General features: G+C 46.0%; 1 protein-coding gene across 1 annotated transcript; it reads right to left on the reverse strand.

The window, feature by feature from the left end:
- Window positions 1–1,211: 1,211 nt before the first annotated feature.
- On the reverse strand, window positions 1,212–115,120 carry LOC131293184 (uncharacterized). The gene is made up of 11 exons (XM_058321264.1): window positions 114,983–115,120; window positions 82,211–85,952; window positions 81,892–82,171; window positions 74,689–74,777; window positions 44,542–44,664; window positions 40,726–40,875; window positions 23,498–23,548; window positions 10,071–10,609; window positions 3,950–4,133; window positions 3,104–3,851; window positions 1,212–3,030 (listed from the first exon to the last, which is right to left on the reverse strand). Exons 1-11 carry the CDS (start codon window positions 114,989–114,991, stop codon window positions 1,335–1,337), a joined length of 7,611 nt encoding a protein of 2,536 aa, XP_058177247.1. The 5' UTR covers window positions 114,992–115,120; the 3' UTR covers window positions 1,212–1,334.
- Window positions 115,121–127,406: the final 12,286 nt, after the last annotated feature.

Genomic DNA, 127,406 nt, shown 5'->3' on the forward strand with positions numbered 1-127,406 from the left:
AAATAATATAACAGTGTAACAAGAATAAAAAAGCATAAAGATATGCTAAAGAAAAATGTACAATATGATCCTGGGGAAAGGGAAGCCATGATCATCATAAATCTGTTCCGGATGGATATAGAGAACAGAATGTGTATCCAATGATGCTTTCCACACAATTCTTACCAAAAACCTATCCTTTCTACATGACAATGTTATTCCTTTCCCTCCCCGCACTTAATGATAGAAATATAGACTTCAAATATTTTACATGGGCTGTTGAAAGCAAACGATAGGTATCGATTCCCATACAGCGCTCATAAAGACATTCCTACTTGGAATCCTTACTTACTCTTCGGATCGCAAAAAAACTACGTTAAAACGTGTGTGATTCTTTCCTATCCCCAAGCCGGTCCTGTTTTCTCCAACGGCGACAGTTTCTAACATCCCGCGACCCTCATACCAAACGATGCGTGATCAATCGATCGAGCCGAAAGGGCAAGGGGAGGAGCAAGGGGTGGAGTAAATTGTGGAAGAGAAAAACGCAAAACAGAACAAAACAAGCATAACTTTCCAATTAATGCATCTCTTATTTTCCGATTAAATATGTTCACGTTTTAAGGGGAGTTTTTTTAAATGGTAGTTTGTTTGTTTACTTAGCGTGTGGGAGGTTTTTGGATAGCACGTTTGTGCATTGTGTGTGTGTGTGTTTTTTTTTTATACCGAAGGGGGGACGCTTCTAATTCTATTAGACGAGTAAACGAACATTAAACACAGAAACAAACTTACACGCTAAAATTAAACAACTAATAAGCAACTCGAGTAACTAAGTCAGTTAAGGGCGGGATTACCGGAATAACCTAACCTAACTCTCTAACCAGTTTGTTTCGTTTCCTTTTTGGGATGGGACAACACATTGGGGCACATGAGGGGGCACCTAGCGTGGGGGGGGGGAGGGGAGGCTATAAGCCACTAGAATCAGATTCGAAACTCGAACGCGAACTCTCATGGCGGAATCGATCGATACGATGTGCATATACCCGCAATGAAGTACCCGCGCGCAAGTAGTGGCCCCCCGGCTTCCGCGTGGGATAGTCGGTGAGGAGAGAGGATGTCCTGTGTGAATGGTTCCCCTTCGGTTCCGGTAGGGAAAGGGCTTTTCTTATAGAATTCCATCGTCAGCTTCATGTCATCCCTTTGACTCTTTACCTCTCTCTCTCTGTCACACACTCTCTCTCGCGTCATGCCGAGGGTTTGGCCCCAGCCCCGGGTCGCCACTATCACTTTCCATCCTTAAAAACAATGCGACTGATCCGTTCTCCGGCTGGCCGCGATTAGAAACTGTCGTCGTCTTGTCATACGATCGATTCCGAGCCCGGATCGCCATCCTCGGACCAGCTGACCTCCATCGGCGTGCCGACGCTGTCCCCGTTGAGGCTGGCGACGATCTTCTTCATCAGTGCGTCCTCGAGTGAGATGTTCGAGTGCCGTCGTCGATGCTGGTGATGGTGATGATGATGGTGGTTGTTCGGTTGCTGTCCCTGGGACGAGTCACCACCACCGGCGGCATCTTCGATCGTGTCGTCTTCGTTCATGCGGTCGCTGCTTCGCTTTCCTCCACCGTGCAGCGGACTGTTGCCATGGCTGGCGGTGCTGCTGCTCGCTCTGCTCGCCGACGAGAGACTTCCCTCGGAGATGCAGGACGACGCGGAGGAGGAGGCGGACGACGATGAGGACGCTTCGTCGTCCGAGTTGGAACCGGACACGAGCGCCTCACCGGCCGCTTCCATCAGCAGCGATCCGGCGAGGTTTGCGTTCGCTTTGCGCGTAAACTCACGCCGTTTGTCGCGTGCCGTCAGTCCACCGACGCCGACTCCGCTGCCCCCGCTGCCATTAGCACCGACGACCTTCGTCGAAGAGGAACCACCGGTAAGGGCGGTCGTGTCGCAGGTGATCAGGCCCCGGTTTTCCTTGCTCTTCTTGAAGTTTGGCGTTTTATCACGATGGAACACTTCGACGGGTGGGTTCGCAATGTCCTCACCACCGTTCAGCTTCGGCCGCCGAGCGAACGGACTTTCCGGCTCGCTGAGAAACTCCGTCTCCTCTAGAAAAAGATCCTTCGCCCGATGGGGCTGGTGCTGCTGCTGCTGATCGAAGCTGATCGGTTTGGCCGAAGAGCTCCCGGCGGTCAGCAGTTCGATGTCTTCGCTCAAAAATCGCTTGTGAGCATACGGGGAACTGCTGTACAGGGGCTGTTCCTTCCACGAACCGGCCATCTCGCCGATACGCATCGGTTTGGTCATTCCGGACGGACCACCCACTGCCGACACCGGGCACGGTGACGCCGACGCACCCGAGTTCGATCGGACAATCTTCTTTGGTGGTTCCGCCGCCTTAATGCTGACCGATTTGGAGCGCAATCGATGGTTCCCGGAGCCCTGCTGCGGTGGCTTAATCGGCGACATGTCACTCGAGTGTTGCTTCAGAATCGATGCGGCCGAAGTCGACTGCTGGATACCGCCGCCACCACCACCCGTCGTCATGCCGTTGATCGTCTGGTTCAGGCCACACTTGGGTCGCTTCGGCGTGGCATTGTCGAACGTGGCATTGGAACGGAACGAGCCCGCCCGCCGCACCATCCGCGAGGCGGATACCTCCGGCGGTTCGTCGTCGATCTCGAGCACCCACGACACCGAGTCGCTCTTCTCCACCATGCCCTTGATGACGGGCGAGGTCGGTGGGGAGATGTCGTCCATGTCGAAGAACCGTTCCGAGCAGCTCGATCGCGACTGATTATGGCTCAGCTGGTGCGAATGGTGGTGGTGCGAGTGCACCGGTGTGTGCGGCTCGATGCTCGACTTGGACGCGGTCATCATGTAGCTCGAGTTCTCGTGGTAGCTCTTCGAAAGTTCCGCGTACGCGATGGTAAACTTCTCCGAGTTCTGCTTCAAGCGCCACTGCAGCTCCTCGTTGTGCAGCGAGAGCCGGCTTTTGATTTTGCTTTCCTGACTCAGGTTGTCCTGTAGCTGTTTCAGCCTTTGCTGTAGCTCTCTGGAAAGGAAAGAAGAAAGAAATCATTAGCCACGAAGTTCATAAAGAGTTCTCGGTGCTCGCACGAACTTACTTCTCCTCTTCGGTTTTGGTCTTCAGCTGCACCTGCAGATCCTCGATCCGTGACTCCAGGGCGGAGATCTTTACCAGCGCACCGGGCAGCTCCTTCGCGTCCCGCTCGTACTCCTGCGTTTGCTTGCGCAGTTCGGAAATTTCGCGCTGCTTCAGATCCAGCACGCACCGCAAGCTGTCCACCTCGTCCTGCAGCAACTGCAGATGGTTGATGTTGCCGGACGATCGGTTCAGCTGCAGCGGGTTGCCGGACGTGTTCGCGGCGCACCGTTCGCCTCCGTTCTGCTGCGCCGACGGTGCCGGCGGTTCCAGCAGGCTGCTACGGTTCTGCCGCAGCACCACGCACTCGTCCTTGGTGATCGTGAGTTTCTCCTCGAGCTCGCGCTCCTTCTGCTCCGTTTCCCGTCGCATCCGATCGAGGTCCCGGTTGAGGCCGCCGATCTGCTCGGTGAGGTCACGTTCGCGCATGGCAGCGGCCTGCAGCCGCTCGCTGTAGGCCAGCTCGCTCGAGTGCACCTTGTCCCGGAGCTCGTTCTCGGTGCAGCTGAGCGCGTTGATTCGCTGCAGCAGGTCCAGCTCGCGGGCCCGGGAGTGTTCGAGCTGTTTCGCCTGCTCGGCTAGCTTCGCTTCGTAGCAATCGATGCGCGACTGCAGGTCGCGACTGGCGTACTCCTTCTCGCTGAGCTGCGCCTCGAGCGTTGCAATCCGATCGTCAGCATTGCGCTGCTGTTCACTCAAGCAGGTTTCCACTGGAAAGAATTGGGTGGAACGAAATCAACAATTAGCACCTAGTATAAAAGTAAAAACCGAAAGGGGCAATCGGGAAGTTCGTGTCCCTTGGACTTACCTCTACTCAGCTCACACCGGTGCAGCTGCTGTAGCTCTGTTTCACGTTCGGTCGTCTCGAGAAGCTGCTGCTTCAGCGTCTGACTGTTGGTGCGCTCTTCGTCGAGCATGGACTTGGTTTCCAGCAGATCGCTGGTGGTCTTCTGGTGTGCCATCTTGATTGTGGGACAGGAGAAGGCGTCCAACTGTGTGGAGAAAATAAAACAACAAGCTAACATTAGTTGTATATTCCAATAAACCATGGTTAAACTTTGACAATCGCACCAGAAAGAAATGGAACCTTCGAAACATGATGGAAGGCACACACAAACTTCCTCCACGTTCAACTCCCAACTGGCAAAAAGGGGTGCGACACAATGAGACGATCGGTTCAGAAGCTGCAACTGAACACCCCGTAACAAACGGTTCGGTCTCGTGAAGCCGTTCCGCTCGATCGAGCGAGTCTTATTACACGTTGATCATGCTCGTGACTAATGATCTCCACACAAAACCACCACCATCACCACCTTCAAACGGCAGTGTGTGATCGAGTTGTAGGAAGCAAGTCGCCAGAGGGATCGGATAAAACCCTGTCCGATCGCTTTTCTTCCTCGATCCAGCACCGTCTTACTTCGGCTGGAAAAATCCGTTAGCGATAGGAAACACCAAAAGTTGCAGGTGGTGATCCGGTCCCTCTACCTGCCGAAAGGGGATTATCCAAAATCCGGAGGAAAATTTCCAACACCCTTCGATAAGCGTATGATTTCGATTATGCTAATCCCAAAGAACCCAGAGGATCGTTTGCTGGTTTTTTGGACCTTTCGTCTTCAGGTAACTGCCGTTCGACATGGAGACATAGAGGAGAAAAAACTGTAAGGAACAACCTTCAGCAATAAATTGGCAATTTGTTTCGCCGTTCAACTGAAAAACAGAACATCTGCTAACGGTCGAGGAGAACAAAATTTGGCAAGAGTGTCGGTAGTAGCAACTTCATGATCACTTTCGAGAACAGATATTTCAGAACTTGTATAAACCAGCACTGCTTCACAAAACCAATTACCAAAGTCACGAAACTTACCACTATTAAATCGTACTCGATCATTTTAAAACAAGTGTCACTACAAACAAGAGCTCAAAATTGAACAACACAACCACAAAACCAACACCTTTCTGCACGGATGAACTATCCTATGGCTAACTTAATTAATCGCGATGTAATTATTTCACAGACACATTTCACAAAGTATTCGTTTCGTTAACCTCACGAGAACTTGGTTAATACGTTTTCCGATCGATGTCGCGCCGGGACGACGGAGCTAAGCGAAGATCACATTAGTGTCCGCTCCCGATGGCGGCCTGCGGGGAACTGATGCTGAGAAACGAGACTGGCGAAGGACATAGCAAGCTCCCTGAACGCTGACCTCATGCTGAGCGAACGACCATTGCTCCCGGAAGGCAACATTTTCCCTTTCGACCTGACCTACTACCTGCCCCGGGAATGCGAAACGTACCAGGGATGCAACCTTTCCCTTTCTTTCCTACCCCGACGCAGGTTCCCACAGGTGAGGTTAGGTGTCGTATGCAAAGCAGCCACCACCAGACAAGGTAGACACAAGCTGGGGGAAAGGTAGGTGTCGTCCTGTGTGCCAGACAGGTACGATTAAGGATACTGCTATGTATTGTTAAAAAACAATAGCCCTGGCGGGCTGCTTCGTACCTTCCGGCCAGGTCGATCCGGACGGGCCGTTACCGATAGCCTCTTTCTCCTCCGGAGATGGAACAGGATACAGCACACGGCGACAAGCAACACGCCAACGGTGAACGCTGGCCCTTCGTGCAGCAAGTCGCTGGAATTCGCCATCTCATCGAAGCCGTTATCATGCGAACCACAAGAATGCACTACTGCCGCATGGTCCACGTCCACAACATAACTGCCGGTGACAAACACGACGCGCTTTGCGACGGACAGCGCGGGTCCCGAAAATCCTCTTCCCGATAAGATAACCCGATCCGAAACCAGTTCGACGATAATGGATGCACGAGAAACGAAAGCTATAACTACGGCCTAGCGGAGGGTTAAATCTTTTCGATAAATTTGTAGACCACACCTTTATGTGAAACGTGAATGCACTTTCCAGGCCGAAAGCTAATCCTTCCTATCACAACATCCGATCTGTCACCCCGATCGTGGTGGCGTGATAGTCAAGTTTGCAAGTGACTGTTCAAAACGCACACCGCAGCCGTCAGTTGGCAAAGCGAAAACACGTGCTCGAAATAGAAAGTCGTGGCCAAATGGAGTTTAAAAATATAAACGTTTTTCACATTAGCGAGGGACCTCGAGGGAGAAGAATTTAGAATAGTTAGGTTACAGGTTTTTCCAAAATTCCCCAACTACAAAACCCGTCCCAAGCCAAAAGGGTTTTGCTAATGTGGTTTTACAACCTTCCACTCTTTATACAAAACCAAAGGGATAACCTGATCTTCAGGGAAACTATATCGACATTTATGGTCAACCCGGCAGAACCCTTTTCTCCCGAACCCCCTTTTGCTTTGATTTTACGAACATATTGTGAACGAATTGTAATTGTTGCTCTTAAGATACTGGAGGGTGTACAATTATTCCATAAAGCGAACCAATTCTAGCATTGATCCAAAACAATTATTTACTCCAGTGGCAGACACGGAATCGACCTCATTAGACGAAGTGGTTTCAACAGAAAAAGAAATGTTCCCTTGAAACTTAAAATAAAATTTGAAATAAATTACATCCCACACAGGTAGTGTGTCTATTTATATCCTAAAAACATTTGTTGATTAAAATTGTACTTTACAGAAAACTTAAATATCACAACAAATCTATTTGATTTTAAAGGAAACTGCCGAGTTTCCTTTTTGAAATTTGTGCATATTAACAACGTACTTTCCAGACCTTTTTAACAACCATTGCTAAGCTCTATCGGTTACGATACGGTTTCCCCAATGTCCTGAACGTTTCGATGCCTCAAATTACGATCAGATTTGTTCCACATGTCAGGATCATCCGCTCTTAGGGTAGCATAATCCGCCCTCGAATAGGAATATCCCACAATTCGCGCTATTGTTGCGATCACACGAGGACCGCATGGTTTCTTTTGTTTGGGGATCGAAGCGATCGGAAAATAAGGAGAAAATCCACTTAAACGGGCCGTCACACAAACAGACACTCGCGTGAAGTACCGCAAGGATGGGCCCGCCATTGTTCGGCACGAAAAATCTCGGTCCGATCGAGCCCTACTTCAGTGGAAGAATGTGTCCATAATGATGCCCCTTCAAATGAGGCTTCAGGTTCGATTTCGGACGATTTTGGAATTTTCGTTCCAATATTCCAATCACCACAGACACACGGATGGGCGTACAGATGGCAAAAATTTGCATCCAGAAGGAAGATTTACATTTTAGCAATTTTCTCTCAACTGAAACGGAAAGCGTTCCATGGACGACCCGATTATACCTGGAACGGATATAACGCAACGAACTGGTGTCTCCCTTCGAAGCCCGACCGAAAACTCAGTGGAAATCGGGGTTCCACCCATTCGATTTAATTTACATTTTTAATAACCCCAACCTTCCCGCCCATCTGAACCGACCATTTCCGAGGCGAGGACGAGACTGTTCGGCACCAGGCTTCCCCCGGGTTCCCACATTCACCTGTGAATTATTGATTTTATTATGGGTTCACCCTCACGCTCATTTGCATACGGATGTGCTCGGCAAAGGACGGCATTGCACTTGCAGTTAAATACGGTCTCCATACACTACCGTGAGAGGGTGGCAACTAGAAGGATCTACGGAAAGGTGATGAAGATCCTCCCTGTCATCTTTTCGGTTACAGCTTCCATCGTCACTTTTCGATGGAAGCTGATGAGAATTTACATTTTATCACACCGAAGCAATGTTATCACATCCCGTTTCGGAATACACTTGAGGCCGATGGCTTCCAACTACTTCGAACGTTGGGTTTTCCCCCCGTCACCTTAAGGGATGTGAAAATGCATTTATTTTAAACACACTGCAATGGTTGCAAGGGCGATGGTTTTGTTATTTTAATTTTTAGAGCAAACAATTACCGTCCGGTGAATGGAAAGAAGAAGTGAAAGGATGGTAGCGGTGGGTCGGGCGGATGATAAAACTTCAGCTATTCAGTGAATATTTATAAGATAGGTGCAATCAGTGCTCGGAATTTCCCGGGCGCGCAACGATGCACCGACGGCGTTCATTGAGACATCGCGTGGGAGCTTTCCGCATTTCCCACGGTGCGCAAGTCCTTGATGAGAAGGACATTATGGTGGTGTAAAGCGAAAATAAAGTTGATTACTCTTCCTTGAGGTTGGTGTACTCTTCAGGTGTGGTTCAATTTTGCCATGGTATGCTGTTTCTGATGTGCTTTCTTCATCTCATTATGTTAGTATATTCAATTAGTTCTTCTTTCTGCAATGACTGCTTATCATATAGCAAAAACGTGCTTCTTATCAAGTATGACAACCATGTGAGCATAATTTTATCTAACTTTAAATAGACCAATTTATCTGTGATTTTCTTCAAAACATCTCACATTTTCTAACTCTCCGATAATAGCCTAGTTTCTCTACTCCGCTCATCCTTACATTCTTTGGTCACGTTTAAAAGACTTTTCCACCCGAACCACCTGTTGTGACCAGTCGCTCGCGCACCCGTCGTTTTCCCTTTTGTTCCCTTTTGCCGGTCGGTTATGTCATAAACTCCCCGGCATCGGTTCTTTTATGAGCGCTTCGTTCGGACGCTGTTTAGTAAAATAAAATATTTAAGCAAAGGCCCGCCTTCTTATCGCACCTTTCTACCGGGCGGTACCGGCTCGAAGGGTAGAATTTTTCATCGTTATATAGGCTTCTTGTACACCACCAAGCTTTCTACAGTTTCCTTTATCAAAGGTGTTACCTAAATCGGTAATTAGGAAAATAGTTCAATGTGGAGGGGAATTTGTTAACAACCCTCGGTATATTCAAGCATGGACGAGCGAGCTTGTCTCATTTCTTATTTCCAGGGTATAGTGTCATCTACGATGAGCAATCCCCGAGGTATGAGTCAAGCCGAGGCTGCGAGATGAATCAACCACTATTAGGTTTCATAATCGAAGGCTTGCTGGACACAACTTTCATCCCATTTAAAACCATGCTGCGTTGTTTGCAGACTACCGAGTTGCTCCGTGACCGATCCGGCCGTTCTGTTTGTACCCGCCGGTATCGTCGCATAACTGGAGCATAAATCATCGGATTCGTACCCCGTAGCCTTCTCTCCGACCGCTCGACCATGGCTCGATTCGCGGCGATGCGTTGGCACATACGGAAGCCAAAACAAACAAACGGATTTCGCAGCACCACATGTCGCGGGTTCGCGATAGGGTTTTTGGTAGGTAAAGGCTACAATAACAACAACGAGCCAACGGTCGTGTATCCTGCGGATACCGAATCGAATCACGATGCGGTCGGTCGTCAACTAGAGCACGACGACGGTTGCCCGCACAACCGGAGGTGTCGTCACAGGAAGTTTATTGACCAACTCCCCGTGGTGGCGATCGACAAATCCGACGCTCTTCACAGTACGTTTGGCATATTCTGGAGTATAGAAGAAAACATCAAACAATACACGACAATGGAGAAGAGGTGAGGAGTTGCGGTTGTGGTAAAGAATTGTTTGAAAGTCTCATATAAGGTGGTTCTTTTTCTTTAGAAGGTTGTAAATAAATAGTCATAAGCATAAATCTGGATCTCGTCGTGATTTTGTCAACGCAACTCAACTTGAGTTGTGCCTTATGAATTTTTTGGCGAGATTCATTCATATGAAGATCAGTTTAGATGGATTCATGATTCTTTTGGGGTTCGAATCTTTAAACATTTATGAATCTTTCCAAATCTTAATGAACCTCTCATGGATCGCTCATGAATCTCCACGATTTTTTCATTGGCGTGGATCATGTGACCAAAAAAATAAAGGGATCTCTCTACCCATTTTTTACTCATTTTTTTCATCAGTTGGTCAGTCTTTTGGATTCATGAATCTCTCATCAAAATAAAATCTCTGAAACGCAAAGAATCATTCAGTTTCATGGATCTGAATCGGATACTTACATTAAAAACTAGGTATTGTACTAAAACGCCAAGCGCCTCCACGCCCTTCTGGGCATGGTTGAGCAAGCTGATGTCGACCAGTTCCGGCCCGGGAGCGGCCATGGCTTTCTCTCCGCCACCCGCGCGCCCCTTGGCATGATCCCGGGGTAGATGATGTTGATCACAGTTCGATTCCGCCTGCTTTGGCGCCGGTTCTTCCGGGGCGCGCCCACCAGCGCCGGACGCATCGCAAATCAGCAGCGGCGAGCCGGTGGTCTTGTCCAGGATGATGGTTCCATTGCGCTGGATCGCCTTCACAGTGGTCGCCGACGTCGTCGTCGTCGACGGGACCACGCCATTGCTTCCGGCGTGCTGATGCTGCTGCTGCTGATGGGAGTACGGATGATGGTGGTTCGCCGTGGCCGATGTTGGCGAGCTGACGGCGGAGGAGCGCAGCAAGGACTTGGACGAGGGTTTCGGCGACGCGTTGGTGGCCGACGGGGGCGCTCCGACCACACTGGATTTAGAGTTTTGCGTCACGCCAGCGAGACGGTTATGATCTGGAAGGAAAAAAAACCGAAAGAACAACACGGTATGGTTAGCGTAGCCATTTTCCAGGGTTACAAACATTAAAAGTCAATGTTTATGGTCGCAATAAAATGTATTAAAGAATCATTAAAACATCAGCGACCACGTTGTTCTTGGCCATGGTAAAGAACACCTTGTGGAGAAGGCATCCGAGCTATTATTTCATTCTAATGAGCCACGTGGTGGAGAAAAGAAAACATTTCCGGTTGTTTTCCCAACTTGAAAGACTCCAAACCAAAACCAGCACAACCAGGCGGCGTATATGAGCGGTCAGTTAATTTTTATCACCTCGTGGAAAAACGGGGGTAACTAACAGCCGTATTGTTTTCCTCCGTAAGAAGAACCACGGGGAGGTTTAACAGAAAGAAAATAACCCATTAATACCACATCGAACCCCCCTCGATCTCGGCCAATATGTTCATTCAACTTTTTCCGGCCGGATGGTTTTTATTCGGTGGAAAAATGAAGGTTTCACCGGCAGCAAACATACGCGCGCGCGCGTTTTGCTGCCTTGGGGCACGAACTAGGATAAGGTTCGCGATTTAGCACCGAACCGATATTTACCGAACGGGGGCCCTACATCTTGCATGGGGTCCGTTGTAATGCATAAACATGCCGGCGTAATATGTCTGGCTTTACATGATTTAAGGGGGTGCGCGAATGGATTATGAATTGGAAAATGGACCAAGCGCAGTGGAACGCAGGGTTTTCGGTTGCGGTGTTAACACGGTGGAAAAGCGTATGCACACACAGGAAAGTGGAACGCACTGGGCTTTAGTTTTCTGCTTTATTTTTGCATCGGTGCAAAGGGAACGACGCTTGAAATGATCACGAAAATCGCTTCCTCCTCGACGATAGATCCGTCCCAAGGCCGTGCAAGACACGCGGTTCAATGCACGTCTTGATCGAGCTACCCCATTAGCGATCGGGTAAACTTTTCGATTTCTAAGTAACTGACGATGAAAAACGAAACCCACCAGCGAACAGGGAAGGGAGAACCAAGTGCTAAATGATTTATAATTTATGCTCCAAGCTCGAATGCTTCCGTCGTCGCTCGCAGAAGGAAACGCTTCCTTCCTGCCCGAAGACGAGCGAAACGGGGGGCTAATGTTTGATTAGAGTGGTGTGAACGCGAAAAACAAAAAGGTTGATGATAGTGTATGCGTTATCTCATATTAGTTTCGCACCAAGTGCGATAAAAAAACAAACTAACCTTTTGTTGTTTAAATAGCAAATTTCTCAATATAGCTTTACGACGTGCTAGAATAAGCGAAAAGCGTTCATAAATTATTCACCAAACAGTTCGGGCAAGCCAGCGGAACGGGAAGCGTAATCGTGGTACAGGAACGGACACGCAAGAATAAACGATGTCCAAAGACAGTTGCGCATTCACGCAAAGCAGCTTCAATCGATCGGCCAACTGTTGGCCAAATAAACGCCAATGTAAATGAGCATAGCGATTATTAATTCATGCTGCAGTGCGTGCGGTCACATCCGCGTCTACGCTCAACCTACCCCCCTAGAGCGCCCTACCATTATTGGAAGCGGACACAAACATACTGATTTATAGTTTCTAGTTTATTTTTTGCTGTTGCCACCACTGGTAACTACTTATTACAATAATGTACAGTGACTTCGGTTGGCACACATATGGTTTTATGATTCCCCTATGCGCCACCCATGCTAATGACAGTAATCGTGGAGCCGACGATCGACTTGAGCTTCCACTTGACCTAAACACTGGTGAAGAAGCCCATTCATGCCTGGAACCCGGACGGAGGGCGTAGAGAGTCGTGACCGCATTCGATGTGACCGCTCTCCGCAATCGGTGCCGTCTTGATTAAACGTGACGATTGAAGATGGATCCCTCGAAAGTGGAGGCGTACACTTGCGAAGACGATACACGTCGATCAAAACGAACATTCCGACCGTCGGACGTTCTTTTCACCGTCCGAGACATTCCAGACTTTAATAAGATCCGCACATCAAACCGCATTTTTGCTCTATTGAGTGGAATGAGCGAAAAGAACCGTTCTTGATGAGCGGTAGCCATTTGCAATTGGAGACAATCTAAAGTAGTGTAAACAGTTCTCAGTGGAGTGTCTTCACTATCTTCTCGGAACCTTCCAAGTTGAAAGGAGGTCAAAAGGGTTAGCATAAGATATACGAGCTTCGTGATAATCGGATAAAATAGACATGGGTTAACAGAGTGACACCGTTTTGATACTTTCCGCCGTAAATTAAAACAGACACGATAGGTTGAAATCTACCAGACCTCTTTTATTCGTGCCTGTCCGTCGCGATCTAATCGCGTGCCGGCCCGTCGCTTGACCTACACGACTCCAACAAGTCTCCTTGGGAAGTCATTGACGCCTCGGTTAGTTGGTACCTACAATAGTTTAACTTTTGCTTCTAAGTACTTTGGTGGGCAGATGAATTCGGTCTACACCACACAATATACCAGTGAAATGAAGTGAAACAAATGGCATTTATTATCAAGAGGACACGCAGCTCGCGAGACCAAAACAACCACCGAACAATTGAGGTAATTTGTCCATTCAATTATCTGTCATGGATTCAACAGCCACGCGGTTGAGGTCTCCTCCCTCGTCTCACCCATTACCGGCCGTGATTTGGTCGTTATTCATCAAAACTCCACTCCAGGTCCACGTTGGTCCCATACGAGACGTTGGAGAAATGACCCGAGACGGGTTCGGATGAGACAAGATCCTTGTTAGCACCATTTGATGCCCTCTTAACCTCATTTTTTCCTCACTTCGGCATTTGCATGCAGGCCTTTTGAGGTACGGAGAAGTGATGAGGTTGACTATTTTACACCCACGAGCACCAATTCGGAGTCCACAGGCCACTTGGAAAAGGGTACCACATGCAGCCCAGGGGAAACATATTGCGCTATGGGCGTTCCATGAGCTTCGCTTGACCAGCGCTTCACTGCGGGGTAATTTTGGCCGTATGTTGGTAGCAAGTATGGTTGTTTAACTACGACGCTTCGTGATCATCATGACACGCATGATTGGCCTCTGCCTGGTTGAGGATGGCGTCATCACGAAACATAAATGTTTGCTCATATGCTCCGGTTCGGTTCGGGCTTTCTCTTTGAGTTTGTAGTTGTTGGTTGGAAAAAAACAAGTCGGTCCGACGCTTTAATTACTCACTGGCGAGTTTCGTTTCACGTGCAAAATGTTGGGAAATGGAAAACACTAAAAGAAACCACTTGAAACAGATAATTTTCTCCTGAATTGAACTAATCAATTAAATCCAATCGGAAACCGATCTATTTGAACTAAAGCCAGTTTGTCAGTCCATTTAAGAGTGCAAATGGATTCATTTGTGATACCTCACAAAGGCCACGGCGGTTAGGAGCGGGCAAACTGCCAACGGAAAATCGGGAACAATATTCAAATGTCTATTTTGGCAAACTCGGTGGCCACGACAAACCGCCAACCGGGCGCTCCCATGAGATAAGTCCCATCCAAAGATGACCGCGGGAATATAACACGCGGGATGTAATAAATTGACTCCACCGCCGGCGGCCGATGACGTCAATCTGCACCACGACGATAGCCCGTCCCGGTAATGAAGCGAAGGTTGATCTGGCGTGGGGGAAAAAAAACGAGAGTGTGCATTCCCTCGTGCGGCCAACTCGGCGCTGATGAGCTTCAGTGTGGATCAACTTTGTTTTTCCTCCAATGATTTTTCCTTCTCCGTGAGAAGGGCAATATTTGAAACAAAATAACGAGAAGAGGTAAAAAAAAACGGAGCGACTTCGAGAAAGTTGTTTACGCAAGAAAGCGTTTTATTTTTTGTTTTACTGCGGTAAGTTGAAATATATTTTTATCTCACACGGTGGAAAAATTAACATCCGGTAGATTGGCTCGGAAGAGCTCGTTTGATCGTGCCGGCGATATGATACGGTGACTCTTTGGAGGCCGATGGGCGTATTTAATTTTCAGTTCAATTATTAAAGTCATTTGAGAAGCGATGTCCCTTATGAATCTTTAGGCGAAATTCATTCCTATGAATCTTACACCTTAGATTCATTCAAGTTGATTCATGAATCTTTTGGGATTCGAATCTTTAAACGTTGACGAATCTTTCGAAACCTGAATGAGTCTTCATGAATCATTCATTGATCTTTCAAGATTCTTTCATTGCATCATGAGACCAAAAAAATGTGATCTCTCAACCCATTATTTGGTCTTACGTTTTCTGCTCTTTTAAAATTAGTAAATATTCAGAATTCATGAATCTTTCATTAAAAGATTCATAAATCTATACAGCGATGCAAGGAATCATTCAAATTCATGAATTTGGATCGGAATTAAACAACTCTACATTTGAGGAGAGTGTTTTTCTCTCCCATATCGATTTGTTTAGTATTATTCTTAAACGAGTATTTTATGAAGCGTGTTAGTTTTACCCAACTTCGAAAAGAGATAAGTCTAAACCACAAGTTTGTATTTTTAATACTAACATTTTGTCCTGCACCTTCAGCTTGATGTTGTTAGTTCCGTAACACGAGACATTCATGCTAAGTACCGGGACTAATAGAGAGATATAACATCGTCCGGGGGAAGTATTTGGTTCCATCACGACGTCCTATCCAGAGCGGTCCCTAGGAGCTCCAGCTTCAACCTTGTCGTGCATACTTTGTGAACGCCCGTTCCCAGCCATGTGCACTCCCATGTTTTGACCCAGCACCTCAATCAATCACTCGCGTGGCTTCCTACTTAAGCCACCCGCCCGCTCCGGGCCCAAACCGGTGGGCCACCGTGAAGAAAACTATATCAGGAAGTCGCGACAACGCTGACGGCAATTAGTTTCGGTTACGCCGAGAAACCGAAAGTTTAGCCATCGCTCAAACGCAACGCATTCGGAAGGGTGGCCTAACGGCGGCGTCCGGCTTCACGGGCCGACACAACATGCCGACGACATCGTCGACTATCATGTCACTTCGCGCCGTCAGTTCCTGGCACTGAGGAGTCCGCACTGAAACAATGACTTGACTTGAGTAGCTGCCACCGTTGCGTCCCCCCTCTTGTCCCAAGAGGCCGCACCGCACGGGTGTATTAATTGTCTTCCGTTTTGTGTAAGTAGCTGCCTTTCCAATTGGACTAAACTTTCCGGCTACAGAGCACCATCCGTCGTGTCACTCGGCCTGCTGAAACCAATCACCACCACCTAACCTGATACGTCCATCCGCGTTCACTAACGACGTAAGGCCTGCCTGCCATCAGTACTCTCGGTCCTAAAATGGTACTTTTAGTAATTACCTTTCCCATCCACTCCAGGAGTGCGCTTGGAAATATTCATTTTTAGATACATCGAGTAGTTCAGGGATGTCAAACATGACGCAGGTGTGTATTTTTCTCGTATTTTTGGGAACAACAAGACATTTCAAAAAGTGGATGAAAAATCAAAAAATATTTGCAGAACAATTTTTATACTCCTTTATATAAGATTCATATTAAACCAAATCGTGACTTCAGACCTACAAAAGGTTCGCCACCGCTGGAATTAAATGTGTAGTAAACGCATATCGACTTGGAAAGTGTCACATTTCACTTAACAAAAAAAAACGAAAAAACACAACGATTTAAATTCCTCCCATTGAAACAGTCCATTGTGTTTCCTTTCCATCAAACGCCATTACCACGCACCGTTCGGTGTCTTACGTGCTCCGGGCCCGTGGGGGTTTTCCCCAGGGCTAAAAAAACACTTTCCTTCAAAACGAAACAAAACGGACGTTGATCTCCGAAAAAGGCAATTACTTCGACGATTGCACTGATTGAAATGCATATCGGTGGTCTGGTGCAGCGTGGCAGGTAAAGGGTGATGGAGGTAAGGTGCTGTCCCGAGGCCCCGGATGTATCCGTAACCGGGAAGCCGGGTAGACAATTTCTTGACAGCAGAACAGGAAGTGGCCTGTTGTTTCGGGGCGATGATTATGATGATGAAGTGGTAAGGTGATCCGGAGTTCTGGAATCTTCGCGGATGGAAACACTGAGTGAGGAGAGCGTAAGAAAACAGAACGGAATCGGGATACGAAAACATTGTCCGAATAACAAGACAAAAAAAAGTGAATGAGTGCAAGTTCGTTACGAGATGTTTTTCTAACGCAAGGTGCAGCTCGTCGCAAGGAACCTCCGACGAACACCGAGGCAGGGGTTTGTTACCCGAGGCGCCGTTTTTCGAAGCGCCAATATGTTTTCGACCATTTCGCCGCACTTGGCTCGCCGATGGTTCGAGCGAGCATTAAACAAAACCGTTGGAGCCGAGGGTCCAAAAATAACATCCTCCCCGGCGACGGCCGGTGGAAGTCGGGGGCGTCGACGGGCGGACGATATGTTTCGTAGATTTTTTCGTGTTTCGTGTCCCGCAGTCGCAATCGAATTTTATTACCAGACCAACGATGTCCGACTGCAATGTGCATCAAGAGCGGACGTTGCATCGCAACACACTGCACCGAAGAATGCATTCCTTTGCCGGCGACATTCCTCCCAGTTCCGGACTCGTACTCTTCCGCTCGTCGCCTAGATCTTCCCACCCACCGGCCAGAGGAATGTAAGCCAGAACACGGTGGGATTTGATTGCGACACAAATGTTCTGCCAACGAAGGTGGACCATAAAACTTCCGCCCAAACAACGGAGATCAATCCAAATCAACTCAAAGTGCGTTTGCTCAATCCCGTGCGGCGCTTTCACCATTTCCCACACCGAGACTTTACGTGGTTTTAACTGTTCCCGCCCGTCGGTTTGTTGGTGTTGATTGGGATTAGGTTTTCTTCTAACTTCTCCTACATTTAATTGATGATCTCAAGCCTCCGCGAAAGTATTTCAATTTTTACATCCACAAAACCCTACAAACCGGCCTGCGAGTATCGATTTGAGAAGCATTTCATGCCGGTTGCGAACCGCACAAACGGAACTGAAACCCGGGTTGTGTGTGTTTTTCTTCTTGCAGTTACCATGTTTTAGTTTCGCTTAACTTCAGCTCACTCTACCGTATCTAACACAAGCAGCGTTCGGATTGTATGATTGGTTTTAATTAAATTTTTCAAAGCAGCACAACTTCACGTGGAAATAGAAAAACGTACCCTGTAGCCTTTACCGTTACTTCGTTTGTGTTTGAAGTTTTTTTGAGCTCGATTTTCAATTCCGATTTATTTGATCTTCGCAAGGGGAGGGTTCCTGTGCGTTTCAGGATTTCATTTGATCACGAGATAGCTACCAGTTTTTTTTTTCTCCGTCCTGTTCCCGTTCGCGGCGTATCACCAAATCGAGAAGCGAGCAAGACCATCTTCGGCCGTTTATCGTGCGGAGGCAAACAATCGATTCGATGGAGAGTGAAAATCGCCGTGTTAGTTCCATTCAATCACTTTCTATGGACTTGAGATGATTTCTTTTGACTTTTTCAACCTTTGGTTTATGCGTTAAATGGTCTGAGTACAGTGAACACCGTTCAAATAAGGTATGCTTACTTTCGATATCGTTTCAACAACCGTCTGATATCTTGCATACCAAATTAGTAAACAGATGAAGCAGCAGAAGATTATTTATTGATTTGTTCCCAATAACATAATTTATACCAAAGAGTACCACTCTTAACTACTCTTGAGAAATGATAAAGTGCAATATCAAAGCAAAATATCAAACCTATAAAAACTCAGTTTCACGTAAAAACCATCAACAGTCGGCAGATCAGATCGATTTCGCATGCCACGCACGTAATGGCATTAGCAACATTATACAACACCCATCACAAACGCTTCTTATATTCTTTCCACCACGATCTAGCGGCCTGTTTCGGTCGGCTTTAGCTCCATCCACAATGCTCCTAAATCACAAAAAACGACCATCAACAATCGGTCAAGCGCTGCTTCAGACCACTATCATCGCCATCAACAGCCCCGCGACTTACAAGAAGTCAAGCCAGAAGAAGGCAAGTCAAGAAGTCGTCAGTCGGACCTGTCAGTGCGAACGCACTTGGACCAAAACGTACCAACTCGACTCGACTCGAGGCTGTCGATCGTGCTCTTATTTATGTGTGCCACTGGACTAGCGCTGAAAGCATAAATAAGACGGCCACAAATCCACTCCACAAGGTCCAACGCGAATTCTGCCCCAATTGAGCGACCACCCTCGACATCCGTATCATGCCTCTGAATATGTGTGTGTGTGTTTCGCGATAAATTAGCGCAAATGCGATAATCCACTTGCAAGTTCCGCCAATGCTGACCTCGTCGAAGCTCGCCGCTCGGGTCCGGCTGGGTGAGTAGAGTGATATTAATTAATTCAACTAGCTTAGTTTTTTTCTGTTCCTCTTAGTACCCGCATCTCCTCTTGATAGCGGTTGCCTTCAAGTGGCGTCCGCTGTATCTCGTCTTCTGCTCGTGGAAGACACCACGGTGGCGTGTTGCGGTTGCTCTTTTCTCTTTTCGCAAACACCAGACACGGGCTGTTCCAAGGCATCGAAAGTAGGTATGCAAAAATATTCACACCGCCCGGAATAATTCAAATGAGCACTCGAATTTTCAAGTGTTATTGCACTACGTCATTGCAGACATTGACGTACATAACGCGAGGAAACAGTAAGACATGCTTCATTCCACCATGTTTGTCTTAAATTTTCCTACGATTGCTTTGTTGGAGGATAATGGCGAAACGATGGAATATGAAAATTTCTGACAGGATGAGCTGAAGACAAAACGGAAGGCGAATGCTTTATTTAACATCCCTAACAACTCAATCTGTACAACAAATGTCAGATGAGTCTTGCCATAAGAGAGATCGAGAATCGAGTGGACTTTTCACATCACGTGATTCACACTACGATCGCGTTTGTATGATCGATGGCACGAATGTAGTCAAAGAGCGTTGCTTTGTCTTGTAGATCTGGTTTGTGTAACTCATGGGGAAAAGCGTCGTCACTCTCGAGACACGCGTGTAACCTATTAGAAAGGTTGAAATTATAACCTCCAGTACACGATATGAAAAAATCATCTCGTTCACTTTCACGAGAACCCTGTTTTATATTTATTTCTTAAAACAAAAACTAAAACCCCCTTCTAATTCCCCATAGATCATTTTCCATCTGGCTATGGTGTTTGTCATAAAATTAAATCGCACAAGCGCACTTGACGGACGTGCCGACAACTGGCTCGTGGGCCGAGACGGAGGGAAAACACATCAGGTCGCAAGCAAGCGGGATGAAAAATCTCATGAAAATTCTCACCATTTTTCATCATCAAGAGAAGGCGGGCGATCACGAAACGACCTTGTTGTTCGCGATCAAATGCGCAGTTTGTGTGTGTAGTTTTCTCCGTAATTTACACGAAAACGCAAAAGAAAAACCACTTATAAAAGATCATAAAAAATATGAAAATTTGTATATGTTTTATGCCAGCAAACTTTTGAATGCACTAAACGAATAATATGAATATCCTATAAATCTACAGTCGTTACAACTTGAAGGCATTTTGAGTGCATCGAGGTATAGAAATGTTACTATCTAGGCCAAGAGTCGTAAAACAACTATTAAAAGCAAACACAACCTTTGGACACGTCCCTTGGGAGGGACATCAACATCTGAGGAGGTTCCGAAACAGAGATTAACCATAGAAGCTAGCGAAGTCTCTTGCATCACGCCTCAGTTTGGAAGGCGTTGATGACGACATCACAATGCACCTGATACCCGTAGGATGACTTAGTTGAGACACCATTTTTATGGAGTGAGACTAAACTAAATCCCAGCATTCAACAGTAGCTCAACGCTCTCCAAACTGCTCTCCAGCAGCTAATAAATTCGGTTTGCACTTGCGTCGCAGTATTAGAGGAAAGGGGTACCGGTTTAACCAGAGTGAAGTGAAGACCTAGCCCACCAAATGAATGTTGACAGACGCTGCAAGTACCGTTTAAAGTGTAAACAACACGGCCCGCTACTACACCGATCTGTCAACCGATGTCAAGTTCACGCACTCGCACCGAACACTAGGCGACACGGCACCAGGCGCCACCATGTACGAGCGGAGCCACGCGCGTTCTATATCTCAGGAGTAAGACGGTCTCAGAAGGTCGCGGTCTGTCACTCGGTTTGTCCGATCGCAATTGACGCTAGCGAAATACTGCGATTTACTCACAGGCGATATTCGTACCAAAGATCAACAGAGCCCTTTCTCATCAACGGATGTACTAGATGAAACTCTCCCTCTCTCTCTCTTTCTCTCCCGGCAGATTCATCTCACTTGATCACGTCAATTAAAATGGGTCTTCTTTCCCTTTGCCGATGACGATGTTCGCAAAACGAAACCAGCAGAAATGGATTCACGAGGCAGAGGTTATGATCATCAGCTGCGCCAAGTGAGTCATACCTTGAGGGAGGGATGATGCTGTACGCACCCAACATCATCGGGAGCAGTGTATGCCACAGTGGTTCCTCACAGCAGCTTCGTTCGATACGGGTTTGTTTTGGGGAACGATTCTCGTGCCACGTAAACACGGTTGGTTCAGAATATAAATAAACGCTGACGCTTCCGTTGGATGAAGCCGAACGGAGCGAGGTAAAAGCATCCTCGGGAGAAGAGAGACGGGGGTGTCCATTAAATTAACACAAGTCGCAACCGCCAATCGAAACGACAGGCGAGAATGGCAATTAAAATGATACAATATTCCGTTGCCGTATATTTTATGGCAGAAATAAAGCCCTTATAATGATTACATTCGAGAGGCTTGAAGTAATACGTGAAGTAAAACTAATTAAAAATGGGTAAAAAGGATACAATGTAACATAAACAATGAAAACCGACTTGTAAACAAAGAAAATACAATACAAATTATCAAAACTGAACCACACGGTACACAAAAAAGATCAAACGATAAATAAATGGAATTGAACTTGGAAAATGGGATCTTCTTTCAAACCAGCTCGTATGCCCGCTCTTCGTTACATAAATAAATCGTCCCAACACATGCTCTGCCCCAATCTCACCAGAAACATGTCCGAGCAGCCGTTCGTCATTCCCATGTGATTTTACATTTAGCTTCTTCCTTTCCCTTTCCCAGAGCACGCTTTTCCATCCGTTCGCCAAGGCCAAACACATCACTACAACACCACGAAAAACTAACCTCCAGCGCCCCGAGGGACCACTTGTTGTCACGCTGCCTCCACCCGAGTGCCGTGCCGGCCGGAATTGGATCGAATTCTCGTGTAAATGGACCGGAACCAGTGTGTGACGCACGCCGGCAAACGGGTGCGATATTCGATCGCGAGCCCCCAACTTTCCCAACCGAAAATGTGCTTTCCATATGCACCGTTCGAAAAGGTTCGGGGCTGAATTTGTTTGTCTCCCGTAGCGCCCTTTGATCTTACTTTTCACGTGAAAATATTCGAGCGTAAGTTAGCAACTATCTTTTCCCCCTTTTTCCATCGTGACGAAAGCCGCCACGCATCGCGCGGGGGCGTAAATCAAATTGTTTGAAAATGAAATGGAAAATCATATTTCGTAAATATGGCAAACCGTAGGATGCGGAGACGGGGGAGGGGGAAATGGTTTCAGTTCACCGGCAACCGAACCAAAGTGGAACGGATTCGGTTCGATCCGGAAGGAGGTGTCCATCAAAAAGCGGGTCGGTAAGAAAATAAAATCTCCGTTTGTCTCCGGGAAAACTTTGCCGCAAGAGAAAACATATTTCATCGATCAAAGGAAATTGTGTTCATTCCTGTGCACACTGTGGGTTGATATAGTTTTCGAGAAAAATTTCCATCTCTTTCCTACGATCAAAGGGTGTCTTGGATGCGGTTTAATGCTTCATTTATGTGCGGCTATGTTCATTTAAATACCACACACTCCATGCTCGAACGCAAGCAGACATGTTTTCTTGGGCAGATTCCCTCAGAAGATGCCACCAGCTGGGACGCATCTTCACGATCAGCATCAGTGTACAGCACACGCAGTACCCGGTACTCGGTACTTATTAAACCAAAATCGACATTCGGATGGCCAGCGATCGTTGGCGTCAGCCCAACGCCGGAGGCCCGACGGGTCGCTTCCGATTGTCGCTTGGGCAACACCGAACGCACAGACACAGACATTTCGCTCGATTCGATTAGCATCCGAGCTGGCTGCGGACGCTACGGCAATGACGGCATTCCGATTCCCGACATACCCGACCCGTAGACCCCGGGCACCCCGGACGGCCCGCCAACAGGGCGACCACGAGAATTGTGCCATACGGGTCCGCTTTACTGCGCAGACGCTCCTAACCGATGCTGGCGATGCCATTTTGCATTGATGGCTGTTTTTTGTCGGTTGTTGTTGCTACTGCTTCCACTTTTCTAATTTTTTTTACCAACGGAAACAGATGATTGTACGTGCAGCAGAATGCAACTCAGTAATTTGTGAGGCGCCACCAAGGGCGACAGATGAAATGGAAGGGAGTATGCGGAGTATGGTTGTGTTCGATAGAAAAATGCTTTCTTGAAGAAGATAGTTAAACCGCATGAGTAGAAGGAAAAGAAGATTTTTCTTCTATTCTATAATATTCTATTAACACGTTGAATGCCAAGCGTTTTTAGCACACTTTTTTAGTACAATCTTTTTTGATAAAATGTCTTTATAATAATCATTAAACCGACTATTTCCGAAGCCTAAGCCAAGCCTTAGCTTTCCAAAGAATGAGTTTTTAATATTCCTATAGTTTTTATGTTTCATTTTGATCTGTTTATGGGGCAAAACATTTTTAGAACTAATGACAGCTGGCTATCAAAAGTGTTAGCCATGGCAATCCACGTGTTAATTATTCAAAAATGAAGTCTCTAAAGATGACTAAATACACAATACCTCCATTGGCGTTGTTTTCCTTGTCTTTGAGAATATGAGCCGCTAGCTTACCTGCAAAAAAACCAAAATTAAACGATTAAAAATCAGTTTGTTAGGAATAAAAGCAAATCAGACCAATTTGCAAACATGCAAGTTTGGGGAGGCGAAAAAAAAGTGTTACAACTAATTTTCCCAACCATTTCCGCTACGAAATGGAAGTAGTACCATTTAATTATCCGCCCTACTTTGGCATCGTTTTCCAACCACATTTTGCCAACCAACCACAAGCCTAAACCTTCCGGGGGCCCATTTAGGGCAATCGACCCAAATGAGAAGAAGTCGAACATGAGAAGCAGAAAAAAGAAAGGCAGCCTCAACGAAACACAAGCGTTTCGATCCATTGGCCGTCGATTCTGCAATGGTCTCGGACTCTGCTTTTCCCCCAAAAAAAGGGGTCCAAATGCTTCGCCTTTTTTTCCATGCTATTGGTTGTGACGTGTTCCACCCGCAAAGTGGATCGTGTTTGGCGATCGTGGCAAGAATTTTCTGCTTCAATCCCATGGGAATGCATGAGAAGACGGAAAACAAGTCCTCACGAAAGCTAAGCCAATCAATTAAACTTTACGCAATGAGAAGCATCATTGAGTGCATCACGTCGTTTGGAGGGCTTTTTTTTGGTTGACCTGTTTGTGCACATAACGAACTTCAAGCATAATTAACATCAAACACCCGCAGAGTTACATACTCCCGCTGGCATACCCTTTCACCGAATGTTATCATCCCAAAACAATCCGAAAGCCAAATAAAAGAAATGCAACCACCATCTTCCTCGAAGATCGAGCCAAATGAAACTGAAAATTTACACTATCGGCGCAAAAAACAGGGATCCGATCCGCTGGGGGATGGATTTTCCCCACCACCCCCACTGCCCTCGATACGTACTTTTCGCGAGATTTCGTTTCGCTTTTTTCCACGGAATGAGATAGATTAATGAGTTCATTATGGTGACGCGACTGGCTGGCGTTGGGTCTTTGGCGTTGGGCACGCGATGTTTGCCTCCTTTCCGTGGCTCGATCGCAATCTTTTGCTCGCTACGTGCGTGTGGTTTGCGGGTTTTTTCGCTTCTTTTCTTCCCCCTCTGATGCCAGCGTTGGGGAGTTTGTTGCAATTATGCTATAACACGCCGGATTCGCACGAACATCGTGTGTTTGGAGGAGGAGATGAACAAAGATGACGTTCGCTGCACCGATGACGCGCCGCTGCGTGCCCTTTTCCACAGATCACACACAAATTAAAAACGCAGACCAACCGACACGTAAGAGAGTGAGAACTTTGGACGAGGGAACACGGCACCGAAAAAAAAGGTTGGGAAAAAATAACGAGCAAACTAGCACACGGAACTGTCAAAACTGGATCACCGCAATGAGGGAAAAGTTTTCCGAACTCGTCGAACGAATTGAACACTCCGTTCCCTTTCCGTGCGGCGCAGAATGCACTCGATTCGATGCACTTGATTCAATTATTTTCTTCGCTCCGCTCAGCTGCGATGACGGAGGAAGCTGGACATCACGTGAACTAGGGCTTTGCCAGGAGGAAAAATCCTGTTCCACCGTCGCTTCTGTCCTCAGAAATCAGCTTTGGACACAAACTGCACAGCATCGAACTACCGAGCGGTGGAAAACCGACGCCAGGATAATCACACAATCGCGAGAAAGGACGACGGTGAGGCAAAATGTGACAGAAAACTACATCCGCAACGGTGTCGGATGGATTAGTGTCCTGCCGTACGCTCTTGTTGCACGTCCTACACCATGCGCCACTGTGTGCGTGCCACTCTGTGTGTGTGTGAGTGTGTATCTGAGACCGTGACGAACACCCGGTTTCCACGGACGAAACAACGGTTGTGTTCCAGCTCCTTGGAAAATGGAACGAGGTAAATCAAGCCTCCCTTCCAAACACCCACAAACGTTCACACACACACACACACACACACACACACAGTCGAAAGGACCGCACCACACGTGAATCCCTTTCCCTTTTCGGAGCAGCAGGAAAACCCCCCGCCAGGAGCGCAAAGGCCCTATTTTTGACAACAAGAACCCTTCACTTTGGGCTTGACGCGGTGTGGAAACTCTCTGTGGGTAAAAGTGAGTGGAACGGCCGGTGAAAATGGTGTTCGGAAAAGGCGTGCGCGCGCACCGAACACCGTGCGGACGGCGAAAGGGATTGTGTCGCGGAAAACGACCCGCAGGAGGGGGGAAAACTCTGCTGCAATCGTGCTTCTTTTCTCCGCGTGTTGTTCGTTCTCCGCGTGCGATGTGGAAAATCGTGCCCCTTCCCGGCGACGGTGACGATGACTCATCGCGGCAGGGTTGTCCTTTCCGTTTCGAGTTTTCACCAGGTTCTCCATCTTTCTCTCTCAGTGTTTTGTTTCGACTTTACTCCCGGTCGAAATTCCGCTCTCGCGGGAGCACGGGTTTGTTTTTGACAGTTTTCCAAAATAAATTCGAGCGGAGAAAATAGTCGAGCAGCATGGGAATGAAATAAAATGCGCTCTTAGGAAAAGCTGCTCGATAAAACAAAAAAGAAATAAAACTGGGTAAAGATTGGACGAGGAAAATGATGGAAAGATGGTTGGAGAAATGTTTTCGCCTTCTCCGTCCCGAAGGCCGTTTCTAACGGCGACATGGAAAATGACAACTTGCCGCACCACAGGGTGCCTGTTAGGTTTCCAAGAAGAAATAATTAAACTTGGAGATAAGCATGAATTTATTTATATTCGTATCAGTAGCGCTCATGCTCCAGACAGACATAGAAATTGATTAAAGATTTTTATTGGTACGTAAGCGTAATATTCTAAAAATTCAATCAAACGTTTAAAATCACTTTCCACTTTTGCTACAAATAAACGATGCCTTCCCAAATGTATCGAAATGCCAAAACAATTCCCATGATCCTCTCCAACAATGGTAACACCCTCAAAATAATTATTTACAGCTACATCGGTGTTCTCCAAAGCACTTTTGAAATTCAACTCGAACGATGGCAATCTTTTAGCCACTTAGCAGCTCCCATCGCATACAAAACATGACATTAGGCCGGCCGGGTGATAAATCCGTTGGTACAAGGTTGTTGTCGAGCCACCCTGACAACCGACAACACTTCGCGACGCGAGGCACGCGTAGGAAAGAACTATGCCACCTACTGTCGCACCTGACAAGGTTGCAAAGGAACTTTCCGGCAGGGCGCGCACCTTGGAATGGGGAGGGTACTGAAAGGGGAGGCGTTAGGGTGAGCACGTTAACCCAGGTTCTTCAGGCTGGGAATTCGATGGGTTCATAGCGAAACACCGTAAGACTGTCCAAACCATGATGTAACTATTTACGAGACGAATGAGTTACATTAAAACCTGTTACTTAGAAGCACACCGAAAAGAATTCTATGACTGTCTGCCAAGAAAGGCACAAATCAACCGAAAAACCATTAACTCCCTACCTTGTACACTTTTAAGGGAAAACGACCGCCATGAAAAAGGAGTGGAAAAACACAGTGGATGCACAATGTATTAGCATTCGGCAAAGCAGTTGTCTAATAGAGCGTGAAATACCAACGTACGCTTCTCCACCGATTGAGCCTACGATCCCGTCCCTACCCCCCTAGTATGTGGGTGTGTTTGTCCACGGTTGTCGGATTCGATGCCAATGAGCTACGATCCGAGTTCGAGCTTCCGTGGGGAATAATTAATTTATCGAGGTCGATTGCGGTCAGACCGCGTAATTTTACGTTCAAATGCACCGGTGTTTGATTTGGGGCGGTTTTGAAGGCGCGTGTGTGTGTGTGCATACTGTTGCATACTATTGTGTATGCAGGATGCAAATGAGGTACATATTTGACTTGAGTTTTCCGTCATATCGCTCGGCTGTATCGTAATCGCACCCGAAGGTTTATCTAACGGAACGTGTTGTAGAGATTGTTAACCAAGCGGAACACAATTTAATTGTTGGAAGGCAAATAAAACTTTGATCTGGATGGACTAATGTGGTATAAATATGATTAAATATTCAAAAATAACAAAAGAAAAACAAACAACAACAAATCAAATTAAATTCGAAAGGTACTTCGAAAGCATTCGAAAAGAAATATTTAAACACAAAGCCCCTTTCGGAAATGTTTTCATCACTTGAATGCCGAGCAACGCAATTTGCCACAAACATGTCCAACATTCCCCTTGAGGTCTCACTCAATCAAGACTGCGAAGTTCAAACTTTAACGACCACAGTGAGTGCCCACTTTGCAGCAATCACAATCGGGCACACAATTACCCGAATGGCCGTCCGCGAAAAAAGGAACCGTTTTGCGGAGCTTAATGATGACTCCAAGGAGACAACATAATTCCCACACGTAAAACCGGCCGACTGCCGTTCGATCGATGGTTTCTCTCGACAGTGCGCTTTTTTACGTCGCTTTTCTGCGTCGAGATGTTTATAAGGCAGGTTCGATAAAATAACACACACAAAAAAGTCCCATTTCCCGTTTCAGCAGCTGAATCGCTGGAGCGCTACCCTTGGCCGTCCGAATCGTTTTTGATAATGACCAACGTTCTTGAAATGGTAATGAGGACGTTTAATCTCGCCGGTGCAGACACACACACAATTGTTGGGGGCCATTTAAAGATGGAGACACGCTCGTACCTTTCATCTTGCTCTTCGCGGCCTTCAGCGAGCTCCAGAGATGCGACGACGGTGGTTTCTGCACCAGATACTCCTGCTCCTTCCGGTAGAGGTCAAAGTCGCTACCGTAGAGCGTTGGCACGCCGCCACCGGGTGGTCCTCTTGGGCCTCCTCCGCCTCCACCACCACCACCAACGTTTGATTTGAGCTTGTTCAGGCGGTTCTGCTGCTCGCAGAAGCGACTGCTGCGCTTGAGCTCCTCCTCGAGCAGGGCGTCCTGGAGCCGCGTCCGGCCGAGCCCGTGCCCGTTGCTCACGACGATCTCGTTGTGTCCAACGAGATCCGTGCGGGAGGACGCCAGTGCCGCGAGCTGCAGCTTCTTCTTGCCGCCGGCCCCGAGCCGACCCATCGTGTCGCCGACTGCCAGCATGCGCTCCAGGTAGAGGGCTTCCTTCGCGGTGCACATCTTCGCTTACGCTGTGTAAGGCACTGGCACACGACGCAAACGGTGGTGGACCATCCGGGGCATACTCATGCCAAAATCGGGTGGGCACTTATGTTTAATTAACTTTGCGTTTGCTCGACGCTTTGTTTTTTCTTAAACGTATTCAATCGTAATCTTGAACGCACTCAAAATACTCTTAATAAATCGTTTTCCACTTAGGCTGAATCACTGTGAGGAGTTTTCTAGGCACAAACAAATCTTCACAAATAAAGCTATGAAATGAATTTACAAAAGTAAAACAATTTGAACAGAAACTAACCAAAAGTGAGATTGTAGATAGACAAACAGATCAACATATTATAACAAATGACGAGAGCACTGCACTTCGATACCAAAAGCGATGAAAGTGGACAAGTAGAGTGTACAAAAGACGAACACCATTTAATTCGGTACACCTTTCACCGGTTTTTCTTGGTTTTACAACACGTACACTTGAGGTGCAACAGAACTTTACTACATTCGATTCATCACTCGCCAAAAAAAAAACTAAAACAAAAACAAAAACGAAAAACTCGAACGAATCAAAAACAGGTTGCTGTCCTGAAATAAAAACTCGAAAAAAAAACACCCCCTAACCTGCACCAACCCTGTCCACAAGAGCGCGCAACCGACCGCGAACCGTGCGTGAGCCAAATTCACCAACCATTCGGTTCGACGAAACGAATGTAACTAAGTGTCTGTGCTTCCACTACCAATGGCACCTGCCGTCGATGGTTTTCCCTAACACCGGCGTGCCCGTCCAACCCATCCAGCCTGTTTTCCCCGCACAACAAACCCACGCGAAGTTAATTTTTCTACGTTATTTTCTTCTCCACGAACGAATTTGAAAAAAAACCAGAAGGAAAAATCAACTCGAGTTTTTCCTTCACAGCCACGTTGTTTTGCCTCCATGCGTAAAATTTCGATACTGCACACCTCGCCCGTCACCGCAGAAAGCGTCCAAGATCGAACCCGGCTTGCGTGGCACTCAGGGGGTGGCCGCACGCAGCTCTAGGAGATACGTACACCGCGACTCGCAGCAACACCGATGCTCCACGGCGCGTCGATAGCAACTGACTTCTTGCGCCCGGAGGCGAACGCAGACGACCGTGCGTGCGCGTGCTCCATGTTGGAGCAGGCGTTTTTGGCTGCGGAGATGGAGCGAAGTTGCGCGAGAGAAATCGCGGGTCCGCTGTGTGTGGAGATCAAGCGCGATCATCTCTCCCCGAACGAATGTCTTCAAAACATTTGGCAACTGGTGAGAATAATTCACGAATAAATTTATTCGTACGAAAGAGTTGCAGGACAATTTTTCCATTACAGCCGATTTGCGACCAACCGTCAATTTAAATTTAAATATTAATTTAAAACCAAAATCTTGCATTTTGTAAATTTGCCCCCCTCTTCAAGCCTGAATGTATCAAAACTCGTCATGATTGCAAACACATTACCCATCTCGATTATTTCTTTAAAATTATCGCTAAATTTTCATCACTATTAGAGCAGAAAAGATTATTCACCGATGACCCGACGCGCTTTCGACGCAATTATTATCACAATGACCCATCGACTATTATTGGCTAGAGCCTTTCGGCCGAAAGTGAGCCAGCAAAAAGAAAAAAGGAGTTAATTTCCCTTGCTTTCCCAAAAAAACATCTTCGAATCAATACGCCCCAAGCGGAAGAGATGTCACTTATCTTGCTTAAACATCCATATTTGCCCTAGTCTAATACCGGCGATTAAATCGATGCCCGCGAAATGACGCCCGCTTCGGTTTGGGATGTTGCCGGAAAGCAGTAATTTGTGCGGAGGGGTGAGCCGAGCGAAAAAGAAAAATAAACCCACCAGTGCTTGATCAAATCGAGCCGGGGTCCGCGATCATGATGATGATGATGATGAAGTTCCAATGCACGTTTCTCCACATTTGATTTCACAAAATCCCTCCCATACGGCACGCGCACCAATAGTCTTCGAAGGCGAGGTGGCCTCTTGATGGCACTAATTTGGATTCGTTTTTTTTTTGCAACGAGAAGTTCGCATTAGACCCAGTTTTTTAATGTTTTACCCACGTGTGAACGAGTAGTTCACCAGCGTATCGGCGATGGGCATTGAATGAAATTTTCGGCAAAAACCAAACATAATTCGATTGCGAACGTAGTCCATAATTTCGATATTAATCTTTCTTGCTCGGATCAATCAAACAACCGCCCTCCCGCGGTGATGGTAACCAAATGGGAAAACATTTATCTCCGAGGGCATCCATTCCGGCCGTGCGTCCTTCGGGGCGGGATGCGATAGATGTAAATAAAAAACGGTTGTAAGTAAAAGCTTACCGTAGTACCGTAGTATTGAAAGAAAAACCGCCCCGAAACTACCATTTTCACCATCCACCGCCCGGGGGTGAAGATGGAAACCGAATCGGTTTGTTGCAAACGAAAACGAAATGGAAAAGCTCTAGGGTCCGGTGTGGTTGATGAGTTTCCAGTGGAAACGACGCATGCACGGTATGTGCGCGCACGATGATTTAGCTAAACTGCTCCCGTTTTTGCTTTGATTTTTTTGTTTTGTTTTTAGTCATCCGATGGGGAAAGTTGGGAAAAGCGTTTGTCTTTGCACGAAAGTAAAATCAACAGTCGAGTGCAGAAAAAGAACACGAATGCAATAATAAAACTATTTCTCGCGTTGTTCAAAACATAAAGCAAGCAGTAAAATTAGTTTAAAAACGTTTTAAATATGAATAAGAATATTCAGTTAATCAGATCATTAACAATCGTGTTTCATTTAAAACACTTGTATTAGCATAGCATTTCTAAAACCCACCTTTGAAACGAGAGAAATATTACCCCAGATGGAAAATAAATATAATCATAAACATTCAAATAGAACCTCAATACTAAAGTTGCAAATACATAAAAGAAAATACGCAAAAACAAAAAAACCCTTATTTTAATCTTGATGAGCAAAACCAAAACAATTGAGCGTCAAATGACGAGCTATAATAGTATTACGAGAAAAGAATGAAATTAATTTCAATCAATGAATGCCTGCCTGCGTCATAAATAGAATTTTTATCCTTCATTATGGCTAGTTGGCATTAATTGAAACTAAAATTTTGAGATAAATTGTACGATGTTCTGTATTTTTAGAATCAAAATAAAATCTATTCGTATCAAAATGTTAATACGTGGACAAATAACGTTGAGCAATATTGATGTATACTTTTACTTCCCTGTATATTAAAGTAGCAATGTTTGGCGAAGTTAGAGAACAAATATTCTTCATACTGAATTTCCTGGTGTACCCTGCATAATGAATTATGAAGTAAAAGTACACTGTTGATTATAAATGCAAGGGAAAATTTCTCGATGTTCCACATTCCATGGGACAGAAAAAGAAGAAAACACCCGGACCGGTTTTTTCCCATCGAAGTAAATAAACTTACAACAGAGCAAGCAAGCCTAGACAGCTGGACCACCCTCGCTCACTCGACCACGTGTGCGCATGAAAAGTGTACTAAAAGTGACCACCAACCCCGCCAATAAACACCGTCGGGTTGGTTGCAAAATGTTTGTGCCGCAAGGAAAACCCCGGGACTGCCAACGTGCTGCACTAAACTCGTGGGGCGAAAAACCGGCCCGTGCGCGGGTAGGTTCGCTTGCACAAAGTCAGGTGTGGAAATTCGCATCCACCAGCCAAAACCCCTCATGCCAAAGATGTCGAAAATAAAGCGATCGTGCAAGAGAGAGAGAGAGGGAGAGAGCGACGGCCTGGGAGTCATGCCATTAGACCTAAGGGTTTCGCCGCCAGCATCGAGCATTTCGCAGACGGGTGAAGAGCGATGGGTGTGAAGATTTTCATCCAAATATTTACATTTTATCGCTGCGCATGATGCGCCGGCTCTTTTGTGTTTCATGTTGGTCGGACACATTTTGCACCATTCCGTTCACTTTGCGTAACAATTCGGGGGTCCCATAAAGCATAAATTATGATCCACCATCGAGTGGTTATCTGTGAATTTGGCACCAACAAAAAAAATCATCATTTCCTTTTTTGGAAGTAGAATTCAAGTGCCAAGTTTTTCTCCCCCAAAGTTATGCATCGCTATTGTTTGCGTTCGCACTGGCTGGCTGGAAAATAAATATATTCAACCACCAACAGCTAGACAACTCATCAATCACAAAAATGGATAGACAACCCACCGGACAGCCGTATAATATAAACACGAACAAATTCGAAGCACTCTGCAAAATCGCCGACCATCGGGGTAAATGAACGTTACCAGCGCTTCCAGAGACAGCTTCATTTACAATGATCAGCCAAAACGGCGGCCGCCAAAGGAAAGTAAAACCAAGCCCAAAACGAGAGCGAGCGAAGGAAAATAAAAGTCCGCAATTCCACTTGCCAGGCGGGCGGTCTCCAAACGGTGCTCGGAGTCAAAAGGTTTTCCGTTTTCGACCGGCTTTCCTTCTTCCTCCAATGAAATGCTTCTGGGCAATCGTGCTAGCCCACCGGGCACTCCCTTTCCCCCTCCCCCCCAGCAAGGGTTGCATTCGCATTCGCGAGTGTCGTGTTTGGTTAATAGAAACATTAACTTGAGATGAGAAATTTCCACCCGCTTTGCTTCCATATTTTTTGCCGGTCGGAAAACAAATGGAGTGACTTTGCTTTGCCGTCGTCTGGCTGGGGTTTTTGATTGACTGCCGCCCGTCGGTGGGCAGAAAGGAAATGCACCAGAAGGTGAAGCAGTGGGAGGAAGTATTTCCGATTCCGCAGACCACATTTTTGATTTGTGGTTTCCGTGCCGAGGAAGGAAGCGCCTAACCAAAACATAACGAAATCTTCTTTACGATGCGATTCGTGCACATAAAAATAGCATCAGTGCATTCTGGGATAAATTTTCATTGCATGTGCATTGAAAGTTTTCTCTTCAATTGCACGAGTTTTATCTCTGTTTAAACTGTTGAATCGAGTCGAATAGAAGGAGCCAAATCGCGAATCAATTATCATTCGGTGAAAAGATATTTGTAAAACACGATGCCCAAAAAAAAACAACGCCTGTCTAGAGCTTGTTCCGACCAAAATGGGCAAATCACTTCACTTCCCGCGGGCCATACTTGCAAAACCCGCCGGCCAGCACTGATTACGGGTGAAAGCGACCCACGAAAAGCGACCACGAACGTTCGTTAGTGCGCCGAGATGCGATCACGCAAAGAAGCATCCTCTCCAGTTTCAAGTTGGCTTCAAAAGCTCGACCGTTTCCTTCTTTCCGGCACTGGCGTGCGATTTTTTGGCTTCACTAGGCGCTCCACCACCGATGCTATTAATTTAATCGTTCGATTAATTAAAACTACGTAACTACGTTTGTTCACCCTCTTAGAGTGTTTTTTTTTGTCTTGTGTATGGATTCCCTCTGTTGCTGTTGCTCTCCTCTTGTAATCAATGATGCGAAGGCATGCTCGAGCCCGTGTCTAAAGTCAACTTTCCGCGAAGACGAAGCGGGCGCTTTCTTCCGTTCCGAAGGGGCTGGGAAAAACTTCCGCAAGAAACAACACTACAAGGAAAAAAAATAGTAGCTTAACCATTTACTGCAATCAAGCGTAACATCGGACGGCAGTCGGTGGATGGTGGTCGTGTATTTAGCGGCGAGAAAAAGAGGCCACCGGGATGGAAAGAAGAAACCAACAAATCGCGTCTCATAGTTTGCAATTTAACTCGCACTCCTCACCTTGGACTGAATAACTAAAACGGTTTACTCCGTTACCAATTAGATAACGGCCATGTTCGGGCGTCCTGTGTCACCGAAATCGGTTCGAAGCTCCGAGTGTCACTAGGAAGGAAACGAGTTACGTAAAAACCGTCCGTGGTCATTCGGAAGCGAATCGCTGATCGATCAGGTTGGATCTCTAGAGGGAGACCGGTTTTTCCAACCCCACGTGAACGACGCACTGTCGACGAAATTAATGTCCATCGATCCGTTCCGTTTTTCCAGCCTAACGATCCGGCGAGAAAGTGCGCCACGCACGCGTCACTTCGTTCTTTTTTTTCTACATGCGTATGAACATGGATGGATCGATCGATCAGTGCGTGGTTCAAGATCATGATCACGATCACGATCGTCGGAGTGCGTAACAACGCGCGCGCTCGGTCGTTCGGAGTGGAATCTGTTTAATCGCACCATTTTAATGGATTAACAACCCATCGACACCGCGCTGGAACGGGATTTATGAGAAAAAGGGGGCGGAAGACAAATTAAAAGCAGGAGGTGGAAATAGAAAAACAACCGCACGTCAATTGTGTTTATGTTGCCGCGGCAATGCACAACATTGGAATGTCGATATAGCCGGTTGTTACACGTAGTGACCACCGCACAGTGGCTCAAACACTGGTCGGTTGATTTGAAATGTCATGAAATCAATTCTTGAAGTCTTAATTGTATATGTAAAGTCTATATTAGGGTCAGAAATAACTAGAATAGCGTTAATTTGAATGGAAATCATTTTCATATTTCATGAGTTTTTCTTTTCATTCCTTTCCTTTTCCGATCTCTCTTATAAAAATATATAAAGAGCTCTTTTTATACACATTCTTATTATTATTTATATTACTCATGCCACGTTCTGAGGCTATTATGAATGCAAACCCATTTCGTACATAACGGGCATTCTTAGCATAGTGGTTGATAGTTTTTACTAAAGAGATTATGACTTTTTGAGATATGTATCCAACATTTTTATAAAGATGCATTTTTCCTTCTAAACTGAACATTACATCACAATAATCATTATGATAGTTTTTGCTAAAGAGTTTATGACTTTTGAATATATGCATCCAACAATTTTATAAATATGCTTTTTTCTGAACATACACAACAATTACAAACGATAACTAAGTGAACAAATTCAAACGACCGTAAGTTTCTCAGGTTGAACCACTGTGCAACGAGGGCAAACTCCTCTATCTTGTCTGCTACTTCAATCGACGATCGATCGGTGAGCAATTAAATGAAGCACTTCGTCAAGTGGCGATGGAACAAAACAAGCACTCGACTTCAGCTGGTCAGTTTTGTTGGTTTCACTTAATCTACGTTTAATTGAGTGATCATTCCACCGCTTTTTTTCCTGCGGTTATGTAATGGTAACGCTTCCTCTTACTGTATTCCATTTATTTATAGCACTTAATGACGAGTAAAGCGGAAAATAAAATTGATTTAAATATAGTTTCGATTGGTTAGAAACATACCTCTACTTTTAAGTCTAATTTCCACCTTGGGAATGCTTTCTTTGCTACTGTAAATCGATTGCTCGCCTCGACCGTTATGCGCCCGAAAGGCAAACTAAAAGCCACAACTCCGAGCGGCCCATGCTGTCAATTTCGCGGTTCACATTTGGGGCTAACGTAGATTTTCCCATCGATCGAGTTGCCATTCGCTGCACCAATTCCGGTGCTTTGCCTTATCTACTACGCACGGAAACCGATTACGCCGCTACGCTTTTCCATCAATCCCCAACCTTGGGCCCGCGTCATGTGAAGAGCGCTTACCATACGCTCTCGGGTAGCGAATTTTCCCGGTGGGAAATTCTCTTCCTGACTAACCCCCTTTTTTCTCCTTCTCCACCTCATCCTCCTCCTCCATTGGGCATGTGATTTGTAATGCGGAAAGCATTTTCCGGGCAGGAGGAGAGTAAAAAAAAATCTAGGCCGAACATCGACGGCAAATGCGGTCGATAGAGTTTGGTGCTGCGGAGCACCTGTCTGTGTCGGTGTTTGTGACCCATTTCCCTACCTTTTTCGCCATGTTTCTTCTCTTCTCCCATCGCCTCAGCCGAAGCCACCTCTTCTCACCGGGTGTACGGTGGTTTGACGGACGAAGCCTTCTTCTCTGCCCGGTTCCAAACAAATCCCAGCGCTTTGTGCGCCCATGATCTCGATTACTTCATTAAGACGAGGCAGTAGCGATAATGGTAATTATACAGAATTACACACAGGATGGTTGCTGTTTAATTACAGCGCAGCACTTCCCTACTACCTGCCCCGGTAATTCAGTGGCGAAAAGCTAAACGAAGACAAACTGGCCCCTTTTTTGCTCTCCTTGCCCCAAACGCAGTACGCACTCCATGGTTGGACGCATTTTTTCCAGTGCGTGACGCACTTCTGTAAAATCGCGCACCGGGGTGGGGAGAAGTTTCACCTCCTTCCCAGTGTGCGGATTCTTCAGCCACATTTTCAACATTTCCCGGCACAAAATGCGATGGCATGCAAGTAATACTTCCCAGGAAGATTGTTTCCCCTTCCAACCCAACTCGAACATCTGCTAGCATTAAAAAAAGAAAACGGCGATATGCGATGACGGGCAACATTTTCCAAATTCCCGCCCAAGAGTGCTTGAATGCGATCAATTAGGGCTAGCACCACTTTTCCCGACCGTGACAGCGACAGTTTTTGGAGAGTGCACACGCCCTTTCCGGGGTCAGCGTCAGCACGGGACAGGTCAGGGATTGCTGACCTAGCGTGCAACGTTGGTTTTTATTTTCCAGGTGAAAATCTGTCAGCAAAGCAGCGTTGGAAAACGGAAAGTTAATTGAGAGTAACTAACCCTCTCTTTCACCTTTTCGTGGGGTTCGTTTTTGCACTTTGCTAAACGATGGTTTGCGTGTGGTGGTGATAAGTGCACGGTTGCTTGCTATCATGCGATGGAAATCTGTTTAAAATCATGTTCACCTCACTTGGTGATAAAATGTTAAATGAGAAATTTATGTAAGAGTTAAGCAAACCAATATCTCAAAAATTTGAAACAACGAAGCACATTTTAAAATGTACGATATTGATGGTTAACTACCCGATAAGTACAAAATAATTACGTCTCTCATACAATGGAAATTTCAACAACAATCTTCTTAAGCACACCCATAAAACACTCTGTAATGCTTATGATAATGGTCGCTCGAGTCGCAATTGTTGTCTGCCAAAAAAAGAAATGAAAGGCCAAACGGGCCAGCGCTCGTCAGCAAGCGGGCTTTCCCAGCATCACATCAGCAGTTTTCCGACATCTACAAAGCCGCACGTCGTGATTTCCCACGCACCTTTTTCTTCCGGAAGGCACCTACCGAGGCTTGTCGTAACGCCCGAGATAATCCGGCCCAAAGTGCCCATTTGAGTGTCGTCTTCATAACATTCGTCTGACTGACCCCAAAAAGGAACCGGTGGTCCCAGGGAGCTCATTTCACGGAAAATCTGGTAGCTCAAATTTGCAGCCGTTGATGGGTGGTAAAATTCCTACCATGTTTTTTTGGAGGTAAAAACTTTCCCCTTTCATCCGTTCGGCAAAGGTGCCGAATGGTTTCCTCTCATTCTTGCCCGTTCTTTAGAGCCACCACGAGAAAAATGGCACGAAAGAATCCGCAACCCACGCAAATGCCGTACCGGCCGCAGACAATCGGATCACTTTAGTGCACATACAATTTGCATAAATCAGCCACGCGACCGAGAGACATACGGGCGCCCTTCAAAAAAAAAAAAACGGCAACCCGTATGCTTACGTCGCTGGTGCAAACGAATGTGCACACATTTGCATTTACTTCCGCTCGACGGAAGGACGGTTCATGGAGGAAGGGCCCAGGGAATACACCTTGACACTCGGCCCCGGATTGTGTGCATCGCGAAACCTTCCCTTGTGCGCACCATTAGTCGCGCCAAAAAGGGTGGAAAACGTAAATAAGAAACGTTGAAGTGAAAGGAACGGGGGGTGGCTAGAAAACGCAAACTACGACGAGTTGGGATTCGCTTCCGGCCTGCTAGAATTAGGCAAATAAAGAGGCCGCAAAAGGTAACCAACCCTTAACGGGAAGGGTTTCATCGAAAAACGATGGGAAACGAGCTGCAAAAGCAAACGAATACTAATCATCGAATACTGAGAAGTAGTTGTGCGATTTTCTGCCGCTTTAATTTCGTTTTTAAAGGTTTCAGTTAAACTCACTTTCTGCCATTAATTGGTAATGAGTCTACCATTTTGCACGGGGTCTCAAGCTTTTCCCCAACAACGTAGACACACACACCCATCATGGCTTTTAAAACAACCACGTTCGCCAGCGGGGCAGTAAAGGCCGCAACAACCGGACGGCATAAGCATAACGCGACGTGGAAGCATAAGCGTTCCGAGCATGTGCGTTCAATTATTTAATTAGACATAACACTCCCCGGCGCATTCCAGCACGGCGGCATCGACGGCCATGTCGGTGGGTGGTAAATGGTGTGAATGAGTTTCGAGTTGTTTTTTTTTCTTGTTTTGCCGAATGATCCCAGTGCGGGGCAGGTTTGTTTGCCGGTTGACTGAACCTGGACACCCATACTGGTATAGAGACGGTTATAAGCGCTTGGTCGAAAAAGAAAACCACAACTCACCAAAACACACATTCAACGAATAAGTACACAATTACTTTCAGTGAAGAAAATCCGCGAAATCGCTGCATGATTTACAAAAACAAATGCAGTTTGAACGCACGTCCGACTTTGCTCGTCACGTTCTGCGAAGAAGTGTTTTATTCTGACACGTATTTGTAACTGACTAATGTTTAAATAACCAAGAGAAAAGTTCATGTTTTTTTTAATTAATTTATTTATAAACCAAATAATTGTTTTATTTAACTGTAACTATCATTCACCTCGGATTCAAGAAGGTAAAACTCGTATTATTGTGATTTAAAAAACTATCGAAAAGGACACAAACATTAAAATCCCATCCAAACCAGACACAATAATCGGCATCGAATACATTCCGTACCGACAAAAGAAATCATATCAGTATTCCATGTGACCGTAAAAAATACGAATGGAAAAATTTAATTCAATAAATGTTGGTTTGACTCCGGAAAAGTGCATCGCAGTGGAAGCTTTCAACCAAATTCGTGTGAAGAATGATACAAAACAAAACCCCCAAAAACCGACCAGCTCTTTCTCTCCCAATCCAAATCTTATCATTGTTTTCCACGCCAACCGTGAAATTGGCGAGAAGCCAGAGGAATTGTAAGCGAGCGGTTTTCGTTTGAGGCGTGTGATCGCGGAGGAGATTCGCCCGGGTCATGCCATTTCTTCGTTTCTCCCGTTCATTTCGCTAGCCTTTCGTTGGCAAACTTTCACAATCACTCATCCGAACCGGCAGTGCACCAGTTCGGTGGGGTTGGAAAGCCAACGACAAAAAAGACACCCTCCGGTGCGGGGTTGGGGTCAATCGAAGGGTGATTGTGTGCCTAAGGTCCATAAAGCAAAGGGGATGCAGCAAAACAAGCAGCTTTTCCGACGCCTCGGCAGACGAGGTGTTTTTTTCTCTCTTTATGGTAAAGTTATGAGACAATGATGAACGTTTTGGAAAAGGAAAACACACCGCTCTAATCAGGGGGTTGGGCTGTTTTCTCCGGATTTCATTTTCTATTTTACAACTAGCAATGATAAACCGATTTCGAGCAACGTTACGCAACGTGCACTATTATGGGATCTATTTGATGTTGTTTTATATTTGGCTCTTTCATAGATTCATCGCACTGGACGACTGGAGTCAATCGATCCGAACGATTATCTGTTGCATGTTACCGCCTCCTATTACGCTGTAATCAAACTAATGATACAAGAAGCAACAACGGCGTCACGCATAGGATGGCACCGGTAAGCAAAGGTGGTCGATTTCCATCCAACGTGCGTTTGGGGTTTGACTAAAAAGGGGATCAATTCGATCAACCGATAACGCCTCATCCGCTTTTACAAATGTTAGGCGGAATGATTGATGATTTATCTGACTATAACGGATTGTCGACCGAAGAAAAGGCGGATGTTCTTCTATATTGCTTTCCAAAGAGGCAGACACTTTCTTTTTCCCCACTGCACTTTGCGATACGGAGACAAAAATAAATGGAATTTCCAGAATCATCTTCTGGAGCATCCATTTACTTCGAGATTCTGCACATTACTAACGTTAATCAGATTCCCAATTTAATCCACGAACAATTTATTACCGAAAGCTAAAGTAGATTTTGAAAGTTCAGCAAGAAATTGGTTTAAATAAGAATCCACCAGGTTCTCGATCGAAAACGAACAGGTACACTTACCTTTGAGTGGTGTCTTGACGGGCAGCGCTCCGGTTGCCGTGCCATTGCGCTTCAGCAGTAAATTCCGCTTCGTCGGCGGCGATGCCTTCAACTGTTCCGGAACGAGCGGGGTGGATGGAACACTCGTCAAGTTGGGAGATATACGTTTCTCTGTGAACGGAAAGACCAGCGAGACGGTGAGCATTAGAGCGGAAATGCACATCCTGGTCCTAGTTACCAACTTACATTGCAATGATGCTCTTGATTGTTTTTTGAAAGTGCATCAGACTGCATTCCGCAAAGAAGATAAAGTTTCTATCGTGTATAAGCGCTTTAACGTATCATCCTTATGATACGCCGAAAAGTATGCAATTGTACGTACACCATGTTACGGCGTTACTATAGTTTCGAGCAGTTGCGCCGTAAGGTATGCAACGGGATACACACGGAATGCGATACGAGCGTTATTTTCGAAAAAGGAGTATTTTAACGAATCTGGGATTTTTCCGCAAAACCAATGGAAATGAATGAAAATTATTATTTAGTGCAAAACCTATCGACTTTCTTAAACAAGACACTAGACCCAGTGTATCTTCCAGTATACTTATACATATCAAAAATAATATTGACTCCAAGCTGGTAGGCTACAGTTTTCGAAAGCCACCCTCTCTCATTCGGATTTTTCCATCCATGTTCCTTGCAGCTCGGTGTTCAGGACCGGAAAACCATAACCATAGAACCGTGGAAAATGTGTATTGTCAATTTCACCATCCACGGTCATGCCGTATTGACCAGCAAGCAACCCGTAGCATCGACGAGACCTAAATCAAATCTAGGCTAAGATCAAATCTCGTTTTCATCTCCATCGTCCATCGGACGGCAATCACCATACACCCAATTACATCGTCATCCGGATCTTCGAAGGCGGACGACGAACGACGGCGGCGGCTGCGGCGGCTGATGGCGCACCGGCGGCATGGTTTACATTCCCGTACAAGGAAAGCGCAGTTACCTGCCAGTTTATCGACAATGAGTCTTCTCCGGTGTCGTAAGCGAACCCCTCGCAGGATGCTCTTGAACGAAGAATCATGATGATGACGATGGCGATGATGTTCCTGTGAGCCAAACCAACCAGCTGCCTTCTTGATATCGGAGACTCGGAAACCTGTGTGCAGACTCCAACCGTACTCCACCCGTTCTCCCAAGCAAACCTCATGCAAACAAGTAATGGGCAGAAAATCGTTCACCGATTCAGCGTCGTTCCTCGGGCACACTTTCCCGTCCTTTTCCGTGTCGCACATCGGTTGCACAAATCGGATCGATGGTCGGAACCAATTTCCGTCCGGCTTTGAAACCGTCACAGACTGGAGACCAGCACCGATACCGGAGGATTTTTCGTATCTTTCGTAGTTGTGGAGACGAAAAAAGAACACTCCCAACAAGTTGATGCCAGGTGGGTCGACATAGCGCTCTACTCCAGAAACAAACTTGGAGATGGAAAATCAAATCATGAATAAATTACATGCTCTCCTCCATGACCATCGCCATCTTTCACTTCGCTCCAAGTTGTGCACATGTGTGTGTGTGGGTGTGTGTGTGGGTGTGTGTGAAGTTGTCCAGTTCGTTGATGAAATTCAAGCACCCTCATCCGACGGTAACCAGGTTGAGACTCGGGATGATCACCACGATCCGTGGATCGACTCACGAAGTCAAGCTGTCTTCTAGCCGGTTGTAGTAGACATGCATGGCAAAACAACAACAAACAACCTCTTCCTCTATTACCTGCACCTTTTCCTAGTGGCCTTCTCCCGGAGTTCTTCCAGGTACCACAGGCTCGCGATTTCATTCACGGTTCCACTGCATCGAACACGTTGGTGGGAAATGTGTGTTCGCTCCCCATTTCCCCCCGCTCGCTCTGCGGAGCAATATGGTTCACCTCGAGTGCCGTTCCAAGGTATCACGTAGCACGCTCAAACGCGGCTGTCTGTCGGTGGAACTTTAGTAGAAATCCCAACCTGGATCACACCAAAGTGATCAGTGACGCAAATAGCGACCTCACAACGACGGGTTATCACTTGCAAGAGCCCGTTATTGACACGCTTGAGTTCTGATCTTAAAATAGAAATTGGAATCGTACTATAGTTTGGAATCAACCATTTTGAGGTACACAATTCTTTACGACGTTGTAGTCTATTAATTCAAACTCGTGAAAAGTTTTTGCAAGTAAATCTACATTGAAGCTCTTAATTACGCTCTAAAAACTCTTCCCACTTCGGGAGATTCTAATGGCGGGACAATGTTTTTCGCTAAGTGCACTTAAACACAGCTTGGAAAGGTTGTGCATTTGCAAATTGACGTACGCTACACAACAGATCTCTGCCGTCGTGCCGCAAGCGGACACACCAGTCGAACGTGTCAAACAAAACATGGCCCGGGGGAAAATGGTTATGCAAGATGTTGCGACTTCCTCTCGCACGACGTGCAACGAAAATCCGATGCATTCTTGAGTTTTTCCTCTCGGTGAAGTTTACTTGTTTCTCTTCTCCTTCGTTGGGCAGAGGTTTCATTGTGTGGAGACATCAGCAAAACACGGTCATTCCGCTTGCACATCGTTTTCACCAATTCCTCCGGCGGGGTGTACACCTTCGACCATATCGCAATCACTACCGCACGCCATTTTTCCATTGCGATGCTCAGTGTCCGGCGAAGTGGTGCATTCTCCCTATTCATCATACCGGCTATATGGGGGGGGGGGAATGGCACTTCCACCACCATCGTCATGGAAGCGTGACGAGCAACTAGGGTTCCCATTTGGCCTACGACACTGGCCAATACGTTATGACAAGTAGGATCAATTGAAGAATGTACAATATCTCCGGTGTGCTCGCTGCTGCCGTATTACGATTCTGGAAGAACGAACCGAATCGAAACTGGCCGCCGGAGCGGGTGGTTGAGCGTTGTGGAGCGTGAAATATACCGAGCTGACGACCGACTGACCGAGCACATGCTTACGCCGGAGGGACGGTGGTGTGCAGATTTGCCGCGGGCGACGAAAGGGGTCAACATTATTCCGCTTTTGTCGTACCATGAATGGCCTGCGGGAAGCATGGGAATAACCGGAAAGCATAAAGCAATTCGCCCGCTCCATGTTTAACTCCTTCTCCCCTCGTGTGAGTCCCACAAACATCGTCCAGTTTCTTGCCACAATATCCAGCTGGATCCTGCTGGCCTGACGACGATGACAACGACGATGGCGACGGGTGGTATTATTATTGTGGAATATTCCCCATTCCCCCTTCAAACTCCCATGCCAAACTCGGGTGGAGATGGAGAGATTTTCCCGGCTGCAAAAACTGGTTAGCCTTCATCGCTGTAGGTCGTCGTGCAGGCGTCCACCAGCATGTCAGAACTTGCCTCTATTGGTCCCCTTAAGCCACCGAAGGTCCACGGGGATGCAAATTTGCCTCATAACCAGTTTGGATCCACCATTCCGTTAGCCACCATCAACGTGTTTCTTCTTATCGGAACCTCATCATGCGATATTGAATGGATGAGCGTAATTTATGAAAAGAAATGCAGAAAAAAAAGGAATCAGACTGCACCGGGCAGGGAGATGGGTTTAAGAAATGGGTTTATGAACACATCGCCATCTACGACGAAAAGTTGAGATGCATCTATCCACCGGGGAAGCTGCTGCTGGAAGTGCTGGGTAGCGTCACTAATGGAACAAACTGGACGCATCTCTTCATCTAGGTGACTTGCGCTTGAGAAACCAGAACCGGAAAAGCATACAAACAAGCCGTGTGCGTGCCCGGTACAAAACAGGCAGATACTTACGCAAAGCGGCGGCCGCCCGTGCTGCGCTGCTTCGTGCCGGTTGTGCGCCATTCGTCTTCGAGGGCGGTCCCAGGTCGCTGGATGAAGAATTAATTGTGCGCACATCTCGCTTTTTGGCTGGTCCTGGAGGTACAAAAAAGGAAGGGGAAAAGAAAACGATAAACATAAACAACGGAGTACAAAGTTTTCTGCATAGTGCTGAAATATATCATCCCACAGTTCCCTATCCATCATTCAGGTTGAGTCCAGAACTTAGCTTCCCCAAGGTAATCCACGTAATGTGTATAGCTTCTTAAGGCTTTAGCTAGCAAGCAAGTAAATTCATATAATCTTTTCTTGTGATAAACGGCCAACGGACCAAACGGGCCGGAAACCCCTACAAAGGATTCCCAAACACAGGAACATACCAGTCCGCTGCAAGATTACCCGGGTATTAGCATAATCGTGTTTCAAGGAAAGCTAACGGTCAAACCCTGGGCAAATTTATCGGCCACTTGGCCGGCTTCTGGCCCGTGTCCGTGTTTCGAAGCCAAGGGTAAGTGGGTGAAATTCCATCCTGGCGCACGTGTTACGGTGATGGCCTTGTTTGTCGGAGGCCACGACGACGACGACGACGACGGCGACGACGATGATGCCGATAGGACTGTAGGCCAACCGCAATCGAATTTGGCATCCAGCATCAAACGATCGGGTACAAAACCTTCCCGCTAAACCTCAACCCAATTCCACCGCACGACAAAGATACGATCCTTAATCATCGTACACCATAATGAGCCCTTGGCTACCTTGGTTACGGGTGGGGGGGGGAGGGGGGGGGGGGGGGAAATGCTATAGTGAAGCACCAGAGTTCAAAAGTAAAGGACTGAGGACGAAACAAAGAAAAGAAAATCCGAAACTGCCTGATTATTTTCACAGACATAAAGTCCCTTTGGATACCGAACGCCAGACGGGCGTTCATATGTGCGCCTGCACGCATGGCCGATTTGAGGTTATGTCAAGAATTCAAGATCATAGCTTTAGACCGCGGTTGCATTGGGGCGTTGCGTTGGTGGTACTCGTGGTCTTCTCGTCTACCCTCGGCTGTATGTTTGATCTACAATTTACACCCAACACAACACACACACACCGGCCGTGCGCGTTCGTTAGGTTGGTTGGATTGAAAATTAACCTTGTCGCCCCCCCTTGTGGGTCACAAAACAGCCGAGCGAACGAGCCGCGAACTCTCGGCGTACAGCTCGCATACGAGATCCCCAATCCGCTTAACCAGGTTCCTGCACCGGCGACTAACGAACATCGACTGGCAGCGGGTGTATAATCAATTCTGACGCTATTAGCGCTCCTCCGCAACCAAACCGGATGGCCTCGGGTATAATGTACCGCGTGGTCAGAAGTAGGTACTTCTTGCAGTACTACACCGTCGCACCTAACACTCAATAACACCACCGACGCAACTTCGAGTGGTGTGTCCACCGTTAGTGAGAAAATCTAACCGGGAACAGCGCGGAAATAGCGGAACCTACCGGTATTGAAGGCATAATAAATAGCTGGCTTATTATTTGTGGCGTTGCGCTGTGGCCAGTGTCTTACTGCCCTGTCCACTTAAGGAACGATGAAGTGTATGGTCTTCGGCACGCGGGATGACGATCGCTATGAGCCGTATCGGAGCAAGGGGGAATACTGATTTGACCCCAAACCTCTCTCGGTACATCGAGACGCGTGGGGTGTCTGGTTCCCTAAAACGGGCCGGTGCTGTTTAGGCTGCAGTTTCTCGATTGTTCTGAGACAACAGGAGACACCCGCATGAAACTCCCCCTCCCGGCGACAAGTAGAGCTCGAAAGCTAGGGTTTTAATGAACTAATGCGATTCAATTTTATTCTCATTCAGCTTTCCCACCGCCTTAGGCAGGTCCCGTGGCCTACTCTCCATCGACCTAGAGACCACAAGCGATCCGACCGACCGAAAGTAGTGATGAAGGTGCATTCAGGCCTCATTGTTTCTCGGAAATCGTCACCTTGACGCCGCCAAAAGGTGACCAATCTTCACGGATACTGTCTAATGGCTTTCCGGCCACTTAGAAACAAATTTCGTCCATCTTCAATCGCCGCTCTGCCCGGTAGGTGAAGGTTAGTGGAGCATTAAATTCCGGTGATTAAACACTTCCCGTGAGCTCGACGACAATGGTTTGGTGGTTTGACCCAATGTCTTCGTAGATCCAACCGGTTCCCACCTTCGCCAAGGTTCTCAATGTTTGTACGTAGGTAGGCACTTGCTGTAGTGTGAGCTGTGCTATTTCTTCGATCTACAACTTGCGGCACTTGGATGGCGAGCAGGGGGGAAAAAAGGCCATTGGACGGGTGGACCACCCCGAAAACGCGCAACATCGCTCAAGGATTCGCGTAATCAAGAGCGAAAGGTGGGCGCGTAGGTTATCAGTAAAACATGTACATATTTATTGCCCTGACGCTTCGCGTTACTTTGTTTGGTTGGTTCGTCAAGAAAGCAAGCTCTCTCATTAGAAACGATTGTTTCGAAAAGTACTTTGCCGTTTTGATGGAGTTCAATTTCAAACTCAACCTTGGATTGTAAACTGGATGTTATGTTCCGGCTGATGATTCCTCGCAGATATCACCGTGAGAGATATCTCTCGAATCGTGTTCAAACCACATACCGAAAGGCTAAAATACCAGACTGGAATGGGCGCCACAAGTAACGACGCCGAAACCGGTAATTAAAGACACGGGGCGTCGAGAAGTCGTCGTATCCGAAGTCCTCACCGCGGCGAAAGACATACTCAAAAGCCGGGGCGCATAATTATAGCCTCCGGCTTTTCTTCACCATTTCCCGCGCCGAATGTGTGGCTCGGTTTCACTTTAATTGTTAATCAATTCGCCCGAGATACGGTCCACAAACCGAGGGAGGAAAACGGGGGGAAAGGAGAGACGGGGTTATGATCGACCGGTCGTTTCCCAATCTGCATTCACTTCTTCGCGAGTCTCCTTCGTTGCGATTGTGGGTGGGTTGGTTGAATGGAAGTTTCCCTCTTCGCAAATGTGCCGCAGGGAAATGGAAAATTCCGTGCGACTTGAAAGAGGTTTGGCGATAGCGGGTGGCAATGACACCAATTCTGCGATATGGTAAACGATGTCGGGTATGGCGTCGTGTTTGCCGAGAAGGGCATGTTCCAATTTGGTTTGGATCGACGAATAAAATGTATCCTTGTTGATTAATCGAATAGCAATAAAGTGACTGATTTGAGAAACAAACATAAACATGAAAATTTATAGCTCAACAGTATCAAGAATGTACAAAATTGAACGATAATTAAAAGTATAAGGTATGCCAGGTTTAGCAAGATATTATAAGGAACCTAAAAAAACTTCAATCAATCTGAAGCATTGTAGATTTCCATTTGAAAAGCAAACAAGCATAGTTTATTTTTTATCACACATTCCAACACGTTCTACGAAGCTGAATCTTTCACACGCGTGCTGCAGTGAAAGCGGCCCACACGGAGAAAAGCCCACCCCATTCCCGTCACCTGCTTTTCATTAGATTACAATCAACCTAACCTAGCATAACCTTTTTTCCCATCGGAAGCGACGAAAGGACGCTGTTTGGCCACCTTTTTTCCCCGTCGCTAATTAAGTTGCAACTAACCCAAGCAAGCTTTTCCCGCCCTTTCCCCACAAACAAACCTCACGGAAGAGTTAACCATTTGGTCGAGCGGCAGGAGGAAAATATGTCCGTACACAAGCAAACCCGCACCAGCATCATTTGTCCCGCCGCTATCGGTCGCTCCCCATCGCATCATCGCACTGGTGGTGGTGGTGGTGGTGGTTGAAACACAAATTGGTTGAAAATGAATTTGCATAATTGAGTTTATTAAACCCAGTCGCCTTATGACTTTCGCCCGGGATCCGGATTGTTTTAATCCATCGCTTTTTTCGCCGCGTTTGCCATTTCAGTTTCATTTGACGTTTGGAAACCTGGTGTTGCTACCAGTTTTTTTCTACGCTTAACTCCTCCACGAAGATGTATTTTCTTTTTTGTGCCCGAGAACGGGCATATGTTTAAAGCACGCGCACGTGTGTCTGTGTGTGTGGTTTGATTCGAGACAGCATTGACCATATTTTTTCCACTGCATTTCCAACCGCACAACACGTTTCTCGAGACGTTAACATGAAATTATGATTCCAATCCAACTGGAGCAAGGTGAGAAACGCTATGCTTGGAACGCGAGATGCAAAAGGAAACAAAAAAGGGGTAAAACAGCTACACTCTCTGCACAAATTAAGCAGTTGGCCAAAACACAACGAAAAAAGACGCAACTATCTTGTCCGTCGGTCGACGGTCATCGATCGACGGATGGAATTTTGTACTCCTTTTCCCGAACCGATCACCGGTGCAAACCCCTTGCATATCCAGCCGGTTCGGTGGCTCCGTATGGATGATCTTTCACTCTCCGGCGACCATACGCGGTGTGATTGATCCGTATTGCAAGAAAAACGCACACACTCCATTTAGGAGAAGGGTCGCAAAAAGTGCGAATCTCATGGATGGAACGCAATAGGGGTGGCTGGGGTAAAATGCACCCTTGAGGCAAAACGCAACTTTTCCAAGTTATAATGAAAAACGCGTTTTGGTCACGAAAAAAGTAGCCACCCTATAAGAGTGAACTAAAATATTTATTTATTTTATTTTGGTCACCCGATGAGTTTGATAGCTCTACATCAACAGAAACGCAAAGTAAAAGCAAAGCAAGAACATCACCGGTTCGGACATGTTCTTATGTAATTGTGCACTTCGCTATGGAATTAATAGCGCAAAAATCGTTTTTTTTATACATGACATACAGAAAAATTAAATGTTACACATGACATACAGAGAGAATTGTTAATTAGAATTAGAGCTTCAAACTGCAAATAAAAATCTCAGTAAGTAAGCTGATTTATTCGTACAACTAAAAAAATGTTCCAGTATGAACGGAAGCATAATGCATCCTGTAAGTCGAGGCAAACTGCATCAGTTTGTAAACAAACTAAAACAAATCATCAAAAGGTTGTAACTAGTTTGAAACTTAATGAACCAAAGGAATTGATAAAATCGATAACCATTATTAAAGTTCATTTAAAACTCATTAATTTTCCTTAAGGAAAATGTAGCGTATTACCCCAGGAACCCCTATTACACAATTTAACACCACCGTAAAGCACAACATGACTCTGAAATGCATGCGTGATGTGTCGTTGTGGTGGCAGGGGGCAGTTTTTCGAAACGAAAGTGTGCAGCGCAACTGGTTGACTTTTTGCATGGCAATCCAGGGAACGAAACCAGCATGCGTAAAGCATCGCACCTGAAAGCACTGAGCACTGAAAGCACTTGAACTGAGAAAAAAGCCCATGGGGAGCATTTTTACTTACAAAGGCGACAGTAAAATATTGAGATACTTTTAACTTGAATTCAAAACAATTAATAGGATGGCAGTTTTAAACTATGAGAGAAGCTTCAATTCAATTATCCTGAACATAAAAACTATTTTTAAATTGACCCTTTTGATAAACTCAACATCGTTTGAGCCGTGAAATAAAACAACGTTGCTTTGTAAGTTGCCCCATACATGAACATAAATCATCATCATCACCCTCACAACATTGTGCAAAGATCCACTTCATACAACAGCAGTATATTCCGCTCGTTCCGGAGCAAAGGGAAATAAAAGTATTTTCACTCCTTGTACCACCGGAGCGAAACATCCCATTCGAGGGAAGGAAATATAACATATAACAATACATCTCTGAGAAGTCTCCATACGATCTTTCTTTCTCTGCTTTCCTCTCGAGTTCGGTTGCAGTGTTGTTCGCCGTACACGCGAATGAGAACGTGTACGCGGTAGGAGAAAGGGCGTCCAGAATTTATCAGCTGTTTTCCGGCCAATTGTTTTGTATGCAAATTTCGTTCAACAAATCTCTCCCAAACCCCCTTTTCCGGACGTGTCCCACCCGGTCATCATTGTATGTTGTTGGCCTGTGTATATTTTTTCACGGACTCTGATGCAATAAATGCTGCCCGGTCGAGCTGGGCAAACAATTTATGACGCGGTGCATCCGACCGCCGGTCGCATTCGTACTTACCTCCGCGGACTCGTTTGCCAAAACTGCCGAACCGTTCCCGCTCGATGACCTGCGTGTGAACGAAGCGCTCCGAGGCGGACCTGCTCAGCTTCTCCTTCGATCCATGCGCTCCCATGGCCGGCTGAGTGTTCCTCCTCCGGGACTTTCCTGGTTATATCGCCCCTAAGCCCGCGCTACCGATTGTCCCGTTTCCGTTTGCCACTGGCCGTCGGTAAGCCGATGGCAAACATCGAACGTCGAAGGGTAAAAACGCGCACAACGAACTTCAAAACAGAAAAACCGTCAACTGGCTCAAAGCCTTCGGATAGGAGAGAACCGCTCGAGCTCCACCATTTTCTTCTACCTTGACCAACGCAACAGCCGTTCTTTACCGACCACGCTGGCTAATTAACTAGTTGACTTAACGGCCCGTTCCGACATTGGAAGCGACACAGCCGCTGTCATCCCAATCCGGTTGGATTCAGTTCAAGCTCACGTCGCGTCCAACCAAAGCCAGCGCGTTTTATTGTGCTCCGTCGTTTGAGATGAAGTCGTTCGAGAACGCTTAGCTGAGGAAGATCAGTGTGGAGCTGTTTGTCACCTTTTTTCCGGCCCGTTAATTGCCAAACACCTCGCGGTTCAGGTTTTCCACAAACGCACCCCCTAAAACGGCAGCATTAACTTTGTTGGACAAATAAACCGACGGGAACCGGCGGAGTAGCTAATTATCTCGTAAGCTGTCAGAACGTGCACATTCCTCCAGCGTGGTCGAATGCCGCTCGCGGTTGACCATTTAATTGATTTGAACGGAGGTGATTCGAGGAAGAAACCGACCGGTCTTTAGCTTGGCTGCTGGAAGATTTGTGGCGACCGGAAAATGCCGAAAGTCTCGGTGTTTGCCGCGCTATTAAAGGAGATGATAAAGAGAAGACAGTTTGTGTACCGTTGCGTCGTAATGCGAGATATACAGCACACAGACAGGTTGAATTTCCATCGTTGTTTGCATGAAATGTACACGATTCCAGTTCGATGTTTCACAAACAGGGCAAGATATTTGAAGGAATTGTTATTTTAGGACTTCGTAAAGCCAATAAGTTCTTAAGAATTCTTCACTTTAAAATTTGTCCACTTTTCAAAGAAGTTCAGAAAAAAATTCTCCGTTATTAAGTAAGAAGATAAATTTAAAAAGAATCACAAGAAAGGAGCTCATTTGAAATTATTAAATAATGTCATTGATACTTTAACGCTTCATCAAACACAATCCTTCGCACGATCCTAAACTCCTTAGTCATGCCTGATTATTTTCTGAAATGAACTCCCCAAACATCATCGTCATCATCATCAAGACTTTGGTGACAGGCAAATACGTACACGCCAGGCGTTTTCCTTTCCCAGAAGCACTGTGGTACCTATCGCGAACCAAGTTAACAACCGGTCGATAAACATATCGACCGATATAATGACAGTAATGGCGGAATGGTATCGCAACGCATCAAATTTATCAACCCGTAAAAACGCGTGTACAATAGCCATGGCTACCGTACAAATCGTGGGGAAAAAATCTAGCAGTTGTTAAAAAAGTCTTTAATTTGCATCGCGAACGAAACATTTTTTTTATATCGACCGATATATTTAACTACTGCCTCAACCCATCCGATATACTAAAAAGAGCTGTTGACCGTGGTAAAATTTATTTTAAAAAATGTAAAAATGTTATTCTGTGTTAATTTTTCGCTTCTTATTATTTTTTAACCATTTTAGCCCATCAAAAAATTTATTTTTCTGGTGAATTTTTTTTTTGTTTTAAAATTTGTTTTTTTTTTATTTAACCGCCTACACGGGTAGTTATTGTAGTTTTATATTCAAATAACAATTGATTGGATTGTCGTATCAGCATGAAACTTTTAGAATGCCTAGAAATAGTAATTTTCTATCGTTTTGCTAAAGAAAACAAGTTTTTAAACAAATTTAAATAATTTTTATTTGCCGTTGTCGGTCGATACCCCTCAAACGTTCCGTATTTCTCGTACTTCGGACCAATTTTCATTTTATAGAGCTGTCGGATCGATTTGTAATTTTCAGTGAAGATACTTAAAGGTGTTTTCCAAAATATTGTATAACTTTTATAATTTCAAAAATTCATAAAGTATATTAATTTGAGGTTCCAAAAAATGTCAACGATATAAAAAAATTAGTATTTTTCTTTTGTACAGTTATGCATTGTGTTCCCTGTTCTTATAAATTCACGTATTTTGTTTTTTGGTTCGTGCATTAACACCCTGACCCTTCTCAATTTTTCTTCCGCCAATAACCCACGCTTATGCTTATGCTAGTTCCACTTTGGCAAGGATTTCTTCAAACAGCCTCTTCGGAACTCGGTAATTGTTAATGAAGCTGAAAAACGAACATGTTAAAACAGTGGCAACGATTGTTGAGCCAATACGCTTACGTTTTATCCGATAATTCAAGCGGATCAAAATGCTTCTACAATCGCCTATCTCCTCTTCATTATCCGCATCATTTAAAAAGAATAATGAATTTATCATTCTAATGTTTTGGATGCTTCAAGAACTAAAATGCTTCTCGATACGATAGAAGTCGCACTAATTGTAACGTTGTTAAAAGTAAACAAACTCTAGGTTTCCATGGTAATTTGACAGACGGCGAAACCACTCGATAGGTATTTTTATGGGTTGTTATAATTTTACCGACTGCTCAGTTGAATACATTCGCGATACCAATTCGAGTAGATAAATTTATCGGTCGATATAATCAAACGGGTTGGTAAATTTTATCGACTGCTTTCGCGATAGGTACCTGTGTTACCTAATCGAAGAAGCGCCTGTCCTACATTCAATGTCACGAAAGGGAGCAACATAAAAATCGGTTTCTATTTTTCAGCACTTGAAATTGGTCCCTTCACTTGCGCTCCCGGAGAAAAGTACTTCATCGGAACGATTTTTGCAATGTGAGACACATCACGAAGCGATCGTTTGCGAACACAGTTTTTTTTCTGTCTCTCATATGGGGGTATTCCAATTGCGAGATCTAACACACCGCAAAAACCGAAACCCCACTGGGCATACTTCTCCACCCAGTTTTCCGCCAAAACGGGGTGACTGGCGTACGCGCATCGCCCAGCTCCAGACTCCCATCATCAAGCCACACCAAAGATCGGGTGTGAGAAATTGTCCCGCATTTAGAACACACCTCCGTGCCGTTGTGTTGTACGCGCACCGGGGACCAGGGATTCTCGCGACCTGGGATTGCTTTCGGATCGGGCATGTGCTATTTTCAGTCCCTCTCTACTCCGTCGTGTACCAATAATGCAACATCATCCAACTTTCCCGCTTCGTCAACGCAGGTTTGCGCTCGTCTGTTTTGGGGGAAAAGTCGCTGCAAAACCACAACTTCCTCTCCACCCAGCGCGGAACACGCGTTTCGTTAGCAATCCGAGAGGGAGCTTGACAGCGAATGTCATAGCACAGATCGGGCGACCGAAGGGCGGAGAGTGAAAGATTGCCCAGGTTTTTTTTTCTCGCACGAATGTGCTTCGAGGGAGTCATTTTTTCCATCTCATAATCGGCTTTTCTTTCCACACCAGGACCGGATTGGTTTGGCCGTTAACCACTTGCGTGAGTTGAAAAATACGAAATAGGTTATTTTTATGTTTCATCTCAACAAAACCACCTCCATAATGCAGTCAACATCGTTGGAAGCGAGAACGTCGTTCGTCAAGTTTCGTTGTTTTACAGTGCGTGATAAAATTATTAAAATTGTTCAGCAAAAATGTCCATAATTGTACTGTGAATTAATTAGAAACATTTTTACATAATGTAAACAGAAGAAAAGTGTGCCACGCGAAATTATTGATATTTTAATCATTCCCAACACACTCCATCACTTTACATCAGCATTATCAAACGATAACGCTATGGATAACAAATTATGTTGCTTCAATTTAAACCAAGCTTTAATTATTTATACGCTCTCTCAAAACCCGCTTCCGCCGCACGGACCGAGCATGAAACCGACCACAAATGATCGATGTTTTACATCTCAAAGCGCAAACCGCAACGTAGCGAAACTATTAGATGCCCGAGCTACGGCCGACCAGCATTAATATTCATTATTAAAACCTGACGGATTACCATACCGGATCAGCGTGCCACTTTTCCGTTCCGCCTACGACTAGATGCTTTTCATGGCAATTTCCCCCCCCTGTTATGGCGATGGTAAAGTGTGGTTTTGCCGTGATAAGACGACTCGTCTTTAAATCGTCTTTGGCATCTATCGATATGGTCTCCTTTTAATGGCAGTCCATTTTATTATGTTAAATTACAGTAGACATTTGACGTTCATTTCCATTTTGCACTCGGTAAATAATTTACGAAATTAATTTATCCCCCAACAAACGACTCGTTATGTCTCAGCAGATGCAGATGCACGAAACCTCGGAGCATTAATGCATGAAACATGATTATTCCATCCAATTGCGATACATTAAGTTGACGCTGCAGTTGCTGACACAACTCACGTTCACGAAAATATCCTGTGACTAATACATCTCGCACGCACAGCAAAGGGTGTCCGCTCGCCGTTTGCTAAATCTTGCTTTCTTTCCATCCCCATGACGAACCCTGGAGCCCTATTTATGTCGCACAGCATCATCAACCTCCCGGGACGTCCTCTTCCGATCCGTGGAAGGTCACGAGAAGAGGGGGAGTGTGGCAGGACGAAATTAATTAAACCTCTACATGTCCCAAGCACAAAAGCCTCCTTCCTCGTGGGTGACGTGTGTTTGCCTCCTTTGCCGACGCCCGAAGGCCGAACTAAACGAGCATCATGTCCGATGTTTAGGCTATCATAATCATCGTTTAATGGAACGACCGGGGAACCGTTTTTGCTCCGTGGCCTTTTCTGGGGCAAGCACGCGCCAACCATTCGAACGTTCAGAAGAAGAGTCCGCCGTAATCCGTCGAGCTAATCCCAAACAACCAAAAAGTGTTCCCTCGCTGGAACCGAGAACCGGATCGGGAACGACCGAACTCGGAACAAACGCACCAAACCAAACCACGTCCTCCCGGTGACTCATCCCGCGTCGGTCCATTTGTTGGCGCCATCTTCGGCCCCGAGCCGGGAAGATTAATCGTCAGCGGCAACAGCGGGCGCTGATTGAACATCAGGAAAAGTGATGTCACAAGCCGAAAGCGTGCTGATTTGGGAAGCAATTTATTATCGCGTAGTCTTAAGCCGAAAAAAAAGAGACCAAGCTCTGCTTCCGCGGGGGAAATTTGTGTGTTTTAGATGGCCATATTTCGATGGATCAAGAACATATGATGAAGAGGAGAAAACACCATGCACGCAAGAAGAATCAACACGAACTGTCACTGGTTAGAAGCACTTTTTCTTTAAGTCGGCCCAATGAGTCGAAAGTCGACGACGCAGACTGTGTGTGAGTGTCAATTGGGGGATAAAATTAGCATATGTTCTAATGCGTTCACCACACCGAAATCGCTGAATGGAGAACCAAGCCGACAATTTATTGTTTAAATCTTCTGTTTAATTTACTCCTATTGATTTTATACCTCGACAATCCATTATCGACTTTAGAATAAAGTAATCTCTATAATGGTGCTATAACTAACGGTAGTCTGTTGGATTCGATTCTTATTGAAGACGCTTTAAAAGATTAATGTTATGTAGTGCTATACAGTTTTCAAACTGATGTAAGAAGTAAACTATTAGATTTAGCAAAACGTCGTTAGCAAACAACAAATATCAGACAAACTTTATCACTTGCCATAGCCTCAAGGTTAATTGGACACTAACTGAGACGACCTTCCCAACGCTAACGCAATGTCTAGGATGGCCAACATCACTCCCAGTCACGACGTCGGTGACTTCACCACCCTGTGGGTGTCGATAATTATGTTACGAATGTTTCCAAATGCCTTCCAGTCACAACGGGAGTGAAACTCCAGCTGACAAGGACCGGCGTCGGAGCTGCTGGGAAAAGAAAACGAACACCACCCAATTCGGGTTTCGCTCACCTCCAGAGAACTGGGAACACACTCTAGGGATCGTGTCGAAAACCACCTTCCAGCGAGGGGGTGTCGAGTTTGCGAACCGGACAAGGATTTGTGAGGTCCCGTGCAAAACCTGTCTGTGCTCCACTCCCATCGATCGCTTGCCGGCGACAGCCATGGTGCGACATAACGAGTCGCCACTGAAATTGTAGCCTGTAGCGGAACACTGAACGTTGAAATGTCCAGAAGTACCTGCCAGTTGGTTGTGTGTTTTCCCTTCGTTGTTTTCGTTTTTTTCCCCCACCCAGTGAAGGGCCTTATCACATTGAAGGCAAAGTAAACGGACGCACGCGCTTGCCAAACGTTGCCGTGTCTGCGACCGGTGGAGAAAGACCACTGCCTGGCACTGCCGGCTATACCGTGCTGCCGGGGCGCAACACGAACCGAACCGGTAAGTTTTGCGCGAGATCCTATCGCAAACACTGAAAGTCACCAATGTTCCAACCCAACTCCATGTCGTGCAAAATGTGAGCAAGTGGATGCGGAGGGGGCGGTAAAGGAACACAACAACATTAACCACCGGGCCAACGGTAACGGTAACGATTTGGAAGCAAAACGTTGCCTCAGATCTTGAAGTTGCCTTCAGATCTTCAAAGGGACGTCTCGGGAGAAAGAGAAGGGAAATTCATTTCGTTCGGAGTACACCGAACTCATGGAACAAACCGCCCTATAAAGCATTGCAACGCGGTACATCGGGATGTTTGTCTTCCGGACCATCGTCTACGAATAGCACTTAGGCTGTTGGCAGTAGTCTGAAGTAATTCCCGGCGGATAATTCTTGGAGAAACAGTAAATTTCCTGACGAACTACTTCCTACTTCACAAAATGCGAGGAATAGCATATCACCGACATCCAACTACCGACCAAAAATACGGGACCAAAATTAGGAATGACTCTGTTGTTGCAGCATTCATTCGTTTTCAGAATTTTCCTTCAACAACAGCGCATTCGAGATTTTGTAGAAGTCCTGCTGCCGTTCAACGAAACCTGTCTCACTGAATCTAGCCATGTCTTGCGTTGTCTTCTTAAGCTTATCTGCCAACGACTCCATCGTGACAACCTTTGTTTGTTTACCCTTCCATCCCAGAAAATATGCCTTCGCGGTATGCGTTTCCATTTACTCTTCTCCAACCAGTTTCTTGAATCCTAGGCAAAGGCAATTCATGCCAGGAAAACATCCCTGCACTAGAGTTTCTCCGACTAAACTGATATGTTTGCATTATCGCTGATGGACATTCCACCATCGTAGCGGATACAGAAAATCATTTCCGATTCCACGAACCTTCTAGCCGGTTTCCCTTGCAGCAAGTGTCCGGATCCAACAAGGGCCTTTGCTAATGGAAACCGCACAAGGCTAAAGGTCAGAGCCGGCGGAGACCATCGTTCATACGGTGGGCAACTCTATCGGCACGACTTCTGCTTCTGTGTTGCTCCCTTAGGCTGGCCAGTCGATCAGCACGGTTTAATTTACGGCGCGCTATGCACGACTGTGGTATCAAGAGGTGCTAATCAAGATAAATTGATTGCCCAAACAGTTTTCCCAGCCAGGGCCGTATGCTCAAGAGCGGCTCCACCGCATAACACAAATTCAAGCCGGTGTTTGTTCTAGCAAAGTTAATATTGAAAGGCTGTTTCCTTCCATCGTTGGATTGTTTTCTTTCGCCAGAAGCTAAAAAATGAGCCGGATTAACTCGTTACCAACATTGAGTATTTGTGGTTCGCGTGGCATCCAAGGTTTTTGTTCGGAATGTGTCTGTGTGTGTTTAAAAAATTCCTTCTAAAAAAAATCCCTTTTGCTTTAACGTTGACTTAACTCCAAACAAATCAAAGAAATCGAGATGTACCACCTCATGTTACCGTATAGTAAAATAAGCGATGAATCACGAAGAAAGTATAAAAATGTTCCAAAACCATTCTCATAAAACAAGGAAGCTGAGATTAGGAAAGATTAACTCCTAAAGCATCCGTAAACACATTCCGAAGTGACAATGAGAGTGGACAAATTCCTCCCGTTAGCAGGCGTACGACAGTCGTTAGTCAAAGCCCGGGTCCATCATTTATGACACTTGAGGGATTCTCCCAAGAATTTGTTCTAATTTATTGCTCCTTCGTCATGGCAGACGTCGGCCTGTGGGCAGAGCACTGCAAGGGGTACCTTTAACGATGACCCACATTACGAAACTGCCCAACGTGAGGAACACAACGCCACGGATAGGTTGGTATGAATTGTTGAAACAGCTGCACACTCTGCGACCTGAGTCAGCACCGAAACGCACCTAGGATCGATAGTTTGGTGAGTTCGTCCAAGTCTTGTCTTGCCTGCACCTCCTCCTACAATCACCTCCAGACCGAACCGCTCTGGACGGTTTCGACCACCACGAAGATCGTCCCCCGAGGGTAGGCAACTCCCTTGGCCCTCCGGTGTGTCTGGTGTGCGTCCTCCTTCCCGTTGTGCGTTGTTGTGCAATCGCTTAACGAACACGCGAGCACGCAAACCTCACGTCATCACGTCTTCGATGTGCGCTTTCCGGTTCGGTCTCCAACGGGCGACATGCGAGCCACGGGTCGAATCGTGTTCCCTTCCCGAAACTTCTCCATCAAGCTGCAATGTTGCAATGTGCAAATGGCGGGGAGAGGCAGAGAGACACGTGGACGCGAGTGGGACATTTACTTTGGCCGAAACGATGGTTGGATATTGCACCTTTGGGGATCCACAACGAACTCCAAGAGAAGGACAAAAATAGACTGCCCCGTAGGAAGCGCGCCTAAGTTCATAAGTCATCACTGTGGTCAGCGTGCGGACTGATAGACTGGATGGAACACGCGTGACACTGCCGATGAGTATTTTCTCTAACATCCGGCAGAAGAAACACATCACTGAAAGCCGGGGAAACCCCAGACAGCACGGGTGAGCTGATCTCTTCGATTCTTCGAAAAGATATCGATGAATGACTGTGAGTTCTCAAACAATGTCGATGTTTATTTATGAGCCTATAAAGAACTCACTGAATATTTTCTTATCCAATCTCGTGAAAGTAGAAAATTCAATTTTCTACAAATTTATATATTATTTTAAAACCCACGGTATGTGTTGCAAATCATCAAAGATAAACTAAATAAAGAACACCAGACAACATAAGCAAATAATGATGCTTTTTGATGTTACCGATTTTTTGTACCACATTATGGAATCGTTTTATAACAAGCTTGCATAAGTGCTTTGACTTTGAACCAACCTCAACTCTATCTATCGCACCGTTTTCCTGGGTCTTCCTTCAACGCTCTGGCTCTTTCTGCCCCGCGGGGCAAACAGCACAAACTAACAAACACCCCTGCATCCCAAAATGGAAACAATTTATTTCCGCACTTTATGTTCAACGTTTCCTCCAACCGGGCAGGAATGACAGTCAACGACGTTCGTTGTCTGCACGTTGCCGTGCCACACACATATGATTGTCATAAAAACATAACAAAATCGCGGCTACACCAATGTCGTTTGGTCCCTTTCCTTCATTTTTTATTTGTTTTATCCTGTCCCCCGGCCCCATAGGAACTCCCCGGTTGCAATTTGCAATAAAAATGAATTATGCGACCAAATTTGTGAAGCAAAAAAGTGCACCACGATACATTCGTCAGCCGGTATGTTTTGCCGGGAATTGTATGTGTGTAGAGTGGGAAAGAGCATCACCGAAATGCAACCAAAATACGGACGAGAGGAACGACTTTTTAACAACGTTGGAGCCTGACTTACCGGAAGGACAACTTTTACGCGCAGCATTTGGGACATTTATGGCAAAAAATCGCTTAGCCATATCAATTGTCATCCAGATGTTTTATTTCAAGCTTTTCATGGATGCAATGAGGAGGGTTTGTGGAGTTTTGTGTTTTGGCGAAAGACGGGTTTATGAAATACAGCCAACAGCACTCAACATTATTCATGCACTCATATGTGATTTATGAACCTTTTTTTAACAGTGCGTCCATTTCTCTCGAGATTCTCGAAATTGTTAATACATTCTCATTGGAACGACAATTTTTGTATATGAATCATTGGTGGTGAGGCCATTTTAAGAATATCAAATGATCGATCGTCCATGCGATTAACACTTCACAAACCTGAAGTACTACACCGCTGTTGATACTTGAGAAATCATGTTTGGTGACGGCTCAAACTTAAATTCAAAGCAAACATAATTCGAGTGCCCATTAGTCTTTGGCAAATGGCGTGAAATAAACTCGTGTCCCCGCGCGGCGAACAACATGCCAGCTCAGCTTTCACCAACAGGTTGCGGCTGCTTTCAACCACTTGGCATAAATTTCGTCGGAGTTCAAACTGTGCAAACATATCTACAACAAAAACCTGCGTCAATCCAAGCTAAGGAAGGGAGGGAAACAGAGACGATAGTGCCCTCAAACGTCATCAGGCGGAGCTGCTAATCCGTTAGGACACGGGCGGACAGTATCGACCGTTTGGCATTTTCTCGAAATGTCGCACACTTCCGAACGAAACGCTCGATCATGGTCGATGAAATTTGCTGTCCACCAATGGTGAGGGGGGGGGGGGGGGTGGGACAAGGATGTCACGCACGAACGGAACTGCACGCAAACACACAGCATAAATAACGACATGAAAAATAGTACAAACGCACATTACAAGCCCATTCCATCTCGGCGCCGCTCGATCGTAGTGGATTAATCCGTTAGCTCTTTTCACTGTGTTCATGTTCGAAATTGAGATAGATTGATTGGGATAAAAACCCGGGGCCAACACGCAACGAAACACGACACTTGCGCGCCACCATTCGTAGACGTGACGACGGGCTTAAGGACACGCCGACACTCGGTTTCGCTCTCAGCAGCCCGAGATGCGAAATATCGATCCAATGACGCAAGAAAGATTAAATTATATCTTCTTCATTTTTTCCGCTCCCCAACCGAACTCGAACTCGTCCGTTATGCTTCGAGAAACCTTTTCCCAGGCACCGAGGGTTGACTTTCCGAGTCGGTGGAAATTTTCGCAGCAAATAATAAACCCCCCCGCTCGGAAAGTCCACCCAGAAAAAGTTAAATCAATTTCGCCCGATTTCTGAAACGGCACAACTTTGGCAATCCTCATTATTCCTTGGCTTGCGGCGGGCGGACGACTTAAAATAAGCCGAGCGACTTATCAAAGTATCACAGTGGCTTCGGGAAAACAGTTGCTTAAATTATACAGATTTGGTGACTGGGGAACTGAGCTGGGGGAGGAATGACAAGATTGACGCCGGCCAGCCAAGACCAAAAACCAGACCCGACGAGCACCGGGAGCGATTGAGTCGTTCGTTCACCCACGCTTGACAAGGACGCGTTGAACTTGAAAATCCCGAACGGAAGCCACCAGAGACCGAGCCCGTTGATGGTGCGACAAAAATAGGCAGCGCGCTAGTTGGGAGGCGCTTGAGTACGTGGGATTTACACAGATCCGGTACGCGGTTAGTGTCTGGTCCGGTGAACTTAAATGGCAAAAACCACACTACAAGTGGTTTCCTTTTCTTTCAAAGGGATTTAAGGCAAAACGACTAAAAAACAACGAACGAGTGGAGTTCGAAATTCTTCGCGGGGTATTCGAAAAATAAACAGTTATAAGCACTCCTCCAACCGACCGCTGCTTCGTTCCACCTCGATTCATTCATTCAGCGTTCGACGATTGTTCCAAATTAGGAAAAGCAACCGAACGAACCTCGACTGCACGACCGCTCGCAACAAACAGGCTGCTAGCCGATCGTGGAGATTTCATCGACATTTCCGGTATACGTATGATTGACGCACGCCGCCAAAAAACAACCGACCCGACGGCGGACTAAAGCTAATATTCAATTAAACCATGCTTGACCATTTACAGTTTCGATTAGGTTTTCTAAGCCTATTTTCTTCTCGTTAATGGATGCATACGTAGGAAAGCAACGCAAATTTTTTGGAACGAAACGAATTGGTCGATCAAAACATTGTAGCTGAAATGTGAATGAAATCTTAACGACTCAATAAAACCAACGTTAAGTGCTTGTACACTGCAATCAGCAAATGATTGAGCTATCTAAATTTGTCACAGCTATCTATGGAGATTATTGTCGAGCTTATAATATTACAATTAAAACTAACCAATGATCCTCAAATTATCATTTCTTCGCTTTCTTGGCAGTTTATCTTCCCGACCAAACGTCAAGGCACAACTGTTAGAAAGTTGACAATTAATTCACAATGTAACCTCTTTCCCTTCAAAGGAGAAACAGCAAATAATAATCGCATCTAAAGTTGATCAACCGCGTAAGAGGCTCTTCTTGTTTGACTCATCCAAAAGCAAAAAAAAAACTAAAACCATTGCTTCCCAAAAACTAAAGCCTCTGCGTTACGCTAGATGATGCGGGCCAAGATTTGGACTTACGCAACACGCTCGAAAAGTAACGGAATTTATTAGCGAAAAACAAATCGCAATTAATTTTGCCCAATTGAGCCACCGAACGCAACGGGCAACTTAATTAACTTTTCATTGATGGAAGCAAAGAAAAGAATAACATAACAAATTAAATTCCACCAAACAAACAACAATTCATGGATATTCCTCTTCTTTTGGATGCCTCCAACTTTAGGTGGCGTGCATTCACCTTACATACCTTGTTGGCAGTGTTGCGCAATAATGACATTCACATATAAACGCGCTCATCTAACAGACGGCAGGGGGAGGGTATTCGATATTATCCAAAAATCATATCACGAAATTCGTTGCGTGAACCTTCCCCCAACACGCTGTCGCTATGTGATAAAATCTGTATCGTCTCGCCAAGATGCATCCTATGGTGTAGACGCGTGGCATGGGCGGTATTATTATCCACCGAAATCTACCGGAAAAATCCACCTAAAATAACCTTCCTCAACATGCTACAGCGGCCACCACCCCCGCCGGCCGGGCCCCATGCAAACAAGAAAACTACTTTAAACGGGCGCGGCTAATTTTCCACCAATTTTCACCCACCCAACTGAAACTGCCGCGGCGCCTCTTTTTTCGGCAACCGGCGAAGGAAGGAAAAGTGGAAAGTGACCGTAAAAAATAGATTTTCCACCAGCCCGACGGATGTGGAAGTGGCTTCACTGTTTTATTTTCCTTCCTACTTCGCCCGCACGACACGAGCCACAATTATTGGTTATCTAAAATTTGACTATCAACACCTACGCGAACGCACACCGGTTGGTTTTGCACCACGAGTTTTTTTTCCCCCGGGCGGAGATCACATTGAAACATGGTAGAAAAAAGAATTTCCTTTTCAGCAAGAAAAAAAGGAAATTTCTATTTCCGAAATCCGACCAATTCACCCGATGGTACTTCCGACATCCGAGAGAGCAGCTCGACGTGACGGTGATTTGGGGTTGATACGGTTTGGTTTACATTTTTCAACCGATCGTTTCCAATCGGTAGAGCAGATTCGTGAAATAGGCGCTTTGGAAAAAGATCGGCACTCGTAAAATTAACTCATAAATCATGGGACACCGAGGGACGGGCAAATAGCCCGAAGCTAAAATCCCATTCGACAGAAAAAGGGTTGACATTATCTTTGATGGTCAATACACTAAAATAGCTTTCCCCCGATGTAATCCCGCGGTGCCGAGCAGGAGGGTAGGAGAAAACCGTGCCATGTTTCATACTCCGCCGGTGGATTAACGCTGCCAGGGATGATTAAAAAGAATATATGTTTTATTTAAAAACACACATCCTCAGGCATCGGCATCAGACAAAAAAAGGTGTGCCCTCAGAGTGCTTTTTTCGGACGGTGTGTGGTCCAAATTATGGCATCCGAAATTAGGGCGCTACATTTCTCGCTCCCATTGCTGACGGGTCCTGGTGCGAGGTTTTATGGCGTCGAAAATGGCAGTTTAATATCGGGGCTATTCGAAGGCAATTAAATTGACGAAGATTCAACCAACTCCGAAGCCGTATCCCGAGCGCGATGTTTACAACCCAACACAGTCCGACAGTCCGCATCAAACGCTTTAGTGCTTAAATCTTCCCCAGGGCGACGGATTCGGGATGGGGATCAATAATGATGAGGATCAGAGCAGGAAGCCGACGACACTGGAAACATAATCTGGTACCATTTTCATCCCAGGTCGACTTTACGTTGATCTTATCCAATGAAGTTACGGTAGAGTTTGAATCGTGCTCAACGTGTAAACAACCATTCACAAAACACTAAGCATTGCGATGGACTGTGAACATCATTCCATAAAACCAGATTTCAGATATCCTTTTTATTCTAATATCACGTGATTTGTAATACTTCGCTTAAGTACAGCATTAACTCCTTTAGTAACTAAAAATCTTTTTAAAAAATCTGAACTTTAAAAAAATTAGCTAAACAAAACTCATTAATTCATACAGATAAATGCATGACAGACCAATGACAGGTTATTCATTGTGGTTCAGATTGGCAAGCTTTTCCATCCATTATGAATCTAAATTAAAAGTATGATGAAAAACTGAAAAAGGTATGTCATGGAGGATGGTTCCCGTGTGAATATCCTCGTGTGCTGTTTTAGTCCAGCGATGCGTAACACTGTGGCATGCCGTTCACACGCCAACCCACCACTCACGCAACGTTCCTTCGGGAGAGCAAACATAAACATTTCACCTAATTGACTGCTCATGCCAACGACGATCTGCAGCCCCTATCGTATCAATCGCAGCAGCGGGAGGCTTGAAGGGTCTATTTCCATTCATTCATTCCTTCGCCGCTTTCATTCAACCATTCCAGCGTTGGAACGATTCTCCCCCTCGGCGTTCTGGGTCCACATTTCACATGTCAAACCTATCGGAAAAGGGTTAACGAAGAGCGAAGAGCGAAAAAGGAGGTGGAGGGTGAGATTTCCCAGCCCGTTGATAACAGAAAACTCGACACTCGACAACTGTATTACCCACGACCCGCGAAGTCTGTAAGCCCGTTTTACTTCTGCACTTGACAGCGAACGATCGGAGCGACCCAATGAGGAGTTCGGAGTCTTTGCCGCGAATCTTGAAGCTTTGAAAAACTAACACCGTAACGTCGGCAACCACAAAGAACACGTTTGCCGTACTTTAAACTACCAGCGGGAGTAGAATTCCTTTCCCCAAATCCCCCCCAACACTCGCGTAATGCTTCACAAACGGTTCAAACCGGGGCGCCGAAGGTCTTTGCGAACCGTCGAAATGTCAACCGCAGACAGTTGACAGCCAGAATCGAACCATTTTCCAGCCGGCACCATTCACCACCACCACCGTCGCCCTTTCGCGAGGTGGGATTTGCGAAGGCATTCGCGAGCATTTTGAAATCGCATTATGTAACCATATTTATTCACCGACTGCACGGACTTTCCGACGGCGCACATTTCGTGAGAACCTTCGGTCTAATTGGATTATTTTTGACGCTTCCCGCACAAGACGGAAAGCCCAAATTATATCTTTCGGCAAAGTAAATAAATAAAGTCCGGAGCGGTCAACATCCCGGGCGATGGAAACAATCGCAGAAACGCACACACACACACACAGACACAACGGTGTGTCGCTGACTCGGATTTAAATCAGGGGTAATTGAAAGTTCTTGCACAATCGCAATCAATTTATCCCGCGGCAAAATTATGGTCAATTTAAATGCAAACTCCTCTCGTCGCGAAAATGTGCATTCCGAAGCACCCCGTGGCGAGCACTTTACCTCAGGGAACGAACATAACCCCTATCCGTGGCATTTTCAACAGGATGTTTCGTCGAAATATAATTCGGCTTTAAGACATTCAACAGTTTTATTTCCCCTTTTCGATTCTCAAGTGTGAACACCACCTAAATATTCTCTATCCCTTTTAGCATTCTAAACAGATATCCATAAAAATCCTGTTGCATTTTCCCACCATGTAAACCCGGGATCGTTGGTCGGTGGATGGAAAAGAAATAAAATCCACACTGTAAATCAGCACTCCACAGACCTGTCCCTGTATATTCACACATTTTGATTATCACATTTACACCGTCCATGGTGTACCGTGAGCAGGATGTTTTTTATTGCCACCGAACATGCTACCAGCGCCTTATCGCGATGATGAAAAGTAGTCTTTTCTCTCACTCTCTCTAGTGCTAGTGGCAGGATTCACCCAAGTGATGATGCACCTGAAGTAGAATTTGTAGTAGCTTTCCTAGCACGGCTACATCCTTTTTCGGAGGAACTACGCTGCGCGTGCCGAAATATTGCATAATCTATATAGGAGCAACAATATCAGGTTCGTTTATCGTTGGAGGATGTTTCCCTTGCATGGCATGGGGCGCGAGGGAGCATAAATTGGATTTTAGTTGTACGTGACCATGATGAGAACCGTCGTCATGAGCGTGACGATCATACCGAAGCCGCCAACGGTTTCCCCGTTTTATTTCGGCAGTCTCTGGTCAGAATGTGTGTTGTGTGTTTGTATGCAAGCCATTGTTCGAAAGTTAAAAATATGAAGGAAAAGCTCCACGGGGCGGAAACATACACCCAACCATCAGCTAGGCAAGTGAACAACGTCCAAAGATTCTACGGTCCCTTTTTGCTTCATGGTGCTTGGTTTTGGCTTCCTTTTACTAAACCAAGCCGCATTCTACCTTCCAGCTCCAGATAAAGCCAACTGAACATGGTAGACCGAGGAAACCGGGTCGCCACACCACGTGCACAAGAACTGAAGTAACGCAAGATAAGGAAATTAAAAACTTTTCATCCGTTCTAACAGAATAAAAACCTCACACAAAAACCATCAACATTATTCTACAAATCAAGCTAAACAGAGGCAGAAGAAAGAGAAAATTTGAACGATAGACAAATAAGGGTAAACTGGCAAGGTGGAGTCAACGTAGAAAGTTTGTACGTCGCATTCGGACCCAAGATTAGAAAATCTAGATAGTGCAAGTGCTGCTAAGAACGTGTCTCAGAAATTGAGCGACAGCGTGGTAACAAAAACTAGAAAGCACGGGAAGTCTTTCATACACAACATTAGCGTTGGCACAGTTTGTTTTTTTCGTGTAGACTTTACTCCAGTTTAATTCTGGGAAGACGTGGAGGAGAGTTGTTGTGAAGTGCGAAATAAAACCTTTTCGTGGGGTTTTTGTTTATTCTCCTGTCGGGAGATAACCCTAACGAACTATCAAGCGCCTCGTCTGGGGTGTTATTCCTGGGTTAAACTGTTTTTCAAATACGCTCTGTTCGGAGGGTTTCATGCAATTGATAAGGTTTATGGTGTGGGTTTTCTTAACCGAAACGTTTTAAAATGATTTTGTTAGTTGAATAAAACAATCTACCTCTTCCTCTACGATTTTCGTGTGCTTACACTCAATATCCTTTCTTTTCAAATTTATCTTAGAATTTGTGGAAATCAATCACAATGGAAGAAAAATATATTTATTGCCCGCTAAATTCCTCTTGCTCACAAAATCAACACGCCTAATTTGGCCGCAGATAAACCAAACACAAAAAAAAACCCCCGAACAACACGTTCTTCCATCTTTCGGCACGATCTCGATTTGGCACGATCTTCATGCTCCGTACAAAATACCCTTTTCAGCGATCGCATTAAAACGTCCCACAATTCAAAACACTTCCCGGGAAAGACTTCTACAGCAAACAACGTTCAGCATCAACAGGCTCCAGGCTAACGGAACATTGCCCAACTTGTAGGCAACGGAAACCGCGGCATCGGGCAATAAAAGTGCTCAACAACAGGGCCATATTTTCAAGAGCACATCGTCGACGCGCGCATTCCAAGTATTTTTGCGGCAAAAATGGCGAAAAATTAATGCCTGCACACGGAATGGGTTGGGAGCGCATCGCATGGAGCATCGAGTGTCAGAGAAGTATAAATAAACACGGCATCTTTCTAACACTTCGTGCGTTGTGCGTGAAGTTCTAGCGCAGAGCATATGTGTCTTTGCAAAATATATTATCGACTGACTGATATTGTTGAAAGGTGGAAACAAATATCTATTTATTTGAAAATAGAAAGGAACAGCAAGATTTATGAAAATGTAAGGAATACAGCCGTATATCCCAAGGTATGCAAATTTCTGCTCCACACCCGACTCGGGGGAGGGATTAAATACACACAGCGGGTGACCAGCACCCACCACAAGAAATCTGTTGTCAGGTCTTTTTTGCAGGGAAAACGAGAAAATTGCTTTTGCCAACCAATAAACACTGAGGCTTGAGATAAAAAATGGACGAAATGAAACACTTCTCAACTCCTCGAAATTCCTAATTCAATGGCCTAGTGAGTCGGTCCAGGGACGTGGTTTGGGGTGGTGAAAAGGGGGGAAACCCCTTCATTCCTAGGCACGGTTTGGAATTTGCGATCGCGGCGACTCGTAAGGGGTTGACTGAACCTCTCGCACCGTTCATTCGCGTCCGGTAGATAAACATCTCATCAAGGTCCTCCACCCCCTCGCTCGGTTCCCTCCGAAGTCGAAGAACGGTTTTTTCCACCATCATCCACAGTGGGAGCCAAAAGCTGCGAACTTGCCACCGAGAGCTACACCGTCGTGCCAGGCGCTTCAGGTGAGCCAAAGAAGCCAGAAGGTGGCTTTCGGAGTCAGCAGAAGGCTGCCACTCGGAGGCTCGTTTTCGAGAGAAAATGTCTTGAAGAAAAAAAAAAGCAACAAGGTTCCGAACGCTTTCCAGCCGCCATCGACGCGGTAGAGGACGGACGGTTTCTCCAGTGCCAAGAGAAACAAGTTTTTCGAACGCAAACTCGCGGCGAGAGGCATGGACAACACACGCAAAAAGTAGAAAAGAAGAATATAAAACATACAGCCTCCGATTCGAACCGGGAGGTCAATAAGAATCGACACCCTCGAAAAACATGGCGAAAAAATAATAAAAGACGAAGGAAAATACAACGTCAAACTGGCCCCTGCTGCAATGTGTGTCCGGCAGCTGTGAGATAAAAATCCCACCGTCAACGGAGCATAAGAAAGACCGATTCGCCAAAAAGGTTGCGATGTTCTTCGTTTGCCGTTTTTTTTTTTTTTTGCTGATTCTGTGGGATATTTGGGGTTTCTATAATAGACTTCCACACAACAAAAGTGGAAACGAAGTGTATTTCTCCACCGAAAAACTCATTTCCAACCAAAATAGAGGTCCCAGTATGGTGCTGATTTTTGTTGATATTTTATAGCCCTCATGTTGCGCACTTTAATGATAATTGTCTAAAATGGTCCCCTTCAGAACAAAAATAATAAAACCCCAATCGTTCAGCACTTCCCCGGATGTGTCCACTATCAGAATACGTGCCTCCAAGTTCGGTCTAATCTCATTGATTTCATTTTGTAATGAGCGGAATTTTGCAGTCGGTGTAATTACTTCGTTTCGCATATCATACCGACTCCCTATCGGCTACCGGGGTGTCTAGGAGGAAAATATGTGTACACAGAAAACATGGCACGTTCTCCCTTATCTAATCTCGCTGCAGCAAAACGCTCCGATGAGGTCATGGGCGCACAAAATCAAGATCGTCGATTCAGACAAATTTTCCGATATTAAAATGTTGCTCTCTGCGACCGAAAAAATCGTGTACATTTCGTGCAAATAACTGGTGGAACACGATCGCTGTCTGGTGTGCTGTTTAGGTTGCAGAAGGAAGGGTAATAAAAACCTCATTTAGAAAACACGATTCGGTCTGCCTCCGGAGCCGCTTTCGATGTCGATCTGTATCCAACCGCGCGAAGGGATTAAGAAACACCCAGACGGTACGTGCGACCTTTTGACGTTGTTCTTATGTGGCGTCGCGAAAAATTCGTTGAAAAGATGAATTTTAAACAGCTCTCCACGGGACGCCAAGGAGCGTGCTGGATTTGCCAGTTCCAATCGGAACAGGCACACTGAAGATAACACACTGCACTGATCACCAACGAATATATCACAAGGCGTCACCCATTGCATTCGACGAACCCCGATTGAAATATGATCGTTGCCAGCGAGGGGCAGAACTTTATTTTATCACGTCGTTGGGACAACCTCCCACACGCTGATATATGGCGCGTAGTAACAATTTTTCAAACAGTAATCAATCACTAAACACCGCACGCACAAACACCGGTAAACGGATCACCGAACCGCCTTCACCGTTATGTAAGGGGAATCGAGAAGCTCACAATGTCGCGGAAAGACTATTCGCCATCCGCACCTTAACTCTGGCGACCAATTTCCGGCAAACTCTAAGCAGGCACCTCCTAAATTAAACTCATCACTCCCGACCATCCGACCGTTGAGTGCTGCGTGGAGTGTACGTGTATGCGTGCACCCTTATAATGACGGTGGACGACGGTCTAGTCAAAACTCCTAATGGCCTATTTTTCACATAAATTTGCGAATCAAAGCCCCTCCACAGACGCGAACCCCTGCGCCCTTCGAAAGACGCACACGCACGCACCAAAACTTCAACCGCCAACGGAACGAAACGAATCGCAAACGGTCGGTTCGAAAAAAGCACTTGCTCTGGGACGAGACACCAACGCGCGACTGATCGTGGGACACGCACGCAGCGACCGCGAGCTGATCGCGAATAAACGTCGCTTCTGAGTCGGCGGAGAAAAACGCCGGCTTAGCGCTTTGGTAACGCAGAGCGAGTCACACGTTGCACTACTCTCGGAAACAACGTGCTTGTTTTCTCTCAGTCCGATGATGGACGGTAAAAACCGGACGGGATGGACCATCTCTCCTCGGAGGATAGAAAGCGTGAGCGGATCGCGGTTTCGTTAAAAACGGCGCCGTGGACCGCGGCCGTTAATAACAAAACCTCGCGAGAAGCGAAGAGAGGCCAAGAGAATGCACCTGTGACCAGGCCACCGGGTGAACAGAAGACGCCAACAGTTGTACAGCATGTGCGTTTCGTAAGGTGCGCTGATGATCTCCGATCACCATTCATTGAAAAAAGCCCTGGTTCTACCAGAAAGATCCGAACGAATAACACTGATACTTATCCTAGGTGGTCTTTATCTGATTTAAAACATTATAGTTTGAATACACTGCATTCGGTGAGATTCTGTAATTTGATAATATTTTATAACTAACAGAGTTTCGAATCATATAATGCAACACTTGATTCAGTTGATGGAATGTTTCAAATCAGTACACGCCAGCTCTGCAAGTTTGCAGTCAAATAATGGATTGTTGCATACATTTCCTAGAGGTATGCAACTCTTCCCTGGATCATTTCAAAGATACATGTGAAGTTTATGAAGGGCTCTGTGGAACTCTACAAATGTCAAATGACAAATTACCGTATTTTTCTCAATTTTTAAGAACAATGCGTTTAATTCCTTAATATTTCTATTAAATGCCTCTTCATTTTCGTCAGAAACATCAGTATTTAAAACAAAGCCAGAGCCAGTATTTTTTCTCCTCATAGACATCATTCATTTCATTGGATATTCCACCCTTTTTACATGTTTTCATAGCGATCTTTTTTTTTACTCCACTACACGACCTGATAACTCAATTGCACACCTACATGACCTGAATGGAAAATAATTATACCCATGTATAAGATGCATCTCTGATTGTGGATACCGAATTTCGACAGAAAGGTGTATCACCTGGAAAAATACGGTACATACCTTTCAACATGTTCAACAAAAAGCCCATACCAATTAAAAACAACTATTCAACAATGGAACAAAACTCAGGAAAATAAACAGGCAACGGTTAAGGAAGAAAATTCAATAAAATAATCACATTTTCACACTCCCCAATATCCACAATTAGCGAACAGTCGGCGGTCAGCTTCCAATCATAAACTTGTCCCGGTATGGCCTCGAATCTCTCGCCGTACTAATCGCGAGACCATAAAGCGAGGAAAAGCCCACTTTCTTCCGGGCGTACACCAAGACCACTTACAAAAATACGTGTCGTCATAAATCCAACAAATGGGGGGAAAACACAATTATACTTTACTGCCAGCACCAGTTCACACCCATTCACGTCGTTAAAACTTAGCTAAAACTAGTCCAAAGCCGTACGTTAACGTTAATGTTCCGGCACGACGCATTCGCACTGGTGTGGTCATTTTTTCCGCCCCCTCCCGCAGATCCCCCTGAACACGTGCCCATAAACACTCTCTTTTCGCAAAGTGTAGTTTGAAGCTGAGTGGGTGAGTGTTTTTTTTTTCCTGCCCAAAAATCACGACCTTTTTGGAGATTGCACCCGCAGCTTCAGCATCGTTTCGACCATAAAACAACCCTCCGCAACCGATACACAATGCTAAAACAATAGACCAAAATAACGAAATCACGCGGCCAGTAACACTGATTAATGGAAAACCACACGAAAAATGTTGGAAAATCAGACCTCAACACAGGCACTCCCATCGGAAAAGGGGTACGTTTCGGGAGAGCTGGATGCATCATCGCTGTAGATTAATCTCAACACGCACCAAATACACGCCTGCGTGGTCCGAAATGGAGAAAAAAAAGATACACAAAAACAATGGGAAGCAAAACACACACCAAAGTGACAACATCATCATAATCGTGATGGTGTGCCGGACGACGGTGGGTAGTGGGGGGGATTGGAAGGCGAAACTAATTAAATTTCGTAATAAAACACCCGGACGGTGGTCGCTGCTCCGTTGGCCACGCAAGATATACGCCCCGAGGCGCCCCCGCTGATTTTCCACCGGACCGATGGGTCCATTAGAGGAGCCGATAAGTTTTGTGATTTATATTTGCTACTTGATCGGCACGCCCCTCAACCAGCGTGCAACGGTATACCTCGCGAATCACCCGAACGGAGGCGCATGGTGACGATGAACTTTCGCCTAGCGGAATCGGAGCGGTCATTCGAAAGGGGTTCTCTCCTCGCCGTCGATGGAGGAAGATGCCACGCTGGAAGGGGGAGTTGTTGGGTTGCGATAACGCACACTAGGAGGAGATGGCTCCGATGTTCAGTCGACGGACAGCGTATCAATTAAAATGCGAACGATCCTCGAACCGTAGCCGTGATAAGGCTCCACGGGGTGCCCAAAATCACACCATTGGGGAAAATTGTCCGAAAAGAAAGAAGAGATTTTCATGGCACAAGTTCGGTGGCGAAACTTTACCTTTTTCAGTAAAATTGAAGATGTAATCGTCCGGAATTATTTTCGAACGACTGAATGAAACTAAATAAGTTGTTGTAACGATGGGTACAATACGAATTAAATTAATACTGGTGTGATTACATCATATCCTTGATTTTACATCCAAAACACGGTCTCATCAAGTTAAACCAAACAATCAACATCCCTAACGGCCACCTTCACTTCTCGTAACAAAGTTTTAACGAAGCTTCTCCACGGGCGGTACCACATTCAATCAGGATAAGCTCATTAAGCCAGCCGCCAGGCATCGGTGGACGCCTCCCGCCCCGAAATTGGGGACTAATTTAATCCACCCCATCAAACCGACAACAGCTTGACGCGTGCGGGAGCGGGCCTGTACGACCTTTCCTGTCCGCTCGAAAATTTCCACCAACACGATCGCAGCTAATCCAATCTCCATGCTTCCTTCCGTTGGTAAAAGCTGACTGTGGCCACGGGGAAACTTTGAAGCCGAAGATGGCCGTCAACGGAACACCCTGTCCACCTACCGGAAGTGGGTACGGAGTGACCCGAAGGCTCAGATGGAAAACTTTGTCGTACCGCCTCGCGTTTTTTGGGATCGCCTGAAGCCGAAGCCGGTCGAGCTTTTCGAGCAAGCGCCGAAAGGTATGCAACCGGAGCTGCACAACAGCAAAAACCCAAAGCTCATGGTGATGGGTTTGAAACGATCGGTAAAAATCAGGGTTGCATTTTCTTGTAGGCGCTCGGGAAAAAAAATTTGCGAACCAAAAATTCAAACAAAACTTCAAACGATGTAGCCTGAAAGGTTTCCCGCTCGGAAGAAAGTTATACTTACGGGTGCTGGACACTTTTAGTGTTAGTTTCGGTGAGCCTCCCGAAAGGCTGAGATCGCTCAGCGAGCTGTCTTTGCTGTGTGTTCGTCCGCTAGAAAGACAGGAAGAAAAACAACCATCAGTATTTTCTCGAGTGAAACTGTGTGGTTTGCAGATTCAACAGTTTTAGAAAAGCGAACCAAACTTTTAAAAATGTATCAAACTCGTATCAAGGTTGTCGTTTTTTGCATAAATTCCTGGCTCCTACCCGCGACGATAAGTGGCGCTTCGCAGTTCGATAAGATAAGACGAACACCAACTTGTGCGGTAATGCATGTGCGGTAAAAGTGTCTGTTATTTTCCATTTCAATAATCGATTTACTCGTCATTTGTCATTCTGCCAGCGATAGTGAAAGTGTGTACGCGACTTGTGTACACATTTCCACAGATGAGTTATTGACACCTTCCTACCAACACCGAAGCAGTACCAATCAGCATAACCATTTGGAGCGGGCTGGAGCCGCACAGAAGATCGATGCAGACGGGCTATGAGCCCAGAATGACAAACGAAAACCGACGTCTACAAATAGGCTGACGGACACAATCTTCACACCTTATTCACCACCATCGTTAGGAGCGGTCTTCCACCATTGAAGGTTGGAACAATAAAAAACAACCTACCGAGAATAAACACCTCGACCACGATTATCAGTCATGCCGCGCCGACATGCGGCCGGTTTCTTGAGGGAACAACATTGCGATACAACGCGGGCAGAGTTGTGTACACAACCATGTCCAGGGCGGAACGGAGATAAACGGTGAGAAAATAAGCGTCCCGCCGCAAATGTCGACCATCTTCCGATGGACAATGGGTTCCCCGCATCGTGGCTCGGGCAAAGGGTTGGTCAAGAATACGCTACGGACATAAGGTACGTGTGACACCACAACAAACGAGAATGGTTATCCCCGCTTCGGCCCGGAATGGCCGTTACATTCCACCTGCTTGCGTCATCCAGAGGTACATTGTTTTTTGCCATTTCTACACTTCTCTTCCCTTTCCAACACGGGTCTGACGGTTAAGCTTTTCGCACTGTACGAACCTCTTGTGGCGATGCAAGATAATTTGAAGAATCCCCTTCACCCGTCACGATTGCTCGTTTTTGCAACCCTTACGAAGAACCCCCCTCCCCCGAAGAAGTTGGTGTGGTGAGAAGCTTTCCTCAGACCGACCGCAAACGCTCGGACCGGCAGTCAAGGTCAATTGGTGACGACCATTTATTTCTCGGCAAGTTTTACACCTCTCTGCACACCGGACGCCGCATAGACGCACGCACGGCTGACCGTACACCAGTCTCTGCCGACAAGGAACGACATCCTTTGGACGTTTGGAAAATGAAGAAGTTCCACGAAAGCCTCGCAAGAAATAGCTGCGTGTCTGCACGGCAGGACAGGGCTCTGCTCTCATGGGAGGGGTGGCTTTTTCCATTTTCCAGCGGTTTAAGCTGCGCTATCGCATTAAATCGATGTGAACAAGTCTATCGGACGGGTCTGACGTTCCACTAATTGGAAGCGAGCAGAGGCATTTTCCACATGAACCATAACGGCTTGTTTTTTTTCGGTCGAATGTTCGACATTTCCGCATTTGAAGCGTGATTTATAGAAGACTACTATTTTATTGAGGTAGTTTAAGGTCGTAAATAAACCTCGAACATTTCCAGTTGTAGACTTTGGGATCTCTCAGAATTATGAAAATTTGCAACAACGCGAAAAATGGAAAGGAAACTAAAAACATGTTTGTAACCTGTGCATAGAATAACAAAATCAACGTCTGCTTATCATGTACAATACAATCATGCTTCGCTTTGTGAAAGCTATCATTTATACCTGGAGTGGTGATAAGGAAACGAAGTGGTGATAACTACTGATATTTTCAACATCGACCGAGGCACACCTACACGGTGTAACAAAGGCTGCAAAATTCAATATCAGTACCATAAATTCCTATGAATAGACCTATCTTCCATCATCTAACGGTAGAACGGGTTATCGTTGAAAGCCTCCATCGACATCAACCCAATCCTTCCAATTTATAGACGGGCAAATCCCAGCTTATCCCCGGCGCACACATACAAACCCGGTGCCCCAACAGACACATTGTCAACAAATTTCCCTCAACCAAGCACCACAGGGTGTAGGCCATTAGAATGGCCGTTTTATCGTGTCGCGGTTTAGATACACCTCCCCACACGCTCTCTCCCTCTTTATGTCTTTTTTCCCATGCGAGAGTCCGCTTTAATTTCCTTTCAATCGCTCCTCATCATCGGGTGGCAGGTGGGTGGGTTGCTGCATGGGAAAACCACATGCCGGGACCGCAGAGGCAATATTACAACCACCTCCCGGTGAATCACACATACACCCTCGATTAGCAGTAAATCAATGGCCTCGACGATGCCGGTTGTTTGTCCTCTCTTGTCGCAGGATCTAACCGTATCCCATGTCTAGGCTCAAGTGTTCGGCCGAACCGATGCCCAACCGGCCGGTACAATGTTACATAAATCTAATTTTATTACACCTGACCGGTGCTATCCAACACGAACTCAGGCCGGAAGCTGTCCTGTCCCGCCGGTCGATAGTCGTATTTCGTGCAGCACCTGGACGAGGCTATCCCAACAAAACGAGCCGGCAGTGTACGCCTCGGTCAACAGTTTTCCAATAATTTTCAACAACCAGCTTCATCCTAGGATTTTCGAAATTCGAAAACTGAAGCGAGGAAACCGATGGTCAACTACGAGAGCCTCCCTGGATCAGGTCACTGTAATACGAGGTGTGTGAAAACCGATGTCCGGTGGCAGAGAATGGGAATTTATTGACCAACTGGCGGTCGACTGCAGGTGGAAATGCCGAAGGACACCCTCTTTCCGGGAGCCATTTTGTAAAGAGGATTCGCTTCGACCGCTTCGAAAGCAATTACTCATGGATCGCATGCTAAAATAAAATATATTTGTTACAATTCCGCACACATCTGTTACGATTACACCCGCCTTAATGGCCTGCATCGGTGTGCTAATGGGTAATTGTTTCCTTCTCGTCATTAAGTCCCACAAATACCCAAGCCGCTGGTGTTTTAAATCCACATCATTTCAACCATTTCTGTGCCTACAATTGTGCCATTTACGCACTTAAGGAACCTACTGAATGGGCGATGAAATCAACCGCCCGTAGGCAAAGCCGGACTAATAAAGCGTGTAATCCACGTCCATCAACATCATCACTCTCGTTCCGGCTGACAGGCGTTAACTTGACGGGTCTTGACGGACGGCGCCATCAGCATAAGAAAGCGTGGGCGATGCGAAGTTGGTGTACAGTTTTACTTTTTCTTACACATCAATGAGCGGTTTGAGATCCACTGGGTACATTACACACGGGTCAGTTACATAAAAATGTTGATTAATCAATTTAAATACCGAGAGGTGTTGATTATGGGTCGTTTTAATGTTTGGCCTACAATTAATTGGATTGCGGAAGAAGGTTTTTATCGAGTAAGGCACAAGGTTTCAATGGCTTAAATGCATAACCTTCTTCCGGATCTTAACGTTATCTATAGTAATAACTTGTATAATGCATATACCAGATGTGACCCCAGTAAGTGACGTTTACTCTCCGTCATCACCTGTCATTAGAGATCGATATAACGGTCTCTTCCAACTTGATCGTCAAGGATAATGGACGCAAATAAAGCAGAAACCACACCACAACACATTATTATATGTATGAATATTTTTGTATAGTCTAATTTCTCAAGTTATTGGTTTTATAGCTCTTTATTATATTGACCTTTTCATTCTATTTTTTCTCTCTAGTTTGAAAAAACTCATATCAATCCGAAAAAACGCATGCCATACTACATGTTCCCCTAGTGCTTCTTTCCACATTTGTCCCGGGTCAGGGAATCAAATCAAATCCACACCATCACCGTCATATGTCAATCAAATCACTCCGATTCCAATTCCCAACCGTCAATCCCGCGGATTCCCTCATCAAACGCCGCACACACGAAGAGAAATGTTGCATTGGATCGATGGGATTTTTAATTCGATTTTTTCGTCGTGTGTTGATTCTCGGCCGTTATGCATTCTCGCGATTGAAATGCAGTGCACCATGCAAGGCACCTTCGGTTCGGCGCAGGTTCGACTTGGTTCGGATGCAAATCGATGAGCATTATCAATATTCATTAGATTTAATTGACCGCTTAATGGCCCCCCCGGCCGGCTCCGTGTGGTCCCCGAGCCACTTCCCAGAGCTTCCAATGGAATTGCAATCAAATCTGAATTTCTTCCTCTTTTTCGCGATGTGTGTGTGTGTGTTTTTATATTAGACCGGATGCTCAATGACCCGGCCAATGATTTAAACGATGCTTTGTTTGATCGATTTTTGTTTTTCCATCTGTTCCATTCGTGTCCAGCAACAACAAACAAAAAATGGCCCGATTGCATTCATCGCCACAACGTGCTTGTAAAGTACAATCAGCCACATTTCCACTCAGCTGTTGAGCGATAAGTGTCGAAGACGAAACAAAGCTACGGCTTTCGAAAGAGAGCACCTTCGGGATAAGATTTGAATCAATCCCCAGGCCAAACGAAGCCGATAGCGCCACGTGAAAACATGTGCTTAAAATAAACAACATTCTGGCCAGGGGTAGGATGCACCCTTATCTACTGCCGTATTTTATTCTTATCAGCACCGAGGGTGACCCCGTGCGTCACCTACGTGGCATCGAGTTTACGTATAATCAACCTAATTTTCAATCATCCCTCCAACCAACGTGAGGCAAAATCATCACAAAATTTCACTCCAAATTAAACACGCTGCCACTGGGGAAATGTTGCTTGTGGTGTCATTACTAAGCCATAGCAAACGCAAACAGAGCACCGTCTTCCAACTCGTTCGGGAGAGAAGAGAAAAACATGATCAACGTTCGAAAACATTCTGTTCAAACAAAGAAAACAACGATCTTGCTTCATTTTTTTCGATTGGCCTAGCGTGATAAGGATAGAAGAAATTCAAATACAATGAAACCATCGACATTTTGACATCAGCATCCGTTTTAATTCGTCCAGGTTACATAGTCTCTTCAAAGGTTAAACATTACTCCGAAAAGTCAGGATTCCTTGCTTCCCAAACCATTACCGAAACTGTTTGATTAGCAAACAAACCGAGAAGGGGGCCACGAGAACTGTTGCCACGAGATTAAACTCAACTTAACCCGGGTAATTTAAACGGCTCACCTTACCTACCGTCGCTTCACCATCGCACCCCCAGGAAAAGAGTGGTTCTTGGTGGAACATTGATGAGTCAAAGAGCAAATAAATGTGCCAGTTTGAGGAAATGAGCACACAGTCTGCTAAATAGTTCACTGAGTTGTACGTTTTCTTGGAGTGTGATATTTTTTGCTATTTTTGATGACACAAATTTGCCAGAGAAAAAAATACCTGGCAAACCCTAGAACCACAGACAGCAAAGCGCAGTAAAGTTGTGATTTTTACGATAATATACCATTAACGATTTTGCTCCCTTCGTTAGAAAACGCGTCGTTCGCGGCGGAACACACCCTGGATCGGTGCCAAACGTTAGGAATAAAGAAAACAAGGCAGACACCAGAGCCATTAAATATCAGTCGGAGCAGATAAAACATTCAAATACTCCCGGAGCCGGCAACCCGTACGGAACGATGCCCGATGCTGAAGGTATGTAAATTGTGCTACCTTGTTGTGGTCGTGGCCGTCGATGATGCCTTCGCGAGATGACGCAATTGAGCCCGGGCACGAACACATCCGAGATGATCGCACCGATATCGTCAAGCCCGAGAATTGATGCTAAATGCACGCCACAGACACTCGGGTGATGGATGAACCCGCGCGGACGGAGAACCTGATGACGGGGCGGCCAACGAGAATGATCCGAGCGTCACATGGTACGAAGAGTGGAAGAGGAAGAAGGCCGAAATCCGCCACGTAAAACCGGTCTTGTTTTATTGTTATTGAACCAGGTTCTTATCACGTTTGCGAAGGAGTGTGATTTTCGGACGGCGAAACTCCGGAGTCTCCGGTTTCCAAAACAAGATAAAATATTCCGGTGGTGTGATGGTCGCAGGTATGACACTCAACTCAAACGTGTGAACCTGCTACGAGGGTGGAGGCATTACGTGTTTGCAATTCACATGTCTGAAGCAAGCATAAACAAAGTCTTCCAAAAGTATGTACGTTTTAAAAAATCGTTACACGTATTTATCACAAAAATGACGAAAATGGCGCCTGGAAAAACGGTAAAATACAACACATTCCACCCAACGTCAAGGCAGACACCATTACGGGGTGATCGGAATACTCGCTGGCCCGAAATAATGTTCGATTGTTTTTACCCGCGACTGACTGATCGATTGCGTATGAGCTTTCGGACCTGACGGCGGAGGGAGTGGTACGTCAACTCTTCGTTTCGGTTTCCAAATCGACATTCAACGGCAGGCAGCGCCATCAGCGATACAACATCAAACGCTTGAACATATCTACGACTTCATCGGCAAACCCTCCTTCCACCCCTCCACAACAAACCAACCACCAGCATGTGCATACATCGGAACCATCGGAGCGAGAAAAGGATGGACAAAAGTGAATGAAGGAAGAAGGGGAGAGATATAGGTGGAGGGACATCTAAAAAGCCAATATCAACAACTATACTAACAACTTTCCGGAGTAGATGTCGAAGATAATGATGATGACGGCGACGGTGACGATGATGGCGTAGCCTCCGGACGGCTTTTCGATAAAGTGGCCGACAAACGCAGGTTGCAGATCTCACACAAACACTCTAACGAGTCGTGCTAACCTTTCCCGCGGCCCAAGATGTTAAACCTCCCCCCCTCCCAGGTGGAGAGGGAAGGGCGACCAAGGCGTTTGAGCCGCTTTACATAACCACCACAACCTGACCCCGAAAGTGCAGCGAGATAGTGCGCGGCTCCTCAGAGGAACCTTGCTGCCTACTTGCCTTCCCCTTCTCTACCCGATTGATTAACGATCGACCCGAGAGATTCGTTGCGTAGTGCGAGCGCACGTGAGAAACCTACCCAACCATGGGTCGTCGTACCGAGTCGCACGCGTGTTGCAAAACAATGCGAGGGCTAACAACTACGGCGGAGGTTTGCAGCTGAGTATCGCTTCCGCAGTACTTACCGTTTCACCGAGCCGGAGATCGTCCGCTTGCCGGGCGCGGAAGTGCGGCTGGCAACACTGGCGCTCTCGGACGGTGGGCTCTTCAGCGACGAGGTGGCCGGGGAGTCGCGCCTCGACACCGACACCGAGGACGCCACTTTCGCCCCGCCACAGCTTATCCGGGACTTGACGTCACTAAAGTTGCGCTTCATCACCGCCTTATTCTCCGCGATCTTGTTCATCACCGCGTCCCACTTGTTTGGGGTGTTCGATTTCTTCGCAAAGCTCAGGTTGGAACTTCCTCCGGTCGAGGTAGCGACGGGAGTGACCGTACTACCACGTGGCCCACCACTAAGACACACCACTCCACCGCTGGCACTACGCGTGCCCATCACAACACCGGTGCAAGGACGCTTGTTTTCCTGATCACAATCACCACCGGGGACAGCACTAGCACCAACGCCGTACGCGAAACTTCCCCCATGCTGCCCGTCAACACCCGAGCCACGCGGCACGGGACTCTCCGGAGAGTCCTTCAGAAGGCGCGTCTTAGTTAGACGCTCTACGCGCGACACCGATGACAGCTTCCCGAGGGCCGCATGCTGCTGGTGCTTCCGGAGCCCACGATTCGCTTCGTTCTTAAGCTGCTTGCGGGACGTGGAGGAGCCGGTTCCGATGCACGTCGATTTCTTACCGCTACCGCCACTACCGGGTGTCTGTGCGCTACTAGCGCCCGAGCAGCAGGCGTCCACATCGCGACGCGCAACATCGCTTCCAGCGGTAGCCAGTGCGACGACGACGCTACCACTACCAGAACCCGCGCCGTCAACAGCTGCTGCTGCTGCTGCCGGGGAACCTGCGACACCAATATCACCAACCGCGTCGCCGCTACCGCCGGCGGCAATCGGCGTCGACGTTGCAGCGCCGGCTTGGTAGTGGTGATCACGTTGACATCCCGCGCTGCTCGGTTCTCCCGCCGGCGGGGAACCTCCGCTCGCTATCGTGCCGGAACGTGCCTGAGCATTGTCGTCGTCGTCGGTGAGGTCGACACTGGCGCACCTCTTGCTTCCCTCGTGTCCAACTCCACTAACGCCGGCATTGTTCTGTCCGCTAAACGATGCACCGCCGCTGCACGACGGATTCAACCGGATCGTCTCGTTAGCCGACTCGTTCTCCGACTGCGCGGGACACGGTCGGGCAAAGTTCTGGCTGTTGCTGCTACTGATCGTATCGGTCGAAGTGTCCGGACTCATGTCGTCTGTGCGCTGCTCCTCTTCAAAGATGGCAGCCGCCGCAGCCGCAGCCGCCTCCTGCTGGTCATCCGCACGCCGCTGCACGAGATCGTCATCGGCACGATTTTCCACGTCGGTGAAGATCCCGCTCGACTCCATGCACGAGTCCTCGTTCTGCCCACCGTCCTCATGGCCGGCCGCCTCGTGCTCGTTGATCGCGTGGAAGAGCGCGTTCGCACCCTGTCCACCGGCGGCTCCCAGCTGCCCCCCGTTAGCACCACCGTACAGTTGGCCATCGATGATCTGCGCCCGCCGGGCGTCACCCCGATTGAACACGTCGTCCGCGTCGCTTTCGGTGAAAAAGTCCGAATCGGTCATGGGATCCTGGCGGCGGGGGACCGCAGCAACGGCCGCCGCCATCAACGGCTGCCAGGCGCCTCCACCACCGTTCGCCGACTTCAGCCGTGGCCCGTTCGAAGGTGAGTGGTCCGCGCCACGGCTCGCCGGCCGGGACATTTCCCCGTCGCCCTGGTACCCGGTGTCCAGACTCGTGATGCTTGTGATGCTCGTGATAAAGCTGTTCGACACCTTCGACGAGGTGGCCGATTTGCTCATCTGGTCCGTCTTGGGGTCGGAGTCGGCCTGGGACACCTCACTAACGGTGGCTCCCACGTTCCCTCCACTTCCGCTGGCCCCGCTCGTGCTACCAAATCCTTGCGGTCCTGCTCCGGACATCAGTAGCAGCTCCGACGGGAGCATAATGTCGGACATGTCCGTCTTCACGCCAACCGGATCGAGCGGCAGCTCCTCCGGCGAAGGTGTCTGATCGATCCGACAGTGGTGCTGCAACGCGCCGTGCTTGTGATGGTGACCCCCGATACTCCCCCCACCGTGGCTCGTGTTCAGCTGCAGCTCTAACCCGGCCGACGTCGCATTCGCGTTGTTCGTATTGTTCGTGTTGGTGGTGGTCGAGTCGAGGAACTCCTTCATCTGATCCGGCGTCAGGATGCCGAGGCTTTCGTCCATCTCGAACGAGCCCTGCTTGGTAAGCGAACCGACATGCCCAAGCGAGGCCGTGGGCGACTTCATGTGAGCCGGTTTCGTCAGCGACAGCGACGAATCGCACAGCTCGATCGAGCAGTCCAGCGTGCACTCGGTCAGATCGAGCCCGAACGAGAACCGCTGCTTGGACGGGATGGCCGTGGGACGCGATTCCGACTTCCGCCGCATCACGACGGCTTCTTCATCCCGGTCCTCCTCCTCCTCCTCCCGGTGGCTCACCGGTTCCGGTTCGTCCAGGCTGAGATCGAATATCTCCTTCCCAGCGCTAACGTCCGCCTCGACGCTCGTCTCCCGCTGGCCAAGGGCGGCGGCATTCAACCGGCGTCTCTCCGCGGCATAACCGTCCACCTCGTCCTCCTCACTGTCGGCCCCGCGTTCATCCGACGGCACGAGCGTTCGGTCCTGGGCGCAACTCACATCCAGCAAAAGCATCGTGCTGTTCGGATGACTTCGGGCCAGGGGCGTTCCACCATCGGTCACCGCGGGGATCACCATCGACTCCGAGTGCAACGTTGAGCTTAGGACCTGCGTTCGGTTTGGCTTCGAGGCGCCCGTTCGCTCGACCTCACCGAACTGCATCAAATTAAGCGATTCCTCCAGGTTGAAGGTGAGTCTGTTAGCCTTGTGTTTGGCAGCCTGCCGATCCTCTCCCAGGTGCGTCCGAAGGAGCACACTATCCCCGGGCCCATGCTCCCCGTCCGCGTACAGCAGCTCCTGCGTGATGTTGGGAATGCTTTGCGTGACGTTCAGCAGTCGCTCGTTGACCATGGTGGAGTTGAGCACCGGAGGACGTCGTACCCGGTGCTGCCCGTTCTCTTCCTCCTCCTCCAGCAGCATCTCCCCGGTCGATGGCCGGCGGAACGACATCGTTCTCGTGAGGTCAAAGAGCACGGGCGAATCGAGGCTTTCGGTGCTCTCCCGACGGAATGTTCTCGTTAGACCGAGCGCGAGCGGCCCGTTCACGGAACCAGCTGTCACGCTGCGTGCATGCGTCTGGTCCATCACCGGCGGTCGGGGACGCTGCACGAGCGGATCATCCGACGGCGAGCTGAGGGACTCGCGGGACGACTTCACGAAGGTGCCACTGCGCCGAAACTCGTACGTTACGTTGCCATCGCGCTGCAGCGTCACCGTGGGTTCGTTTCGAACAAACGTCGAACCACTGCCGCCCGCTATGACCACCGTGCTGTTTGACTCAGTCGTCGCCGGGACCTCCGCCGGTTGTAGGGGAGGATCCAGCAGGTTATCGGTACTGTGCGCCCCAACCAGCTCGAGAGACTCATCTACCAGCATCTGAACCGTCGCGTCCGGTCCACCAGCACCATCGTCCATCGTGTCCACCGCGTCATCCTCATCGTCATCGTCACTGGGTATTGCAAATGCCCGCCGGCAAAGCTTTATATCATCCAGCCGCTCCGTCGTCCCGGACCCAGCGAGATCCAACTTCTTCAGGAACGGTGTACCACCAACCACCCTCGGCGGGGGTCCTCCTCCCACCGCGCCCAACCGCAGCTGTGCCGGAGCCGGTGTGGAAGCGGTCAGCGTTGGAAACGGGCTCGGTTCACCTCGCGCCGACAGCTTATCGCCGGAGTACGACCGCGCGATGGAAATGGCGCCCGAACGGGCCTGAGACGGAGGCCGCAGGAAGCCAATCGGTGTCGCCGGAGGTTGCAAAGGTCCCGGCCGCTTTGCCGGCAGTCTGGAAGAGGCAGCGAGCGCTGGGACACGAAAGCTGCCCGGCACCGGAATGCGACTGCCGACTACGTCCGGCCGAGGAATGCGCGAGTCCTGAAATGGGGAAACACGAAAAAGATATGAAATACAATTAGCTACAGAGTATGCTTCAGGACTACGAAATACGGATCACGCGAAACGAAGTGACAAGAGGCTTAGGCACCTCGCGAACCCATACGACGGTTATCGTCGCCGTTTGAAGTCACGTTGGCGAACCAGGTGACTCGCTGACGAACGGTTATTCCGGTCGTTTGTTGCCTCATTTCAACAAGGTGATTGCATTCTAGCCAGCTGCTCGCAAGCAATCGATAGAAGCGGCTGGAAACGTGCTCTCCCGAAATTATGAATACAATGTACTGGATTTTATTTTCTTCTACTGAAAAATAAAGCCGTTTCAAAGTTAATGTTCAACATCTGCAAACGTTCCCGTGAAAGCAAACAAATAAATATTCAACCAAAAATTTAATTTACTCCTCCTCCTCCTCCTCGGAGGAAAGCAACAAGTTGTTCATCATGATTCCCTGGCTTGCGCACTGTAAAAACGACGAGCAAAAAGTAAAAGTTTTATATGGAGGCCACTTATCATTTTGATTAGTTCTCTTCGCAGTTCATATGTTTCTTTGCCACGCTACAGAAAAAAGGCTCATAAAACGCAACAGTCGTACGTATAAGAGCTCATAAAGCGCAACCGTTTTTTTTTCGTGTTCCTCCACGAGAATAATGCATGAAATCTGTAACGTCGTCGGATTGAAGCCTCGAGGATCCAGTGCCACTGCCCGACGATGGACAGCAGGAAATGTTCCGATTAATTACGAAAACAAACGAATCGGTGCCGTTCATTTCAACCCGAAAAATGGAAATTTCCACTACTCCATGCGGTGTTCGCCACGTGTTGGTGGATGAAATCTATCCAACTGTGTCGTTTATCATCCGATCCTCGGTGGAGTCATTGAGAGTGCTTTAAGTCGCCCGGGGAAAGACCTTCACCTGCGACGGACGAAGCAAACAGCAACGGTCGAAGGAAGAACATCAAACATACGCTGAAAATTCACAAGCCCGCGTGTAATGTATGCGGGATTAATCCAACCGTGCGCCAGGCGCGAGGGGAAAGGAGCCAGGATGGATGGATTGTGCTGCGACGACATGGACATGGCGTTTTCGGTCCATCCCAAAACATACACACCCATAATTCAAGGGCGAAGGAACGGTGTAATTCAAGGTGGTGGTGGTGGTGGTAGTAAGATTTATTTATGCTAATTAATGCCATAGATTCCAGGTCGTGAAATATGATACCACAAGTGAAAGAGGATTCGGTTGCACTTGAAGAAGCTGCTTAAAGCAGTGAACAAAACAATTAACGCTTTCAAATTTAGTTTATTGCTCGATTTAGGCTGTTCGTCGGGAATCTTAAAAACGTTGTACTGAACTATACAATTTTTAGTTTGAATTTTTTTCTTCGTTTTCAAAACTGCAAAACGCCTAAAAAAAGTGATATATACAAGAGAAAATTAACAAAACTCTGACAATAACATCGATAAATTTTATCCACAATTTTCCACGAAAGTAAAACAATCGTGAATTCCGCATCCTTCCCAGCGGACGGGCCAAAGTTTGTTTCAACACCGAACAGCAGTCTATAAAAGATGATAAATGTTCCAATTTAAACCCCCTTTACAAAAGACACTTTGCCATTTGTTCGCTTCAACAAAAGCACTTCGAGCAAACCGAGAGCATAATTTTAACGACCCGACCCGAAGTCCGAAGACGAACTGAAAACATCTTGAGTAAAGCACCGGAACTAATGTCAACAGGGTTCCAAGCCCTCCTGCCACGTCTCGACCGCCCAAAACTCCGAAATGAAAATTCTTTCCAGTTCAATGATTTTGTTGAGAATAATTTCCAAGGCGTGTCGTCGTAAAACGGGTGAACTTTCTTTAATCGGGTTTTTCGGGCACTCGATTAGGTAAAAAATAAGCTATTTGCTTGTAAAAGATAGCAACGACAACTGCAACAAGTGACCTTCCTTTGTCGCGATTTAAATACAGTTATCAAGCATATGATAATAACGTTAAAATGTTTGTTTTGTATATTCTGTTCATATATGTTGTTTGAACTAACGAACTTATACCTTTTGCTTAAGTAAGTTGCGTATTTTGTTAAACTTAAAATCAAAACAGGATACAATAAATGGCAAAGCTCGATGTAAAGTTTTCGCTATCAATTGAAGATAAACCAGTGAAATTAAATAACTATGCTCTTGCTGAATATTGTGCAAATAATGTGAAACTAAATTGGTACAATACCATGTTAAAGCCGTTCATACTGACATACTTTGGGACGCTTCATGGCGTCATAATAACATTAAAATGTTTGTTTTTTATTTTCTGTTCACATGTTTTATGAACTATCGAATTTATATCATTTATTTATGTAAGTTGCGTATTTTATTGCACCAAAACCATATATATAAAAGGCTAAGCTCGTAGTAACATTTTCGCTATCAATTGAAGATAAAACAGTGAAATGAAATAACTGCACTCTTGCTGAATATTGTGCAAATAATATGAAATTAAATTGGCACAATACCATGTTAAAGCCGTTCATACTGACATACTTTGGGACGCTTCATGGCGACAGCATCCGTTAGGTTAAAAAACTGCATTGAAATTCATAATTGGTAGGCAAAACAGAGCAATAATGCGAGACAAAACCGTTGCGTACACGCTACATATGAAACCCATAATTTATGCTCGCCAATGTACGCGCCATTTTGGCTTCCACCGAGCGCAAACCCTGATGCTCAATCAAACACATCGGCGAATAAAGAGACAAACAAACAAAAACAAACAAAAAACCATTCACATAACACACATCCCAGCACTGCAATCGAGTGATCCACGGCGAGATTTATGTGCTTTTCATGTTTCCCCACAATTTTCCACCATTTCACCGAGCAGGAAATACGGCCGGCAAAAAACTGTATCATTCGAGCGCCGATTTCGACCATATTTCTTCCCATCCACCCACATTTGGGGCACTTGCATAACGCGAGCGCATGGATCGAATGCAGCCAGTCGGTGCACCGGGCCAGCCCGCAAAAAGGCTGGAAAAAGCCCAACCGAACGAATGAATGCAGCCTGCAGAGCCATGGGAATAAGTTCGGGGGCCAGTCGTGCGGTAACGGATGAGTTGTTCAATTTTCATTACGGTACACACATTACGTTGCACGGTTCTTTTTTTAGCATTTTGTTTTCCTTTGGCACGTAAAAGCCCGAAATTGAAAACAATTACTTCGTTAATGGGCGGCGGTCCGACTTTGCTCGATGCCGCCGGATGCTAATGGGTGAGTGTGTAGGTGAAAGAAAGATGTTGTAGGTTAATTAGAGACTCTCCGAATATATGTCGGGTCAGTGGTGCAGTTTGTGCAATTATTATTCCCACAATTATTGCGATGCGAAACCGACATCGCATGATAATGTTCGCAAACAGGTGGAATCGGAGTCAAACTTTCCCATAAATCATTGTTTGTTAAAGAACATAAGTAGAACTATCTCAAAATATGAAACGTGTTTTTGACCAAAAATGTAACGAAGTTCAAAACGCAACACTTCTTGAAAAATGGCCGACAAAACATTTAGATTTTACGAACATAATGCACTACCCATTATGACAACCATTCTAAGGAAAGTGCAACCTCACAACCCAACTCCAACACACGGCAAAACATAGGGAAACATTTTCAATCATCCATTATGATGATGACGGTGCTCTTGAACGGAGCATTTTTCAACCTCCAAACACAAGGGAACCAGGAAAAGGAAAAAGGCACGCTGCAAGTAAACCGGCCAAAAGAATAGGAGCATCCGCCGAGTGTCGAGCAGCATTCATTCATCTTCGCTGCAGAAATGCTGCACCCGGGTTACGTAACAAAAGTGCCGGGAGCAGTTTCTCGCTTGGGAAAGTGGGCCAAAGAAGCACCCGGGGGCTGTTTCGAGGCTACAATGCTTCGTTCAGGAGACCAAGTAGTGTAAGACCCCCGAAGGGTTAGGGAAGAACGAGCGAGTGGTTTCCTCAAATTTCCTTGAAATATTATACTCCATCCTGAAAGTAGCAAACGTATCCAGTTGTTCCTCTTTCCACTTTTCTTTCCAAAGCAAAGCTCTCCAAGTGTCCGCCGGGTTGGGGTTATTTCGAATTGTATTGTGAGCGAATCATGCACGAAATACGAGACGTACGGCCGGAAGAGAGCTTTGGAACCTCCGGTGTCCCGAACTCGAGGGAAAAGAGCAGCTGCTATTCTGCACCAAGTCAGTGCCGAAACTTGACCTCGTTCCGGTGCACCATCGGTTGACCGAGGAGTTCGGGGGGCGAAAAGGGCCACGAGTACTCGTTCGCCATCGTCCGACCAAAGTTCGGTCCAAAATCGAAAGGCAGTAATAACGCTGAAAGCCTTCTTCAAGCCCTCTCGGTGGTCTCCGTCCTTCGACTTCCTGTACCGATTGTTAAATGAAACACTTCAACTGGCAGGATGTTCTACGGTCCGTTAGAACATGGTGAAACTTTCCCGGAAGCACCCCCTCCCGACCGTTCTCGCCGGAGGGAACCCGAACGATGCACTTTAGATTCTAACTTCCCTCACGTCACAGAATTTATTGCAATTAATAATGCTTACACAGACTTATCGGATAATTGCCATCGGGGAAGACACGCTCCCAACGCTTGGAACCTGCAGAGGAGAATTTATGGGGCAGATAGTGGCAGGGAGTCCAACCTCGAGTGGATTGTTATTAACGATGGAAAGTGATGGAGAGCAAATACGAACGGAAATAAACCGATCCGCAGGCGAACGGGTGGAGAATGCTTCTGCGTTGGCCGTAGTTGGACCGATAATTGATTTTCCATTGCCTTGCTGGCACCGAGGAAAACCCGTACTAGCCTCTCACATTTTCCCTCTGAACACCAGTCTCTGGAGCTGCTATCAGGTTAAGTTGCATTCAATTGGCGATTCTCGGTTGCTGGAATGAAAATAAAATGCTTAAACTCCCAAGATGGCCGATCTGTTTGCGAAGGGAAAATATTCCACGGACGTTTTACCCGCACCGGAAGACGGTACTCGGAAGAATCCGCCAAAGTGCGACCCTAGGGAGGCCTGTGATTTGTTCACTTCATTATCCTCGAGAGAGCACTTTCAGTTGGCCGTTTAGATGATTGCTTGCGATTATGAGCAGCAAAACTACGTTTTCGCAATCTTTACTCTTCCGGGGCACATAAATTTGGAGTCAAGTTAAAACAAAGTCTGTAGCTAAATTTTTCCTCTTTTTATGCTTCATAATAAAGCATAATATAATGGGAGTTTAAGTTTGGTTTTGATTTTCGGAATACTTTTGTTCTAAAGCAGTTTAGTTAAAGTAGTTAAAATCAAACAAACTTATTAGAACTCACAACATAGCTCCGGATGTTCTACAGCCCTATTCAAATCAATGCTGATGTTATTATACCCCAAAATTTGTATCCCCAACAACAAAAGCCACCCCATAAAATCGTGCGTGTGCAGACAGTGATTTAATAGAGGATAACGATAACAGAGAAATTTGCATCCGGCTAATTTTACCTGCTGTCCAGCGCGCCTGAGTCCTGGCAAAGCTTTTACATTTTTATCACCATTTTTCACGGTTCCCAACGGAGCATTAATGCGCTCACATCCTAAGCCACATACACAAGAGCATGTGGCGTAACGCTAACACTCCGAAAAAAAGAAAGGAAAAAACGGTACATAAAAGCTCAACGCTCAACAGAAATCTCGACACGGGTTGGAAATGTCGTGTAGAAGCCATTTCCCTTAACCGATGATGTCACACATGCACGTACAACGGAACGCTCGAGTGTCCTTTCCGCACGCTGCCACTCTATCCTCGCCGAAGAGACGGCGGAAATGGAAAATGTGGTGGTTACTAACCGGAACCGGGACAAAAAAAAAGTTAATGCACAGTGGATCTTCAGAAGGATGAAAAAAGATACACATTCCAGCGAACGGGGCGACGCATGCGCGAAAAGGGAGCTCCATCGAGACATGTGAGCTTGAAAAAACAAAAACAACCACGTTTGAAACATGAAAGTACGAGGCAAGACATCAAACCGTTGGTCACCATTTATAGACCCACCATAGTTCAGGAAGGGAAAGGAAAAAAGAAACACTAAGAGTTCGAGACGGTGTGGGTGGAAAATTTACTACGAAACTTTTCGAGTGTCCTTCACATTTCCATGTGATGGAAAAATCTAGCACATTCAACATTCTGGACACGGTGTGTCCCATGTACAGGAGAGAAGGCACGATGGCCAAAGGACCACATCCCTTGCGTCACTATGAAGAACGTCACACGAGGTGAATGACTGATTGATTACAGTCCGACGGCGAGTGGTGCTATCAACAGTGAAGTGTGTTTGCATGTCCTGGAACATAAACTATAAAGGAACATAGACTTTTTAACGACACAGCAGAGATTTTTATCGTGATGTCAAGAATTTCCGAGTTTTCAACACCCTTTCAAAAGGAAATGAAACATATTCTGTACATCGCGAAAGGGAAGTCCAAAAGCTGCACTATCAATCTTCCAGGAATAGTTATCCTCGACTTGCATTCGATGATTTATTGCATTCAAATTAATATTGAAGGAACTGCGACAAAAATAAATCAATAATCTGAAACCAAATCTCCCTTGCCAGTGTCGGTCCCTATCGGATGAAACTCTATCCAGCTATCGAATTTATCCGATTTTCCGCAAATTAGTGATAATATTTTCAATTACAGCCGCACCGTTCGACCACACCTTCCTGCCACCACAACGAACAGGGGTACATAGACGCCCCCACACACAGTCGGCAAACTTCCCGGCCCATGGGCAAAGGGAAGGACAGAAACGAAACCCAACTTTTCCCACACGGATACCACATTTTAGACGGAGTTTATCCAAGCTGTTCAAACAGAGCGAACGTGCCGTATCTCGGTGGATCTCGGGGTACATTTTTCCCGTTAGCACGTTGCCAGGCAAGTTGGTTCCGTGCGGTGCGGCGATGTTCTAAATCCGGAGTAAAATCGCAGAGGAAGGGCAGCGACGGGAGAGGGGAGCAGGGGGGTGGGAGGATAAAAGAATAATTTATAGGTTATGCAATGGTTAGAATATTTGTTGTGAAATAGTCTTGAAACGATTGCAAAGAAATTTTCTATTTCTATAAGAATATTATAGCCGAGGTTAGAATTTTGGACTAAGATTTTGATGTTTGAAACCATAAGTACTTTACCTTATAAATACAGTAGTTGAATAAATTTGTTTTTCTTTAATAATGCTAACACTCTAATCCACAATTCTGTAATATGAACTGCTCATTCGAGGCATATAATGACCTTTTAAAGTTGTTTATCCACTGTCAATATCTTGTCTACCTCCTTAATGCGATCCAAGAGTATAATGTCTTGAACGACGGATATGCCTCATTTATCCCGCGCTTGAAACCATCATAATCTTACAATATCAGTGCGATGTTTTATAAGTCCTTTTACTCCCTTTCACAATCTATCTGAACACTATCATCACTATCACTTTCCCGACAACGTCCTGCGGCAGAAAAAAGCCGATACTAAAACTAAAAACACTCCACGGAAACCTTTACCGTCTGGTGGTTGAGACGCTCGGAGCGGAACTAACCACAACACGAACCCGAGGACAAAGCGATTCTCTCGGAAGATTGACAACTTCGAAGGAGAGGTACTTTTCCGTGTGGGTTGGTAGGTAGGTGGCACCGGCACCATATTCCGTCGCTTCTAATCGTCGCGTCCGTTTGAAGTGCTGCTGTGCACTGGGACGTGCTGTGTGCCGACACATTTATTATGTCTGCCGGTATTTTTCATATTTTCCGTCCAGCGAAGCAATTCGCCGCCCTCCAAGGATTGCTGGCGCCGAAAGGCGATCGATCGGGGTTTTTCCGACCACCATACCAAAAAAAAAGGGTAACTTGGAGTAACGCTGACCAGAAAAACAAACCCATGGTGGAAAAAAACCCTGGCTGGGTATAATCCCAATTCAGAAAAGCAAATAATTGTTTTGAAAACAAGTATACCAGTCGGTTTTCAACACCGGTAACAAATAATGCAATAGCCCTGGGCTGGTCGGTAATAATTTATCCACCAAAAACCATTACGAAAAAAAAGGTAACCCCATTGTGACTTCCTCGCTGCGTAGAACCCGAAACGGATTTAAATGAAACACCGGAAAAGTGAAGTCCCCCCGGGGTGGCTTCAGCGCATTGTACTTGGAATCCTGTTTCGCCCGCACCGAGCTTCCTATTTCCCGGAAGTTCAGCTGAAATACAGCAACGCAACCGCAAAGTCCCATCAGTCCCTCTCCCCGATCGGGACAAGGGAATCCTCTTTCGGGAGTAGGGCTTTTCCCATTAGCTCCTATCTGCGCTTCATGCACATGCACCGACAGTTTCACTTCCATTGAAATGCAAATCCGTATCCTGCAATTGCAGACCGGTCGGTCAGAGAAGTTTCCCACCGGGAGCCGTACGAAACGGCCGTAATGGAATCAGTACTCAGTATCGCTAAAAATACACCCCCGGGTTCGGGACCGATTTGTAGGGGTTCGTATGGAATGCAAATTTTCCAAAATGTTCCCTGCCCCATTCGTACCGTGCCGACAACAATGGGAAACTCTCAACTCCACACAGCAGGCAATATTAGTGTGGCAAAGAATTATACTTTACGTCAGCTCGAGTTTACTCATTTGTTAGACCCAGAATAGACTTACATACACGATGCTGGTAGGAGTTCCGGTCCTCGTTGGGTGGCATAAAAATTTTCGAAATGAAGCCCATAACCATAACGAGAATGCCCCACAGGGCAACTTCGGTGGCTCGGTGGGTTTTCGGACAGCACATTTCCATTTAGGTTCGCAATGGTATTTATGAAGAACCTCTCCGACGTTCAACCGCTAAACCCTAGAGCCTAGGGTAACTAGAAGTATGCAAAACAATTTTAGGTAAAGAGATTATTTCGACTTCTTCTTCATTGCTTACTTCTGATGCAGTTCTTGATGTTCCTTGTTTATCCTTATCGATCGAAATCGTACAATCTTGTTAGAAGGGGCATATCCACATTCAAATTTATGTTCGAAAAATGAAAGACAAGTATTTCGGCTAAGCATTCGTGTTAACATTTACCGCTTTGCGCCATCGCAATCACGTAACACGAGACGTAATATGCCGCAATTATGTGTACCAAATGTTACATTCTCATCGGAAGGGAACTATCATATTTCCTTCAAGCTTGCTCCGTGCTCCCAACTCAACAACCTCAAACCGTAAATATGAATATCTGAAAGCTTACCTCTTCCTACAAGGAGACCCTCTAACTCCCTCGGTTTTCGTTTTCATTTCTAACGGCACCACCTCGCCCTCTTCAAGAGCTTCCGATAATGTGCCGACGATACGTGAAAACACGTCCCACGCGCGTAGTTGGGCGCGTCTTTCCGCGACCTTGAGGAGGTGTTTGTGCTTGAGTAGGTGAGGTGTTTTCGAAATGAACATTCTTATGTTGCCAGTCGGTTGACGAACGTGTTTTTTCGCTTCGGTTATGTTTCGATAATGTCAAGTGAGCCATGAGCCAACAAAGCAGCCGAGCAGTACCTCACTTTCGGAGATGGGTTTAGACCTTCAGTAAGCCGCCACACACCCTTTGCTATCAGCAGAAGATACGAGCGTTCAAATTGAAAGGAAATCGTAAGAAACCCACGCAAAAGTTCGCCTCTTTCGCAAGCTTTCTTCGCCGGCTCACGATTGTTTCAATCAAATCAAAGCCGGCAATTTTACGCTAAGCCGCGTCATATTCTTATCTGGCAACCCTCGCTAAGGCTATGTCTTTTGTTTGGGGGCCTTCTAGCACAACCTCGCCCACACAAACCGTGGGTCGAGTGGGCGAACGAGCAGCGTCGTTTTTCCGCCATGCCAACGTTGTAGAAAATGTCGTGTCGTGTCGTCATCACCCTTCAAAGAAAACAACAACCAAAGTCGAACACGTGAATGCGCGCACCCCCAAATGGTTCCAAGGTGTTCGCCCCTTTTTTTTCTTTTCCTCATACAACGTTGCTGTACGCCATAGCGCTGGGTGTAAATTAAGTTAGAGCAGGGAGAAAGGTGGAAAATTGACTAGCGTGGATGGGGTCAAATATCCGCAACAGCTCGTGAATGTCAAACCACCTACGAGTTTTCGTCGTCTGCGCACGGTGCTTTCTTTCCAAAACATGCAGCTCTAATTGTCGGGTTTTACAACTTCATTCTACCATATCACGGCATTCGTGCTCGGCTCAAGATCGAGAACACTCCAATTTACAAAAATTTAATTGCATTCCATTCGAGTGCAGCTGTACTAACACAACTTTCCTCAGGTTCATTACATTTTGGTCGAATTCTTTTTTTAACCTGTAAATTATCGTGACTGAACCGTTTCCAATCTGCGATCGTGAGTGAACACAGGAATTGAAGGGAAAGTTCAAGTAAAACAAGGTACAACTCAGAAGAAAAATCAACTAAAAGCTACAAAACACTTCTACCTCACGGACTTGACATTTCGTTTGTCACTGATTTGCGACCATTAAAATTGAAACCTACGGTCCCATCATAATAACGAGCGGAAAATCTTTCCTCTTCCGAACCGAACCTACACCAGACAGACTTAACGATCGGTTGAAATAAGACAAAACGCATTGCAACATAATAACTATCATAAACCTGACGGTGCAACAAAGTCACAGATTGGAGCGATTTCAAAAGACCAAAAACCAACGATTCCTTTTTTTCGCATTTTCCCACCACTTTCGAGAATTTTTCCTGCGGCTTTTTTATGTTACTTCATTGCTAAAAATTTGATTGACACTCCTTTATATTTCACACCGACGCCATACTGCCCCCCGGCACGTAATGGTGGCTTTATGGAGCTCTTTTTATCGCGAGCACACCATCCAGTGTGTCGTTAAATGGCTTCACACCGAAGAAAGAGGCACCGGTTGAGCCAAATTTATTCGCAACTTTGGACGGTGGATTTATTTTAAAATGCCTTCAATTTAGATCATAAATGACATGACGAAGTTTGAAGGGATAAAGTGAAAGGTTTCGGCCATCAGTTTAAAGCACTGTACTAAATCGGTAATAAATGTTTAAAACTTTTCTCACACGAAAATGCCTACCGATAATAAGTTTAATATTAATAAGGTTAAAAGGTCTATGAAAAACAACATGAGTAAAAGCGTTTATCCACATCAAGATAAAGCAAGTCTGATGTTAAAATGTAAACATTTATTACGTTCAATGGAAATGTCGAAGTAAGTAATCAAAGTAACGCATCATAACTCGAATAAGAGCGTTGAGCGATAATAGTCCATTGTTTTATTGCCGTTGGTAGGTCATTGTTTGTTAATATTTTCACCATTTTATCTCTTCACTTGATTGCCTTTTATTGCACAGTATTTTATTAGTTTGCCATAAATGAATCAAAGTTATTTTAAAACTCAAATATGACATAATAAGTCACTGAAACCTGATAAGAGGTTTAGAAAAGCATTTAGGCTTGATAAAAAAAAAAACTAGGAAGAGTTACTTAACCTATACACTCCAAGGCAACACTAAAGTTTGCTCTTTCCCTGATCAAATTACGTACTTTACACGTTGCCTCCGGGGGATTAACGGTTATTAGGGCACACCTGAAACCACGTCACGCCCGGTAGATAGAAATTGATGGTTATTGTAATTAGGTAAGTGCCAAACCAACCACCCACCTTTGCCGTTATCCCCTAAAACGTCACACGAGCGTTGTTTTTTTTTTAAAAAAGATGCACATTAAAGAAGAGAGAACCATTGATCTTTTTTAACTGGTGGCGTTTGGATGTTTGAAAACTTTTTTTTGCTTTTTTCACAACCATGTTTGAATTTCTTCTTCATGTTTTACTCCTCTCGGCCCTTAGTGAGCTCCACGACGTTGCTCTGAGGCACACAGTGGTTTAATTTCCTCTGCTTCGGTATGCTTGCACTGCATTAGAGGGAACGCCACCTAGAGCTATCTACACCGAAATCTACTCCCTGTTCCCATTTAGCGCCGTGTAACGGAGCATGTAAGACTTTTTTTGTTTGTCGTCGACAAAAAAGGTGAAGTGGATTTTTTTAACGCCGCTCGTCAGGCCGTCGTTAAAAACCAATCAACATACTAACCTCACCCCGGTAACCCGGGCTCGACGACGGTTGACGAAGTCAGTAACTGCCTCTACAGCGGACTCGACTCGATGCTTCGATGCTACTCAGCACCGTAACCGGGGCACCGTCTTGAGAGCATGAGTCCCCTTACCAGTGCCCGGTTCCTCACACCACACCAGCACACGCATGAATGCAACCCGGTTAATAGCATTAATCAAATTTGAAGGCGCACAGATCTCAAGCCCTTTGCAGCTTCCCTCCCGTTCACACTCACTTTTCCACCTAGGTCATTCGAACACTTCAGTTCCCCCGTTCGACTGAAGCCACTAAATTGGCGGGTGGGTTTGTGTTTTGCTTTCTTGTTTGCACTTTTCACACACTTTGGCGGCGCACTTGGCCGCGGCAATGCGGACGGGTTTCTTCGGTCGCCAAAAAGTCGATCACCGATTCGCGACCTCGTCCGACGGTTGATCGAATTTTTGACCTCGTTTCTCTAAACGGTGCCCTTTCGGGTGCTGTACTCCATTTTCCGCTAATGAGCACAAACTACGCGTCCGACATTTTCGATGTAATTATTTTAAATTATGTTGCGGTTTATCACCATCAAGCATTTTAGCCCCATTCGACGATTGCGAACAACGAAAATATAACACCAACAAGCTTAGAGTGAGTGAACGTACTTCGTTCCATATGTTGTTGGCTTATCGCGTCAGGGAAATTGTTGCCAATTTGCTTTACAAATACGATTGCACGCCAAATAGGGTCCCGCCACTTTGGAAGTTCTACTTACACCTCGCGAGCGGGTCAACAAAATAGGGTCACTTTCGATTTTCCTCCACCCTCGCTTGAAAGTTGAAGTTTTATTCTCTTTGAATTTCTTTCCCTCGGGTTCCTTTAGTTTACTATTTTCCACCACGGAGGTAACCACGGAGTTAGCCGGTTGGAAAGGGCCGAACAAAATAAACTACCACGTGTGGCTAACTTTTAAACGGAAAAACCCCGAACCGCGAGGAAAAACCGCGCGTGGCACCGTTCGCAACGCTGCTCACGACCGAACTGAGCGTTGGGAGTAATTTTTTCAAGCCACCCGGCTCGGCATGGCCCCGACCCTGCATGCACACACGACGTTTGTAAACCTGACTCATTTTCCCTTGCATTTTCCTTTTTTTTTGTTTTCCCTCACCCTTGGCCCGCTCGCTCTTTCGCTCGCTCGCTTTACCTGCACACAGAGCGGCCGATGCAGCTGCAGCAACCGCAAACAAATTTCCTGCTCGCCCAAACCCGATGCACCCGACGGTCAACGCTGTTGGCGCTATTTTAAGACGCGGGCGATTTTCCGCTCCTGACCGCTGGGGATTCGAGAGCTGGCCAGACGCCGCTTTTCGCCGCGGCTGACCGTAGTGAAGGTGTGGGTATCGAAAAAAACAGATCAACAACAGAGAAGTACAGCGCCAACGAGCGACGCACTGTGAGTCTGTTAGAGCATCCCAACCTTTCGTACTTTTGTTGCTACATAAATAGTATTTGGTGGACTTGATTTGTTTGCTCCGAGAAAGCGGAGGAAAAAGCTGTGTTAGTAAAGTACTTTCTATCAAAACTGTTTTGACGATATTATCGAACAAATTTAATTTTCAAGAGCAACATAGAATTCGAGCTTAAAATGATTTCTGAACACTCTTCCGAAGCCTTGCTCAAAGTTTCACACCTTGATCGTGCGAACTCACACCCGTCTGCGTAATCCAATTAAATAGTTCCTACTCAACCAGACAACTCGGGTGGCATAATACCATTTAACTCGAACATTGCAATCGAGTGAGAGTACATTAAACAAGACCTCGACTCTAGTACCATCGTCCTGCGGTTGGTTGAATTGGGTTTGAACTCAAACACAAACCCAAAGTTGGAACATACATAGTGCCACCCGGATCTAGCAGGGGAAATTCAAACGACACTACTCAACGATACCCAGCAGGGCACCGTCGTGTTTTACACACTGTAAACATTGGAAAACCGAACCATCGCACCGTCGCCATTCCGTCAAGAGAACCCCCTTGAGCTCGTCCGAACGAAGGAGCGCTAGAACAGATGGAAAGGCCAACTGCACGTGAACTCGGTCCGACTAAGTTTTCCATTTTCATTCGGTCTCGAAAGCGATTAATTATTGCTTCTCGGTGCGCGAAACGGCGTGACTTTCTAACCACATAATGGAAAATCCTTCGCGCGAACCTTCGGTGCTCCGAGGAGAGCTCCACAAACATATTGTTGTACCACGGAAGATTGACTCATTGAAGCCTTGTTGATACGGTCATGACTCGCACTTTACAAACGAAAGCAAACAGGTGGAAAATTGAGTACGTTCCTCGGGTATTCACAAACGGAGCTCACTCGACGCTTTTCAAGAAAAATTCCCACACAAAGAAACTGGCGAAAGAAAAGAAAAACCCGGCGCAGCAGCATCTTGATCTCCGAACCGAATCCATCGTCCGAATCGTTCGCGTTGGCCTACTATTTGACAGCTGAATGTCACCATCTCACCCACGTCTCGTCTGCGGCGTTATGTCGAGGGCTAAACGGGAGAGAATTATGCAATGGCTGGCGGTTTTCTAGTTCATCTTCGTCGCATCAACATCAAACCCGGGGCGGGTTTAAACATAAACACGTCCCTCGCAGCACACTTGCACGCATTCCACAACCTCCGTATCGCATGAGCACATGTTTTCCATTTCCCCCAGAACAGTCCATCATACATACATTTTCAGCTGACGTTATAACTAGGTCAACAAAGGAGGAGACACATGCGAGCAAGGTTCGTCGGGACGTTCAGGGGGAGGACTTTCGGCTCGAAGTGCATAAATTAAACATAGCTGCACGGTTCGAATGAAACGCCCGCGTCGGAAAATGGTCTCATTTTGTTCGTCAACGTTTCGAGAAGAAGGAATGTTGGCCGTATCATGTGGGCGAGTCCTATGTTCATTTAGACATTAAACCGATACGAGGAAAATTTAGCCAGTTCTTAGGAATCCATCGAATTTCTCGAGAGTTCAGATTGACGTGTTAAGCCCAAGATAAATCTATAGTTATTTTTATGTTCGAAGGTCGTTTTCACTCAACCCACTTTGCTACTTGAACCCTCGTGGCCTCTGCTTCAACATAATTGCCCTTGAGCCGATTAATCTAGATACAGCATTCTTTCCCGCGCCAAAAGGAAAAAAAATCTGTAAGCTTATCACTTGCAACACCAACACTTCGGGGACCTTTGCATACAACTATCAGAGGGTGTTAAGGAGCGAAAACACATTTTACAGCGCCATCCGAGCAAACTTATCTCGCTGCTAATTACCATCGCAGCTCATCTAATGCCAAACCAACGCTTTGCACAATTGCTCCGTCACCCACAGAACTCTAGAAAAAAAAAAAGGTAAAGTCACATTAAGTGTACCATCACATCAACACAACGGGACTTTCTGGAGTGCAAATTAAGATAATCCCCCTCGGAGTCGGATGCATGATGCGCTTACAAACCCAACTTCGCTGCATGTTTCGACGCGCTGCTTGCCACACGGTTGTTCTTTTTTTGTCCCAAACAGCATCCCTCACACGCAAAATCCTCTTCGGGCTTAAAAAAGACAGAAAACAACTCACGCGAAAATATGACGTAAAAAGTATTCTCCTTCGAGCGGAAACTCTAATTACGTTCAATTAAAACTACACTTAATTGCACAAACGGTACGAGAGCATTTTTTATCACACCGCATATAAAACCTGTTGGATTGACAAATGAGCATCTCTATTTTTTTTTCGTTCATTTTCCTTGCGCACAATTTCCCGAGCAGTTTATTGTTGGATTACTCTTGAACACGATGGAGGGGTGTAAACTTTGTATGGCCTGGATAAGAAAAAAAAACCCCAGTTGCCCCGTTTCGCAAAGGCACAATAAAGTGCACCCCGGCCCAACACCAACAAGGTAACGAAATGCAGCAGAGTGCACACACATCGTTTGATTCGATATTTGCGTGTTCTCGGTAAATTAATTTAATGGGCTCTTAGGTTTTTTTTTCTGCTCCAGATTAAATTTAATTTGTTGCAAGACATAAATTATATAATGCAATTAAGTGCGAGTGTAAGGTACTTCATGCAATTTTTTAGCAATGCTAGCTTTTAATAACTCATACGCAATTAAAATTACAGCTAAGATAAGTTGGATGTGATAAAAATTTTACTATAACAACTATAAATTTAATTTAAAAAAATAAATAACATAGAAAATAGATTTATCGACACTAAAAACCACCTTTATCTCGACTGTTAGCTTACTCACTTTGATACCGCATTGGTTTTTATGGTTCCGTAACAATGTGTTTGCAAGGATCTTTTCCAATGTTAATGAAATCCCACTTGCGGGATGTCGTGAAATGAGGCACGTATTTTAATTTCCTGCGCTCGACTAACGGAATGTGCCCGAGCATCCTGTTCACATTCCGCTCTGAGGCAACGCTCTGTCTCCAACACACAATTGCAACCAACGATTGTGAATCAGTTTGAAGCGAAGCGAATAAATAATCCCCCATATGGCTGCACAGTGGCAACGGGTGCCCGCTTCGAGTGTGTTTACTTATCCGGAAGAGCGACTCGCGGGAAAACGCTGAACGGAATCAATAATGCGCCGAGCACAATGTGCTGAAATTGTCACATTGCACGCTCCCTAAGTCCCGGTGCACGAGTTTTCCAGCATGTGGCTGAAAAATGCCACACATGCAGGAAAAGAAATGCACATTCGCCTCTTAGGTAACCCCAGACGCAGCAGGAACCACTGCTAGCTAGGAAGGTGGAAAAGAACTCCGTGTGGTGCCGCAAACTTCAAGAGGGTTCTGGATTGCGGCATCGTTTGTGCTAGGCGCTTTTTCTCAGACTTAGAGCCTCGTGAAGAAATACGCCGCTCCAGATGGCATCCGGATTTGCATCAGTGTTTATCTATTCAGTACATCATTTAAGCCGCTAGATCTGGATCTATTGCTCTCGGCGAAGGTTCGCGGGGGTACGATGTCTCAATGAGATCTCCCTCGATGGAGCACCCAACGCGAGACTCGGAAACTGCCGGAACGCGATTGTTGTCGGTTGCTTTCAGGTCGTATGTGACGGAATCAGCGGTGCATAGCGTTGCAACTGAACCGTAAGCGAAACGCTTCACGCACACACCATCGGCTCCAAGACCCCGGTGATAAGATCAACAAGCACAATGATTCATAGTTCGCACAGCCAGACTACGGCAGTTTGTGAGTTTTTCGCGAACGTCGTCGGTGTTGGTGCTGCCGGCATAAAGAATTGCTCAATGTACGAATGCGAAGAGCTGTTGGTGAACTGCAGGGCAAGACAAACAATACGCTCTTTTTTATGCTTCCCTTTTGGCGACATTTTATGCTCTGTACGTACGATGAAAAATAGTGGCATCTGACATCAGCACCGGAATCCGGAGTCTGGATGCCGTAGAAACATCTTTGCTCCTCAGCTAAGATTGAGGCAAACAGATAGTTTTTCAGACTAACTTCTACCCAGATTTTGCGTTTACTAGTTTTGTTAGGGTAATTTAATAGGGATTATTAAATCTGTAAAAAAAAACGGTCCTAACCGCGCCAGTTATTTTAAAATTGATTAAAACTTTTCGCTTCGAAGGAGTTTTGCCTCAGAATCACTAGCAAAGGCTGATCCTACTGGAAGAGGACCATCTTGGGCGTGACTAATTGTGCCGGAAAACTTGGATACTGGATAATCCATTACGTAATTTCATAACTTCGGAAGCGAATCGGGAAAAGATAACACCGAGGCAGCGAATCAGATGCACTCAACCCGTGGTGACCTTGAGGAGTTTTAAATTATAAATCTAGACCATCGTAGCGCCGGCTGTTACGTCCTCTTATCTCGGGCCGAAAATCTACACCTTCTATTATCCGTGTGCTCATCGCCGGGGAAGTTTCTTCCTTCCGGGAAGGTTTCATTTAAAGTCGCTCCTCTTTTCGCGTGCCCACTGTGCACTGGTGGAAGGTACGGCGAGTTAAATGTATTCTTCACACGTAATTTGCCCGCCAGCACGCACGCCATAGTGGAGCTAAGCCACACGCCAGAGTTTGTACGCGGAATATTTCTGCGCCAAGCTGCCAACGAACATAAGCTTCTGCTGAAGGTTCCGTGGGAAAGAAGTATGGAAGGAAAACCTACATATGAGTGTATCGGACTTTGCTCCACACCAGAACTGATGGTGCCAAGGAAATGGGAAAATGGAGGCGGACAATTTATTGGAAAACTTTCCAGGAAAGTCCCTGCTAGGAGCATGAACATTGCCCAACGAGCTCGGGTAGGATGTTTGTGACGTCAGCGAAACATACACAGGCGCACCGAGGACCTCAAGAATGCTCTGCGTGTAGGAGAATACCGGAACAGTGAGGGTGTACAGGGAAAACCAGGATACTTAATTAAAAAATGGAATGTGTTGGAATGTGTTAGGTCATGTCGCTCCCGGAACCTATTCTTCCACATGTGGCGAATATTTCCACCGGACACCCTTGAGAGTTCATCGGTAGTAATGGACCTCGTTACTGTCTCATCGCACCGTCCACAGGTCAAACGAGTCCTAAACGGGGTTCATGGCGTGCTAAATTTATAACCCCTGCCCATGTTCCGCCGGCAAAGGGGTTACCCAACATCAGTTCCCTCCCGGTGGCCTGTTATTTTATCGGACAAGGGTCACCCTAGGAAAGGAAATGTGCTACACCATCTGCAAGCATTAACCTACAAAAGGCCAACGTACTGGCGGCGCCTACTAGAAAGAGGTCGAAAAAAGTCGAACGAGATCCTTGCGTGCAACCAAGGAACGGTCCAGCCCGGGCGACTCCTAGAGGCCCACAGCTGGCAACGCCATTGGTGAAATCATAATAGCCATAATGGGCTTATTAAATACCGGACTTGTCGGCACCGCAGGTTCCCTGAGAAGACATCCTCGCAAAACATGTTGGGTTAGTCGGTCAGTGACTTTCAACCGTAGGGTCCTTTGGTGCGTCAAAGAAAACCGCCAGACTTGGAAAATGGAGGTTAATGGGAGACTGAAAGTCATCGCTCACGATTGCCTGGTTTACTTTCGCTCACAGTGTCATCTGATATACTCAAGGATTTTGGCATAAACTCTTAGGTTCTAAATCGTAGCTACAAATCTGAGCATTTCCTGGCATCAAAACAGTGAGGTTACAGATTCGGTATCTTGGAGGTGGACCGGTACATTCTACGGCACCTACACAGAATTACCGATTAACTATTACGTCGATAAAAATAGTTCAGGTAGTCAACACCTGCATTCCAAGAGGCTTTCCTTCGCAATGGAAGCAACGTATAATCGACAGCCGTTTCATTCCATTTCCTATTTTATGGCAGGCGTTTAAGGGAATCGATACCACGCTTTCCCGAGGGGGAGCTTCTTCTCCCACCGGCTGCGATTCACCGTGCTACGAGCGTTCAATGGCGCTTCTTATCCTGGCTAGGGAAAACTCGACTCGATCGTCCTTTTTTCCCGTGCCACTTCGCACGCTATCCGTTGATGGATAAAAATGAATTTTTAATCATATTGACAGTTAAGTCACACCGAGCCCACTCCACCGTCAGACACATACCAGCATGGGCTTATTGAACCCACGCGTGCACATACACACGTCTACGGCGGTGTATGTTAGACCGAAGTGCCTTCCTTCGTGTGGGCGAACGGTTTTCCCGCACTCCATAGGCTTCGCCCTGGGGGTGGGCGAGGTGAAAAACTATAGGTATGGAAAACAAATGTAGGTTGCCCTCGGTCGTTGGCGTTGGAGCAAACGTCGGATTGCGGACGACGCTGAAAATGGAATATCGATTTTCCACCCGTCTCGCTCGTTTTTCCCGCTTCTAGGACTGCCTTCTCCGTCCCTTTTACTCCCCCTTGCGAAGCCAGCGCTCTTGTGCCGTTCGATTGTGCGGCCATATCTAGGACATTTCACATTTCGTTTGTCTATGCCGTGGCCTATGGCGTTGCCGTGGCAATTGATTGAAGGGGGATGCAATTCGGTGTTCACCCGCCGGGAGGTTCTCGAAACCTCGAATCGATTGTGCTTGTTCGCCCGGTCGGCGATGGAAAAGCAAACGCGGCACTGCGAGATCCTAAAGGCGTGAATAAATAACAACTTGCCGAGGCACAAATCACGAATGCAAATGCCCCGACATTGACGCACCGGCAGCGTTCGGTATCCGGCGTGGATCGAGGGAATGCGATCGAATCCAACCCATGATTGACCCGGTTTGGAAAGTGCAGTTGCACCTTTGCCCGGGGACTACGATGGCCGAACAATTCATCATTATCAACTCACGAGCACCGCGCCGAAGCTCACGGGAAATCCTTGCCAACGAAAAATGCCCCACCCGAAGGGCATACCGGAAAGGTTCAGGGCCGCGGAGCGGGCACGTGCTGGCATTACCTCCCGATTTCGCCGATAGTTCCATAAATGGTGCGCTCAATTTTTGTAGCCACACTTCGAGCTCCATTCATCAAGCAGTTTCCCGATTTTATGGGTGGAAAATTATCGATGAACGTCAATCAATAATTGATTTACGATGCGGAAAAAAGCTGCAGGGCAAACATGTACCCGTAAAGTACACGCGTACCGCTGGCCAGCGCGTAACGGATATTTATAGTCGCCAGCCGGAAGATTAATGTACAATAATCCGCTTTTGTTCGGTGCCATCCAATCCCGGAGCGGCGCGCAGTAATGATTTCTTAATTCGATTTTCCATCACTCCCCGTTCGTCGATATCATCCTTAGTTGCCTCCTTTTCAGCCGGCAACAAATGATGACCATGGACAAGATTTCTATCTTCCACCTTTGGCAAACTGTTTCACCCTTCTTGCGTCAAAAGAAGATCCATTTCCACAAACGAGTGGGTGAGTTTTTATACGCCGTTTCGTTGTCCTTTTCGTATGACGAAAGGATTCTGGAAACGGAAAAATCGACAATAGACGGAACCTTTTCTATTGATTTTCCACAACACTACCCATGTGATTGTCGTATAGAAATATATATTGTATCACAGTCCTATTGGATGTATTTCTTCTTATGTCCCACTTTAGCCAGCATTTTCCAATCAATACTGCCAGATCTGGGACTTTTCAAACGACCTGAATCCGAAAATCGATCTTTTCACACAAAAATAAATACAATCTCGAGAAACGGCAGAATTTGACGAACTGTGTTGTTAGTTTAATCAACACATACTGCTGGCACATACATTGTCTTGTTTAACACTTGCTAGTTTTAGTCTGATGCACTACTTTTCTACAACATGAACCCGTCTGCAACTTCGATAAACTTTCCCTCTCGCTTCCATTGATGTTCCAGAAATTAAAACACACAAAACATGCATTCCACAACCCTACACGAGCTAACCGACAGAAGTGTGAAGCTGTTACGAACAAATTTAGAGAGAAAGCGTTAGACAATTAAATAATTAAACTAATTCAACTCGATCGCGTCCCAAAAACGGTATGATTATTAGGGACTGCTCGCCCAGTGACAGTCCATCGATTTCTTATTCGAAACGTTACGTTCAAAAGCTAACATTAAGTGCAATCCACGAATGAAAAACGCGACGTACCGGCAGCCGTAAGGAACACGAGATCCGTTCCGAGCAACGCGACCATTGCTTATGCTTCCAAAAGCGAGAGCATTAAGGTCAAAGCCTAAGCCGAGCCTGGTGGTCGTGGAGGTGGTGGTATTGATTTTGTTTTCGCCGTTTCCTTCACCTCACCAAGAGCTCATTTCCCATGTAAATCCCGTTCCGCCCGTGAGACGCGTCCGGAGAAAGTGGTGCACCTTCGAGCCAGCGGAAGCCGGAGGGGACAGAGTATCCGACGCTCGTCGTCCCAGCGCAACGCTGGGGAATAACTTAATCAAACGTGCATTAGAATGATTACGGTTGGAGAGGGTTGGCGTTCGAGACCGGGAAGCTGACGTCCATGACAAAGCCAATTTCAGCTAAATGGTTTTATCGAACGGCATCATGTTCCCTAATCCTCGGCGGAGTTGTCCGTTCCGTTTGCCGTGAGCGTCAGCTGTACGGTGGGTTCTGGTGGTAACAACTTTCTCCGAAACAGCAACAAATCGATGAAATAGGTTTGTGCCACATCGATGGGAAAATGTGAAAAAACATTCTTTCATTTTTATTTATTTTTGCTACACTTAGGAAACTCACGTTGGTTCAACAATTTATAGTCATGCTAACCTTTCCTGTTGATTTTTGCTGCAGTTGTTGCGTACAATCAATAAACACACATGCACATCATGTGCTCGTTGAATAAATCATGCCCAGCGTGATGCATAAACTCCGGCTGGGTAGATCAACAAATTGTTCGGCTTGAAAACGCCTGGTCATTAATCTTTTTCCGGGTTCTACCAACATCCACGTTACATCAGCTGTTCCAATGTGTTGCATATCATTTTTTTCTATAAAAAAGGTTTATTTTCCCTGGCAAAACCCAGCGGGAAAGATTGATGAAAAATATCAATAATCACAACCTACGGGAAATTTTCACGCTCTTTTTTATCAACCCATAAACGAATTTATTACCATAATCCCATAAAATCATTACCATCCGAAACGGGTCAAAAAGCACAAGAAAATGGCTGGCCGGCTGGTTTTGAACCGCTTAAAGGGAAGTGGGTACAAATTTCTCACATCGCTAACCGCACGTTCGGGTGACAAAATTACATTATTTTCCCGACCCGTTAGCACAACCTACACGAACACACATTGCGTGGGTATAATGTCACCCGAAACACAGCCACCGCGTTTTTCATCGGGTGACCATTCACCTCGTTCCACCGTTATCCAGGCATGCCCGGGTCACGAAAAACCACACCAAATAGGCTCACCTGGGGTCACCGTCCGAGGTGGGAAAGAGGAGTTTCATTCGGCGTCGGGCTTGGGAATGTTCTAGCATTCCGTTAAATGCCACCTTCGATGAAGAAACATTTAAGGCTCGTTCATTTAACAACCGAAACAAAATGACATAACCTTTCGTCGCACAAAGCACCGCCACCTAAGGCAGCTCTCGTCCGGATGTAGGGTTTCCACCGTAACCTGGGCGGGAAGAGATTTTCCATAATGGATTCTTGGTTTTTCCGCCCATACATTCGTATGCCACCGAGCGAAATAATCTTGGCTCTTGGAATTACTCAAACAAAAACACGCCGGTACGCCCGCGGGAGCCGGCGGAAGGCAGCAAAGTTAAATTAACAACAACTTCCTTCCGCTTGAGTTTGTGTCTCCCTCTGTTCGAGCCTTTCGAGGCTGTTTGTGACACAAAAGCCCAAACCTAAATGCCGGTACGGAGAAAATTAGGCAACCGAAAGGCAGGAGCGTGGGCCGAGACCCACGGGTGGAACTAATTTCTTTCTGGCAAGCGACACATTTTCCTTATGATCGTCAAGTCGGAAAGGCAGAGAACATTATTAGAAAATACGATTAACGGGAAGCAGGTACAGGTGCTTCGCTTTCGAACCTTAAGCAAGGAGCAATAATCGTAGCCTTACTTGTACAGCATTAGGAAAAACACTTTGTATAAGTGCTGCTGAGTGCAGAACACTAATTAAAGTGTGAAACTTTTGCAAATTAAAATAATAATTTTTTGAATTTATTTCAGTTCACACTTATTGATAAAAGCGTTTAGCGGTAACTCAATCAATATCCATAAACAATACTATTTTACCAAGCCCACCAATGTTCGCAGTGGGTCCATGAACAAAACTGAAAATTTATGCAAACCCAAAACAATCCCGGCCAATTCTTGAAGCCATATTGAACCCACCCTTTCGGCAGCGCTCAGCTACTCAGCATCTCGTCGGCGTCTCTATTGCCCACTGATCCGCAAAATCAGGCTCCACGCTGAAGCGATGGTTAAATTTTATCGTTTACATATAAATTCCCCATAAAATCGACCCGTCTGTCGAAGCGCGAACTCCGCTAACAGAGTTCGGTTTCGGCAGGTTGCTTGGGCAAGATGCTCGCTATCTTGTCTCTCAATGCCCTCGATGCCCGAAGAAACCTAACCGAGAATGCTGCTTTCTTTCCTTTTTCCGTTTCCATGAATTTGGTTCTTTTTTTTCCTGCTGGTCGAAAAGCAAAAGCCGAAAACCTCCGCTGTGCGGACATGAATTTGCAAAAATTGGGTATGCTAATTTAAAATCGATAAAATTCACACGTCCTGAGCTGACAGCCGACGATATTGCTTTTCAATCGGATAGTAGTAGTAGTATTTGTTGTTTCCCCTATCCTGAAGTTTCTTTTCATCCCCGGCAAAACCGACGATCAACATACTTTCCATTCCAGGAAAACCCGAAACCACAATAAAGAAAGTGAAACATAAAATCTGAAGGTAAAAAAAACACGGTTCGCCCGAGATGGAATTTTCTCTCCAAAAAGGTACGTTAGCCGTACCCCGTCCCTCACCTCCAAAAGAAAAACCATCAAGATGGAAACACTTTTCATCTCTTCGAACGATTGAGTGGGAAAGATGGGGGGGTTGTCCAGGGTGAATTTCCAAGAAGAAATACCCAATCCCGTAAGCAAAAAGATAGCCCCTTTTTCCCTCTTCCACTCGGTGATGCGTCACCTAATCAATCACACGGTGGAAACTGTTTTTCTTCCAAACACGATGCATCGATGGGGTAAAAGGTGAAGATGAAAAACATGTATAAAGGGTGACCCCCCAAATAAACCTCCCGACACGTGGAAAAACCATGGTGAATTGATGGCAGGAAATGGTTTTCGGGGGCCGAAAGATTAATGATTTTCATATCACGTACGAGTTGATTCATTGGAAACTTTTGCAAGTATTCGAGAAATGCTTGCCGAGACTGTCAATTTCGAGCAACATGTAGTGCTGGCAATCAAAAATGTGGTAACAGGTTTCGTTGCCCTTGTTTTCTTAATAAGTAAGTCGTTTATTTCCACCTTCCTTACTAAAATGAAAATAAACATTGGAAACAGTTATGCTTTTAAACAAGCATCGAAGAGAAGTCTAGAAAAAAAGGTGTTCCTTATCCTTCTTTCTTCTCAAAGATAATTAACCTGAATAAGCAAAGAGGGCATGTTGAGCTAAGATGCTAAAAATCACATGAACTTGTCAGGAAAACCCCCTTCTTTGGACTGATCTGAACTTCAATCTGATCCAGGTTTCCCACAGCATCAAAAGCAATATGTAACGATTCTGTGTACGGTTCTTCGTCCTCCATGAAGCGGCAGAATGTATCCCATTAAATTTTGAAATTATGTAGGAAATTCAATCAAACAATCATCATGACTCTGCTAACTTCCACTCTCAGGTGTGCACAGCAGAGTGTTTTGTTGCGGAAACGGCAAACGAAGGAACGGGGGAACCATTTTGTTTCCCGTTTTGCTTGCACCCCATTATCTAGGTCTTCAGGGGCACCGGAGGTAGCTATCGCCAAGCCTTCGACACTGTAATTAACATTGCTTCAACCTGTACCAGCATGAAAGTTAACATCATAGTGGTGCCTGGTGCTTTTTTTTTTGATCTTTTAGCCTTTCGGTTTCCCGTTGTGTTGTGGATGCGTTGCGTGTGAACATCGGCTGAGCCTCCAGGGAACCGCTGAACATAAAGCGCAGCATAATAAGCCGATAATGGCGCGCCTTACCGTACGGTTGGCTGATATCTTTTATCTTGTTCGATTTTTGTTTGTTGAGTTTCCTTCTTTCCAGCCGTAACATAAAACGGCAGATATCGACCGATTGCAAAATGCACGTCGGCGCCATTGTATATCGCTCACCAAACTCTTGTACCATTGCATGGATATAATGCGTGTGTATGTGCGTTTGCATACCAGTTGATAACGAAAGTTGGTTGGAAAAGTGCTTTGTAAGCAATCAACGCCTCACAACTCGAAGCGGCTACGGAAGTTGATGTGTTTGTTTGTTCGTTTGCAGCAGCAGACGCGGGAAAAATGCAAACACCGCTAGCAAACTGTAATGCAATTTTCATTGAGTTATGATAGTGGCTATGGTTTCGGTTTCCTGCAAACAACATACTTCGGGAGCCTGTGCATTTCACGAACCTCAAACGGGAGGGGAGCGCGAGAGAAAGAGAGTCTTCCAAATGCACTGGAACGCAATGTTGAAAACATTACCGGAGAGGCATGGTTGGCGAGGAAGGAGGAACAAAAAAACAAAACAAACTCACTGAAACAACAAACATCAAAACATTCAGTAAACTTCGGTACATTACGGCACGCTGCTACAAACCTATTTCCACACGCACCAAACGGCTTTCCTCGCAATCGGCGAACCGGAACGAACAAATCTTATTTCACCCACTCGAACACGTGACAAGTAGACATGCCATTGTTTGTTATGAGTTGGGCCTTATGGAAAAAAACAGTGAGTTAAAGCTATTGCCATGACTTCATAAGTATGGTACCACATCCGTGACTTTGTCGATAGAAACAACCATTTAAAAGCTATGATAAAGTACATTTCTTACGTCTCCGCAGCATCAACTTGCGGTTTCAAGACACTGCAGTAAACCCCATGGATTTATCCTTTCAATACAATAGAACGGTCTATCGATTGATGATTTGTTTGTCTGTTGAACTTCTCCGGAAAGCTTAACTTCTTATCAGGAATGTTAAATTTCTTTTTAATTTCTAAAACTTCTCAAACTCAACGTGGGACAAATTTTCTTGGAAGGGAAATTGAAGATCCAGCAGCACAAAAACTTCGCTTAAATTGAGCTGGTTCTTGTTGGTATGCTCTACACCATTGTCTCGCCAACAGAAGAAGCAGAAGTAATCCGCAGGATTTCGGGTATGGAACAACCGAATTTTTGCCAAGAAATGTATCCAACAGTGGTGTGGAGCGAAAGTTTCTCTAGTACTTCCTTCCTTCAGCATACTCTTCAGAAAAGAAAAGCAACCTCAACAAAACAAGACGAAAACCAAATACAATCATGGCCACATTTTAACCGACACAAAACCCACTTCACTAAACACTGGTTGGGTGGGACAGTAAACACTCGCCCGACCGGCGCTTTCGTTTGCATTGCGTTAATCCTATTTTAGGGTTTTCAATTAACGGGCCGGATCAGCTTTTACGCCGCACGGAAAACCATTTCCCATGCCGATGGAGTTTCCCGTCACATTTGCTTCACTTTGCAAAGCGCATGGAATGATGCTTTTACGGTGCGCTCACATCCTCCCATCTCTGACACCCGGGAGGAGAGTCCATCGTCACAAGCGATTTTCATCATTTCCATCCGATGATGGGAGAGTGAGCGAAAAAAATAGGTATAGCTCCAACGCAACACTTCGTCAGAAAATCCCAGCTTGAGGGATGGGCTTTCCCGGAGGCTGGACCGGAGAAAGACGGAACGAAAATCCACTTTATTGCAATCCTCTAAGCGAGCTTCAGCTTTATGGGGTGAACTTTTTCTTTATGGCTCTCGATCTCCCAGATTCCACGCAAACGCGTTTATGTGGAAAGAACTCGGGCGACGACTTTCTGTCTCGAACGGCGTCTGAGGTTTGCAACCAGGACAATTGTTGAAGCAAAAATTAAACCTCCATTTGCAGCCGTCCGAGACGTTCGCCGACTCCAAATAGATTCCATCTTTATGGCACACCCATAAGAATCCTAGAAAAATTTGCCTTGCTAAAACGGATCAATCATAGAAAAAGGAAAGTTTCTTTGATTAGAAAAATAACCGCTTCACTAGCACTCATCTCTGCAGCCATCGGATCGACGACGGATTGGCAGACACTCAAATCGATGCTCCCCGGACGATTTGGGGACTGTACGGACGGGTTTTTCGCTACGCTCCATTTACGACGCACGTCTGGCAGCATTGGCGCCAGCGGTGCGTTCCGAGAACAAACACACCTTCTTCTCGCTCCACACATCCACTGAGCGGGAAATGGATCCACTGCTTTCAGCTCCACTGGCACAGGGAGGACAAAACGCTATTGACATACCTCTCACTGCGACTGCGACATCGGAACCGATCCGGAGGTGGACACGACACAGGAATGCGATCGGAGGCCGGGCTCCAAAATCCATCCTCCTGTACTATGGAGCCCGTCGGCCAAAGTGATTCAGCCAATGGAAAAATGAGATATCAAAAAGCGTTTAGGATCTACTCAACTGTATCCATCGAGCGCGTCGCTTCACACGTGGAATCTACTGACAATTGAAAAGAAAAAAAGAAAACCTGGTCCGATTTTCAATCACTCGAGTGACTGCTGACTAGTGGTTATGTTTGCTGCCCTTTCGGTTCGGTACCCTTTTTGGGAAAATTGGGTGTACCCTTCAGTGCGACATGCCCGGGCGTGTACTTTGCGCTTTGCTATGGGTTGACATTTACCTTTCTCCCGGTGGAAAAATGGAAGGAAAACACATTAAGCTTAGTGGCTCTTTGACTCTTCTGACAAACGATGCCGGGTACAACCGAAAATGAGCAGCTGGCACCGAAGATTACGTAACGTTTGGACGGTACATTTAGGAGCTTTCTACTAGATGTATGTAGGTGAAACTCTTTGCTGGCAATTGTCACCTTTCGCAGCTTGCATCCAAAGGGTATTTGGGGTAAAAGGTTTTTCATAGATAAATTGTGTCATAGAAGCTTATTTCCCCAAAGGTCATGTGATTCTCGGTTGGAAGATAAATGTTTATTTTCCAAAGTAAATTACATTCCGATCAAAGTAACCACAGGAATGTGGAGGCTTACCTAAGGGGACATTCGGGAAGAGAATGAGAAAATGTTGACTCACCTTTGACATTGTGGTGCAGAACTTTTCTTCAGCACTACGAATCTCTCCTTAATGCCACAGCCACACGCCGTCTCAGTTCGAAGCCATTGACCAAATCAGTTCAAGTCAGGTGACGTCGCGTCGTTCTTACTGTCTCTCACACCATATGCACAAACACTTTATCATACAATTTACTTTCGTTAAAATTCACCTTCGTTAACCATTTCGCGCCGGTATGGACGTGGAGACGATTCAATTTCACTCCGATGATCAGTCGTAAGCTTTCCGTTTGCGAATCAAAAGGAAAAACTTCCCTCACTGCCGCACACCTAGTGCGTCAACACATCACTGCACTGCCACGGAGGAATTCGGCACTAATTGAACAAGCACCAGAGGTGAGAAAATTTCAATAAAGCAATCACCGTTACCGAACCCGGTCGGGGATGAAAGCACAAGCATACTTTGATGGAAAAACAGAAAAACAGACAAAAACACAATACATTTAACGCACACTGGGACTCACTGCGTGTGTTTGTAGCTACAATTGGCAGAAGCTGATCTCCGAGTACTCCATCGCCTAAGCAGCCTTCACCTTGGCAACACAGGCAAACAAATTAACAAACACGGTTCAAAAAGGAAGGATTTCACCACATTAAAATCAAGGAAGAAAGTAACATGCGCAGGGTGTTTGACTCCGCCGACGAACAATATGGAATTGCGACGGCGACGCAATGGCTGCTCGGATGCTGTGAGGTTGCAGCGTTACGGACTGTCGAGTGCTTCTCTCTCTCTTTCTCTCCCTGGGGGCACTTTTGATTAAAACTTCATCCTCGCAATGGGTTTATACTTTCCACTTGTTCACTGTTCGCGGGCTCCCAGGGCCTCTAAGTTTCCAGTGTTTGGTTTGCTGACCTGCGCCTAATGACACCTACACTCGCATGTGGAGTTATTTCTTACACACTACTTCACACTAAGCGCCATATTTGCTCGAAAGCGCCACTTAAAATGGACCACTCTCGTTACTCCGTGGTCTCCCCTTGAAAATCATTTCACTTTCCCATTAGGCGAACTAATGCCGTTTCGGTGGAGCAATAATAATTGTAATTGTAAAGCGAAAAAGGCAATAGCATGCCGATTTCAGGTAGGTTAAGCCAACGTTGCGCCAACACGCACCACTCAGATGCGTTTGACCGTCATCTGTCATCAAATCTCGTTCACTCTCACTTATCCCGCTGGTTCACAGAACAGCTCCCTCCGGGGGGCCACCGAAACGATAAAAAAGAGTTCACTCACTGCTGGCCGCGATCATCCGCGAGGACAGCACGTGAGATCGCGTGTGTGGGTGCGCGCGTTTTGTAGCAGATGCCGCGAGGCCGGTTCCTGTCAGTTCACCTATCTCCTCCGGGATGCTGTCATTATCCACACGAGCACAACACGTTCGTTTTCTTCCTGATTTTTTGCTCCTATTTCTCTCCGTCACTCGGTTGCTAGCACTTCGAAACCGCGCCGAGAGAAGGGCAAAGCCAGCGAGATTGTTCCGGCACTGGAATGCCCGGGTCCCAGCTGACGACTGACTGTCTGAAAGTGCCGACCGCGGGCTCCAGTCACCACGGGGGCACACGGGGGTCCGATCTCTATGGTTTCATCAAACCACCACAAGCTAACGCCGATCGTTTCGATTTGGCTTTCGAACCGCCATCGTCACGTCGATACCGGCTCACTTTCTTCACCGCTTGATTATTACGAGCACTGCTGCACTCGGGGCCAGGGTTTTTCTACCGGTGCCCGGGTCAGCCACCGGAATGGAATGATTGTTTAGACATCTAGCAACAAAACCCGCGGCAACATACATCCGTCGAGATCCGGCGACTACTGTCGATGGCGTTCGTGCTCTTTCTTTCCCAACATTTCTTCGCTTCCGCTAGCCCCCGCTGGGGTTGGGAGATGATGACTTTTCTTTTCCGAGCTTGTGTGGTTTTGAGATGCTTTTTTCGTTTGTTTCTACTTTTGTTTTTTTTTTTTGTTTTATGCCAAAACACTCTCACTTTCCTACACTTCTCAGGTTGATCATTAGTTTGAAGCACTAGTTTTCTTCCACCGTTTCTTCCACCACAGCGCACCGATCGGGAAAGTTATCGGAAACCGTTACGAAGGTACCCTTCGGCGGCGCAAATTATCGGCATGCCCAAATTTGTTTCTCTCCATTATCTCCAAAAAGTTTGCCAACACGCTGTTGTCGATCAGCTCCCCACCTCCGGAACAATGGTCACGTTCGCCGCCAGACGCGATCAGATTGCATTTCGTCGCGAGTTTCAATCCCGCAAAATGATGAAACTCGTCCAATACCTCAATTTGCACGGGCAAACTTTTCGTTCACCGCCGGACGTCGTCCCATCATCTCGTTTATCTCATACACACACACATACACACGGAAAGATGCTGCTTTCACGGTGCAAATTCCTGGGCTCGGTTAGCAAGACGAATCAACCAAACGGCGCCGGAGATTAACTTTTCAGCTAATTTATCGAGATCGTGCTTTGCGCAAAAATCTTTGGCTGCCTCCACTTGGGATGCCAAAGCAGAACTGGAAAACAATATGGGTACAGTTATGGATACCGAGGCAGAAGAGAGAGAATATTTCACTCACGCATACCAAGCGCCAGGTAGGCGCCCCACCGTGTCATCCCTCCACGGACCCTGTTGGATAAGTCGAGATAGGCTTAGGGTTTTCAAATTAGGCTTAGTTGCGCCAGCAGGAGGATGCTGCTGCATCGGATTTTGTGATGATCGATTTTATGTTAAATTCATTTTTCTTTTGCACTTCTCCCGAGTGGAATTACGGGCGAATTTTCTTCCCTTTTGCGTTGGGTTTATATTTTCGAGCGGACGTTTTATGTTTCTACACCACATCCGCACAACAACAACGGCAAAAAAATATGGTCCATACCCTTCGGAAATGGTTCGCGTAATGGATTTGTTTTCCTGTGTTTCCTCTCCTCTTTCAAACCAGTCCCTTTTTTTCACCTCAATTGCCTTGCATTTTCCGTTTGGTCTCCCTTCTAATGACGCCTAGGAAAGGAGTGGAGGAATTTTTGCGAACCCTTTTGCCAGTTTTGCTTCTAACGATTTCTCTTTCGGCCTTCTGGTGGCAATATTTGCCAATATCGCTTCGAAAGGGTTGCCATTCATCTTGTCGGCGAGAGTATTTATCTTCGCCTTATGGCGCAACTAACAAATTGTTGGGGGCCCAACATTATGCTTGGGATGAATTATTGCAAATCGTGGTAAAGCAGAAGCTGCGATTTAGCTGCATTAATTTAATCCATAACGGGCAATGGTAATCTGTTCTTCGAAAATTCACCAAAGCCAAACCTTTCACACATCAATCAACTGAACCATTTAAATTCTGCATGAATGTTTCGAAACTCTCGATTTACTTAATTAATATATTCTCCCGCGTTTAATTGCCAACTCCCGAACAAAGGCAAACACAAGCGCCGCGATAAACAAAATGTTACAGCTGACGATTTGATAACATCTTCTTCGCCAAACAACACCGTACACCACACGGTCGGATAGTTTGGGGCAGGAAGGGGCCACTGCCAGAGATAAAAATAAAACAACGCAAAAGGTAGCTCCAACCTCGGTATAAGTGTGATTGCTCAAAAGTAAGAAATAAAATTCAAAAATAAAACTTAAAGGCGGCGCACTCCTAACCGCAGCTTCTGCTCTTCCCGGCCCGCAAGCGTTACGTTCGAGCGCCATGTGAACTGTTCGGCTTTGGCTTGCCGTCCATCCTTTCGGACCACGGCCGGTGTAGTCCAAAGGTAGCAAAATAAACTGCAAATAATCGTCAAGATGCGGGGACACTTTCGAATAAATTTTTCGACTTTATCCCCGGCCAGTGTTCATGTATTATTTAAGGCCCTGCCACGAACGAGCGTAACTGGCGAACGGTACCACCATCGGTCGCTGACTCACCCGGGTTGCATGTTGAACTCCAAAACCAAACGAAAAAAAATCTTTAAGTCAAAAAAAAAACCCCGTCCGCATTTCTGACACCACGAACCAAACCTACAAAAATCATTAATTACATAAATGCCCCTCCCAGGGCGGTGGGAGGCCGGCAAGCATCACTCACTCACGGTTTGGCAAACGTTTAGGCTGCCAAATTCGCAACCGCTATGCTGCTTCCCTTCACCGGCGAAGGTGCGATAATATGTAATTACCGGCAGCGGACAAAACGTCAAAGACAACCATCGGGGCCGTTGGCGAGATGTTGGCTTACTTTCCACGAGCCACGCTTTGCCAGCGAATTTACAAGGGTCGTTGGAAGCATTTGCCAAAAGCACACCATCATTTGACAGGTGAATGGGATGGAAAGTGCAAGTTTCCTTTTGCTTTTTGTTTTAGGCTAATCTCGCTAAGATCTCCTTACGATCTCCATCTGGTGGCATGATATGGTTCGTATTTTTAATTGCCATTTCAAAGGGTCATTTACAGCTTAGTGTCGATGAAAGCAGGAGAGAGTGAAGGTGGGTTTTGGAAAAACTGAGTTAGAAATGAAATAAATTTATTAAATTACTTAGATAAAAACAGGATAAAGTAGATGGTAAAAATAAAAGATCGCTACCTTGAGGAGTCTTCAGATCCTTATTACTCTTCTCGCTTAGATTCAATTCCTCCATACCAACCCAGCAAATCAAGCCAATCTCTTCGATAAAAGTTCGCTGTACACTTTACACGCTTCAAATTTAAACCCAGTAACTTTTTCGTGAAATTCCTCCGAACGAAAACTGGGACCGCCTCCGGCTAGTAAGAAAGTAGAAAAGAATGGACAACCAAGGAATGAAGCTAATCAAGTGCGCAGACCTCGGTGAAGCAACCGGGCGAAGAACAGCACGACCAGCGTTGCGGACAAGAAGCGCACTTGCTTTTGCAATGTCTTGCCTTCCAGCTACAGCAGAACCTGCTTTTCAAACCAAGTGAAAGCAAACTCCGAAAAGCACGGAGAAACGGTGTACAAAATAGAACGTTTCATTAAATTTCCTGCTGGCGTTTGCGTGCCGGTCCGCTTTCCTTCCGACGTGCACGGCGAGAGTCCTGGATTTCATTTATCAAAAATAGTTACGAGTACTGATAGCCGCTCGGAAGAGGAGTTGAGTTTTGATGGACAGTTGGCAAGCCGGTTGCCAATTTTAACCGCCACGGAAGTCACGAAACCGTACGCTGACTGGACGTAATCATACTGAAACATCTTGGTCAGCCATTTCGCTCGGGAAAAAAAACGGAAAACCCGAGTTCCCGCAGTGACAGGTGCTAACTGAAAAATGTATCACCGAACAGAAGAAAAAGGCACGAAGCAACTGAAGTCACTTCGTTTGTCGGGGTGCACGAGTGGTAAAATGAAAAATTTAATTTCAATTATTGGCCCCATTTTAAGGCCAGTGGCAAGTGACAGCGGAGACCCCGCGGATGGTTGGCCGGGGAAGCTAAACCTAGGATCTACGGTTCGTCGGTTTTGTTGATCTTTCCATCTCATACTTCCTTCTTCGTTCCTGTCTATTTGCACTGAAGACGCCCCCGGTGGTTCACCAGCAAACTCCGGTGGAATCGACCGAAAACCTCACACACACACACACAACGTGGCAACGGAATCGATAAATTGAATACGGAAATATCCGCAGCGCAAGCTTCAATTAGTAATGTCCCCACGGTGCTCCAACGCGAACGGAACCGGGGCCCGGAATCGGTCCGATGGTTCCGATTGCTTGAGAGTGACATTCGATCCACTGGACGAAATTTGATGACGCAGTACTCTAGGATAGCGGTGCGACGCCATTAGAATTGAGCCCAATTGGGAACTTTTGGTAAAGAATGAATTTTAGGAAATAATCTATATTTAAATTATTGGAGCAATACGTTAGTAGTAGTTCGAGTTCATATGTTCCGAATGAGTAAAACATGAGTAGTTGTTTTTATAATTACCATTTGATTTCTTTACACGCAATGGATTTTTTTTTGCATCGTTTTCTTCCACACTGTATTTGACTCACTTTTGTTTTTTCTCTGCTTATCCGTTTGTGCTGCCATTTTGAGAATTTTTGTTTACTTCATACATTTTCAAATATTGTACTCCATAACATTGGGCCAGGTCACCCGTTTCTGTTTGTTTTTTTTTCATTTTTGTTTTCTTCTGTCATACCTCTGTTTGGTTCAATTTCTGGAAATAATCCTATGCCATTGCGTCGCCGTCACAAAGATCACTTCCATCCAAACGCTAACCAAAACAAAAACGTATTTTAATCAACCATAGACTATAAACACTATGCAAGGATACAAATCCGATAGCCACTGCTCAATGCACTACGAAAAACAAAATAGGGGATGTTTTCCCGCTTTTCACATCGATACCACCACAACCACGTGCACCACCTGAACTCCACACCAACACTTACTCGCTCGAGCCGCTGCACTACCCTTGCCGTGACAAACGTTTTTCTGCCTTCTTTGTGGTTGTGTACGTGTACGTGTGTCTTCACACAAAGCGTGTGAGTGTGTGTGTGTGTATGTGTAATAATCCTGTTCGACCGTTAGATCCGCGCGAAACCGGCCAACGGAACTGGCTCGCGTCCACCGGGAATCCTGATGCTTCTGATCGATACCGAAGCTGGCGTGAAACTGCCGTGGCTCTCCTCGAATACGGCTGGCCGAAGGTTTCGCCTCGCGAGGTTCACAAACCCGATGCTCAACTGCTCGAATGTTTCCCCTTCACCTAAGCCCAAAAAGCTTTCACTCCGAGCGGGTTTCACGTTTTCGATCTCGAAGGTTTCCTTCGACGCTTCGCTCCGTCTGCTCGTTACCTTCGTCGCAACCTTCGTCCGACGTTTTCTTTCATTCCGTTGCATCCGTCGGCTTTCGCGGGGCTGAAGAATAATAAAGGCAAACGGAACCAGCGTGCGTCCGAACGAGAGCGGTGAATCATTCATTTGGAAAACACGAGAGAAACTACCCTCTGTCGAGAAAAATCGCGGTTCCACGAACGGGGAGAGAGAAAATTCGCGAGCAACCTTCGTCCCTGTACTTCTCTCCAACATTCAAAAACGTTTGCCCCAGTGGAAGGGGAAAGAAAAACTCCCAGCTGGTTCTCCCATTTTTCACAGCCGATTTTTCATTGCGTTGTTTTCTTCTACCGCTGCTTTGCGTTCTAGCCTTTCGGTCAGGTGAATGGAGCTGTGCGTCGAAGGGTCATTATGCGAGAACCGCAGTCATGACCGAACCATGCTCGAATATTCATGTTGTCCAGTCAGTTGTCCTGTTGGTTTAATATGGAAATCTTATATTACCATGAAAACCCTGAAGGAAGCATAATGAATATTATTTCCAGCTTAGGAAAATTGGACCTGTAATTTGCTCTTCAAAACACTATTGTTTGGATAATGTTTGTCCATAACACAAAAAATTCAAATATTTCCACATGATAAGCATTATGTTCTCGTTGTACCGCAGAGGTAATGGAGCATAATCGATGTGCCATTGTCACAACATCCTAGTTTTGCTTTTTTGGGTTCTTTTCGAGCACTCCATCCATTTCAGCCTCAAAGGTGTCCCATTCTCACACTTCAACCATTTCATTCACTCCGGTTTCGAGCATTTTCATTTTTCGCTTATGGCCACTGTTATTCTCTCGTTTTCAACTCCCCCCGAAAACCACCACCACATAAAGCATGGCGGCTGCACAACGTGCAGAGCCGGTCGTGCGCAAACGCCAATTCTTGCCGGACCTCGTCCGTACCCAGCTCCCCTTATGCTGTTAGCATCATCATCAACATCATCATAACAATCAGCAGCAGCACCAGCAGCGGTAGCCGTTGTCTGCAACCTTCAACCCAGTGCAACAGTCCGTTCCTCCCTCCCTACGGGGGACGGAGAGCACGTAGCATAAAATATGCTGCCGGCGGCGACCGCTGCACAACATTCCACCAGACTCTGCTGGCTCACTCCCCATTCCGTGGTGACCGAAAATGGTTCTCCACCTGATTCATCGGCTCGTTTGGTGGTAAACATGAATTTTTTTATGCTTGGGTTGCCCCAACATAAAGCCGCACTGGCTATAAAATCGTGGATTGTACTGTTGAAGACATAGAGAAAGTTGTCAATTGTTCTGGTGACTATTTTGTCATAACCTTAATGCTTTAAATCTAAGGGTAAACCAAATCGGTGTCATTGCCTATATTTGATGTTAGATAAGAATAAAATACAAATCAATACGTCTTATACTATTTCACAAATTATGTTAATTAACATTTGATTCTTGTTAAAAAAAATAAAGGGGAAATAAAATTTCATATTATTAAACATCTTCACTTGCTTAAATGCTATCGAAACCATGTCTCTACCGGTGGCAGCATCCGAGAGCCGACCGGTTTTGCTGTACCTTCTGAAGAACCAACGGTAATTATAGCTTACCAGGCGCATTGGCACCGGTGGAAAGATTTAATATTCAAAACTATCCCAGGGCTGGCCAGCCGGTTTGGTTCTTTGCGGCGTAGGTACCTGAACCCACAGCAGAAGGTAGGGAAGCATAGCGAAAAGCATAGAAACGGCACCAACAACATCACACAGCATAATCGCCGTTGGAAAGGAGAGTGAGAGAAACCATTGCCACCAGACCAGATGCTGGAGAACCACGATCAACATCACTGGAATCATCGAATGTTGCGATGATTGCAGGTGAGCACAGGTTTTATGCCGTTGTGTTGGTGCAGTCCCGCTGTTGCCCCTAGTAACGGTTGTAGACGCGCTTAAAGCATAACGCAACGGAACGATTTCGCGGTCGCACGGTACAGCTAAACCATAAGCATCTTGGCTTAACACGTGGGTTATATTTTTTGTAATTTAAATACTGATGGCAGCATAAAATGTAAAGACGATACGTTTTTGTGTTTTTGTTTTATTTACTTTATTTACCGTTCTTAACCTAAGAGCGCACATATTGTTTAATGTTTGTCCCTTTGATGTCTGCCTTTCGTACTCTTTCTCTCTCTCTCTCTTTCTATCTCTTTTCCCTTCGAATTACGATTAATGATATTTTCGCACTTCAACCCAACAGTCAGTGTAAGAGCAAAACCTAAGTCTTAAAACATACCATAGTGATAAACCATAAACTACCGCATATGCTTTGTTGCACTTTCCGTCCGACTTGTATGGCTGTTTTTTTTTAGTGTTGACGCACTCGAGTACGAGTTTGTTTACTATCTTGATTTCTTTCTATATTGAAATGTCTTCCTTTATCGAAAACGCTCCATACTTGGGCAACAAAAAGTAGTTTTTGAACCGAATGATTACAACAAAGTTAAGATCTCCCCGATAGGGGCGTTTGGTCTTGTATAAAGAAAAACCAAAGTCTCTGTTGTCCTGTGCATTGCGATGCTTTTTGCGTCCTGATCCTTATGGCCATTTATTGCGCTGCCTCGGAGGCGGAGGGAGTTTGTGTACTAGATATCCTTTTCTTCCATTTTCGTTCAAACGGATTCAGGCGATTGAGGATGCGTTCATCACCGACAGTGAGGCGTTCGTTTTAATGCTACCTAAAACAAACAACGCTGAACTAATTGAAATGGAACGAATGGCATATCATTAAAATGAACAGTCAAAAGTAAGTATTTTAATTATTTCGCTTGAGATCATCGAGATGTGTACGGATTGTTACGTGTGGCCTAGGGTGTCTCATCCCATACCCATGGTCAAAACCGGATAAGGAAGTTACGCCGCGTGGCGCCGTCTCATTTCATGCGCTTTTTAGCATCATCTTTGAACGCCTTTCGCATACTTTTACTTTCTATGAAAAACACACTCATAGCTTGCCGTCTTATTCACTAGAGTCTGGTAAATACAAGTTCAACTATGTCCGAACTAGGTAAATAATGTGTCGTGACAGACTGTGTATGGGCGTCGAACGATAATTTGGTCTTGAAGAACGCAATCGAAAAAGCTGTTGAGCATTTCATATGGCGGATGTTCTAATCTCATTTTTCATGGGTGTCTGGTTGTGATTTATTACGTAAGCTTTTCTTTGCTTCCTTTATTTTCCTTTTTTCATTTTGATGTGATGTGTGCTGGAAAACCCTTGTATCCATTTTTGTCACCGTCAATTTTGGGTAATTATTTTCTTTTTGCAATGATTTCTTGATCGCTGGTTGGTTAGTACCACTTGTCCTTCGAATTTCGAAACTATATTATCTTCTCACGGAACAAATCTCAATTTCTATCGTAGCTCTACGCACATCAACACATACATATCAATCTAATTCAGAACATTATACCGGTTGAGCTGTTTCCGGCTCCTCAATTTACCTCACATTACTCTTTAGCAAACTAGTTTTCCACCTATTTCGCGTTTCGACTAATGTGATAATGACGTTTCTCTTGGTTTAAGAAAAGTTCGGTTTCCTTTCAATATGTTGCCTTGTTGAGTGATTGCATTCTGTGTTATTTTTGATGTAATGTGTTTTTTGTTTGTTTGTCTTTTTAATCTAACGGCAATGTAGAAGTTTATCTATGTATGTCTGCATGTCTGAGCTTAGTTGATGCTTTACTAACATGTTTTTTTCTGCTTCGGGTTATGCTGTTGTTCTTCACTATGTTTTATTCTTAGTAGTTCTTTCATTTCCCTTCTTTGCTACTTTTACAACAAGTTATTATTAAAAATATGCACGTCATTTAGCGATTAATCGCGTTCCGAAGAAAGTTTAATCTAAGTGAGCAAAATATAGTTCAACAGTTTGTTGATTTCATTTATTTGTTTTTCTTTTTTGTTTATTTTATTACTGTATTGATTTATTTTTCTCTCACATTTCATCGCACTGCTTTTCTAATACATTCGGCGATGCATTGTAACGCTTTAATTCATTCGAGTTGCTGCGTCGGTGTAAGTTGCACGATGCTAAAGATAGGATCGTGTTCTGAGTTCCCGGTCGGTTTCTACGTTACTTTAATGTTTCATGCTTTATTTGATTGTTTCGCTTAGGTCTTAGGTTTTTTTTTTTCGAACAAAAGAGCTAGGTATTTTCCGTTTACTTGTACATCCATAAACACACACGCGCACAGTCGCAAAAACACAGTTCAAAGGCACGAAAGCACGCACGCACGAAGGAGCATCAATTAGCTACGGTCAAATAAAACGGACTACTGTACTTCTGATAGTCCAACGTTACCACGGGACAAATACTATTGCTACACACCGGATACGGTGTTCCACTGACGAAAATTAATTCTTAAGCACAAATGACACTGCGATTGGCTTCCTCTGTTTCACATGAAAATAAGGCGACGAGTTTCGTTTTCGTTTTGCATTTAATGTTGCAACTGTTCACTTTGAAAACATTGCAAAGGCATTACACAAAAGGCCATGCTGTATTATTTAATGTAACATTTTAACAAGTTTCCGATACTTGTACACGATTTATATCTGGCTGTTTAGATTAAACTTGCGTGTTGTATTGAGTGTGATGCGCTTCAGAAGAGCAGCTAAACATCGCCTTTGCTCAACTCGGTGTGTTTTGTGCTAGTTTTTTTTTTTTTTACTATGAGGCACTGAATATACACTTGAATTGCGATCAATAAGGCCAAAACAATCAATAAGGCAATCTGCTGTAATAGTCTGCAGAATCTGAACAATCGAATAGCAATAAGTCAAATGTATATTCCCTTTTGCTTAAGGCAGGCATACAAATACGCATATACTTTGTTGAGATGCGTGAGGCACGTTTTAACTGGTTTAGTGTCGTACAGAAAATAATGATCGAGAGATTGAAAGGCTGCTACGGCTTGCGGAAACAGTCGACAGAAAAGACGACGAAAAGGCGATGGGTTAATGGATTAACCCCCTTCCTGTTCAGCACCTATTTGGTGGAAAATACTGAGTATGAAGTGTGTTTTGCGGGTTTTCGTTTACCTTTTTATTCTCTAATCGTGCATTCATGCATTTTTGTTTTCATTTTCTTATCTTATTTTTAGTTTTATATCATCGAGTGTCATCTCCCCACTGAACTGAACTTCCGTACTAAGCATACAGTTGGCAATCGAAGAAGTTGAGCGCATCCGAAAAAATTACATCTCTACGGAAGTGCTCAAACGGAAGCGCGAAAGCTGTATAGTAATGTAACACTGAATCTTTAGCTACACTTTAAAACCACTGTCGAACTTAGAACTACACATAAAACTTACTTAGCTAATCTATCCTAGCTGTAACCAAATATAAATCTTTTCCATCGCATACCTCAAAACGAATTGCAGTTAAAAATCAACGAATGTCGAATCAACAGAAAGGTAAATTATATTTATGAAAAAAAAACACAGTACGAGTTTTTGCGACATTATTGAAGAGAATTAAAGTACCACTGTTGAGACAAACAAAATGTAACCGCTTTGCATTCAACTTTGC

This window comes from Anopheles ziemanni, chromosome 2, assembly GCF_943734765.1.
Source record: "Anopheles ziemanni chromosome 2, idAnoZiCoDA_A2_x.2, whole genome shotgun sequence".
Taxonomy (NCBI): domain Eukaryota; kingdom Metazoa; phylum Arthropoda; class Insecta; order Diptera; family Culicidae; genus Anopheles; species Anopheles ziemanni.

Excerpts from the sequence above, each read along its gene's own strand:
- LOC131293184 (XM_058321264.1), bottom strand. Across the intron at positions 82,172-82,210 it reads GTGTCTTAGTGGTGGGCCAC|GAAGTTCCAACCTGAGCTTT; the intron begins GTGGTAGTACGG and ends CCTCGACCGGAG. Across the intron at positions 23,549-40,725 it reads CGTCAAGACACCACTCAAAG|GTAAGCTAGCGGCTCATATT; the intron begins GTAAGTGTACCT and ends GTTTTTTTGCAG.